This window comes from Natrix helvetica, assembly GCF_964273705.1.
Source record: "Natrix helvetica genome assembly, chromosome: Z".
Taxonomy (NCBI): Eukaryota; Metazoa; Chordata; class Lepidosauria; order Squamata; family Natricidae; genus Natrix; species Natrix helvetica.
The window spans coordinates 111,730,931-111,875,109 of NC_138554.1; the positions used below are offsets into that span (position 1 = coordinate 111,730,931).

The 144,179-nt window shown below is 41.3% G+C and overlaps 3 protein-coding genes and 1 long non-coding RNA gene across 6 annotated transcripts; 2 read left to right on the forward strand and 2 right to left on the reverse strand.

Annotated features, from left to right (window-relative positions):
• Positions 1–7,598: 7,598 nt before the first annotated feature.
• On the reverse strand, positions 7,599–9,836 carry OTUD1 (OTU deubiquitinase 1). Its single transcript, XM_081932632.1, has one exon. It carries the CDS (start codon positions 9,693–9,695, stop codon positions 8,469–8,471), a length of 1,227 nt encoding a protein of 408 aa, XP_081788758.1. The 5' UTR covers positions 9,696–9,836; the 3' UTR covers positions 7,599–8,468.
• A 267-nt stretch (positions 9,837–10,103) lies between these two features.
• Positions 10,104–98,364, forward strand: LOC309401600 (uncharacterized protein C10orf67 homolog, mitochondrial; the record flags this gene model as incomplete). Its single annotated transcript, XM_081970666.1, has 17 exons — positions 10,104–10,476; positions 11,413–11,546; positions 37,479–37,599; positions 38,049–38,192; positions 40,155–40,229; positions 46,899–47,045; positions 60,723–60,864; positions 61,822–61,880; positions 71,080–71,151; positions 73,208–73,273; positions 82,826–83,074; positions 85,189–85,274; positions 85,355–85,420; positions 93,563–93,647; positions 94,478–94,573; positions 96,740–96,830; positions 98,333–98,364. The coding sequence occupies exons 3-17, from the start codon at positions 37,579–37,581 to the stop codon at positions 98,362–98,364; spliced, it is 1,431 nt and encodes a 476-aa protein (XP_081826792.1). The 5' UTR covers positions 10,104–10,476; positions 11,413–11,546; positions 37,479–37,578.
• Positions 98,365–119,375: 21,011 nt separating this feature from the next.
• On the reverse strand, positions 119,376–122,116 carry PTF1A (pancreas associated transcription factor 1a). 2 transcript variants are annotated; one of them, XM_081933170.1, is made up of 2 exons: positions 121,249–122,116; positions 119,376–120,276 (listed from the first exon to the last, which is right to left on the reverse strand). In XM_081933170.1, the coding sequence occupies exons 1-2, from the start codon at positions 121,924–121,926 to the stop codon at positions 120,133–120,135; spliced, it is 822 nt and encodes a 273-aa protein (XP_081789296.1). In that variant the 5' UTR covers positions 121,927–122,116; the 3' UTR covers positions 119,376–120,132. The 2 variants fall into 2 exon arrangements, with proteins under 2 accessions (XP_081789296.1, XP_081789295.1); XM_081933169.1 differs by having other exon boundaries at positions 119,381–120,276; positions 121,260–122,116.
• Positions 122,117–131,839: 9,723 nt separating this feature from the next.
• On the forward strand, positions 131,840–137,321 carry LOC309382053. Of its 2 annotated transcripts, none has more exons than XR_014173621.1 (4): positions 131,840–132,029; positions 132,752–132,886; positions 135,788–135,951; positions 137,018–137,321. It is a non-coding gene; the product is annotated as an uncharacterized lncRNA (long non-coding RNA). The 2 variants fall into 2 exon arrangements; XR_014173622.1 differs by lacking the exon at positions 131,840–132,029 and adding an exon at positions 132,040–132,500.
• The last annotated feature ends 6,858 nt before the right edge of the window (positions 137,322–144,179 follow it).

Sequence of the window (144,179 nt, forward strand, 5' to 3'; positions counted from 1 at the left end):
CAGTGGGTTAGCTATCCAGCATTGATAAAAATTATGCAGCCAACAATCTTTTTCTCCTTTTTGCTGACTGGAGAATTACTCTTTTTTTTTCACCAGCTTCTAGTGTTTTTATAATGGTAAGCTCAAGAGTACATTCACAGTACATCGTTACCCATTCAAACTACATCATTATGAATCCAAAAGCATAGACACTGTACCTCCAGGTTATTAAAGAGAATAATAGTTTATTCTCTCTTGTGCTCAAATTATAGTATTTTTCTTTTTGATAAAACAGAACTTTGAAATTTATTCAAGAACTGTATATACAAATAGCAAATTCATTTTAATTGTAGACCCTGATACAGTTGAAACAGCAATCCTACGCAAAAAGGTAATAACCAGCACATTCAAAAAAAATTTTTTTAAACTTTTTTAGAACAGAGAAAGTACAAACCAGCCCAATTAGGACAAAGAATTATTGCAGTGTGTTTGGAGCTATTTTACAACTTTCTTGACAGTTCTTAAGTGAATCATTACAGTTGTTAAAATTAGTAGTACAGTTGTTAACTGAATAGGCTTCTCCATTGACTTTGCTTGTCAGGTCATTAAAGGTGATCACATGACCCGGGGCACTATAACCATCATAAATATGAGTCAGTTGCCAAGCCGCTGAACTTTGATCATGTGATCACGGAGAAGTTGAAACAGTCATTAAGTGTGAAAAAGATCACTTTTTTCACTGATGTTGAAGTTTTGAACTGTTACTAAATAAACTTTTGTAAATTGAGAATTATGCTAACATGTTTTTGCCAGGTGGATTTTTATGAAAAGACCCCCCCCCCAAAAAAGATACAGGAAATAAGTAATGTAATTCATACCTTGAAATGATTGACATAATTTATGACAACTTAGGTCAAAGTCATGCTATGGACCAGTGGTTCCTAACGTGGGGCTGACGGCCCATAGGGGGGCAATTTGATTTTAAATGGGGACAATTTGAACCTTGTTTAAACCAAGTTAATGACCTTTTAGGCTTCCTCCCCTTGAGTAGTTCACTTTTTGAGTAAAGTAAGAATTATATGTCACCAGGGGAGCATTAGGATTTTAGAGATACTTAGGTGGGGCATGGCCAAAAAAAGGCTGGGAACCACTGTTGTTGACAATATACACACATCCTTGTGTGTGTATATACCAAGAATATTAGAAGTCCAAAGTGTAGCTATGCATGTGGGAAAAAGCACTTATTTACTAGTTCTAAACCTCTTGTGTGGAACTTTGGAGGACAGGGGATCATTTTCTTTATTATTCACCATTGGTCAATGAATATGTACTGTATAATGAATGTGAATCGAATAAAATATTGACACTTAGTGCTTCTGATGACTAAAATAAGCAGGGGATCGTGGTCCAAAATGAAGAACTTTCTTTGGAAAGGCGAAATGGGGACCCAGGTATCACACATCAGTTGCACAAGAAGATCAAGGTATGTAAAAAGAGAAGTCACCTTCTGGTTGGTGATTCAATCATAAGGGATGTAATTTTAGGAAAGGATATGGAGGTTTTAAAAGAGATCAGGTTTCTGCCAGGTGCCACTGCCAGCAGAGACAAGAGGCATATTCTTAAGATAGTCAAGAATGCAAGTAAGGACTGTGACGTTGATGCTATTATACATCTGGGCACAAATGATCTGTCCCAAAAAGATGTACTTTCTGTGAAGAATGATTTCCAGAGCTTGGGGTATGAATTTAGTAGAGTAGGTTGGGTGCTTTATCTTTTCAGAGGTTTTACCAGTATATAAGGAACAAAAAGGGAAGGGCCAGCGTGTAGCAGAGTTTAATGTGTGGCTAAGAGTGGTGTAAAAGGGAAGGCGTTGCTTTTATTAGTCATGATGCCTGCAGCTGGTCCAATGAAAACTGCACAAAAGAGATGGTTTGCACCCATCCAAGAAAGGGACTGAGTTACTTGGCATTAAATTCACAGATTTTCTGGGTAAACATTTAAACTGAACAGTGGGGACAGAGAATTAATTGATACAGAATATTTCTGTCCCCAGCAATCTAAAACTCATAGGGTTATCAGTGCATGTAACATAGATGTTTGTGCGGGTAAGATTATCACTCCTGCTGTCAAGCAAAACCAAGCATTTAATAGTGAGTGCCATAGCTTGTGCATGAATCATACAAGTGGCAAGAAAATAGGGGCAGTCAGGCATAACACAGGTTATGTAGACAGTAAACACAGGGTCAATCAAAATGGACTCAAATGTCTATACACCAATGCACAGAGTATGAGGAATAAACAGGGTGAATTAGAAATTCAAGTAAATGAGGGCAGACACGATATTGTTGCTATCACAGAAACTTGGTGAGATGAAACCCACAAATGGAACATTCAGCTAGAAGGATTTAAATTATTTAAAAGAAATAGACCAAATAAAAGAGGAGGTGGAGTTGCACTATATATAAGAAATAACTACATATCTACAGAAATAGAGCACAACAATGATGAGAACTATCTTGAATGCATTTGGGTCAATATTAAAGGTTGGGTGGGAAATGACATTGCCCTAGGTCTATACTACAGGCCACCCAACCAAGCAGAGGAAGCAGATGAATTTTTTGCTAGTCAGCTAACTAAGGTATGTAGGAAGCACACCACAATAGTAATGGGGGATTTTAACTACCCTGACATCAACTGGGAAACAAATTCTGCACCAAGTGGAAGATCCAACAGGTTCCTAACAAACCTAGCAGACAACTTTGTTTCCCAAAAAGTAAAGAAGGGAACAAGGGGACCGGCCATATTAGACTCAATTCTCACTAACAGAGAGGAAATGAGAGAAGGTGTTGAAGCCATAGGAACCCTGGGGGCAAGTGACCATGCAATATTGGAATCCAACATTGTGCAAACACAAGTAGTAGAACAAAGTCAAACTAGAGTCTTGGATTTTAAGAGAGCTAATTTCAATAAACTTAGAGAGAGCTTGGGAAGAATCCCATGGATGAGTATCCTCAAGGGGAAAACAACTCAAGAAGCTTGGGAAATTTTGAAAAATGAGATTACAAAAGCTCAGTCTAGCACAATACCATTGAAGAAGAAAAATAACAGCTCCCAAAAGAAACCAGCATGGCTGCATAAAGAACTCTCTGACAAATTGAAAGACAAAAAAGTTAAGTATAAAAAGGTGGAAAGCGGGGGACATAACTAATACGAATAGAATATCAGCAAGTAGCCCGAGCCTGTAAAGATGAAGTAAGGAAAGCTAAGGCTCACAATGAAGAAAGGCTTGCCACAAAAGTAAAAAATAACAAAAAAGCTTCTTCCAACATGTTAAAAACAAGAAAAAGGTTAAAGAAACAATTGGTCCATTGCTGGGGAAAAGTGGCAAGAAGGTGACAAGCAACATGGAAAAAGCAGAACTATTTAACTCATTTTTTGCATCTGTCTTTATACAAGGGGATAAAACAGTCCCTATCAAAAACAGCATCACAAAAATCAGATTAGGAACACAAATTGAAATAGGGAAGAAAATGGTAAGTGAGCACCTGTTTACCCTAGATGAGTTCAAATCACCAGGACCGGACAGATTACATCCCAGGGTTCTGAAGGAACTGGCAGATGAGATCTCAGAACCACTGAACTATATCTTTCAGAAATCCTGGAGCACCGGGGAACTGCCAGAGGACTGGAAAAGAGCTGATGTGTTTCCCATCTTCAAAAAAGGAAAAATAATAGATCCAGGAAACTATAGACCTATCAGCCTGACCTCAATACCAGGAAAGGTTCTGGAAAAGATAATCAAGCAACAAAGTAATAGCCAAAAGCCAAAGTGGGTTTGTCAAAAACAGATTATGCCAGACTAATCTTATTGCATTCTTTGACAAAGTGACAAAATTAGTGGACCAGAGGAATGCATTGATATAATTTACTTGGACTTCAGTAAGGCATTTGATAAGGTAGACCATAACCTACTACTAGATAAAGTAGAAGAATGTGGGTTGGACAGCATCACCACCAGATGGATTCGTAACTGGCTGACCAACTGCACTCAATGTGTAGTCCTCAATGGAACTGCATCTACATGGAGGGAAGTATGCAGTGGAGTACCCCAAGGCTCTGTTTTAGGCCCAGTACTCTTCAACATCTTCATCAATGATTTGGATGAGGGAATAAATGGGGAACTCATCTAATTTGCAATGACACCCAGCTGGCAGGAATAGCCAACACTCCAGAAGACAGGCTTAAGATATAGAAGGATCTTGACAAACTTGAATATTGGACACTATCTAACAAAATGAAATTCAATGGTGAAAAGAGTAAGGTTCTACATTTAGGCAAGAAAAACGAAATGCACAGGTACAGTATAGATGGTACCTTGCTCAATAGTAGTAACTGTGAGAGGGATCTTGGAGTCCTAGTGGACAATCATTTAAGTATGAGCCAGCAGTGTGCAGCAGCTGCCAAAAACGCCAAAACAGTACTAGGCTGCATAAACATAGGGATAGAATCAAGATCACGTCAAGTGTTAATACCACTTTATAATGCCTTGGTAAGGCCACACTTGGATTACTGCATTCAGTTTTGGTCACCACAATGTAGAAAAGATGTGGAGACTCTAGAAAGAGTGCAGAGAAGAGCAACAAAGATGATACGAGGACTGGAGACTAAAACATATGAAGAACGGTTGCAGGAACTGGGTATGTTTAGCTTAAGAGAAAGAAGGACTAGGGGAGACATGATAGTAGTGTTCCAATATTTCAGGGGTTGCCACAAAGAAGAGGGAGTCAAACTATTCTCCATGCACCTGAGGGTAGAACAAGAAGCAATGGGTGGAAACTAATCAAGGAGAGAAGCAACTTAGAACTGAGGAGAAATTTCTTGACAATTAATCAGTGGAACAGCTTGCCTCCAGAAGTTGTGAATGCCCCAACAATGGAAGTCTTTAAGAAGATGTTGGATAGCCATCTGTCTGAAACGGTATTGGGTTTCCTGTCTAGGCAGGGGGTTGGACTAGAAGACCTCCAAGGTCCCTTCCAATTCTACTATTGTATTGTATAATAGCCCTATATGCTCCCCATAGCTCTGCTGCCCAGCTGTAGGCTCTCTTAGGTAGCTGAGTGGCTGGATGTGGGAGAGGCCAAGATCTGCAGGTACTCAGCAGAATGGGTACTCAGAAGATGGGGTCCTGCTGCAGCATCCCTGTATTGCAGAGGTTGTATCTTTGAAACTGGGTTATAAGTATCCTTTGGTGGTCTGTTGTAACTTTGAATGGCTGCTAAGCAACTGGTCATAAGCTGAGAACTGCCTGTACCTCATTTCGAGAATTAATGCAGTAAAACAAATTTCAAATGGTCTAAAAATGAACTAACAGAGAAGATAGCCGAAGCTATGAGAAAGTCATGCTAATTTAGAAATGTAAAAGGGGAGAACGGTAGCCATCTGTCTGGAACGGTATAGGGTTTCCTGCCTAAGCAGGGGGTTGGACTAGAAGACCTCCAAGATCCCTTCTAACTCTGCTATTGTATTGTATTGGGGGCCTACGATGTGACAGAATGTCAGGCTTGCCCAGCTTTCAGCTTCAACCAGATCTTTTATGTTCCATGGACTTATCATTCCAATAAGAGAATACATCATTTCCCACAGCAACAGCAACCAGTTAGTGTGGAAAATCAGACCTTTTAATGTATAATGCTTTAATGTTTTCTGTTAGCTCATTTGATGGCCTAGATCAGCACTCCTTATTTTGGTGTCCCATAGATGTGTTGGGGATTGCCAGAATTTGCAGTCATAATGACCATAGAAATTATGAAAAATGCAATTGAATTGCATTGGAGGATATTAGAGAAGCTCAGGAAATGAAATCAGCATCAAACAGAATCTAAGGTAAGAGCAATTCAAAGCATAGCTCAAGACACTTCAATGAAAAATTCAGATGGCACACCCCCTTTTTCTTAAATGTAGCATTAAAAGAATTTGTTGGGTTTCAGGGCTAAGAAAAAAATGAAACACATGATCCCTTAAATTTTCAGCTTAACTTTGTGTCCAATGGCCAAACCAGCTCTTATTCAGACCTTATAGTAAATGATGGTTATCAGAAAATTTGCTGCCAAGGACATTTAACCTTGACACTCGTCTCTTTGAATTTTTCTTCTTCTGCCTTTTTCTTAAAGAGAACAACCTCCCACCACAAAGAATTTTTTAAAATTCTTTTTTAAAAGTTATGTTTATATCTACAGCTTTTTAATAAATGGATTCATGTTTATAAAAGTAATAAATATGCTTTGCCCAGAACGCACACACCTATTTTTGTGGTTGGATAGTTACAAAATGACACTTCATTATCCAAATCATGGTTTCCGCTGGTGATTCCCACTTCCAAACTGGACTAGTCTGGTTTATAAATTGATGTTAATCAAAATGAACTCAGGAGCAAAATTCTGTATGCTTCATCCAATTTAAAGTGAAAGCTTTGTTATTCTTCCATAGTTGCAACCCTGGACATTTTGCACTTGGGGCAGCATTCATTAATATTGCAAGGAAGCAGGCTTGAAAATCTCTGTGGCAAAACCCTCCTGTTTTATGATTGGTTCACAGAAGACCTCTTTCTACTGTTAGAACAAGCAGACCCCACTTCCATATTCTTAGGCAAATTCTTCTCATTTTTAGGACATCAGTTTATAGGATTTGATGCAGAACAGCCTGATATCAAGTTAATTCCACTAATCATGACACTTCCTGTAAAATGTGATTTCTGCAATTTGATTAGTATACAACAGGATTTGTTGTAACTGGAATTCCTGATTAGTCTATAATATGTTCTTACCTGTCCATGCTTATTGAATATGTTTGATTGATTTTAATAAAGCTGATTTCTATGTATGCTATCACTGAATTACAGTATCGTATTGTAATTCTAAGCACCATGAAAAGTTATATTAAATATGTAAACTGTTGCCTTTGGGGCTGAATGGTAGAAAGTCTTCTGGCCTGTAGCGAAAAAGTTACACCTTTACCACTTTGTAGTCCCAATAACTACATTATTAGGTATCTAACTTAGCCCCAATAGGCAGCCCATTCTGTCTGCCCCCTCTATCCCAGGCCCTGCAATTATAATCATTAGTACATTATTTTGAAATGGAAAACACACTAAAATTAAGACTCAAATAAATTGAATTGTTTGTGTGAATACTCTTCCCCTAGAAGTAAAAAATCCCAACTCTGTTGATTTTTCATCACTGCCTTCACCAAAAATATGGTCCCTCACTTTCCGTGAACATTTGTAAGAGTAATATTTATCTTCTAACCAGTTTATGACTTTGGAGCTAGGTTATATATTAAATGGCTCATATAAAGTCTTCACATCTCAACTCTTTCCCACTATTTAAAAAGCAGAAACAACAGGACAAATTGTATCATGGAGATACTCCAACATCTATATTCATGACACTTGATTTTCAGGTGCCTTCCTATTCACTATTCCTGGTGTGGATCCAGTAGCAAGCTTAGTGCCAAAGTACCAAAGAAAAAATTTAGGCTTTTCCAAGAACTTTCGTTTTCTTTTTGCAGCCTAACCAGAAACCCCAAGTTTAGGACAGATGTTTTCATCCCACAGACATGTGTCAGAGATCCAAGCAAAACTATACATTTATTCCAGAATGCTAAGAATATTGCTATTATACAAATACAGTATAAATTCCAAAGTCACAAGATAAAAAAGTACAAACTCCATTTAATAAATATATCTAACCATTTCAGTTCATTCAAAATTGAAGAGGGTGGTTTCTACCTTGGATGTTTGACCCAGCAAACCATACAAACTTAGTATAAATATATTTGTACATAATACCATCTTAAGCCAATTAGAAACAAAAGAATGTGATAAACCTGCTGATGGACTACCAAGGGGCAGACAGGAGCTCCTAAAAAGAGCAAGACTACTTTTAAAGTATCTTTGTGTGTCTGCAGTTTTTTAAACCACATTGTGTGATTAACAAACAAAAAAGACCAGTCAAATACATTGAAAACCCATCTTACTCCAGCTAACTGAACACAGAAGCCCAATTGCTCTCCACCTTTGCTAGAAAGCAATACAATTTTTCATTGAAAGAATGATACTGTGAATGTGTCAGATATTAACATAAAATAACTGTTATGCTATCAGCCACCTAGGCCAGAAAAAAAATCTATAGGCAAATAAAGAATGAAATTAAATTTTATTTTGGCTGTGAACAAAGACTAGAAAAAGTGCAAAAAGAAAATCTTCTCTTAAAGAACAGAGTGTATGGAAATAAAGGAAACATTATATACACAAAATGAAAGATAGGAAAATAACTAGTATCTGATAATCTATAGATAAGCATTCATTATAAATCTCACTCTCCCTTCCTTCTCTTCAGGTTTTTGCTCCATGTAAGAATTACAACTGCTAGAGAAAGAAATGGAGAACAATTAAGGCACCAGAACAGTAGGCAAGGGATGCAATGCCTATCTCAGGAACAGGCATTCTGCTCAATGTACATCTTAGACAAGGACACTGCCATAGTTTTGGCCAGCTCCTCGTCCCTCCTGCGCTGCACCTGAGTCTTCCTGCACCACTCCTCATATTCTGGATTGGGACACTGATGATCCAGCACAGCATCATAGTGGCCATTGCTAAGCCAGCTCAACCAAATGCTGGCTCGGCTCGGATCCTCGGGGCCCAGGTAATGGGTCATGGTGGAGACGGTGGGGCTCTCGGATCTGCCTCCGGTGGTGAGGTGGATATTGACATTCAGCATTTGCCCCATGGCCAGAAGCTCAGGGTAGCCGGCCCAGGCGCCGTCTTGGGCAGCGTTGATGAGGAACTCTCCGACGTCGCCTTCGATGATGGGTGCGAAGTGCTCCAGCTGGTCGGCGATGTAGTGCACTGTTTGCTCGCGAAGATCCCCATGCAGCCGCTGGTCCCCATTGATGGCTTTGCAGACGGCCCGGTACAAACAGTTGCCGTCGGGAATTATATGGAAGCGGAAGCGGCTCTTGTGCCGCAGGTACTTGTCTTGCTTCTCCACCTCGGCCAGGTACAGCGCCAGCTTTTCGCTCCGCTCCGTCTGACGCAACTGGCTGGGGCTCGCCTCTTCGGCAACTTTCAATGTGGTGGCGGGCTGAGATTCAACTGCAAGTCCGGAGTAGGAGCCGGCTGCCGCCGCCGCTTGCAAGGCCTGGCAATGCTCGTTGAAGCGGAGACCACGATTGTTGGGCTCAGGCTGCAAGGTTGACTGGGCGGCGGCCGCGACTTCGCCCCCACTGCTCTCCAGCAGCAACCACGGGTGGGCATTGGAAGCCGCCTGCGGGTCCAGCTCCCCCACCGCTCCGACGGACTCAGAATGCGGCACCAGTTGGATGGGAACAACTCTCTCCAGCTGCCGGCGGCGGGTCATTTGCGCCGCGGAGCTGAAGACCTGCGGCTGCTGTTGCGGCTTCCTCTGGACGGGCCCCGCCGAGGGCAGCAGTTCTAAGCAAGAGAAGGCGGGCATGGTGTTGGCTGCTCCTGCTGTGACGGCACTCGCGGTCCCTCCTCCGCCACCTACGACGTCGCTCTCAATTCCAACCGGGCTTTGTCCCGCGGGCTCCGGCGAGACTTTGAACACGACTCCCGGCCCGCTGGACGCGCTGCTTCCCGCCGCCGCTGCTGCTGCCGCGGCCGGATAATGAGTGACGATAGTGCTGTAGAGCTGCATCCTCGGCTCTTTATAGGCTGTTGCGGTGGCGGCGCTCACAGCAACCCAGGAAGGCTGCAGGGGCCGGGCTAGAGAGCAACCACTGCGGCCACTGCTTTGCCGCCGCCCCTCCGTGCAAGTAGCCAGAAAGGATGAGGCGAGCGAGTAAAAATAGCCTCGGGCATCCCCGCCCCCCCCGGCGTCGCCGTCCGGAGACCGCTTCCGCCCCCTCCTCAGTTCCTCACGCGGGCGGGAAGGCGGGTCCGCAGAAACAGCGCCCCCTCCCTTCGCCCTCCCGTTTTCCTCGGGCCGCGCCGAAGCGGGAATTCCTGCTGCGCCACAGCTCTGGGCGGCTCCCTCCTCCCTTTCGCAGGCCTAGGCCCTCCTGGAAGGTACTGGAGGCCCGGCACAGGGGGAGCGGCCAGGGAAGGCCGGGCCTTGTTTACTTCCCGCCCTTCAGCACGTTGCGAGACACACGTCGCCAAGGTGGGAGGGGCTTGGCGGGAACCCAGCGGTCGCTCCTCGGCCACGTCCCCCGCTGGGGCGTTTGACAAGGCTTCCGGCAGAGGTTGGCCGAGTTTCCCTCCTGCCACAGCCGGTTGGCCAAGGTCGTTAGCCGCAAAAACGCACACGCGCGCGCGCGCACACACAAACTTGGTTCGCTGTCTCTGCCACCTCAGGAAGGGATGGGGGGGGGGGGGGAATAGGAATTACTCAGTTTGGAGTCCCAGGGGTTCGCTTTCAACGCCACGAGGAAGTTGCAGTAACAGCAAGGAGCGAAGGAAAGAGAAGAACCCCACTGGTGGGTAATAGTCAGGCACGAAGAGACAGGTGGGGACGGCCACAGAGCTAGGAGCCCGGCTTAAATACAGGGAGAAAATGCCTCTGAGCATGGTTACAATGACGAAGGAATGCAGAAAGAAATTCTACTGCCCTTCGGCCGCGTCTTGTGCTATTTTTTTAACTTTTTTAATGCAGTTGCTACTTAAAAGAAGTGTGTGTGTGTGTGAATGTTTGTGTGTGAGAGAGAAGAAATAGTATTGGGTACCCGTTTGATGGAATTGCAGAATACCAAATACATTTTCTCCTCAATTGCTTAGATTTAAAGCTTCCCCAAGTGCATGTTTTCATCTTTGAGTACTATTTGCTCTTTAATATTGCTGTTTGGCTTAAAGTCTGCTGTATCTACATACATTTAAGATGGATACCTACCAAGTCTTTTATAGCGGGGGTGGGGGGAAGTATTGCTTTATATATTAATCTTGAGGTTGTTGTTTTTTTTAGAAAATTCAGATATTTCATTGGTTTCATTCAACCTCACAACTAGTGGTGGGATTCAGAAATGTTTACTACAGGTTCTGTGGGTGTGGCTTGGTGGAGGTGGCATGGCATGGCTTGGTGGGCTAGCAGTGGAAGGATAGTGTAAAATCTCCATTCCCTCCAGATCAGCTGGGATTCAGGAGGCAGAGAAAAGATGGGGGTGGGGCCAGTTAGAGGTGGTATTTACTGGTTCTCTGAACTACTCAAAACTTCTGCTACCGGTTCTCCAGAACTGGTCAGAACCTGCTGAATACCACCTCTGCATACAAAACTCTGTATCTATAGACCCAGAACTAGTGAAATGTTGCGGTTCATGGCAGTAGTACTGTACAACACACCAGATCTAATCAAATATACTAACATCAAAATGCCCAGTATCACAGATTTCATCAACCTCTACCTTACTACCTACTTTCAGGTTGATAAACAAATATACCAGCAAATCAGAGAAACACCCATGTGATCACCACCTTCAAGAGTCATGGCAGAGACTGAAATGCAATGTCTAGAAACTACAGTACTCCCACACTTGCAACCAAAAGTATGAATCTGGTATGTAGACAACACCTTTGTTATAATAATAAAAAAGAACTACATGACAACATCTTCAAAGAAATAACATTCACAAGGAAGAAGAAAGCAACCCTAACCTACCTAGCTATCCACATCAGCAAAGGAAATGGCATCTTTGAAATACAAGTCTATCGAAAACCAACTAAGTATTTCCCTTCCAAAGTAACAAGCCATCTTCTCCCAAAAGGAGCTGTTTAAGAACATTATTCAGACGAGCACAAACACAATGCAGAACACCAGAGAACAGAGATAAACTGCCTATACAATATAGGCAACACAGGTAATTATACATCACTGAAACCCACAATTTCAAAATATGTTAAGTAAACCAAAAGAACCAATAGCCATTAAGAGGCACATACGGATAAAGCACATTTACACATGGATTCAAAAGAGACAATTAAAAAAATTAAAAATAAAACAAAAATGCGGACTGGCCCCCAAAACAGGAGCAAACCCCACTACTTATTAGCACTGAAGATGTTACCTATAGAAGTCTGGAATGAAACATCTGCAAACAAACAGCACCGAAGATTCTAGAAAATTAAAATAGGTTATATGTAATAAATTAGGGATATGTTGATGCTGAATTACAAGTGCTGCTTTCCTTTGAAGCTGCAATAGCTCCTGGTTGAGCAGCAAAACTAAGGAAGTAGTTTACATTTGTCAATATAATCCATATTTTTCCAACAATATTAATCTAGACACATTTCTATCTCCCACACAAAAGTATACAGGAAATGATAGTGTGTTTTACATTTATTTTAGGGGTGAATGTATACCTAAACAGAAACATATATCCCTATAATTCCCTAGTGGAAAGTGAAAATTTTAGCCCAGTATAGCTGCTTAATATATATGGTGCTGTGCCTGATCAGAAGGAATTACACCGAATTTGATTGATCTTGTTAAGAAGCTGAATCATGATAAATACTTTGATGGGAAACTATGAGAAGTTATTAATGCTATGTAGCTAAGAAGTTCAAAAACAACTCTGAAGAAACCATAATTGCACACCAAATAATTTAAACATTTTTGTCAAGGAAAATCCCTATCCTTGGCCATCAGTAATTCATCTCCACTTGAAGGGCATTTTTTATCTTCCTTTTTGGAAAAAAACAAAACATCTAGAAACCCCTGGTTTGGGGCTAAAGTCTGCTTGAAGGACACTTTTTATCTTTTAAAAAAATATCTAGAAGTTGCTATGCACAAGCAATTTGATTACTTGACAAATTGATGACAAACTGTTACCTGCTTTCTTTTTAGAAAGAACCCCTGCTCCAGTGATTATTTGGGAGTGAAAGTAAAAAAAAGTTAGGTTCCATTGTTAATTATTCAAAGCAGCAGGATTAACTCTTTCTTTATGAATCAAGTTTATAGTTTTTAATATAATGAGATGTAAATTGATATTTATCTAATAATAGTCAAAAATACTGCCATGTGTTCTGATTCTATTGTAACATAAACCAAAATCTAGTTATTTTCTTTACTGATTGCATATTTATTGTCAATTAGAATTAGATATTGGTATAAGTATATTGTCCTTTAACATGCAATTTGTGAACTTTTAGTTCAAAAAGTAAACTAAAGTGAAATCTACCATTATCTTATACTGCTTATCATAAAATCCAAGAATTGGAAAGGATCTGGAATTCTAGTCCAATCCCAAGAACGAATCCTGATATCATTCATACAAATGACTGTTCAATTTTCACTTCCAAACCTCTAGTGATGGAACTTTCCGGGAGGATGTTGAAATTGATGAGATATCCAAATTGATATTTATTTTTTTAATAAAATAACGTGCATTATGTTATTGAAAAATCCCAAAGTTCAATGGAATTCTTCAATAAGAATTAATCAGATTTTAACTTAAGGCATTAAAATATATCATAATGCTGCCCCTTCTCAGCCATTTCAGTGAAAAAGCACAATTAGTGGCTTTTCATCATATTAAATATCCCAAATTGAACCTAAATATCTTATAATATTCCTAATTTTAAATTACATTGAAAGCATTTTAATTTTGAACCAAAGCAAATTCTATGTTAAGTCTAGTCCCGCCCATTTTCTGAAATGTGCATATCTAATATCTCATTCAGACCAAGTATGGCTTACATGTACTAATGATTTGCATATTTTTCTGCAACATGAAGATATTCTGATGTGTTAGGATTGAAACACCAAGAATTTTCAGTCCATGGGAATTTTGGCAACCTCAGAAACACTTGCTGCTATCACTGCTGTTACTGAGTCAATAAACCTCCTTTCCAACTGAAACCTGCCTCAAATATTTTGTCTCCCTACATTTCTCTCCCAGATTGGAATAAAACACAGACCGGATTTAACTTCCAACACAAAACAAGCAAGACAAAAAAGTACATTGGGAAAGAAAGAAACCTAACACCTATAAACATATTATCTCCCACACTGATTAATACATCATTATATCACCCTTGGCAAAACAAGCTCAAAAATTTTTAAACTACCGTTTGCAAATTGCTAGTCTGTCATCTATATACAATATTGATTACAAAACAGTTAGCAGCAAGAACAATAATTATAAGGACAAAATGTACTATCTTAACAAACTACGCTTTTACAACATGGAGCACGCCTTCTCTCAGGCCCTTCAACTGCCTATCATAGACACTCCAATAGCCCCCCTGGCCAATGCTTCTTCAGTCGTATTAGGGGACGGGGCTGATAAGTTGAAACCGGAGGACAAGCGGGCAGAGCTTACACTGCGTAAGAACTTCAACGCTTCTGCGTGGGCAGTTAAGTCTGCTGCAGCTGCTTCTTATTTCAACCAATCAACAGTCATGTGGCTCCGTCAGTTGCAGGATCGCATCCCTGTTCAGGACGAGTGCCTCCATATCAGGACATCAATAAAATTATTGCTGCCACCCAGTTTTTGGCAGATGCAACCCTGGATGTAGTCAAATACTCGTCCTGGGCTCTGGCTACCTCGGTGACTTTCAGACGGTTGCTCTGGTTACGTAACTGGCAAATGGACAATAAGTCCAAGTGGAGCTTGGTGGCTGCCCCATTTACTAAACCCCATTTACTAAACTATTCGGTGACTGGAGCCAATTCCCGTAGAGAATAAGGATAAGAAAAAGGTTCTACCCACTAACTCCAAGAAGACGGACAACCGTCTGCCCTCTTACTGTAGACAGTCCTTCAAAGCCCCAGAGCAGGAGTATAATCAGCAGAGATATGCCCCCTATAGGTCTGATAGGCAGTTCCAGTGGCCCTACTATCAGGACAGGGGCAGCTATCAGAGTCAGTCCAGGTGGCCCCTTTGTGGGGGGGGGGCTGCCCCTTCTGCAAAGGGAAATGACTGCAATCTGGAGCTTCCCATAGGAGGCCGCCTGGAACTCTTTGCAGATCAGTGGGACCGCATCACGTCAGATGCCTGGGTAAGGGCCACAGTCAGGAACGGACTCAGGCTGGAATTCCTCTCCAGACCCCCGACCTTCAGAACCTTTCCACTATCACGTGATCCGGAATGCCGTTGGCTGATGTCTCTAGCCATACAACATCTGCTAAGCATCAGGGCGGTAAAACTGGTCCCGGAGATGAAATGCGGGTTGGGTCCCTACTCCAACCTGTTTATTGTTCTGAAGAACTCAGGGGGCTGGAGAGCCATACTGGATCTCAAATGCCTCAATCAGTACCTGGTGTACAGACGATTCAAAATTCATCCCTCAAGTCCATTCTGCAGGGCATCAGGCGGGGGGACTATCTAATATCAGTGGATCTGACAGAAGCATACCTCCACATCCCCATCCTTCCCTCCCATCGCAGGTTCCTCCGTTTTTCCCACAACGGACTCCACTTTCAGTACAGGGCTCTTCCCTTTGGATTAGCTTCGGCCCCACGCACATTCACAAAAGTTCTGGTGGCACTGGCGGCTCACCTCCGATCGGTCCCAGTGAGGCTTCAATGCTACTGAGATGACATGCTTGTGCAAGCACAATCCCGCTCCCAAGCCGTTCACGATCTCGAACTCACCATTCGGACCCTAGAGGCCCTGAGGTTTTCGGTCAACTTCCACAAGAGCCATCTCTCGCCCTCCACAAGGATTCTCTATCTGGGGACAATGATAGACTCCTTAGAGGGCAGGGCCCGCCTATCCTCAGAGCGGCTAGTCAATCTGCAGGCCCTGGCAAGGCAGGAGCGTGCAAGATGATCCGTTTCCATCCTGACCTTGTCCCACCTACTGGGCAAGATGGTGTCATGCATAGGAATTGTCCCTTGGGCACGGCTTCATTCCCAAGCTCTGCAGTGGGCCCTCATTTCCTTTCAGCGACAGCGCATGAGTAACTCTCCGTGACTCATCCATCTGCCGGTGGACCTGCGTCTTTCACTGCGATGGTGACTGTCCCCAGCTCTGCAATGCAGCTCGGAGATTTGGGAGCCGGAGTGGGTGACCATCACTACTGACGCGAACCTCTTCAGTTGGGGAGCGCTCATGGACTCCAGGATGGCTCAGGGTCGCTGAACCCGGTCGGATTTTCATCACAATATAAACTGACTGGAGCTGAAGGCCGCCCGACTGGCATTGCAGCTGTTCACGTTCGATAGGGGGCCAGCGTGTTCTGCTGATGATGGACAATGTGGCTGCAAAGGGTCACATAAACCATCAAGGGGGAACTCTTTCCAGAGCCCTGTGGCTGGAGGCACTGAAGCTCGATTCCTGGGCGGAGAGGCACCTGGCACGGTGGTGTCGGAGCACATCTCGGGTGTGGCCAATCACCAGGCCGATTGATTGAGCCACGCAACTGTGGACCACGAGGAGTAGCAGATTCTACCCGAGGTCTTCCAGAAGATCTGCCTGAGGTTCGGTGACCCATTGGTGGACCTGTTCGCAACCCCGACGAACGCTCAGCTCCTGAGATTCTTCTCTCGGTTCCCGTCCCGGGCCGCAGAAGGGACAGATGCCCTCCAGAGCAGATGGCCTCCCGGTCTCTGGTATGCCTTCCCCCTGCTCCCTCTGATTCTGGGGACCCTAAGGAAAGTGATAGTAGAAAGGGCAGACATCATCCTGATAGCGCCCCATTGGCCCAGAAGGCCTTGGTTTGTGGACCTCGTCCAGCTCTCCATTTGTTCCCATGGAGGATTCCCCGGGAGGAGCTCTCCCTGCTCCAGGGGGTCTTAGTCCATCTGGAGCCCAGTGACTCCACCTGACTGTCTGGCGCTGGAGCAGAGCCTCCTGAGGAGTGCCAATCTGTCTGCCAGAGTCATAGCAACCATTGAGGCACCCAGACTCCCCTTCACCACACAGATTTATAATTCCACGTGGGCGGCGTTTGTCAAATGGTGCAGCCACTTCGGATCTGTCCCACTGAGGCTTTGGTGGCCCAAGTTCTGGAATTTCTCCAGAGTGGTTTGAACAGAGGTCTCTCCCATAACACTCTGTGGCACCACGTGGCCACCCTAGTTTTGGTTCTCCCAGGGGACGGTCATTCGTCCCTGACTCACCATCCCCTGACCAAGAGATTTTTGAGGGGAGCTGCTAATTTACAGCCCCTCTGGTCCATAGGTTTCCTACGTGGGACTTCCCCCTAGTTCTTAGAACCTTGACGGGAGCTCTCTTTGAACCTTTGCCCACTGTCCACCTTATGTTCTTGTCCCTTAAGGTTGTATTCCTGGTTGCCGTAACTTCGGCCAGGCGCATTTCTGAGCTGGGGGCTCTGTCCTCCCAGGACAACCTCTGCCAGTTCCACCAGGATAGGTGGTTCTACGATTGGACCCCGCATTTCTTCCAAAGATCAATTCGCCCTTCCACTGGGCGCAGGAGGTTATCCTTCCCAACTTTTTTCCAGATTCATCCAATGAGAGGGAGCGCCTATGGCACAGGCTGGATGTGCATCGCGCCTTACGCATCTATCTAAGGTGCACATCTGCCTTTCGTAGGTCTGAGGCCCTGTTCATTTCTTTTCAACCGGGCTCCCTAGGGACCAGGGTTTCCTCTGCCACCATTGGCAGGTGGTTGCAACAGGCCATTTCCTCGGCCTACGAAGCCTTGGGCCGTATCCCCCCTTCGGGGATCAATGCCCACTCCACTAGGAGTGCGGCCATTATGGCGGCGTGGGCCTCGAGGGCCCCATTCGAAGACATCTGTCAGGCAGCTGCTTGGTCTTCCCTTACACCGTTTATCTGCCACTACTGGCTGGATGCCTTCGCATCAACCGAGGCCTCCTAGGGCGTAGGGTTCTACAGCAGGTAGCGACTGCTCCTCCCCCCGAATCCTAGTGGGTTTCCTTCCCAGGAACTGGAACTTGAGTATGTCCCATGAGTCGTTCCTCTCTCAAGTCTATCGGAAAAAGAATGTTGGTCCTTACCTGAATGTTTCTTTTCGGTAGACGAGAGGGAGGGGCTACCTCCCACCCCATTATAAGTTAGAGTTAGTCGGGGTGAGGTGCGGGAGGGTGGATTTGCCTTGTTGTGTCTGTTTGTGTTTTGGCAGCGTTTATGGCCAACTTCGAGGAAGTGGGAGCCAACAGGGAAAGAAGGATGTTAAAAGGATTTCGCTCAGTCTTTGGACCAATCTGGCTGTGAGAATATTCCATAAGTCACCCCTCCCTCTCATCTACCGAAAAGAAACGTTCAGGTAAGGACCAACGTTCTTTTTCTACAAGTGGGTTACAATGTTCTCCATCCATTCTCAAGTTGGAATAAAACTACCTGTATAAAGGTTCATGTCCTCATTGCAGATCATTTTGACTCCTCTCCCTTTATTCCCAGTTGCTATCAATTCCCAGAGTTTCTTCCAAGGTGACAAAACCTAATGGACTTCAAAGATTTTGAGGCTGCCTTTGGATTGTGTCAGGGGATAAGCTAACAATAATTGCAAGAGCTGAGAGGAGTGGAGGAAGACTGAAGGTATGGTACCATACTGCTGTTGGTTTTGCTTCATCATTAAACTTTCTTTCCAAAGAACGTCCATGTTGTTTCCAGTGCCTTTCTCCCAACTTGGAACTGAACTAAATGGATTTTCCTTCCAACAGTACCATAGTTAAGTGCAAGTGGGAACATGGCTGACATAACTCTTTTCTCAGTCATCTGGCCTTTTAATGCTCTAAGGCACTGACGTAAGGAAAGAATGCAACGGGAAGCATGCAACAGAAGGAATGTTGAGGGGCAACAGATGCATTTAACTATATTCTTGGTCACCACATAGTACTTGCCCTTCATTCCTAGTATATGTTATCTTTTGCTGTTGCAAAATGAAACTAAAGTACTACAGACTACAAAAATGAAGAACTAACTCGGTCCTTTCCCTTTCCCTTCTCCTATTTTGCGAGATCACATGGGATTAAATCATGTGACTATTTTTTATTCCACTGTATTTCTCAATCTTGGCAACTTTAAGATGGCAGGACTTCAACTCCCAGGATTCCTCAGCCAGGCTTGCTGGAAGTTGAAATCTGCCAAATTGCCAAGGTTGAAAAATACCACATTAAGATGTTAAATCAGAAGTTAAGAGCAAATACTTTATTCTTCATTTAAATATTAGTTGATTTAGACATAGCAATGAAATAATTCCAGTTACCTTCATGTGGTCATAAACACCACATAATCTTTGTAATCATTTTTTCAAGAGACTAGCTGATGGCTTTGAAATCTATGCTTTGGAATGCTAACAATCATTCAACAATATTTCTCAGTACTCTGTAATACTTATGCCTTCTTCCCAATATTTGGTACTATTTCAAAGTTCATAACTTCCTTGAAAAGTATTAGTGTTTGTAGCATGAAATAAAACTACTTTTTTAATATAAAATTTTCACAATTGGAAAACAACATATTTAAAGAATGTGAAGTAATTCTTGATGTGACTTCACTGACAATGTGCTATGACATTATGTTCTCTCCCAAATAATCCGTCTGAATGATTCAGTGTAAAAGTAATCCGTAACATTCCCTTGTATCCTAGCAACTAGCCTGGCAGGCTTGGCATCTCTAGGAAAGCAATACTTTCAGAATGAGTGACAGTGACATCATAGCAAATCAGGCAAAGTAGAAACAAACTTTTTGTTTAAAGAAACAGGCTTACAATTTTTCAATATGTTCACCAAGTAGTAGTAAAAATATCAAATATTTAGCTTTTGGCAGACTTCAGGTGGTTTGCAGAGTCTCTATAACACCTATATTTGTTGCAAACTAATGCAAACGAAAAATAGGTGAAAGAATATGCCAGATTGATAAACAGATTGCTATCGGAAAAAATACTTTACAAAAGTTTCCTCTTATATAAAGCAATCAGGGCAGGTTTAAAAAAGATAGAACATTAAACATGATTACAGGAATGTGAAAAGGTATACTTTACTTCATATATTGTATTTGCATTTACTGAACTGTAAATTAATTTCCTTTTTTGGTTCTAGAGTTCGGATATTAAGAGTTAAAACAATGTCGAGAAAGGACTGTCTTTGCAAAATGGCTGTCAAAAGGAATGCAATGAGGCAGTGGTGGGATTCAAATAGTTTAACAACCACTTCTGTGCCCTAATGATATTTTCCAACAACCAGTTCACCAAACTGCTCAGAAAATTAACAATAGTTTCTCCCGAAATGGTGCAAACTGGCTGAATCTCACCACTGCAATGCCATCCACTCCAGTAAAATATCATACTTTAGGTTGATTAGTAGCCATTAGCAGAATAGACAAAAATTGAAGTTTTTGTATGAAAACTGCTATCTTTCTGTCAGCTTTTTCTTCTACTCTGCAATTTATGCAAAAAACAAAACAAAAAAACGGTACTCTTCTGTTGGAATTACAAAAGAAAACATTATTACATACTTAAGCATAGTTTAATCTTGCTAATCAAGAAAACACGTATCCTACAATTATGTTTCCACTACTGGCATAGTAAGAACTGATTCATGGGTAGAATTTAAAGAGCTGCATAGATTATATGGGAATTAAACCAGCACTGTGTACAAAGCCAGTGGCAAAACATTCATATCCAGTGATGTCAGCCTGCATTAAGATTGCTTTTCTCTCACTAACAAATTCTACAAACGTAACAAATTGACTCTGCATTTGACAAGAAAAAATATGCTTTATTTGCCCTCCTGTTTAAAAAAATCTGTTTTTTCTCACTTTCATGTTCCTATCTCAGTTTTTACATCTATTATCTATTAACAAATCTTATTAGTGGAGGTGTCACTATATTTTGTAAATACCTTGTACATATCAGCTCTATAATAAGTAGTAGTCACAGTAGAAGCAACAGTACTTCATATTACAAACTAACGGCTGAGTTGATTCAAGTCAATATTTGTTTTAATTATGTTTTGAAGACATAATAATATGTTACTTTCACTTATCACTAAAGCTTCAGACCTGAGGTTTTCAATGTGATTGCCTTGGGGGAGTGACCTGCGTGAGCCTCACCTGGTGACCTTGGGTTACCTGTCCAATTGACTTGCTAATTTCCACCAGGACACCACAATGCCAGCCATTCTGTGAGAGGGCAAGCCATAAACACACTCCTGGTAGCCATAGAGCCTATAGTATATATCAAAATGAGTTTCCCCCAGTCAAGAAAAATAAAATATCTGAAAACCCACAATTATTAAATTGATAAAATATAGTAAGCCAAATCCAAAGAAACTACCTTATGGCTTTGTAAGGCATAATCTTAATTTTATCATCTCTTTCTCCAAGAATTAGAAAATCATAGGGGTAGCTCATTACAATATTTCATTTATTACTAAGTAGAAGAGAATAAACCTCCAAACATGTATTTCCCCTTTGTACAAAAAAAAGAGTTGGACATTAATCACTTCTGCCAAGATTAATCTCTTTATCTTCAGTTTAGCAGGTTGGACATGTGTAATATTCTAGTGGCCATCAAGGTCAATGCCTGCATAAACAACTTCTCAGACTAGGAAAGGATGATATTAAAGGAGTAAATGAAGAGATTATGAGACAAGTACTATGGCAACAAAATGACATACAACAAAGTGTCCCGGCCTAAAGGGCAACATTTTTTTAAAGCAATAAGTTATTTTTTTTCCAGGAAATCTTGTGACACCCATGTTGGGCTGGGGAATTTTGGGAATTGTAGTTTATACTTACTAAAGATTTTAAAAATACTGGTCTATATAACAATGGATATTTAAGTCAAGGATACTTGCTGGTACTAAGTAACAAGGACAACACAAGCCAAACACATAATTAAGCCTAATAATTAAGTAAATTATTACTTCACTGAGTTTACAAACACATCATATTCCTTTTATCAAATCATTTTCTATATTTTATTACTTGTGGAAATTTAATTTAAAAATATAACTTGCTGACTTCCTTAGTAAAATCCCGAGTTTATAACACACCTCAGTCTTATTAATTTCAACAACAGCAAAAGATTTCATTTAGATCAATAGAACCCAAACTATTAGTGCTGGCTTTCAAAAATGTCCAAACTAGCAGTGAGAAATGGAACTCTAATTGTGCTGCGGTCTAGTGGCCACTTGAATGTTTTCAGGCATGATTTCCTTACCCTTAGTAGTCCGGGTTATTTATGCCTATTTTTTTTTAAAAAAATCCATAAGTACTACATTCTTACTCGATAAAAAGTAAGCCTTCACTGAGCTCAGTGACAATGACTTGGGAAAATGTACTGTGTTTTTAAAAAAAATATAGGCACAAGTAAGGACATCATGCCTGAAAACATTCAAGTAGTCACTAGTTTGTACCATAGTTAGAGTTCCAATTCAATATTTGTCTGATCCATGTAAAAAAAAATGGAAATCACTTCTGTTTTCTTTCCTTTTTGCTGCACTTTTGGCTTTGTTTCTTTTTTCTTTTTGCTTTACTTTTTTCTTTCTTTTAATTTTTGTTAATTTTTATATTTCTTGTTTAAAATTCTAATATGGTTATTTAGAGAGAGAGAGAAAAAAAACCAAAGATGGAAAGTCCCCATGTCCAGAAAATACTACAGTCCAAACCAATAGGTCTTATGAGGGCTGTCTTTGAACTTGTTCTCCCTACCTACCGGTACATCTCAGAAGCATCCATATACCAAGACCAAACTTCAGCAGCATTGTTTGGAGGAGCCAGGGTTGAAATGTACAACTGAGTGTCATCAACATACTGATGTTATCTAACTCCATGCTGATGGAATACTCTACCCAGTGGCCTCATTTAGAAGTTAAATTGGAGAAGGGGCAGAACCAGTGCTTTGCAAAGCAGGAACCTTCAGCTACATCTCTAGATTGATGGTACCAAAACTATATTGCAGTGGGCAGCTATTTTTTTTTTCGGAGTAAGAGCCAGAAAGTGAATCTATACACCCAGCTTTAATTCTTTTGAAGTCAGCTATCAAGGGTGGCCATCTTCACTGAGTTGCACGGATGAAACAGTATTTATATACAAAGCAGTTTTTGAGTTACAATGGCAATTGGTATCAGAATTTCTGCCACTAAGCGATACTGTCATAAAGCCCATTGTCTCATGAGCCTATCACTTAGCAATGGCAAACCTATTAGTCTCAGCTGCTGTCCTAATCTCTGGACTGCACAAGTTGCTGAGCAGGAAGTAGTGGAAGTCACAGGCAAGCAGCATAGAGAGGTGCATAGATGTTGCAGGGTATGGGTGGTACTATAGGCAGGTGCCACAGTGTAGCTGGGAAACTGGAGGCCACTGGGACTGTTGGCCACCAGTCCATGGAATCTTGTACTCTGTAGCAATAGCACTTAGACTTACATACCGCTTCACATTGCTTTTACAGCCCTCTTTAAGTGGTTTACAGAGTTACATATTGCTTCCAACAATCTAGATCCTTATTTTACCCACTTCGGAAGGATGGAAGTCAACCTTGAGTCTATAATGGAACTTCTCAGGAGAAAAAATGATGGATAATCTTATGGGACTGACCTTCCACACTTGTTTCCCCATCTGTGCTTATAGGAACGTGGCAGGGAAGGTGTAAATGGCAGTTCTGTGATTGTGGGATACTGTAACCATCATAAGTGGAAGCCAGTTGCCAAGTCCCCAAAATTGCAGTCAAGTGACTGCAGCAATGCTACAATGGCTGGAACTTTAGTCTGGTCAGAAATATGACTCATTCAGTATTGTCATCTTTGAATGGTCACTAAACAAGTTGTCATAATCCAAGAATTACCTATATAAACAAATTTCCTTTTTCTGCACATTCTGTTGGCTAAATATTACAGAGATAGCAGATAATTTATTAATTATTGGTACTAAAAACAAGGTGATAGGTTACAATGGAAGAAGAAATGCTTTAATTATTGAGAAAAAGGCATTTTAGCTAGTGCAGTTAGCTTGTCCTTCTGTAATGCGAGAGAAGGAGAAATTGAACTGAAATATTGTCTTTTACACCATTGAAATTAAAAGTACATTAATACAGTAATGTGGACGGTACTAGTGAACCATCAGACACTTTTTTATTAGTTAAGATTAAGGGTCAAACAACATACAGCTCAAATTTTAAAAATGGGCCATCTGACTGTTGTTTTTAAATGCATGATAAGGAACCTATTAAATCCCTTATTTCTCCTCTCCAAAAATATTATTAGTTTAGCTAGAAGAAAAAGATAAATAATTTATGAGTCTTTAAATTTTTCCAATTTATTAACTATTAGCACTAAAAACATAGAAGACAAAATAATTTAAGGGAGAGGAGACACAGTAATAGGAAAGACAATAATTTCAGGGAGAGGGTTTTTTTAACGAGGGATTAGATCAGAAAGAAAGAGTAAATTCCTTTTCACATGATGATGATGCTTTAAAGGTGAAACTATCCATAGTTCTTTTAAAAGCATTTAAACTGAAATCTGATAACAGATATTTTACGTCACTGCCTATTTTAGCTCTTAGTTAAACTTTTGGAATGTACTGGAACTTTGCTGCCGTAACTTCTCTGTCCACTAAAAATAATTGCTTTTAGTTCTTTGCTATCATTTCACACTTGTCAGATGACATATTGAAGGAATTGTGCTGACAATGTACCCATTAATCATCACATAAGAAATCGTCACCATGATAGCCCCTAGTAGCCGATGTATAAAGGTTGATGAATAGTGTCAAGCAGAAGTATGGTCATCAAATAAGAAATATGATCATTCTATAAATGTGTATACAAATAAAAGGTATGGTTTCTAAATATAAACAATAGAGAGCATATCTCTTAGCTCTTTTTCAAGAGAGAGAGAGAGAGAGAGAGAGAGAGAGAGAGAGAGAGAGAGAGAATAGATGAGAGAGAGATCAGAGAGAGAGCTATATGGGGAATGGATAAATAGATGATGGATGGATGAATGATAAATTTTTTATTTCTTAATCCATATTATTTCTAGTTCATTATTTCTTTTAGAAAAAAATGAAATTCTACACTCATTCATTATACCCTATTGATAGTATTTGATTTAGTAATAAGCATAAATTATAATCCTAAACAAAATTGTATCGAAAGCCAAATTATTAGAAAGTCTTGGAATGAAATTCCTACAGATTTAGTGCGATGAAAAGCCATATTAAACATGGCTTACTTCTAATATGTGTTTACATTTGTAGGCATAGAATGCAACTGTCATCCACATTATTTAGGAGAAAGCATACATATAATTTGATAGGCTGCAATTCTAACAGTCATAAAACACTTTCTTGAGCATGAATTGAACTGAACACAGTTGAAGCTTCTTCAGAATAAACAAAGGTCAAATGTAAAATTATCTTCTTTATTATATAATTTCTCAATAGCCTAGGCAAGTAAGTGTCTATGCTGGAACAGTACAATAAGACCTCTAGCAAAAATGTGTCCAATTGCATAGTATAAAAATATTTCTATAATAAATAAGATTTTGGGTGTGCTTCACAACTCTGTATACATTCTATTCTCAGAGTCAGCAAAAGAAGCTTTTAACAATGAAATAATATATGTACAAACAATATTTATTGTTAAGTAATTAAGCTCCCCATTAGGAGAGCGAGTATGCAGAGAAGCGTAATGAGAGTGATATGGAATAACACGCACAAACCAGCATACAGAGACACTGAATAGTATAAAAATATAGTAGTTTACTATGTAGAAATATAGAAGTATTCAGAGTCCGGTTAACAGTCCAAGTCATACACGGTTCAGTAATTCAGTTATCAAAATAGTCAGTCTAGCACACAAAATTGGTTTGGTTTGGTTTATTCAATTTATAGACCGCCCCCTCTCCCCGTAGGGACTCGGGGCGGTGTACAGACCGTTTATGTTCAAAACAACAAAACATAACATAAGACATCAGACACAACAACGCACACATACCGTCTGTGTATAAAACCCAAAACCAATTTAAATAATTAAAAACAATTCTAAAACCAGTTTAAAACCCCAATTTAAAATTTAAAAAGCCATCCAGGAAGGTTAGTAAAAGATGTTCCCTGTAAATACAATCATAATTACATTTAGGCCAGGCCGGCTAATCGAAACAGGTGGGTCTTGAGTTTCTTACGGAAGGAGCGGAGATCCGAGGTGGTTCTAATATCGGGGGGAAGGTCGTTCCAGAGGGTTGGGCCCATCACAGAGAAGGCCCTATTCCTAGGCACCGCCCGCCCGCATTGTTTAGCGGAAGGTACCCGGAGGAGACCCTCTCTGTGAGAGCGGATTGGTCGCAGGGATGTATGGGGTAGAATGTGATCCTGCAGGTAACTAGGTCCCGAGCCATGGAGCGCTTTGAAGATGACAATCAACACCTTGAAACGCACCTGAAAAGCCACAGGCAGCCAGTGCAGCTCACGCAGGAAAGGTGTTACATGGGAGTACCTAGTACTCTCCATAATAACCCGCGCGGCTGCATTCTGAACCAGCTGGAGCCTTCGGGTGCATCTCAAGGGGAGCCCCATGTAGAGAGCGTTGCAGTAATCAAGACGGGAAGTCACCAGGGCATGAGTGACTGTGCGAAGGGCGTCCTGCTCTAGTAAGGGGCGCAATTGGCAAGTGGAACGCCCCCCTAGCCACGGCCGTCACATGATCATCTAGTGACAGCCGGGAATCTAGGAGGACGCCCAAATTGCGTGCCCTATCCACCGGGGGCAGTTGTTCCCCCCCGATGGCCAGAGATGGAACACATTGGCTAAAGCGGGGCACCGGTAGCCACAGCCACTCCGTCTTGGAAGGGTTGAACTTGAGTCTATTGTCACCCATCCAGACCCGCACGGCTTCCAGACACCGGGACATCACCTCGACGGCTTCGTTGGGGTGGTTCGGGGTAGAGATGTACAACTGAGTGTCATCTGCATACAGATGGCACTCAACCCCGAATCCTCGAATGATCTCGCCCAGCGGTTTCATGTATGTGTTGAACAGGAGAGGTGAGAGGACCAACCCCTGTGGCACTCCACACGTGAGCGGCCTCAGGGTCGACCTCTGCTCCCCCGCCAACACACATTGCGTCCGACCGGAGAGGAAGGAGGAGAACCACCGCAAAATGGTGCCCCTCACCCCCATCCCCTCCAGTCGATGCAATAGGATACCATGGTCGATGGTATCGAAAGCCGCTGAGAGATCTAACAGGACTAGGATGGAGGAACAACCCCCATCCTTCGCCCTCCAGAGATCATCCACCAACGTGACCAAAGCCGTCTCCGTGCTGTGGCCGGGTCGGAAACCAGACTGGCACGGGTCTAGATAAGTAATTTCCTCCAGGTGTCGAGGGAACTGCTGCGCCACCACACTCTCAACAACCTTCGCTAAAAAGGGAAGGTTGGAGACAGGACGATAATTGGCTAACTCTACTGGGTCCAGGGAAGGCCTCTTAAGTAGGGGCCTCACCACCGCCTCTTTGTTCTGCAAGTTTGTTCCCTAAAAATTTTCCCATTTATCCAATTCAATATTATAGCCAAAGTTCTGTGCCCATTTTATCATTTGTTCTTTCACGATTTCATCTTCCATTTTATGCTTCAGGAGAAATTTATATATTCTCCCTATCATCTTTCTATCTGAGCTATGAATTACTTTATCCAATTCATGTGGTTCTGTTTCGATGTCATATCTTTTAGTATCATTATTGTGTTTAGTTTTGATTTGCAAGTAGGTTAGCCAGTCAACTTTCATGTTTTGTTCTGCCAATTCTTCAGTTATTTTTAAATTTCCCTGTCCGTCAATTATGTCTCTGTATCTTAGCATTTTATTCATATCTATAACATTTGGATGGATCGTCCTTTCTGTCGGTGATAGCCAATTCAGGATTTTCACATAGTGGACTTTTTTGATTTTGAGCCAGTTTTGCAATAACGCTCTTCTAATTAAATGTTTTTGAAAGTATTTGTGTGTTTTATTTTTATCATCCCATAGGAATGTATGCCAACCTGCTTGCAAATCATGGCCTTCTAAGGTCAACATTCTTTTATTCTTTAGCTCTATCCAATCTTTTACCCATGTTGTTGTTACTGCTAATGTGTATAATTCTCAGTTTGGTAATGCTAAACCTCCCCTCTCCTTGCTATCTTGCATTGACTTTAGTTTAATCCTCGCTTTTTGTCCTTGTCAAATGAACTTAGCAGTTATTTTGTTTAATTCTTGAAAGAAAGTTTTACCCGGGTTAATAGGTAAGGCTTGCAACAAGAATAAGGTTCTTGATAAAATATTCATTTTGACTGTGGCTATACGTCCCATTAGTGATAGCTGAATATTTTTCCAGCTTTCCAAATCTTTCTTTATTTGTGTCACTAGTTTATTATAATTATCATCCTTAATTGTGGAACATTTTGCAGACACCCAGATCCCCAAGTATTTCACTTTCTTAGTTATTTGCATTCTAATTGCTAATTCCAGTTCCTCTTCTTGCTTTTTTGTCATATTCTTGGTTATCATTTTTGTTTTGCCTTTATTGATATTTAATCCTGCCACTTCACCATATTCTTCTAATTTTTAATTAATTTCAGACTGGATATTAATGGATCTTCTAGAACAAATACTAAGTCATCGGCATAAGCTTGGGCCTTATATTCTTCGTTTTTGAGTCTCAAACCTTTTATTTCTTGGTCCTTCCTAATTTCATTTAATAAAATTTCCAGGGTTAATATAAACAGCAAAGGAGCGAGGGGCATCCTTGTCTGACTCCCTTTTTTATCTTGATCTTCTCTGTTCTCTGTTCATCAGAACTTTGGCTGTCTGACTGTTATAAAGTTTTTCTATCATTTTTGTAAATTTTCCTCCAAATTTCATCCTGTCTAATAGTGTTATTATACATTTCCAAATTACGTTGTCGAATGCTTTTTGTGCATCAAGGAAAACCAGTACCATTTGTTTTTCTGGATGCGCCTCGTAATATTCTATTATGTCTAGGATGACTCTCATATTATTTTTAATGTGTCTGTGAGGTAAAAATCTGTTTTGGTCCAGGTGTATTCGTTCATTTAAAACCTGTTTAATTCTTCCTGCCATAATTGCTGCAAATATTTTATAATCGGAATTTAGTAATGAAATTGGTCTGTAGTTTTGGATTTCTTGTAGATTGGTTTCTTCTTTCGGGATTAGCGATATTATTGCTTCCGTCAATGATTCAGGCATCTTGGTTTTTCCTAAAACTTCGTTAAACATTTCCACTTCTAGTTCTTCCAATATTATTTTATTATATTTGTATAGCTCCACCGGTATTCCATCTGGTCCTGGGGTTTTATTATTTTTCTGGTTTTTCAGGACTAATTCCACTTCGGCTAATGTTATTTGCCTGTTTATCGCCTCCCTTTGTTCTTTTGAGATTGGTGTTATCTTTTCTTTGTTTAAATAATGTTTTATCTTTATTTCCTCCATACTATCTTGCGCGTATAGTTTTGTGAAGTATTTATGAATAATATGTTTCTTTTCTTCCCCTTTGTATTGAATTCTTCCCTCATCATCTTTTAATTGGTATATCATCCTTTTTTCTCTTTCATTCTTCAATCTGTATGCCAGCCATCGTCCAGGTTTGTTGGCTTGTTCAAAGTAATTTTGTCTGGCCGCTTTAATTTTCTGTGCTAATTCCTTTTGAGTAACTGGCATGTATTTATAATGGCTAGTGTCTCAAGGCATGTAGATTCCATTTGCACTGGTTTCCAACCAGCAAAGTCAATGGGTAAAAATGGATTCACTTAATGACCAATGATTCAGTTGACAACGGCAATGATTCATTTAACAACTGTGGCAAAAAAGGTTGAAAAATCAGATGCAACTCACTTAACAATTGCCTTGTTTAGCAATGAAAATTCTGGTCCTAATTGTGATTGTTTAAGTTGAAGACTACATGTACTGTGCATAATCAAGGCGAAGTTACTCTAAATTTTTCTTATGCTTACTATTTCAGGGATGAGATTTCATTTAGTCTCTTTTACCAATTAATGGCTTTTGTGATCTTTCATCAGTGTTCTTCCTGTCTTCCTTTACATCTCCAATATTTATTGGACTAGACTTTTCTGTCCTAATGGCAACTCATAGGAGACCTTGTCTATTTTCCAAAACACCAGAATACAAGACAAGAAACAATGGATGGAAACTAACCAAGGAGAGAAGGAGAACTAAGGAAAAAACTTCCTATCAGTGAGGACAATTAACCAGTGGAACAGCTTGCTTTCAGAAGTTGTAGGTGCTCCATCATTGGAAGTTTGTAAGAAGAGACTGCATATCCATCTGTCTGAAATGATATAGAACCTCCTGCTCGAGCAGGGGGCTGAACAGAAGACCTGCAAGGTCCCTTCCAACTCTATTATTCTGTGTTATTCTATGATGTGGAAGACTGGACTGGATAGAAGACAATCAGGGAACCATTAATGGTATGTGGAAATGACCTTGTGTGTGTGTGCTGCCTTCAGTTAAGAAAGGCCATAGCCTGCAACTTCATAATGGATGGAGAAAGATTCAGAAGGGACCTACCCTAAGTTCTCAGGCTATAAAAAAGAAGGCAGAGGATTTGCACTTTCAGACTAGCAAGATTCTGTTAATGTATCCTCACAATAAAGTAGAATCAATTCATCTGTCATTTTCCTATGTAGTCCACCTAGGCAACCTGACAGAGTTTAAGAAGATAGACTAAACTAGGAAAGTAAAAAATGGTGATAAGTCAGAGAGAAACTACTTTGGTATTTTTGCCAAAAATACATGCTCTTACAAAGTCTATGAAACAAGTGCAACTTGAAGGAGACTTTTATCACTGCCTACATCCTAGCATCCTTTGGATGTGATGGACAACAAATATGTAATTTTAAGAGGCAGCATGAGAGTGCTAGTTATAATGCAACCTAGTTCCAATATACAAATTCATCTCCAACTGAGATGTGGACTTCGTTGATGACTAAAATTGTACTTTATATTGAAACTGGAGATAGGGGCGGGATGGGCCTAGGGCCGTGATGGTGAACCTATGGCACACGTGCCACAACTGGCACACGGAGCCATTTGTCAGGGCATGCGCGCGCTGGCCATCTGAGTTCACCTTTTTAAAAGCTATTTTTCGCCTTCCCCAGGCTCCAGAGGCTTTATAGGAGCCTGGGGAGGGCGAAAAGAGCCTCCCCTGCCCCCGCCCCCCCGGAAGTGACTTCCGGGTTGCTCGGAGGGTCGTTTTAAGTGTTCCGAAGGCTTCAGGGACCGTCCGAGGCTTCCCTGATGCCTTCGGAGGGCTTAAAACGACCCTCCGAGCAACCCGGAAGTCACTTCCGGTTTGCTCGGAGGGTGGCTTTAAGCGCTCCGAAGGCTTCAGGGACCGTCCGAGGCTTCCCTGATGCCTTCGGAGCACTTAAAACGACCCTCCGAACAACCCAGAAGTCACTTCCGGTTTGCTCGGAGGGTGGTTTTAAGCGCTCCGAAGGCTTCAGGGACCGTCCGAGGCTTCCCTGATGCCTTCGGAGCACTTAAAACGACCCTCCGAGCAACCCAGAAGTCACTTCCGGTTTGCTCGGAGGGTGGTTTTAAGCACTCCGAAGGCTTCAGGGACCGTCCGAGGCTTCCCTGATGCCTTCGGAGCGCTTACAACGACCCTCCGAGCAACCCGAAAGTCACTTCCGGTTTGCTCGGAGGGTGGTTTTAAGCGCTCCGAAGGCTTCAGGGAAGCCTCCGGACAGTCCCTGAAGCCTCCGGAAGGCCTCCGGGGGGTCGGGGGAGGCTCTTTTCGCCATCCCCAAGCTCCTATAAAGCCCCTGGAGCCTGGGGAGGGCAAAAAAAACATGTAAAAATGGGGGGGTCGCGCGTTGTGCGCGCATGCGCACTGGGGCGGTCGCGCGTTGCATTATGGGTGCGGCGCGCCTGCACTCGACCCCCCTGCGCTCCCCCCACTTGTGGCACGCGAGCCAAAAAAGGTTCGCCATCGCTGGCCTAGGGATAGGACACATAGGCAGAAATAATCATAATTGGGATATTTCCCCTTTTTTCTTATTTTGTTGAGAGTGAAGTACTTTTGCATTAATAGACTATTAAGTCTCTTTTAAGGTGTTACAGTTTTATAATCAGAGAGAGAGAAAGTAAATTACAGTTTCCACTCATGTCTCAGTTGGGAATAACAGGAAATCACATCTCTGACTTTGAGCAATCATTCAGCTGCACTGGCAGAAGGATATAGGAAACCACAAAAAGATGGTTTGTAATTTGCTTACCTTTGAACCAAGAGGTTTGGATGGGTGTGTGATGTCTAGTATTTCACAATAGACTTGTAACCTCAGCTTCCAATTCTTCATCAATCCTCTCTTACCCTGAGTTTCCTTAGCCTAATCCTCAGTGCTGTCACTCAGAGCTGTAATTGTTTGTTCAGCCAATGGGAAAACTTTAGTTAGAGCTCCTGGGATGCTGGAGAAGTTTTAGTTTTATCTTTAGTTTTCTGTTGTCTCTACAAATCAAACAAATAACTAAATTGGTTATGTGGAAAACTCTGCTGATCTGAAAGTGAAAGTCAGTTACAACTTCCTCTCCTCAAAGTTCACTCCAGCAGTCTTCTCCAGCTAGAATTACTTTTTTGTTCGAGAAGGAATAGAAGAAATACAGTAGTAAATACAGAATGTCCACATTGCTGCCATGGTAACCCATGATTGGTTCCTTGCTAATGTTCTTTCCAAGACTCAAGAAGAAGAGGAAGAAAGATGGCCAAAGCCCATGCACTTCCTGCTTCTGCCTACCCCTCCAAAGAATATAATGCTATTAATACCCTTGAGCAGACTTCTACCCTGTTGTCAGCCCACAAGCTGAGCATCTCACCACACATCCTAGAACTTTTAACTCTGCCTTGTGGTTTAGAGGAACTGGAAAAGGACTACCGGTAAAATGCTGAACCAGCTACAGGGAGCATTTTGGGAGGATTCATAATAAAGTACAAGAGTAAAAGGGAGGGAGAACATGGTAAAGGTATGAGGTAGGGGTTAGATACTCAAGACTTCTTCAGGTGGGAAGTATATGGACACACTTCATTTCAAACAAGTTTAGCTTTTTAAAAATTGAAATATTCTGCCACTCCAGCCTCCTGGTGTGGGTATATGCCCATAATGACTTTAAACAATCATATAATGACAGGAAAACAAAACAAAACATGGAACCAAAAAGGCAGGAGTAGTAGAAGAAACGGCAAAACTAAAGCAGAATAAAGCCAAGGTCAAACTTGGTGAAAAATCTTCATTAACTACCTAGAAGTAATTAATTGAAGCTGTCCTAAGAAATAATACAGCTCTAATGTATTCAAATTATCTGGGTAAGAACCTGGTGAGATAACTTAGGTTATGTGATAGTGACAATTCATTTAGAAACAATGCACCTACAAATTACATGGGTGTGATGGAGTCATCAGAACATGATCTCATTCTTAACTTTCATATCATCACCCTCCCAAAGGACAATTGTCATTTTTAAATAGAGCCAACTCACATGCCTGGTTATCATGGGTAACCATACAGTATATGCCGTGTATATACAGAAATATGTAATATATTACTGAAAGTATACAATTACTGTATGCTATTACATCATAGTCCATATTAAAATAATTACAGTATGTAACTGGGCCCTGTGTAACAACTTATGAGGCAAAACAAATTTCTGCTATTAAATAATGGAGATGAATATTACTGCTGTGCAACCAACTCAGAGGCAGATAGAATTGGGTTTGGAAAAGGCAGCCCAGTTGCATTAGATTCCACAAAATGAATGAAACTAGGAAATAAATGTCCTAGGGGAGATAGGACTATTTTTACATTTTTATATATTGTCTCAGAGGTGCTTTTTTTCAAAAGGCAGCTGGATTTCCTTTATTTTTCCTTGATGTCTCATCCAAGAGGTTTCATCAGTTCTGACTGGATGGTAGGAAATATGGAAGGATTATATTTTTTGCAATCATCTGGTTGTTAGCACTCTCTCTGAGAGCCATTGAGGGCACATGGGGGTTTATCTGTGCCCTCAGGGTTCAAATCCCTAATGCTGCGTAATGGAGTGAGCTCCCGTTACTTGTCCCAGCTTATGCCAACCTAGCAGTTCGAAAGCAAAAAATACTAAGTAGATAAATAAGGACCACTTTTGGTTGGAAGATAAAAGCATTCCATGCGCCTTTGGCGTTTAGTCATGCCAGCCACATGACCACAGAGACGTCTTCAGACAAAACTGGCTCTTTGGCTTTGAAACAGGGATGAGCACTGCCTCCTAGAGTCGGGAACGACTAACACATATGTGCAAGGGGAACCTTTACCTTACAACCTTCATAGACCATCCCAGTCCACACGGACTCTAAAAATTCAGTTGCATCTCTGGGGCCATATTTGGAACCAGGAAAGGTTCCAAATATCCTCCCTGCTCCTGCAAGTGAATATTTTCATGTTCCCTTTGGAAAAGTTTGAAATATGGCACAAATTCACACACTGGGAATCACTTGTATACCACAAACGAGGAGCGATTATGGCATGAAGTCATTTCAAAACAATTTAAGAATGGCATTATCGTGTGTCTTATTATAGTTTTGCATTAAGAGTTCCCTTTCTGAATGAGCTAAGTTTAGCTTGGATGACGTACATGTTGACTCAGTCTGATTTGATGGTCAGAAGACTAAGCAGTCACTGTATGCATCTGTTTGTCAAAACTGCCAAAGCCGGGGAATCTTTGGATACTTTCCACCTTCAAGATAGCTAGACATTACGAGCTGTCCCCACAAGACCTTGCTAAGGAAAATAACTGGCTTTTCAAATAAATTGACAATGGGAATTAAGGAAGCAACAAACCTTTCCTAAATTCTTCTGAAGAGTTTTTTATGCTGTTGTAGCCTGAAAATGTCAATATGATGAATCATGTATACGCAGTTAGCTTAAGAGTGCAGACTCTTCAGAGAACTACTTGAAGGCACAAGATAGTTAAATTATTTAATCCAGTGTCAGGCAACATATGGGCCCCAAAAGTCTCTCTAAGTCTATCAACCCGAAAAGAGTAATGTAACTGAAGGAGGAAGGTAATAAGTACACAAGAAGCCAATATAAACTGCATTCAATCAATCTGAACTAAATTCAATGTTAGGTATTATCATAACTTTCCCAACATTTTGTAGTGTGGCTATAAGGCTACAAAATGAGGCCTATTTTGATCTAAAAGCCTTCTATGCTAGGACTACCAAAAGGTTTACTATGTATGCTGTACATCAGAGGTATTAAGCTCGCAACCTGCGGGCCCAATGTGTCATGCACTGGCCGTGCCCACCTTCGGTTTAATGAAGGGGGGAAAATTATGATGTGTGATGTGATAACAAAGGGACGCCAGAAATTTGACACACTATTCTATATGCTATAGTCTCTCCCTCTCTCTCTCTTCCTCCCTCCCTCCCCCTCCCTCCCTCCCCTCTCTCTCTCACACACACACACCTGAACCATAAGCTCTGCATAAGAACAGACAATAATTGTTAACCAAGACTAATTAATCATTCAGCTAAGAATCAGGATTCAGAGCAAGACCAATCATGTAAAACCCAGTAGATATTCCAACTCTCACAAATAGTTGAAAAGGACAGTTTTTCCCCTGGTTTTTGTCTAGACACAATAGCCTCTCCAGATTTAGGTTTCTACCTTTAAAAGCAAAATATTTGTGGGTCACTTCATGGGATAGCAGACAACTATTTCACTCAAATTCTTTAATACAATGTAAGACTTTTAACTACAGTATATGATATGGCTCATAGACCGAAAGAAAGAAAACTTGTTATTCCTATATTATATTTTAAGACCTGTATGTATAATACATACATCTTACACTGAGGCTTAGATAAGTATTTAGTGTTCTTCTTTGATATGGGGTTATGTTTAAGTAGAAGTCCAAAAATGCTGGAATTAGAATATTTATTATGTATTGGTTTGGTTGTATGATCTGCTTTTTTGCAAAACCAGGCAATGGATAGATATGACATCAAATAGAAACTGTTGGAGTGCTGAAGGTGACACATTGACATATCTAAGAGGGCTGGTTAGCTATGTACATAGAATCTTATGTTTACAAACCCCACAACTACGAATTAGTCAACCACATTTTGGTCTAATATGTTGGCCAATCCTAGCTCCTCGGTTTAGATTCATTCATTCATTGGGAAACCAGAAAACTGAAATGAATAAACCATAGTAATTACACCTAGAAAAACGTTGTGCAGACAAAGCCAAAAAGAGAAAGACTAAGGTGGAAGGGGATGGGGTTCCGAGAACATTAGTGTAGGCTAGAGATGCATGAATGACAGGAGTCTAGTTTATAAGAGGAAAGAGTTTCTCTTGGGTATTGTGAGATAGGTATGTTGAGTAGATGGGTCCTATACAATTGTGGGCTGACCTTGATTGAAAGGAATTAAATTAAAGTTTTGGAATTAATCCTGCATCCTTTTTTCTTCTTTTCTTTGTTGAATTATTTGTTTCATCATTTATCTCTGTTTGTTTGAAATGGGTTTGTATTGGAACAGAGCATTATGTAAATTAGCTGGTCAGACAGTTACACATTCATAAATTAGATGAGCAAATTGTACTGGATGTAGTTATCTAGATTTCAGGTGCAGATTTTCCACATCATCTGCTGTTTTAAGAAATGCCCTGAATTAAATCTGGAATTTTCTTTAGACAACTTCTTATTTGGTCCTCTATATAATGCCCATCAAGTGGCAGCATACAGCCAACCAGGGCTAATTTTAGAAAGATGAAAGGAATTAGACCTGGCTAACATTTGGCCAAAATGCTTAGGAAACCCCGGAGGCTAGATTGGGAAACTAAAAAAACAAACAAAAACAAACCCTTAGGAAGAAAATGAAATGGCAAGCTACTTCATATTACTATCAAGAATAAAAGTTCTGATTGTTTATAGGGCTCTTTACCTTTCCTAGTTCTTAGCTATACCCAGTTGTGGGATTCAAAATTTTTTACTACTGGTTTTGTTGGTGTGGCTTTGTAGGCATGGCAGGGAAAGGATACTGCAAAATCCCCATTCCCTCCCCACTCCTGGGAGAAGGTTACTGCAAAATACCCATTCCCTCCGCACCCCACTAACCTGCTTTCCAGCTCCATTCTCCTTTTCAGGGGAACAAAAGAAGATCAGCTGGGAGGCTGCAGGGCAGGGCCAGCCTATTTGCTGGTTCTCTGAACTACTCAAAATGCCCTCACTGCTCTAGAACCTGTCAGAACTGGCTGAATGCCACTTCTGGCTATACCATCTTCCAAATGAGAGAATTATAACATTCTACTGCAGAATAATAAAAACAAAGTACAAAATCAATCACCCAAAAGCACTATTCAAGTTGAAGACCAAGGAACGATAAATAGACTTGCTTGAAAATATATGGGGATTAATTCCATCCCAGTTATGTTTATTACACTGAAGATATATAACTGAAACAGAAATGGATCATTTTGTAAATTAAAATGCCAATTTCTATTAGGCAAAGCTCCTCTGCTGTTTAAAATAACTACTTTTTTTAAAAAAAAATTCTGCAGGCCTTGCATTTCAGAGGATCTAAGAATAGGTTTTGTCATCTCTGATCATGCCACTCAAACTGAGATAAGTGAAGTAGGAGAACTGAAACAGTCTGCAGCAATGACAAGAACTTTATTAGAGGTAACTTTGATTACCATTTTTCAGATATTCTCTTTTTATCTTTATTGTGCTTTTTACCTTGCCTTGTTTTATTATAAGCCTCCAGTTTGAAGTTAGCGTATGAATTGAATTGCATTGAATTGAATTGTTGCAGTGCATGTGATTAATTGCCCTTGTTTATATGAGGACTAGTTCTCATATAAAATCTGTATGGGATTCATATGTCTATTGTCTCCATTATTCTTCAATATTTGCAATGATCTTTGCTTCACTGGTATTTACCTTTGCATTTCTGATCAACCTTCTTATTATTTCTTCTTTATTTTCAACTACCCACAAAACATGGAAACAGAAAGTGAAACCAAAGTAAAATAAATCCATCATAGTCAGTAACTACCTTTTGTAATCATAACAATTCCAAAAGAAATTATGGATTTATATAACATTTATCTTTTTTTTTGAATTTTTAGTTTACATACTCTCTCTGTGATGACTTTGCAATGTATAAAAATATTCTGAAAATGCAGTATGAAGAAAAAATACAGGAATATTCATCCAAAATCTGGCTAGAGATAAGTGACCGACTGGAAGACATTGAGAAACTTTATAAGCAGGTACAAGTTAACTTCTTCATCTTCATTTTGCACCTTGCATGATTGTTTCTGTGCTGTCTATAAATAGCTCATAAAAGAACAACCAAGAACCATATTTTTCGGAGTATACTGGAGTATAAGATGTATCAAGGTTTTGAAGAGGCAAAAAAAAGGTTTTTGCCCGTTTTCTGCGAAAATGGGCCCGTTTTTTGTCCAAAAAAAAGGGTATGCATAGCCTTTAGAGGCTTATAGAGTGCTGCTGGGGGGAGGAGGCAAAATTGAGCCAAAAATGGCCCGTTTTTCTGCCCTCCCTAACCCCCAGGAGCACTCTGCAGGGCTCCTAAAGGCTATCATGGCCATTTTAGTGAAGGGGGCGGGGTTTGAGGAGGCAAAAATGCTGTATTCAGTGTATAAGAGGCATCCAGATTTTCAGTCTCTTTTTTGAGGGAAAAAGGTACGTCTTATACTCTGAAAAATATGGTAATTACAGAATAACAGTCCAATTATTATAAAAATGAGTGCAAGCTTTTATACTCTTCAGAACTTTTATTTAAGGAGGAGGAAGAGAAGGAGAAGATAAAGATGATGATAATGCAAAAGAATAGAATAGAATAAATACAATACAATACAATAGTTGGAAAGGACCTTGGAGATCTTCTAGTCCAACCCCCTGCACAGGCAGGAAACCTTATACCATTTCAGAAAAATGGTTGTCCAATCTCTTCTTTAAAATGTTCATTATTGGAGAATTCACAATTTCTGGAGGCAAGTTGTTCCACTGGTTAATTGTTCTAACTGTCAGGAAATTTCTTCTTAGTTCTAGGTTGCTTCTCTACTTTATTAGTTTCATCCATTGCTTCTTGTCCTACCCTTGGGTGCTTTGGAGAATAGCTTGACTCCTTCTTCTTTGTGGCAACCCCTGAGATATCAGAACACTGCTATCATGTCACCCCTAATCCTTCTTTTCGTTAAACTAGACATACCCAGTTCTTGCAACCGTTCCTCATATGTTTTAGCCTCCAGTGCCCTAATCATCTTTGTTGCTTTTCTCTTCACTCTTTCTAGAATCTCAACATCTTTTTTACATCATGGTGACCAAAACTGAAGAGTTTGTGTTGTAAGTTAGTCCTAAAATTCAGGCAGTGGGCTGACCTTAAGGGGCATTGGAGCTGCATTAAGGTCCTTTGTGTTTTCAAAGCTAATTTTTTATCTCACGATGGACAATACATATAGTCCTCAACTTACAATATTTTGTTTAAATGATTGTTCGAAGTTACAGCAGCACTGAAAATGGTCACTTGTGAGCATTTTTCACACTTACAACCGTTGCACCATGGTCACATGATCAAAATTGGGATACTTGATAACTGGTTGATATTTATAACAGTTGCAGTGTCCCATGGTCATGTGATCATCTTTTGTGACCTTCTGATGAATCAGTAGTGGTATGGTGGCATGGGTCGCTGGAATTGGCAGCGACCCAGGCCTGCCATGCCCCTGAACCAGTTCGCTGGTCAGCGGCACCATCTTGTTTTTAAGTTCTGCGCACATGCAGAACAATTTTAATTGAACTATGCATGCATGCACTGCACACATCCAGCGTGTGCACACACAAAGCATGCACACAAGCGAGCCACCAGTAATGCTGGCCAGAACTCACCCCTGAGTCCGATCCATCAAATTCAGTAATGTCTTCCTTAATCAGCAGACATCCAATAATGCTAGATTAAAATTCTAATAGTGTGCACTCTAAGGGTTTGGCAAGAACTCTGAAGCAGACCATACTAGACAAACTGACTTATGAATCACACTGTAGAGTAGCTCCATACCTTAATATATATAAATTTAGATATATATTTAAAAAGAGAAATTTGATAACTTTTTTTACAATGGGGATTACATGTTTGCTACTTTTTCAGTTTGTTACAACTATTAATGTAATAATTCTATTAATGTAATGAATCCTTTCTTTTTTAATTACAGAAAGAATTGAAAACACGATATAGCTACCAACAACAATTAAGTGATGCACTTGCTATTCTTAGAATGAACTATTCAGTGAGTTTTTTATTTTTGCGACTGTGTTTACTTGAGACATCTAATACAACATATGTTCTTTGCTCTGACTTTTTATTAGAGTGGTTGAAAGTTTTTTATAAATAGTGTGTTATGTTTCTCATTATTACCTGCTTTCACCATCTATTTCATTCTTTCCCTTTACTGTACTATTCTTTTATTGCTTTTTTTCTGTGTTTATAAATTGACCAGAATCACTTGGAGTCAGGCCATGTAAAATTTAAATAAAAAAAGTAGAAGGATATAACTTACTTCTAATACTGGATTTAATTTGGTATTTGAAGCAAATTATCTCAATGTTTTAACTTTCTGACCAAGAACCTGAATTGATAAAACAACATACAAGTGAAACAATCTGAAAATATATTCTAAAGGACCAATGTGGATAGATGTTGTCATTCTGCCCAATCATTATGTAAAGCAATTTTTACATAAGAGTAAACAGGACTACTGGAATACATTGGCTTCCCGAATCCCATCTAAACTTTGCCACTCTATCTACTAAAATACACTCAAAGAGATTAGATATGCATGGTAATGACAAGAAACTCTGAATGGTTTCAAAAAGGATTGTATTAGTTTATGGAAGCTAATACTGTCAGTGGCTATAAATACTAGTAGCTGTTCATTACATGCTGAATTGTAATCTGCAAGCCTTCCACACTGACTGCTAAAAGTGAAAGGTGCTATCATACTCTAATTTATATTTGACAGTTTCACTGACTCATCCAGCAGGCCACTGTGACATTCAGTGCTGGATTGCATGAATTTAAGGCCCAATCCCATTTATCCCAAATTTAGCTGCTAAAGTGGTGATGGTTTGGGTTTAAACTATTGGAAGCTGGAAGTTCAGCCACTGCATCCCCCCCCCCCCCTTTATGTTAGTTATAGGTGCCTCTAGGATGGCACTCATTATATTCTGTTCCATGAGCTGCATTGGCTGTCAGTTTGCTTCCAGGTGCAATTCAAGGTGCTGGTTTTGACTTTTGAAACCCTACATAGCGTGGGGTCAGGCTATATGAGGGAACACCATCTGCCTATCCCATCAGAGCCAGCAGGAGGGGCGTGTTGCACATCCTGTTTACTAAAGAGTTCTATCTGATGGGACCCAGACAGTATGTTTTTTCTGTTGTGGCTTCTGCCCTCCAAAACATTATGCCCGATCAGGAGAGGAAGTTAGTTCTATCTCTGTCAGCCTTTTCGAAGGCCCTGAAAATGTGGCTTTTCCGGCAGTCGCGGACCCCATGAGGGAGTCTACATGATGGTCATATTGGGTTTAGCTTGATGTTCACCTCCTGCATTATTGTTTTTATTTATATTTTATAGGGTTTTTTTAAACTGCTGAGACATTCTTTTGTTAGTAATACATGGCCCAGAGTCATCTTCATGGGCACTAGCTCAATTTATTAAATAAATAAATATTTCCCCCTCTTCTGCTGTGATTTCCACTGTTTCCTAATCTGAACACCTCCACCCCAGGGAAATAATTTATCCATGTTTTATCTTGAGGGTTAATTAAAGTTTAGGAAGTTAGCGGGATATAAACTGCTGTATCATAAAATATCAGACCTCTCCCCGCCTTCCTTGGCCACCTCGTAATTAAAATAAACACAAAAGCTCTTATTTTTTTTTCCAACTTTGGTGGTGACAACGGCCATGCATGGGTTAACTCAGTCAGTAACCAATAGAACTGAGTCTACTAAAGTGATGTCATCACCTCAGAGGAGTGTCCTCCTGCTTTTTTAGACTCAGTTCAATCCAAACTGGCTGTGCTAACTGCTTTCTCCTCAACTTTAGTAGATATTATAATTACCTTTAATTGGATATTTTTCTAAATTTCACCAAAATTACATCCAAATTGAAAGGAATCAGTGGATAGCTCCTCAGAGCTAAGTCTCTCAATTAGCCCCCGGGCTTCATGGAGAGACTCACCAGGGCTTCTTTGAGGCTTCTGCCTCCTGACCTTACCGGCAATTCAGAGGCTCTCCTGCAAGCAGTGCCTCTCAGCAACGGCCATTGGAGGCTGCGCTCAGCGCTGCTGCCTCTGCTGGCCTCTGGGCCTTTCCCTTGTACCGCCAAGTCCGCAGCCGCTTCCAAGCGCCGCCAGCAGCCAAAAAAAAGCCAGCAGTGGCAAGAAGCACTGCTGCCACCACTACACACCGCCAGTGCCTCTCAGCACTCCCGCCTCACCAGATCGCAGCTGCTGCTCCCCTCGACCTCCACAGCCTCTCCGCAGGGCCTTCGACGCCCTCACTCGGCCTCACTGCAGCCTCGGCTATCTCGTGGCGCCTGGCCCATAGGCTCTGTAGCCTCAGTGGCCATTTGTTTTGGTGCAAAGATCCCCGGTGGCCATTTTGGGAACTTCAAGGAGTCGTGAGTACAGACCATGGCCTCATCTCCTGCCCCTGAGCCACAAGTGCTTCTACCCACCAACAAGACCCCTTCTTCTGGGACCTGCAAACACAGGCCTGCCCCAGAAACCTCCCCCACGGAGCCCTCTCCCAAGGCTCCCAGAGAGTCCCATAGGGGTGTAGCCAAGCCACAAGCAAAGGATAGTGCCACCCAGGTTCCTCCCAGCAAGGCCAAGGCCAGGACCAACCACACTGAATCCCATCTATTTCAGGCCCAGAGGCTTTCTCAGCCTAGTCCTCCTCCTGACTTATCCTCTGATTCGGAGGATGACCTCCCCCCTACTGACTCCATCATTCAACCTGAGGATGCCAGGGGCTCAGGCAGTTTCTCCTGCAGTGGGGATGAATCTGAGGGTGGCAGGAGCATCACTCCAGATGAGGAGCCCCTCTACCAGGAGGAAATTTCCCCTCCTCACTGCCACTGCCGCCACCGCTCTTACTCATCTGGTATGGCAGACATGATATCTGAGACCATTGAACGCGGCATAGCAGCTGCCCTTAAACATAGGTCTTCTAACCACTCTATTCCACGCAGGTCTGCTTCTTCCTCTGGTTCCAGATGCAGGAATGGTGATATCTCGGCTGCTTCATCACATGAGCTCCCTGGCATGTCCAGTCATCCTTCGTTTTTTGGCGAAGAGGAACGTCCGGCAAGAGATTCAGATCTCTCGGAAGACAAGGGTTTTCCCCTGACCCACCTGCATTTGTCGGTTTCTTCAAACCTGCTGTCTTTCGCTCTCTCCTCTTTAAGGCCAAGAGGATCACTGGCATCCCTTCTCCTAAAGCACCTCAAGGAACGGAAGCGGACAAGGCGGACACTACTGAGGATCTTCCCATAGGAGGACGTCTGTCAACCTTCGTGGATCGTTGGGATGACATCACCAATGACGCATGGGTCAGGTCCACGATCAGATTCGGCCTTCTCTTGGACTTGCGCTCCAGCCCTCCGAACCACTTTGTCCCGCGCCCCATATCCAGGGACCCTCAAAAGAGGCTCCCAGTAGAGCAGGCCATCCATCATCTGCTCCTTATTTGGGCCATTCAACCTGTGCCTCCAGGTCAGGTGGAACGGGGGTTCTACTCTCATCTCTTTATCGTGCCGAAGTCTTCGGGGCCTGGAGAGCAATCCTCGATCTCAAATTCATAAATTGATTCATCAGGTACAGGAGGTTCAAAATGCACTCTCTCCTGTCAATCCTAGAGAGAGTGTGCAAACACGATCTCCTCACATCAATGGACCTCACGGAGGCTTACCTCCACGTACCCATTCACAAACAACACAAACGATTCCTCCAATTTGTCAATGCGAGCCGTCACTTTCAGTATCGGGCCCTCCCCTTCGGGCTATCACCAGCCCCAAGGGTCTTCATCAAGCTCCTGTCAGTCGTAGCAGCCCACTTACCTGCCAGACCCATTTGGATCTTTTGCTACCTGGACGACATCCTCCTGTTGTCCAGGTCATGCAACCAGGCCCTGCGGGATCTTTAGGACACCTTGCAGCTGCTTCAGGAGGTGGGATTCTCCATCAATCAGGAGTAAAGCCACCTTGTTCCCACCTCTCGTCTAGTGCACATGGGAGCCCTCATCGATTCCTCTCAGGGGAAGGTCTTCCTGTCTTGGGAACGACAGATCAGCCTCAGGGATTTAGCCTTCAAGGTACAGAGGAGACAACAGGCACCTCTTCTCCAGCTGTCTCAACTGTTGGGGAAGATGGTCTCTTGCTTCTCCATGGCCCCTTGGGCGCGGCTTCACAGCCACTGCCTCCAGTGGTTTCTTCTGCCATTCCAGAAGACCAACAGCAGCTGTTCCCTAGCAAAAGTCAGGTTGACTCCAGAGGTCCTTCACTTTCTGGACTGGTGGATCTCCCTGGCCATCTCTCAGGGGTCCTTCAGGGAACCTCCTCATCTCGTAGTTATGACGGATGCAAGTTTGATGGTTGGGGCTCTCACCTGGAGGACCAGGTAGCTCAGGGTCTCTAGTCCGACTCCGACCTTTCCCACAGTATGAATTGGCTAGAGTTGAGGGCCATCCATCTAGCTCTCCTTCAGTTCCAATCTTCAGTTCACATGTGCTAATTCGGACAGACAATACAACAGCCAAGGCACATGTCAACCGCCAGGGGGGGACGAGAGCAGTTTCCCTCATGGAGTCTGCCTTTCACCTAGGGATCTGGGCGGAAGCCAACCTTCTCTCCCTCCACACCGAACACATCTCGGGCTCCAACAACACCAGAGCAGACTGGTTGAGCCGCACAACAATTGATCTGTGGAGTGGGCCCTCAACCATCGCATCTTCAAACAGCTGTCGACCAGGTACAGGACCCAGGTTTCTAGATCTCTTCGCAACAGCATCCAACGATCAACTGCCCAGGTATCTGTCTTGCTACATGACACCAGGCGCAGAAGGGACGGATGTCTTAAGGTGCAGGTGGCCCCACGGTCTCCTGTATGCCTTCCCTACCTTCCCCCTGATACAGAGGGTCATTCAGAAAATGATGGAGGAAGAGGCCAAGTTCACCCTACCTGCCCCCCATTGGCCGCGCCGTTCATAGTTTGCGGACCTAGTCAACCTCTCAGTGGGCCCAGAGTGGCGTCTTCCCCTGATACCGTCCCTTCTTCACCAGGGATCCATCCACCATCCTGACCTATCTTGGCTCTGCCTAACCGCATGGAGGCTGAGCGGGAGGTTTTAAGGGTGGCAAACCTTTCTGAGACTAATTCAAACTATTCAGGCTTCTTGACACCCGGCCACCAATAGGATCTACGAATCAACGTGGCAGACTTTCAGCACATGGTGCCTTTCTAGAGAGGTTTCGGCCCTGGAGGCTTCGGTTCCCCAGATTTTGGAGTTCCTGCAACAGGGACTAGATAAAGGACTTATGCGTAACATCTTACGGAGGCAGGTGTCGGCTCTCTCTTCGGTTCTCTCTTCACCAGGATGAGCCTCTCTCCTTGCACCCTCATGTACGCCGCTTCATTAAGGGGTGCGTCTAATCTCTGCCCTCCTGTCATTCACCGCTTCCCCTCGTGGGATCTAACCAAAGTCCTTGACTTTCTCACTGGACCACCCTTCGAGCCTCTCAGGTCGGCCTCCCTGCATCAACTCACATTGAAAACAACCTTTCTGGTGGCTATAACATCTGCACAATGGGTCTCAGAATTGGCGGCCCTTTCCATCCGTTCCGACTTGTGTACTTTTCACTCAGACTGCGTGGTCCTTCAACTTGATCCCACTTTTGTCCCAAAGGTCAATTCAGCCTTTCATCGGTCTCTGGATCTCACTCTACCAAACTTTTGCCCTAATCCCTATCACAGTCTTGAGCGCAAATGGCACAGGTTACACATAAGACGGGCTCTTAAGATCTATATTGCCAAGACGGCCGCCTTGAGGCGCCCCAAAGCACTCTTTGTGTTTTTCCATCCTACAAACAAGGGTCTAAAGGCTTCTCCATCTATGGTTGGGCACTGGATCCTTTCAACCATAACTAGAGCTTACCTGGCGAGTCACCTCATGCCTCCATCCAACATCACGGCGCAGTGCAGCTACGTGAGCAGCGTGGACAAGGCAGGCCTCAGTGGAAGAGATCTGCAAGGCGGCCACCTGGGCGACACCCAATTCCTTTATCCGCCATTATAAGATGGACAGATACGCGTCAGCAGATGCGGCATTCGGATGGCAGGTGCTTCAACAAGTTCTTCCCTCTTCAAGCTCCTAGCCCAGTCTCATTCCCACCTGGGGACATGCCCAGCTTTGGTACGTCCCATGCATGACCGCTGTCTCCACCAACATTGGAGAATGGGGCGTTGGTTCTTACCTGATATGCCCCTTCTCGAGGCAGGTGGAGACAGCGGTCATCTCCACCCTTTGAGTCCTGGCCTAGTTCGCGGAGGGAGTTCTGGAGCTAGGCTAGAGTTTTGGAGGATTGAAAGCAATCAACTAACGCACAGCAGTCTACTTATCTCCTTTGTCACAAAAGCGGGAGGAGACTCCTCTGATGGGGTAACATCACTTTGGTAGACTCAGTTCTATTGGCTACTGACTGAGTTAACCCATGCATGACCGCTGTCTCTACTTGCCTCGAGAAGGGGTAAGAATCAACACCCCATTTTCTTTAGATTAGACCAAAAAGAATGGTAAAACACTTTCGTAAACCATATGCCTCCTGAAGCTACTCATGTTGTTGTAACTGAACAACTAACTGCAATGGGATCTCTTACTATTCTTTCTTTTGTTTTGACAGAAATATATACAAGTGGATGAACAATGCAGAGTAGATTTATCAGCTGCAAAAATAGATAAGTTAAGGAGAATCATTGATGAGCAAGCAGATAAAATCGAATATTTAACAGCGATGTTAGAGGAAGAGAAAGACATGAGAGATGAAAAGGTATGTTGTTTTTCATAGCCATTAAAGAAATTAGGCCAGCTGTAGGATCTGCTTCATTGAAGCTTGTGGTCCAGCAGGTCTGATGCAATCCATCAAAGATAAATATGCCTTAAAATAAATCTTTTTTTCCAATTTTGTTGCAGGAGTGTCTCTCTCTCCCTCTTCTCTCTCTCTCTCTCTCTCTCTCTCTCTCTCTCTCTCTCTCTCTCTCTCTCTCTCTCCTACACTGTCATTAGATTGAGCTCACCTTGGCTTAGCCTGGGTCTTTTGTGTATCTTCAAATAACCATTAACTTACCTATTTTGGAGGTACAGAATGAAATAAGGTCATCTGTGTCATTTTTTAATAAATAACTGGGAGCACAGAGTAAATAGAAGTGACACCATACTGGATGAAATAGCAAAAACCTTAAAAGACAGAGATAGCATTAAAACATTCTTGAAAGTTAGAAAATTGAATAGATAATAACAAATGAAATAGCAATCAATGTACATTTCATCATAAAAAAAAGAAAGCAATAAGATACTAGCCTTGATCTTATTGCCAGAGGGAATGTTGATTTTTTGAGAGGGAAATAGAATTAGAATTTATACAGTGGAGGAGGCAGAAGCCTTCATTAAAAAACATAGTTCTCTCCTAGAGGACGAAAATAGGGGAGGTGGTGAAAAAGGTAGTAATGTGCAAGATATGAAGGAGGGGGGGGCTGTGGCTCCATCTGGGGACAGGGAGGAGGGAGCAATATCAAAAAGGCTCAGGTCACAAAAATAAATGTATTTGAAATACTATGGTAATTGTTGATATACTAGAAAGTGACAAAGAAAGAGATGATTGAACATATGGTTGACGTAATGTAAAACAAGATTCTGTTTATGCTTATCTTTTATACGTTATTTTTAACATTGTAAAAATTGTGAGATTTGGGGGGACTTCTACCGCTAGCACGGGAGCTGCCAAAATTTTCTATGTACCTTTTTTACCTTTCCCTATAAATGTTTAAAAACCAATAAAATTCTTTTTTAAAAAGATACTAGCCTTGATCTTGATTAAAATGCCAAGAAGCTTTTTCCCAAATTAATTTATACTCCAAGAAAAATTCCTGTTCATATTCAAACATCTGGAAAATATTTTCAGAAAATAAAATCTTAATTTAGAAATTTTGTATGAGGTTCTTTGATTCTGAGAATACTTTTTATAGGAAATGCAACCACCAGTTAGGGAAGATTTGGTTTTCTAAAACAGGAAATTTGACTTCAAACTTATCTATTGTCAAGTATTAAATTCTGGAAGCTAGTAACTGATGTTACTTTTCAGACCTAGACAACTTTGGTATGCACATAGATAGCACCTTTGGTTTAATAGGCAGTGTTTAAATAGACAGGATCTAAATACAATAGAACTCTAGTAGAGTATTTCCAGAAACTATTATGTCAATTAGAAAGCTATGGAATATAATATCTTTAAAAACATGATTCTTTTTCCCATGCCATATTGACATTTTGGGGAAAGCCAACATTAAAAATTGAAAAAAGATGGTGATATGAAAAAATTGCATGAAACCTCAGATATTGACTTTGGACCATTTGGTACATGATGATAAGAGACAATATATGTGTTAAGAGACACTGATCATCTACCAGATGTCAATGGGGATTCACAGTCATCCAGGACATGGTTGTCCCACAGGCGTTTTTTTCAAGAGGCAACTGGACTTTCTGGTTTTTCTTCGAAAACATTTCGCTTCTCATCCAAGAAGCTTTTTCAGCTCTACCAGATGTAACCCAATGGCAATATTTACAACTAGAAACCTCTGTTAACAACATTGTTTGGACCATTAACATTTTCAGCTTTTCAGGTATTCAAGATATAAAACAGTTAAATCTTTTAAAACAAAAAAACTACTACAGGTAGTTCTTGGGTTACAACAGTTTATTTAATGACTGTTCAAAATTGTAACAGCACTTTAAAAAGTGACTTTTGACCATTTTTCACACTTATGACCATTGTGGCACACCATTATCACATGATCAAAATTCAGACACTTGGTAACTGACTTATATTTGTGATGGTTGCAGTGTCTCAGGGTCATGTAATCACCTTTTACAATCTTTGGACAAGCAAAATCAGTAGAAAATCCAGATTTCCTTAACAACCATGTTATTAACTTAAAACTGCAGTGATTCATATAACAACTATGACAAGAAAGATTGTAAAATGGAACAAAACTCCATTTTAACAAATGTTTCACTTAGCAACAGAATTTGGGCTCAATTGTGGTCATACGTTGAGGACTATCTGTTAATTTCAATGAGTCAATTTGATATGCAGATGGTAAGAGATGAGTAGAAGGAAGAATTAGAGGTTCCCCAGTTTAGACACTGAGAGTGTCTTAACTTCTATAACTAGGGTGCCAGTGGATGTTAGCCTACAAATTATACAAGAAAAAATGGTATTGAGAATTGTAACTCTGAATTGTAATCGTTAACAGTTTATACAAAATCTAATAAAAGTTTAAAATTAATTAAAAGCATATAAAATATAAATTACCACTTTAAAACAAGAAAACCATAGTCAGTGGCCAAAGTCATTGTAAAAGCTTCAAACTACTAAAGATAAAGGTTCACCACGCACATATGTGCTAGTCGTTCCCAACTCTAAGGGACGGGGGTCTTCAAAGCCGAAGAGCCAAGCGCTGTCTAAAAACATCTCTGTGGTCATGTGGCTGACATGACTAACTGCCAAAGGCTCACGGAACACTGTTACCTTCCCACCAAAGGCATTCCCTATTTTTCTACTTGCATTTTTATCTGCTTTTGAACTGCTAGGTTGGCAGAAGCTGGACAAGTAACGTGAGGTCACTCCCTTACGCGGCACTAGGATCCAAACCATTTCCAGACTTCAAAACTTAGCAAAAGAACAATGATTAAGGTTTTGGGCTTAGTGGCTGGGAGGACCCTTTCTAACATTACAGGGAATCTTCGACTTACAATCACAACTGTGCCCAGAATTTTGATAATAATGAATGCTCGATAAGCAAATGATGTGGTTGTTAATCACATTGTAAGCCTGAATTCAGCTTATCGATTGGGCATTTTTTGCAGAAAAGGGCAATAAACTTTGCAAAATGGGATCATATTATTGTAGGACACTGCTACCAGTTGCAAATGGTAACCAATTGCCAAGCACCCAAAATGACTGCAGGGGTGATGCAGCAGTTGTAACAGGTCATAAGTTACTTTTTTTTAGTCTGTTCTAACTTCAGATTCATTAGGAAAATAGCCACAAGTCAAGGACTACCTGTATAGTTGTGTATGTTTGTGTGTTCGTGTTAACCAATTATGTTTGCTTATTTAAATTAAATCAAATCAAGTAAAATGCTGTATCCTTCTTGCTCTTCCTTGAATAATAAACCTGTACAACAGCCCCCTCTTGTGGATCTAATCATACTAACATACATACAGTATGTTGATTTTTTCCTTAGAAGGAAGAAACAAAAATATTACAAAAGGCTACAGAAGCTGTTGTTCCTCCTAATGGGATTTTTGTGCAAAATCTAGTTTGATTTTGCAGTCCAACTTACCTTCATCCATTGTAATTGCTGTATAGTAATTTTTCTGAGGCAGAAAACATTGGGATAAAATCAGCAGTGTGGCATGTATTGGTATATAAAAGTTATAAGAGAGTGAAAGGTGTAAAAGTTTGGATTCACTTTCTAAAGGACAACTTGGAGATTAGAGGCAGTGATGGGAAACAATTCCAGCAGCACTTTTCTTTCCTAAAGTTGAATGGCTTTTAAGTTGCTGTATTCAAAATAGCAGAGTACTGGCCTCAACTGGCCCAAATATTATTAATGTATGCAAAGGTTTTAGGACCCAACTCTTATCTTTATCCATGTAGTGTATGTGTGCCTCTCCTGGTTTTGTGATTTAGCAATATATGGGAAATCTGAACAAGGTGAGACATCGGAGAGAGCTCCCCTCTGCATTCAGTTCCTACTTGTCTGTGAAATGCCAATCAAGAATTAACTTTTAAAGTACTAAAGTACTAAATTTATTAGTACTTTTAAATCAGAACAACTGATTTAAATAAAGTCTTGAAAGTATTTTTAAAAGACAACTGCAAACTACACTATAGAATTTCACCAGAGAGTACAATGTGCTATTCTGGCCTATAAAACAAGACAGACAGACTCTCTCTCCCTCTCTCTCTCCCTCCCTCTCTCTCCCTCCCTCTCCCTCTCCCTCCCTCCTTCTCCCTCCCTCTCCCTCCCTCCCTCTCCTTCCCTCCCTCTCTTCCCCCCCCTCTCTCTCGATATAGTCCAGGGGTGCTTTGGTGCTTACCTTTGCTAGAAAGGTAAGCGAATCTGCAGTGCCACATGATTTAGATTAGTAATCTAGACTAATATAAATCGTGTGTCACAGCTGATTGTCTGAAAACCCGGTTCACCTGAACGTAGCATTTTTTTTACTACCACTTCAGGTGAACGGGTAGCATTTTTACAACCGGCTCAGGCAAACTGGTCCAAACTAATAGTATTTCACCCCTGATATAGTCCCGTCCAACTTAAAGACTACCTTCTGTCACAATTAAAATATTTTCCTATTAAGCAATTTACAGTTTTTATATCGATGCTAAGAGGCCATAAATGTGCTGATTCTGCAAAGGAGTGTTGCAGTCAAAAGTCATGTTTCTTGAGTATAAAATTCATGCATATGAGATTTGTGCTACATACAGAAAAAGTTAGAGATAGCTTTCTAAACACACCATAACATTTTATTCTAGAACCACTAGTGGGAGCTAGCCAACAAGAAGTAGGGGTTAGATCAGTGTTTAAGTCCACACTCAGCCATACCGACTCAGACATCGAATCAGTAACTTTAAGCCAGTCACTTCCCTTCAGCCTAAGATACCTCATAGGATTGCTATTGAAATAAAATGAAGAACATTTCCTATGTAAAGTTACACTGGATTCTAAGGGAAGGAATTGTGGTGATATAAAACAATTAAGAGAGCAATGGTAAAGCCAGATTCCCTTAACAGCTATGTTACTAATTTAACAACCGCAGTGATTCACTTAACAACACTTAAGCTATTAGGGTGAATGTTGACTTTCTCTATTTTGGTTAATTGATGTTAAAATAATTTAAATTAAGAGTATTAATAGTTTTTTACTTTTGTTATTAGTAGGCAGTATTCCGTCAGTTTTGATTGAAATCAAGAGCATAGTATATTAAATAAATTATGAAATAATAAAAATAATTTTTAATCATATTATACAATTATTATTAACTTACTAAATAGTTTAATTAATTAAATTTTATAAAGACAGTTCTACCGCTCATGCTATAAAAACACAGAGCATGAGATACACCTAAACCAAGCCAATCATTTTATAATGGTAAATTGCAAAATGAAATCTATGCTTTAATAAATGCAAAATGTGATATCGCTTTCAACTTTCAAATTGTCTGATTTACTACCTGTTTTTGGTAAGCTGGAACCCTTTCCTGGAACTGCCTGCTGGTGCCCTTAGGCTCCCAGATTTGGATTTGGGAAGTATATTTATCATAAGACACAGTTTGTTTTCTTAGCAGTTCTTATGTGTAATGGGTGGGGGAACAAGTGTTAAACTTCAATCATGCAAATAAATCACAGCCTATCCATGGATTAAACTATAAAGCGCCAATGCAGCTTAATTGGATTAAATGTCTGCGTTCAAATAGGCTTGCTTGAATTTTAAAGTAATTTATTTCCATTCCTTTGAAAATTCACTTGTTTACTACAGTGTTTACAACTTGTTTACTTTTTTACAACTTGTTATTATGGTGTAGTCTACATATTTTTTTCCAACTAAATGTGGTTCCTAATATTTCAGTTAAGACGCTAACTATTAAGCCTGTTAAAATCAGCGGTCCCAAACCTTTGTGGTTTGGCAGCTTGGCTGGGAGACTGAGAGGGGAACTGAAGTGTGCAAGCAGTGGGCCTGAACACACATGCATACACCACTCATGTGAACGGTGAGTCACCACTCACATGCAGGCGTGCCGGTCCACTTCTCATGTGCCCCAGTTCTGAATAGGCCCCCACCCGGTAGTGAGCCATGGCCCAGAGTTTGGGGACCCCTGTATTAAGTCATGATACTGTTGATTTGAAACTGGGGGTTTCCTATGTAACCACACATGGTGGAAGGACATCAGAGGGAATGCACTAATCACTCCTTTATATTTATGAACATCTAGAGGCAGATCTTTATTGAGGATTATTGAAGTTCTTATGGGTTTTTTCCCCATCTTTCTTTTTTCTTTTTAATACTGAGCAGAAGCACTACTTTGCTACTAATTTGCCTGAACCAACTTGGGTTGATTGCAGGAGGCTGCAAATGGTATAATAAGCATCTGCTGAGAGGCAAGGAAACAAATGAAGCAAAGTATATTGCACCAACGCAATACAAGCTCTTCCCCAAACATAATTAAGTGATACTAATCAAGTAAAGTACAAAAGAGCTTGCACTGTGGTTTTATGACTCACATTTTACCATTTTGGCATCATCATTCAAAACTAGGCAACCTTATTGTGTCATCATTTCAGAGATATTTCTTTACTTAAGCAGAGAAACAGAATGACCAAAGGTGGGCAAAAAAGCAGTGAAAATAGGAGCAACTTCAACTTCCTGCTGACTTTCCCATTGAATTTCCTTCTGGGAATCTGGCAGGAAGCATTGGAAATTTACCTCCCCTTCCCTACTTTACTTACTTACTTTTATTTAATTTATAAACCGCGCCCTCTCCTAGAAGGGACTCGGGCGGTGTACAGTCATATTAAAACAACAATATAAATACATAAATATAGATGGAGGAGGTAACATATAAACTGTACAGTAATAATTAAAATTAAAATTAAAGATACATTAAAAACTATCCCTAAAAAACTACCCCAGAATAGAATGTTTGCCAGGAGGTTAAAAATGGGACTATAGATCGGCTAGGCCCGCTAATTGGAACAGGTGGGTCTTGAGTTTCTGTCGGAAGGAGCGGAGGTCGGTAGTGGTTCTGATATCGGGGGGGGGAGGTCATTCCAGAGGGTTGGGCCCATCACAGAGAAGGCTCTACTCCTGGGCGCCGCCCGTTGGCATTGCTTAGTGGACGGCACCCGGAGGAGTCCCTCCCTGTGGGAGCGAATTGGTCGCAGGGATGTATGAGGTAAGATGCGATCCCGCAGGTAACTAGGTCCTGTGCCATGGAGTGCTTTAAAGATGGTAATCAACACCTTGAAACGCACCCAAAAAACCACAGGCAGCCAGTGCAGCTCGCGCAGGAGAGGTGTTATGTGGGAGTACCTGGTACTCCCCATGATAGCCCGCGCGGCCGCATTCATAACTAGCTGTAGTCTTCGGGTGCATCTCAAGGGGAGCCCCTTGTAGAGAGCGTTGCAGTAGTCCAGACGAGATGTCACCAGCGCATGAGTTACTGTGCGTAGGGCGTCCCGGTCCAATAGGGGGCGCAATTGGCGCACCAGGCGAACCTGGTGGAACGCCCCCCTCACCACAGCTGCCACATGGTCATCCCTATCCTTCCCTTCCATTCCTTTCTATTTCCTTCCCCTCCCTTCCCAGCTGGCAGATAAATAACTGCTGCTGAGGAGGAAAGGGAGCAAAGGATTGTGAAACTGCCTGGAAAACTGTCATGGAATCACTGAAAATGAAAATCACATGACCATAGTCTCAGCCTAGCTGAAGCAAATAGCACTGAGCAATCATATGACCTTTTTTCACATTTAGAACCATTGCAGCATCTCCACAGTCACGTGATCAAAATTTGGATGCTTTCCAACTGACTCATATTTATGACAGTTGCAGTGTTCTGGGACTACATGATCTCCTTTTATGACCTTCTGACAAGCAAAGTCAATGAAGAAGCCAGATTCACTGAACAACTATATTATTAACTTAACAACTGCAGTGATTCAGTTAACTGTGGCAAGAAAGGTCATAAAGTGGGGCAAAACACTTAACAACTGTCTCACTTAGCAACAGAAATTTTGCGTTTAATTGTGATCATAAGTAACTACTTGTGCTGAAATGTTTATTACTGTATATTTTCATTAAAAGAGGCCTTTTTTGCTCTTTCTGCTTTTTACAATAGCAAACATAAATAGAACAACGAATAAAAATGATTGCCTTTACAAAATAAATTACACAAATGTTCAAAACAACTAGACCAGAGGTTTGGGGACCCCTGAACTAGGAGAACTAATCAGACATATAATGTCTTCTTATCGGAAGGAAATCTGGTTTTAAAATCCAAGGGAAATTTTCTATTGCAACTTGTTCTCCCATTGTCTTTTGGCTTTTACAAATTTCTTGCCGATTTCTTTGTGCCTGTGCCAAATCGCATTGTGGCATGGTCTTTTTAATTCTTTTAATCCTTTTTCTGATTTCTTTCCCTATCACCTTATCTGTTTTCTCAGACTCAGAGTGGTTTGTTTGACTCCAGCTGCCATCCTGACTCCTTTTTGGGGTATTCTCAAGTTGATCTGAATTTTTAATAATTTGCTTCTTTTCCTGCTTTTTTTACCATTTTCTATGTTTCTCCTCTTCTTACTTAATATTCCCAACATATCTAACAAATTTCTGCTAACAAATTTGTGCTTTAAGGATTGTCCTAAACTATTATGTAATTTCTTTATTCCTGTTCTCCGATTCACATTACTGTACTGTCAAATGTTCCCTCTTAAAAAACATAGAAACATAGAAAACTGATGGCAAAAAAGACAGAGTGGTCCATTCAGTTTGTCCTTTGAGTGTTCAATTTGTGTTTTTGTTTTCTTTTTAATTATTTATTATATTGTTATTGTCATTATTATGGTTTGTCGCACAGTCAGAAAATGTTTCAGGCTGGATTTGGCTTTTTGTCTGCCTCTTGAGCCCTTCCCAAAGATCTAGGATAGGTAGATGTGGATGTGTTAGAGTGTTAGAGGTATTGTCACAGGATGTAAGCTATTAGAATAGAATATAGAATAGAATATACTTTATTTTTTATTGTCCAAATTTTATTGATTTTAAAAGTTTTACAGGGAAAAAGGGGTTGAAAGGTTATAAAACATTTTGACAGCTACATCGTGCGGGGGGGGAGAAGCCCTCCCAGGTCTCACAACTTTTACAAAAAAAGATAGAAAATTATCAACATTTACATAGATATTAGCAGTTTTAAGTTTAACACAAAATCATCAGTATGTTTCAATCATTTTGCTTTTTATCACTTCCATAAAGATACATTGTAACAACATTTGCAATGATGTTTCAAATCACTTTTGTGATCTGAGTCTTCTTGTTGTCGCATCCTCCCCCCCCCCCCCGTCCACCGGCAGTGCCTCAGCCCTTCCCTCCTTTGTTTCTTGTATAACATCCCCCATGTCACCTAAGAGAGCACTGCATTTTTTAGTGAAAGCTTCTGCTTCCGCAACTGTGTTAATTCTAATTCTACTGCCCTCCCAAAAAATCAACATGCCTTCTGGTAACAACCACCTAAACCAAATCCCATTATTGTATAATTCTTTTGCTAAGAAGGATTATTTCCTTCTCTTATCTCTTTCTTTCTTTGGGATCTGCTTAAGAATGGTTATTTCTTTATCCTTATATTTTAATGGTCTTCCCCTTTGAGCTCCTAGAACCTCATCTCTTGTGGTTTTTCTAAGATATTTAACATGAACTTCCCTTGGAACATTGTGTGTTCTTGCATAGGCTGAATTAATCCTATAGATCAGGTCAATATCCCACCCAAGCTGTTGTTTGTCTCTGTTAATATATTCTGCTAACATTGTGGTCATAATCTCCTTAAGATCTTCATTCTCAACTTCTGGCAGATTTTGGAACCTAAGGAAAAAAGACATCCTTTCAAATTCCATTTTTATCACGATTCTCAAATTCTACATTCCCCCTTTGGATTGTCTTCAGGTCATCTCTCATCCCAACCGCACCCTCCTCCAGTACACCTATCCTCTGCTCATTCTGTGTGGTTTGTTGTTGCGTCTCTCTGAGCTGATCATTTAAGACCTGCAGTTGTTTTTTCATTTCGTCCTATCCCTTTAAGATGGCTTGAAGCATCTGATGAATGGACAAATCCTTTGAGCTCTCCTCAGGGGCTTTGGGTTGTAAAAAAGATCCCAGTTGTGACTGGTGGGCAATGGGGCTGGACGTAGAAGATGTCGGGGCCGATGAGGCCTTTCCAGGCGGTAACTTCTTAGGACCCATCATGAAGCTCAGAGATAGTTATTGTTCTGTACAGAAAAATGGTGTCTGTGGGAAAGCACAGCCGGTAGAGATCACCAGACAGGCAGGTCCAAAGGAGAATAAATCGTTTAATACAAAACTAGAGCAGGTAGGTGGATCAAAATATTCCAAATCCAGGGGAAAAACTTATTTGAAGAGGCTCTTGGAGGTCTCTGGGGTGGAAATTAGTTCAAAGCCAGAAAGTTTTTCAAGGGAGGAGTCTCATGCACAAAGACAAAGAAAAAGGAGGAAGTTGGCCATATTGGCTCAGCCAGTACAGGTGGTCAGGAAACAACAAAATCAAAGTTCCCATGCATAGTTTAGAGAAGAATCAGTTGTGGTCAAAAGGAAAAAAAGATTTCCCCCCCCCCCATTATTTAAGGGAAGTGAAAGTAGATTTTAAACTTTCTCTCTCTCCCTTACAAGGGAGAGATTTTCCAAGTGCTGCTTTTCCAAGGGGGGTGGAAATTTCCTCCCTCCCACTCCAATCTGAACTCCTCCAAAGGTTGAAACAAAGTCCCCCCAAAAAACTGCAGATCAGTCAATAGAGTAATAAACTGTAAAAGACCTGGGGAGACCCCCCACCTCACCGTGCTTCAGCTGTTGCATTCAAATTAATCATTTCCTTCCAGGCTGCGTTCAGCGAAACACGCAGTGACATTCCGCGCACTCCCTACGCTCTATGGCTCCTGGGGCAAAGCTGGAGACACACACACCCCGCGGCCGCCGCCGCTCCAGGGGATCCCAGCAAGCCACCCCTACGGCAGGGGGCCCCTCCAAGGCACCCTGTGCTCCCCCTAGGATTTAGGGGAGCCCACCGAAGCAGCGAGAAGGCGGGCGCACGAGACCGTCGCCTTCGGCTGCCGGAAGTCATCTCGAATAGAATATACTTTATTGTCCAAATGTGATTGAATACACAAGGAAGTTGAGTCTGGTGCATAAACTCTCAGTGTACATACAAACAACAAAATAATATATTCATAAGATACTAATAGGAGAAGGTAGCAGAAAAGATGAGAAGCATAATAGTATTGCAGCCCTATTACATGTGTAAATATCCTTAGGCATAAGACAGTGCTGTGGTGACTAAGTGTTCAGGAGAGTGATGGCATGAGGGGGGAAAATGTCCCTGTGTCTAGTTGTTTCAGCATGCCATGCCCTAAAACGGTATCCTGAAGGGAGGCGTTGAATACCACCTCTGATGTGATTGGATAGAGAAACCAGTTGTTTAATAAGATGCAACACATTACATGCCTAGTGAAGCCAATGAACCCATTAGGGTATAACTATGAGTCATGGGACAGAACTACAAAAATAATGGGGTGTTATTTGTTTCTAAGAATTACTTTCTTTTTCTTCCCTAAAACTCGTTTTGCCCCCAAATAACTTTCCCCAGCTTATCTGTACTCTTTGGCCTTCTGAATGTTCTATGGATTTTTGTTGTAGGGTAGTTGCCTAATTTGGCACAATATAGCTGTCTTTTTTTCCCCCACTCTGGAAAGATGTATTAGAGGCTTTAACCTGTCACCACAAAATCTCCTACAGTTCCCTCCTTTGAAGTTTGACATATTTTATTATTTTAAGCTTCATCATCCCTCAAAGATGTTCATGTCATGCAAGGTGTTGATTGCAGGTCCAATCTTATGCTACTTAATCTGACCAATGATTCAACTTAAACTCCAATGCATAAAATGACAGATTGCACTATCGGCAAAGCTGTAGTAGTCACAAGAGGCTGAACCATGACATAAACACAATTCCAAACATAGTTAGCGAACCAATTTGAAAACACTGCTTAACGATGTGAACACTGCTTAACGATGTGAACATGGAAGAAAACCAGATATCTGAAGCTCTATCTATTACTGTGTCAAAAGCATGTGCCAGTTCATATGACTCTGAACATAAGTATGGATCTTGGAGAATGCCTAGATTTGGTAGACCAACCCAAACAAGCCAAACTGGATGACAGTGCCCAATAAACTGAAACTTTTAATCAGGAAAAGAAAGAGTGTGTGGCACATTAAAACATTGTCAAATTGAAAGATACTATGCAAAAACATGAATTTTATGAACTCTTTATCATTCTCAGATGCCTAACTGGAAGAAATAAGTCAACATAGAATTATATATATATATGTTGAACATGTCTAAACTATGTTTCTAGAGTGTATTTTGCCATAAATATATTCTATATAGCATTTCAGTTTACTATATTGTCAGTATCATTGTACTCATTTTTCTTTCTATCTTCAGATGATCTAGAAAAGAATTATTTAATAAATATCTTAAAAAATTAATAATACTGCATCTTTAAGTAATTGAGCTATTTACTGTTAGATTTCAGGGTGATTTTTTAAAACTTGTTTCAACTCCCCCCCCCCTTCTCCTTTCATTAAAAGAAATATGCAGCAGTAAAATCTCAACAGCCATTTAACAATATATGCAAATGTTCTAAATAGCTTTGAAGCAGACAAGAAGAAAGAGTAGTTCTCCAAATAAGCTTGGATGCATACAAAGTCTTTTCCATAATGAATGTGGCCAGATTTTAACAAAGGCCATGCATAATAAAAATGTAAATGAGTTTGCTTTACTAAAAGTATAACTTTAAAGTCTTTTGTTGTAATGCTGTCCTGAAACTTTCTTACGAGGTTATCACTGCTTGCATGATGATTTACCCAAAACCTTCAATGGCATTTTTAAAAAAAACTCAAAACCCAATAGCCTATGTGTGATGTGCATGCAAAACTGCTCTAAAGCTGAGAATATGAATTGGCTCTGGGTGGCTTCAGCACGAAGCAAAAAGCCAACTATATTGCCGTAAGACTGCCTGACAGACTCCATGTGGCTCCCAGCCTAGAAATTTCTCCACTTTTGACATGTGATGTACTCGTCACTGCAATGGCAGCCCTGTCACTGAGAAATGGCACAAAAGACAACAAGGCACCCCCTCCCTCTCCTTAGCCCTGCACATTGCAGCCCCCTGGAGCTGTCTGCCCATGGTTTCCCTGGCCTGCCTAGTTACAGACAGCCCTTCTAAAATGAGAGATAAGGGTGGGTGGACTGGATAGGCCCCAGCTGCCTTTGGGATGCAGCTTCCACAATAAATTGGCCTGAATGATGAGGGCAAACAAACAGTATGATATGTATTATGCCTGTCAATAACACATCCCCACATGTTTCCATCTTTGTATGAGCGGGACCAAAGCTTTTCTTCGGCAAGTTCTACTTCGTCTCCTAGATTTTCCTTCCATTCATATTATAACTTACATGACAGGATTCAGAAATTTTTATGATAGCGGCATTGTATAACCATTGTGTGTCCGTCCCCCACCCATCCCAGCGTCAGATTTACATTTTGTTGTTCTTTTATGCCTCTTGCTTTAGAAATAGATGGCTTCTTAATCTTTCAGCTTCAACGTGAAGGATACGTTGATGTGGAGTGGCATCGGCAACAGATGCGAGAGTTGAGAGAGCAAATAGTTAGCCTGGTTGAAAAAAACTCACAGCTTCAAGAAACTGTGAAACTGGGAGCGAAGGAACAGACTAACTTAGGTAAATTTTACTTGTAAATCAAATAAAGCATATGTGGAAAAAGAAAGAGAAGTAGTGAGAAAACTAAATGGCAGATTAGTGTCTAACCAGCAATTGTTCATTTCTTTCCAATTTGCTCTGTAATTTGAGTTGGTCTTGAACTTTGATATACTTAGTGGAATTAATTTATATTGAATATATGTTTATTTTCTGGTTTTTATTCTGGTAAATAGAAAGTATGTTATCTATGAATGTCAAAATGTTGACTATTAATAGATTAATAATTATTTTTACTTCTAATAAGACAACAGTATTTTTCCACTCCTACTAAATAATAAATGAAGAAATTTAGGAAAACGTCTATTAATGTGATACATACATATCACAATAGGTTTTCTTCTCCTTGCTGCACATTGGAAAGTGGAAAATTAGAAATTTGCAATCATAAGTCATTTCTACGTCTTAGGAATTAAGAGTTTTAGAGCAATTAAGTTCATATCCAAACCAGATTTAAAGACATACATATAATAACAAAGAGCAATGATGCACATGTAGCAAAAATAAAATAGAAAGATAGGATACTATTGGATGGGAATATAAATTAGTACAAAGCCAATATTTTTGCAGTTTTATCATCTCTGATGACTTGCCCAAATCTCGGGCAATATTTAGAACCACCTGCTAAAGCATTTTGTATCAGCTGTGACTAGCAGCACGAATGAATATTAATGAAAAGCAAAGGTTGCTCAGACACACTTGGCTCTTGAACTTATTTCTTAATCTCCCTCTCTCTGACCAGCCAGCTGAACAGCAGGCAGAATTCTGTGAAGGTCAAGGGCAGTTGTGAAGGTCACCAGTCTGCTCATGCCTTCATCTACCGTGCACCCGGCTGACCTGCAGTGCACAATATGAATCTATTCAAACAGCCATGTAATTTCATGGTGTGCTTTATCCCTGCCTTACCCTTACTTCTTTCAGAGAGCGAAATAAAACTTTTGCAGAACAAAATGGAAAAAGATACGAAGTTAATGGAAAAGGTACTGTATCCTTTACTTATTTATGTCTGTAATTGATTAACTTGTACAATAGATGCAGGAGTCTAGGAATTCACAATATTTAAAAGAGGATCCCTACAATTCTATTGTTCCGAGCTTGTTAACTTTTATACATTGTTTTCAAAATATAGGATTTCTGTGGAAATCTTGCATCCTGAAGTTAATCTGGATTAGATGCAGGATAGAAAAGCAGAATGAAATACCATATAATATAAATGGAAAGTATTATGATGTTCCTGATTTGCCAAGTTTGGTCCTATTCCATATAATAGGAATTTCATATGGTTGAATTTTTGGAAACAGAATGGAATCACTGATAAAAATAACAATAATTCATTATTTATAATTATAAATATGATTTATATACTAAGAGGGTTCTGCAATTCCCGGTATATGACGTGGTACGAGTCCACGGCCCATTGAGAATTGGGCCGCCCAAGTGGTAGACGAGTGCAGGAACCTCCATTTGCACAAGCAACAGATGGCAAAACCATCCCCTTCCCTGCTACTACCAATCTGCAGAACTGGAAACTTTGGGGATTGCTGCATTAGAGGAATTTTCTAAGTAGTCAAGAGTAGAGAAGTTAGTAAATAAAATTAAACATACACTTTTTTAAATTTCCAGGTTGGTAATGGGTGAAAGGATGTAAAGGACTTTTCTTTGTTGCTTTAGATCAAATATGTCCGAACCAGGGCCTACGGGCCACATGCGGCCCTGGACAGTTAGTAGTGCAGCCCCACAAGATCATAAACTTTAACATTATTATGAGATTATATATGCATTAACTATTTTATATATAGCCCAAGATAATTCCTCTTCATTCAGTGCAACCCAGGCAAGACAAAAGGCTGGACTCCCATGCTTTTCACCTTGGACATTGTGGTATTTCTGAAAGTGGGACTGAATTAAATGGCAGGAAAATGTTTTGATGATAGAAAACGGAGGAAAGTCATCCCTGTTGGATTTGTGGAGTCTAACAGTCATTCTGTCAAGGGAGGCTTTGATTAAACCCTTAACGTTTATTTTGATAATTTCACTGTTGAAGGAATAAAAAAAATCAGAGATATTTTAAGCCTCATCTTTAAAACCAGTACTTAAGAAGAATTCAGGTTTAGAATTATATATGAGGACAAGGAAGGGAAATGGACAAGGAAATTGATATTTACCGTATTTTTCAGAGTATACAGTAAGACTACATTTTTTCCTCAAAAAAGAGGCTGAAAATCTGGGTGTGTCTTATACATCGAATACAGCATTTTTGGCCTCCTGAAGCCCCACCCCTTCACAAAAATGGCCTTATATACCCTTATGGAGGCTTTCAGAGAGCTCCTGGGGGCTGGGAAGGAAAGAAATGAACAAAAAACAGGCTGTTTTTTGCCCCCAGCAGCACTCTATAAGCCTCCGCAAGGCTATACATGCAATTTTTTTGACAAAAAAACAGGCTCGTTTTCGCAAAGAACAGGCCGTTTTTTGCTCATTTTTGGCCTCTTCACCCTCCCAGGATCACTCTGCAAGCTCCCCCAAGGCTATTCATGCCCTTTTTTGGGGGGGGGGGGGAACGCCCGTTTTTGGGAGGTTTGCAGAGTGCAAAAACTTTTTTTTCCCCCTTTTGGAAAGCTCTTTAACTGATTGATGAGAATTACATTGATCAAGTGCTGTGCCAGCAGAAAGGAAGTCTTAGGTGCTGCAGATTGTCAGCAATTTCCTTCTCCAGCACATGGATAAATACACCTGGAAACATCTACCTATCTCTATCTCTTTCTCTCTATCCCTCTTCCTACCTACCTACCTACTTATACCTTCTCTCCCCTCCTACCTACTTACTGTATTTCTCTATCTCTTTATCTATTTCTCTCTCTCTCTATCCCTTTATCTATCTAGCTACCTACCTAACTACTCTCTCTCTCCCTACCTACCTACTGTATTTCTCTCTCCCTCTCTATTCCTCTGTCTACCTACTTTTTTTAAAATTTGCCTCTTCAAAACCTTGGTGCATCTTATACTCCAGTGCGTCTTATACTCCGAAAAATAAGGTATGTTCTTTAATGTCTCAGGTAAGAATTTGTTCACATTAATGTTTTCTTGAACCTTGGTTGCCTGTAAATGTCCTGGACAGAAATGTGTCCCTTTGTTTGTTTTTTTAAAAAAGGAGATCTATTACAACTAAAATGTAGCTTCTCCCAAAATGTTCAGAGAGAGAGATTGTATCATTCAGATTGTTATCATTCAGATCAATGTATGTGTAATACAGAGCTGGATAAATTCAAGCAGCCAAAACGCTTATAAGGTTTAACAATAGCCCACAGGCCGCAAGTTTGACCTACAGTAGAGAATCACTTTTATCTGGTGATGATGGGCTAGTTCTGACTAATAGCAAGTACTGTTCTACTCCATGCCAATACATCTGAACTAAAGAGCTGGAGAATTAAAAAAGTTAATAGTCCACGTTTCCTTTAATTGTTAAGTTTAATATAATTTTTCAATGCACATATTTCCAGACAACTTCCAAAACATCTACTGTGTTTCCCCAAAAATAGGACATGTCCTGATAATAAACCCTATTGGGTTTTTCAGGACATGTGCTAAAATAAGCCACCCTCCAAACTACTTAAATGCATGCGCAGCCGGTCCCTGCCATTTCCACTGATTGCTTTACACGCAAACAACTGAGATGGGGGAAGGAAGGGCATGCCCCATGCACCCCACATGCCCTTACCGTACCTACTGGTACAGCTGATCGCCGGGCAAAAATGGCCCGTTGCAAAAACAGACAGCCCAGCAACACTCCTCACACCCCATTTCTTCCCTGGCAAAAAGGGCCCGCTGCAAAAAGAGTGGCTGGCCAGCAACATGCCTCATGCCGTTTTCCCCCCCTGGCAAAGCAATAAGCCTTGTGTCCCATTTCTTCCCGAGCAAAAAGAGTCCACTGCAAAAAGAGCAGCAGGTCACCAAAGCGCCTCACTCCCCCTTCCTTCCCTGGCAAAACAATGCACCTTGCTCCCCGTTCCTTCCCATGCAAAAAGGGGCCCATCGCAAAAAGAGCGGCAGGCTAGCAATATGCCTCCTGCCCGTTCCTTCCCTTGCAAAGCAACGCGTCTCGTGCCCCATTCCTTCCCATGCAAAAAGAGCCCACCGCAAGAAGGGCGGCAGGCCAGCATGCACCCCATTCCTTCCCGTGCAAAAAGAACACATCCCACCCTGCCCCAATGGCAACAGCATCCTGGCTGCTTCTCTTCCCCACCATCTCTTTAGCAAGAGGGGTGGCAGGTGGGATGGACGAGAAGCGAGACATGCATCCTAGCAGTACCTGAGACTTGCAGCTCCTTGCCATTTTGTCCAGGGAAGCACCTTGTAAAAAAAAACTCGGGCAGGGTGGGAGGTGTTGAGACGTGCATCTTACCAGACACTGGCAGCTCCATCGTGTCTCTAGGTCAGTCTGTTCAGGGAAACACCTTGCACGGTAAAGAAAAACTTCTTGCGAGTTCAAGAAGTTAATTGCTTGCACTCGCAAAAAGTTTTTCTTTACCGTGCAAGATGTTTCCCTACACAGACTGGCCAAGAGACGCGATGGAGCTGCCAGTGTCCAGTAAGACTCACAGCCCGGCCTACCCCATCCCCCGTCCTACCTGCTATCCCCAAATTGTTTCTCACCGTGAGACGTGCCTCCTACCGGAGACTGGCAGCTCCATCGCATTCCTCGCGGTTTTGTCCAGGGAAGCACCTTGTAAAAAAAAACCTCATGAGTTCAATCAAACTTCATCGCATTCCTCATCATTGTGTCCAGGGAAGCATCTTGTAAAAACTCCTCCTTGGACGTTCAAAAAGTTTGATTGAGGGGGGCGTGCTTGACGTCGCAACGACATGACATGCAATCTTGGGGCTCCAGGATTGCTGTCGATATCTCTGTTCCTGGATGGTCCTTTTGGACCTAAACTGTTCTGAAGGAGCAGTGATAGAGAAGAGCATGTCCTGCTGATCTCAGGGGCATCGCAAAGCCCCTGATTGATCCAGGAGAAAGCTCTTTTTGCTAGCTACAAGAGAAGCAGCCAAAATGGCTGCAGAAGTTCAGGACAAGCCTGTGAAACAGAAGCAGTACAGGAGTGATGTCGAAATGGTGAGAAAAAAATTTATTATTAGAGAAGGGAAAACCCAAAACAATTGGAATTTAAAATAAAATTGAAGACAGAAGAAAATAAGCGGCAAATTAACCCTGGTTTAAGACTATCATGTTATCTTTTCTACCTTAATGTTGTTTGTTTTCTATGGATGGACTTTTTACAAATGCCTCTTACTTTTAAACTGGACTGGTCTTTTTTCCCCCCTTCTTCCTCTATACTTATCCCATTTTTTGTATTCATGGATTAAAAGCTTCTTCTCTCGTAAGGCTTGGACGGAGCGTAATTTTTAAACATTTTTTAACCTCTCTCAGAACTTGGTGTTTACAGAAAGAGGCAGAAACAGATGGAAAAGAGGTAACACTGCCATCTGGTGGCTAGAGGCTTAGGAATATCTGATAAAGCTATAAACTTTGTTTACTGAAAGGCTCAGTGGAAAACGTTTTGTTTATGCAGGTGTTCCTTTGAAGGAAAGAGAAAGCTGATGTCAGCCTCTGCTTTGCTACTTGCTTTCGGCTGCCACTGAAACGGGGAAGGGAGGAGATAACATGGTATTTGGGAGGGGAAGCTTAAGCACAGGAGTGAATGAAGAAGGGAGTGGTTTTCTCACCATCTACTGCGCATGCTGCAGATAGTGGAATTGCCGCCAAGGCCAACCGTCCAGCATACCAACCTGATGATGGGTTTTGAAGCTGCAGCCCACATGACACCTGTGGGGTGTGCGGATTGGACTGGGGGATGGGGTTACAATATGGGTCACATATTGATATCTATGATTACGCGCGCTTTTGCCTCAGATCTTGCTTTGCTAGCTGCTATCTACTCATAACCAGTAAAGGTACTCTTAATTCTGAAAAATGTTGAGTGGTTTCTTTCTTGGTTACTGATGGAGGCTGCCCTGACATTAAGCAAGATCTCAGTTTCGCATTCAACCCGGAGTTAACACCTTCCGAGGGGAGTGCAATAAAATCTCAAACTTCAAAAGAATGTCCCACCCAGGCAGCAACCAGGAGGAAGACATGGGAGCAACTGCATCCTCTTGCCCTCTGAAACGGGGCGAATGGCTGGATTACACTTGGAAGAACAATCCGTTCGCCCCAGATGGACATTGAGAGTGGGGCAGAAGTATGATCCCGAGGAAACTCCGTTTGGGGTCACCACAAGGAGACAGAGGCGTCCAGCCGCTGAGTGGCAGGAGGTTGAGGAGGAGAGCCTTATGATGTCTCAGGCCATGAAATTCTTCGAAGAGGCTTGGGAGAGGCGACGTTTACGTGAGAGTGATCCTGGAAGAGAAGATCTTCTCCCAGAAACAGAGGAGAGAACTGCAGAGGTTCTGCTCTGCCCGAGAGAGACTGGGGGCGCGGATGGTGGTGATGATCAGGATGAACGAGCCCCAACCCCAGTAGCAGCAGCCACCAGAACCATCCCAAGAGGAGGAGGCCCCCCCCCCGCAGATGCCGGATGGCCAAAGTTCCTCCACTTGGAATGAAATTTGGTGGGGAGGCAAAAGATCTTGGATTTTTTTTAGTTCAAGTATGGAATTAGATGCGTCAGTTTGGCGAGGATTTACTTACAGAAGAAGCCAAGGTAAGAATTGTTATCCTGGCATTAGAAGATAAAGCAGCTGCTTGGGTGGTTGCTCTGCATAACACTAATTCCCCCCTACTGAGAGATTACAATAGGTTTATGGCTGCCCTGAGGAAACGCTTTGATGACCCTCTCACAGAGCAAAAAGCCAGAACTAAGTGCAAAACCCTCACTCAGGGAAACAGGCCAGTTGCTGAATATACACAAGAATTTCGTGAATTGTCTGTTTATATGAGGGGTTGGTCCGAACAAGCCCTATTGGATGGCTTCATGGACGGTTTAAACAAAGATATATACCAGAACTGTGTAAACGGGGGGGCTCCCCGCACATTGCAGCACTGGTATGAATTGGCAGCGGATGTGGAAATTGACTTGGCCCGGACAAGTACCGTGATGACAGTGAAAAAGAGAACGCTACTCCCCCCCCCAAAAGCCCTCCAAAGAGTTCCAAAAGGAGGAAAAAGTTGGTCTACTAGCAAGCCCCGAGTCATCACCTGTTTCCATTGTGGGAAGGAGGGGCACATCGCAGCAAACTGCCGCACCAAGATGGGACAAAAACCTACTACTGGGGGAGAGAGAAAACCAGACAAACAGCCCGGGAAAAGAATGGAAACTGCCATGAAAGGGGTGGAGCCAACTTCGCAGTTCCATGCCACCCCAAGGGAGGGGGAACCATCCTCCTCATTGGAAGAAAGTGAAACCGAATCTGACGACGAACGTGTGGTAAGTTCCTGATCGGGCCCCATGACTATTCCAGTAGAACTAAAAGTGCCCTCTAATGGAGCGCAAGAAAAAATGCTGGCCCTCTTAGATTCAGGATGCACACGTTGCATCGTTAGTCCTGAGGTGGTGGAAAAACTGGGGCTGAAATTGAAAACTTTAAAAGTCCCCATTGCTTTTTGCCAGCTGTACAGCTCAATAGCTGGGGGGAGCCCTGCCCATTTTGTAACTGAGCCAATAGACATGTGGATGAGAACTCACCAAGAAACTATAAGTTTTATTGTCGCCCCAGGAATGGATCGGCCTCTCATACTAGGGTTACCTTGGTTACGGAAGTGGAACCCACGCATCAATTGGCGAAAATGGTGGTTGCGCATCCGATCCGCTACACCTCCTGAGGGAGAGAGGGGGCTCCAAAGCCCATTAAGGCTAAACCTAACCTAGCGGCCACAGGACAAGAAAAAATTGAGGGGAAGGAGAAAATCCCAAAAGAATATTGGGACCTAAAGGATGTTTTCAGTGAGAAATCCTCTGATAAGTTACCCTCTCACCGCGCAACAGATTGCAGTATTGATATTCTCCCAGGGGGGAAACTTCCAAAACCCCAAATCTACTCAATCCCCCCCCCCGTGAAATGGACAAATTATGGAAATTTATTGATAAAAATTTATGAAAGGGGTTTATTGAACCTGCCAGGCCCCGAGTGGCTGCTCCAGTGCTGTTTAGAGAAAAAAAAGATGGCTCTCTTCGTCTCTGTTTGAATTATAAGAACTTAAATGTTGTGTCTCTACACAATGAAAAACCACTGAATTTGTTTGACCTAAAAGGTCTCGGATGTTTTGGCAGTGTTTATAACCTGGGAAATGGCACAAGGTGAAGAAGAGAAGGCACTAACTTTGCAAAGAATTTTCTTAGAAATTCAAAAAGTTTTAATAATTACAGATAGAATTGAAAAGAGACATGAAATTATAGATCAAAATACAGAAAGTACGGGGACAGTGATGAAGTTTGAGGACAGAGCTTAAAAAATAACAGAGACATATGAAAGTGATAAGAAAATTGTTGACGCTGACCACAAACTGAGAGTGGAGGGAAATGACAAGTGTGAAATACGGAAAGGAGAAATTGATGAACTGGAACTTTATTTCAGATGTCAGAAAATAGATGAAGAAAGGAGAGAAAATTTGGCAGAAATAATGAGAGTAATCTCGGCAGAAGTACTAATGATAACAAAAGTTAAGCTGATAAAAAGAGCAGATAGAGGGTTTCAAATTCTTATAAGACATGCAATGAACAACAAGTTCTTAAGAGAAATCCACATAAGACTTATCAAGAAAACACTTAGAATACAGACTTTACAAATGGCAAGAGATATTGGACTACACTATCTCTGGAAGGATACAGGATGATGAAATGAAATGTCACAATAAAATTTAGTTAAATGTAGTTAAATTTTGAGTGTGCAACGTAATAATAGCTATAGTCAAAAAATGATTAATAATGATAAAGCATTTATATATACTAGATTGATAATATGAAATTTATACAATAAGGTAAGTGAGGATTATGGAGATGATGTTGAAAAGCCTTTTTATAAAAGATAAACAATTTTTATAGAATAGAATATAAAGATGTAATATCATTGGATGATTTCATGATGATGTAATAAAATGTCATAATATAAATTTATTTTAAATTTAATATGCCTTATGTTGAAAGGATGTAATAATAGCTAGGTTAATGGATGTTTAATAATTATATCAATTTGTATACAAGTATATTAGATTGATGATACTAATAATGGGGAAAAAACATGGAATTGAAAATTATTAGAGAATGTTATTAAGGCTAAAATAATAGAATGATGTCACAATAAATCTTAGTTAAATATAGTTACATTTTGAGTGCTATGTACAATGTAATAATAGCTATAGTCATAAATAATAATGATAAAGCATTTATATATACTAGATTGATAATATGAAATCTTATACAAACTGTAAGTGAGGATCATGGAGATGATGTTGAAAAGCCTTTTTATAAAAAAATAATTCTATATGGAATAGAATATAAAGATGTAATAACATTGGATGATTTCAGGATGATGTAATAAAATGTCATAATATAAATTTACTTCAAATTTAATATGCCTTATGTTGAAAGGATGTAATAATAGCTAGGCTTAATAGATGTTTAATTATAACAATTTGTATACATGTATGTTAGATTGACAATACTAATAATGGGGGGGGGAAACATGGAATTGAAAATTATTAGAGAATATTATCAATGCTAAAATGATAGAATGACTTAGAATAGGAGGAAGCATAATAACAATGTATACAAAGATATCTTGATTGTCAATATGTGAATTTTGATAAAATTCAAGTAAAGACTATGGAAAGGACACAGAAAGACCTTGTAACCAATCGACACACTGTGTGTAATTGAAGAGGCTTTTATGTTATATGTGTTGTGTGTTTGTCTGAAAATAAAAAAAATATTTTTTAAAAAAAGTTTGAACTCACAAGAAGGGTTTTTATACAAAGGTGAGGAACGCGATGGAGCTGGAAAGGTAAGATGCGCGTCTTGCTTCTCACCTTAGTTTCTGCCAGAAAATAATAAGCTCCCCTCTCCCCCCTAATAAGGTGAAGGCCATATTTCAGCGGTCAAAAGACCCTGTCTTATTTTTGGGTAAATGGGGTATTTTTTAAAAAACAATTCCTCTAAAGCTCCATAATTATTATTTTTTAATTAGTTAACAAATGGTTTTGACTTACTGAAGGCGGAACTTGACAGAGAGAAGGAAAAAGTGCAAGCAAAGACTCAGGTAAGATTATTTTCAAACGAATTAAACTGTTAAAATATTTTTTTGTTTTCAGTCTGCCTCTCCTAAGCCTGGAAAACATATCTGTACACATGTTATGCCCAATATTTCACTCTTCAGATTTCCCCATTAACATTTATTAATTCAAAACTAATGCTTCAATTTGCATATAACTTAGCTAATTTTATGCCAGCAGGCTCCCATCATCAAATTAAATAATAATATTACTGTATATTTGGGGGAGATGTGTATTGTCTTTGAAAACTGGAACTTTCAAAACAGCTTGGTGTAGTGTCTAGTATGAAGAGTATATATACTAGATTTCCTCATGATATGTTAAGGCCCATGAAAGATATTATTTTGTATGTGCTTTATAGCAATAGCACTTAGATTTATATATTGCTTCACAATACTTTACAGCCCACTCTAAGTAATTTATAGAGTCATCATATTGCTCCCAACAATCTGGGTCCTCATTTTACTGACCTCAGAAGGATGGAAGATTGAGTCAACCTTGAGCCGGTGAGATCAAACCTCTGGCAGTTGGCAGAATTAATCTGCAATACTGCATTCTAACCACTGCACCACCACTGTTTTTCTATAGTTTTATGTTTTTTCTGAGCTATATGAAAACAAATGTGAATACATAATGATCTCAGAAAAAAAAATCCCTTTGGCTACAGGAATTACTTTCACTATTTACCATTACATAAATAAAAACATCATCTCTATAAACTTTTCAGAATTTGAAAAGTTTGCCATACTACTTTCAGTTCAGAGCAGGAGACCGGCGGGGCAGTTGGGCCACCTGCTTCAGCCAGCGGGACGGGGTCTTGCCCAGGCAGGCGCATGCCGGGATTCAAGCCGCCTTGGGCCTGGACGCTGCCTTGGTCGCCTCCGCCGCTGGACCTGTCCTGCGGGCTAAACTGAGCTCAGAGGCTTTTTGGGCCCCGGGAAGGGCTGGCAGGAGAGGCCGGAGGGAAGGACAGGCCCGCCCACTCATTCCTTCCGTCCCAAGGAATTCCACTCGGGACAGAAGCACAGTTCGATGTAGTTTAAGCCTCTGTTTAAAATCCCATTTAAAGAGCAACTTCTTAATCTATGTTTAAGAGAGAGAGAGAGAGAGAGAGAGAGAGAGAGAGAGAGAGAGAGAAGGGAGGGAGAAGGGAGGGAGGAATGGAAAGAAGAAGAGGGAGGGAGGAATGGAAAGAAAGAAAAGGGAGGGAGGAATGGAAAGAAGAAAAGGGAGGGAGGAATGGAAAGAAAAGAAAAGGGAGGGGAGAATGGAAAGAAAGAACAAAAGGGAGGGAGGAATAGAAAGAAAGAAAAGAAAAGGGTGGGAGGAATGGAAAGAAAAGAAAGAAAGAAAGAAAGAAAGAAAGAAAGAAAGAAAGAAAGAAAGAAAGAAAGAAAGAAAGAAAGAAAAAACTGGGTGGGGGGAGAATGGAATATTAAAAAAGTAAACTTAAAAAAGTGAAACTCATATAAACCACGAACTGCTGCTGGAAGCAGGCAGGGAGGTTGTTTTATCCTGGAAAATCCCAGCCTGGCTGATCTCCCAAACCAAGATTCGCAAATTAATCACTATGCTTTAATTATGTTCATTTTGTAATAATGAAAATACATCCTGCATATCAGATATTTATATTACAGTTCATAACAGTAGCAAAATTACAGTTATGAAGTAGCAACGAAAATAATTTTATGGTTGGGGATCACCACAACATGAAGAACTGTATGAAAGGGTTGCGGCATTGGGAAGGTTGAGAACCACTGCATTAACACAAGATGAATTAATTTGTGGTTTTTAAAAAGATACTGAAATATGTCTTATAACACATCTATTGGTTAAATATTTTTGTAAAATACTTTTGTCCTTAATTTTTTATAAGTGCAAGAAAATTCACATGTGAGAACATCACTGATTATATTGGAACTTGGTTCTATACATTAGTTTGATTGTAAATCAAGGCAAATAAACATCTTCTTTCTAGTGCTAGAGATTCCCATCACCTGTTATTGCAATTATGTTCAATTCTATTTTATCTTTATTTTTAAGGAACTAAAAGAAGCTCAAGATGCTGCCGCAAAATTAAAAGAAACTGGAGCTCAGCCAATAGCAAAGGTAAGTTAGTCTATTGACTCATAGTCCTCAACTTATGACCGCATGTGAGATCAAAATTTCCATTGTAAGTAACTGCGGCTATAAGTCAATGATGGATCCAATGTTACAACAATTTTTAGATTGTTTGTTAAGCAAATCACTTGGTCATTGAATCATGCTGTTGTTAACCAAATTCAATTTCAATGGGTGTTTTTTTTACCAGAAATCAGTAAAAAAAGATCATAAATCATGACCAAGTAATTTTAGGATACTATTGTTAAGTAGAAGCCAGTCGTCAAGTACCCAAATTGTGATCACATGACTATGGGAGTGGTACATTAGTTGTAAGTGCAAAGACAGGTTGTAAGCTCTTTTTTTTTGAGGCCATTATGATTTTAAGCAAATGGTTATGTCAAGGACCAATTTCCATATATAACATTTTATTTTGCTGTTTTTGAATTAAACGCATTTCAGCTCCTTAGTCAGATTTACTGGCACATATGAGTGATTTAAAGGGACACAGTGGCTCGATGGCTAAGAATCTAAGCTTAACGATCAGAAATGTTGGTAGTTTGGTGGATCAAATCCCTAGCACCGCCTAATGGAGTGAGCACCCGTTACTTGTCTCAGCTTCTGCCAACCAAGCAGTTTGAAAGCATGTAAAAATGCAAGTAGAAAAATAGGAACCACCTTTGGTGGGAAGGAACAACGTTCCATGCGCCTTCGGCATTTAGTCATGCCGGCCACATGACCACGGAGACATCTTCGGACAGCGCTGGCTCTTCGGATTTGAAACAGATATAAGCATCTACCCCTAAAGTCAGGAACGACTAGCACATATGTACGAGGGGAACCTTTACCTTTTATGAGTGATTTGCATAGTTTACCTGAAGATATGCTTATACAATATTCTGTGCTAAAAATAGATGAAGGATCTTACCAAAGGAGGCCAAAAGTTTTGTCTAGCCCAGTGCTGTTTCCAGCTGTGGCCAGTCAAACATTTCCACTGATAAGACATGAAGCTAACAGACTGCCTTTGTTTGCTATTCACAAGTCTGCTTTAAGAATATTAAAATGCATTTAGATAATAGCTACATCCAAGATTTTAGAAATAATTGCACAAGGATACATAAATATTAATATATAAATATATATTCTTATTCGTTAGATGTAAATAATAAACTAATCCTACCTACATAGCGGAGGAAAACAATGGGATCAAAGAAATCACATGCTTTATAGTTTGTTTAAAAATAACTAGAAAAAAAATCTGAAAGCGGAGCACGGAAGCTGTTCACTGAGGATCGAACATGATGATTGAAATCGATGGGAAACAAAGTTTCACAAACCACACCTTGCTCCATTTTTGTTTTTAATAGATTCTCAAAAAATTATGAGTACATTTAGAAGTTTAGATTAGATGGTTTAACACCTGAAACTCTAGCAAGATTTCATAAAAAACTTTGTGCAATGGTCATATCTTAAGCAAGTTTAAAAAACCAAATATTTGCAACTGATCACCTTATTACAAAATCATCTTTATGGTACTTTAACATTTTTTTCATTCAGCATGTTCCAATATATGGATGAGTCAGTTGGTGCTTTAAGTAATAAATGATTGTTTTTGTATTCCTTCCTAAAGATATTCTTAATATCGAATTTGAAAAACTGTGTTTGACTAAAGGCTACTGTTATCCTACATCTTTCTCAAACTTCAAATAAAGGCACACAGCAAGCAAGCACTCAGAAGTTAATGTCTAAATCCATGTATAACTCACCTGCTCCTTTGATGCTGCATTGGCTGCAAGAGGAATTTGCTTTCCTTTATTAATCAAACCTATATTTGTAAAAGTGTGACATGTAGTGGGAAAGTCACACATGCTGAGATTAGCTGGACTGGAAAGCAGTCCCCAAAAGAAAGAAGGGAAATATGATCAGTTAATTATAATGTGGTAAATAGTTTTGAAATATCTCTGATTTGTTTTCAGATAAAAGAAGTAATGTGTTATCAAGACGTTTGTGTTTGCTACTTTTAAGAGGGTAACTCAGTAACTAATATATCAGTGTCATTATTCCCTTAAACATGCATTTCTAGTAAATCATTTTGTAGCATCAACTAAGTTACAGCTCTAGGCTCCGACACTTTGCTTTGAGTTTGATGTGGTTTAAAACCATTATGAATGGACTTCTTGGACTTAAGCATGGGAGAGGAATGCCTTGCACTGGGACTGAAAGACTTATTTTAAATTTGGAAATTTTTGTTATTGATACAGCAAACCTAGAAAAATTCAGATAGTCAAGTGAATTTCTTTCTATATAAAAATCAAAAGACAAATTTTAAAGGTAGGAATAATACTTTCTTCCAATCCACATTCGTCATTTACTTCATTTTAATTCATCGTACGACAGTCCTGTATTTATATATTTGGAAGCTCTTCAAAGATTGTTTTGAATCCCAAGAAATGACAGCATGTTTCCAGTTTTATAGAAAAATACATTTAAAAAATCAAAGAGAATAAGGACCTATGCACATAGATGAAGCGAATAATGATTCACCCTATTTGACAAATGTAAAGTCGAAAAGTCTCTAACCAGGATTTTCTGAGTCACCATTGTTACAGAAAGACAAACATTTGTATTAGAAAACAAAGCTTGAATTAGTGAGATGAAGTGAGAGATGCTACATCTTATAGCTCAAGGAGAGCCTTTGTACTCTTTTGTCTACAATGCCAATTGCTGCCCTCCTGAACGGGAGGCCTTGTTCATCATCATTCATACCTTAGTCACTTTTCATTTGGATTATTGTAAGGCACAATACATGGGACTTCCTTAGAATATCATCTAGAAGCTACAATTGGTCCAGAATTTGACAGTGTGCATGGTGATAGATGCTTCCATTTTCCTCACAGGTGTAATTCAAGGTGCTGATTATTAATTTGAAATCCTTATATGGTACAGAGTCAATTAGGTTAGATACTGCCTCTTCTTCTGGTCACTATCCTATAAAGCAAAGGTGGTTTACTAATTATTTTACTACTGGTTTGGGCACGCTCCTGTGCTTGTGTGATGCTTTTGCGCATGCGCAGAAGCGTCCAGGCGGGTAGGCAGAGCCTCCTGCCAACACTACTACCAGTTCAGCCAATCCGGGCTCAACTGGCAGGAACCCAGCTCTGCTACAAAGTCAAAAATAATGGGCACACTTCTAGCTCCTTCTCTTAAACATTGCCATTTTATGGGATTTGGGGAGTGTACCTTTTCCATGGCACTCCTTCCCTAAGGAACATCCTTCCCCTATCCTTCCCTCACAGCCCTCTGAAAAATATTTAAGACCTGACTTTTTCCCCCAAATGCAAAATACATTAAATGCAAATATAGGGTGAGTCTGATGAACTGCATGTGAAAGTGTTCTTGATGCCAAGTGATAAGGTTGGTTTTTTAATAGATACATTTTTAATAGATTATTGTTATATTGATGTTGTTTTTTGGGAGTCACCCAGAGTTCTATATAAAATGGGCAGCTAGATAAATGCTTTAAACCGGCAAATAAATAATGTGTTTTTCCTCTTTAACAAAACAATAATCCCCAAACCCTGTGTTCCATCACAGCTATCGCCAAGCATCCATTCCTAATTCACTTAATATGTATAATTAAATACTGCTTAGACTCACAGCTCTGGGATGCAAAAATCTAAACAGTCAATAAATGGCACAAAAAGCATACAGAAAACTAACTCTTTGCTGTCTTCTATTAGCTGTCCTGATTTTTACAGTACAGCTTTTTATGTGAGAAGGTTAGTAAACAGAATTATCTGGTTACTTTGGGCTGTTATTCAGAGGTATACTGGAAACTGTACAATGAAGTTCATGAAGCAGCATAAGAGAAAATAGAATATAATTGTAGTTAAACATATGTATGCTTTGTTCAATATTTGTCTTCTAACACAGATTTAGTGAAGTAGCTGGAATTATGGGTAGATACAGTAGTGGGCACCTGTCAGGATTTCAAAAGGTTCCTTACATCTTATATTTGTATATATCTGGGCCATATTTGTACAAGAAAAATATTTTGTATTAAAAAATAAAAAGCAAAGTAAGTTTAATATGTTTTAATCAGCACAAGTTCTTGAGTTGCCTGATCCTTGCATACATATAACCACAATTGTGTAATACATTTGTTTAGCTGTTGAACAGTGCAGGTCAATCAGGAAACACAGTTGTTGAACAGTTCTTCACAAAGGGAAACTATTTTATTAATTGATTTATTATGTGCAATCAAATTGGTATTGACTCAATGACTAGATAGCTAGACCTAAATGGATGATTTGTCCTCAAATTAGGCCTTTCAGATCTTCCAATAGTGCACTCATTGCTGCTGCAATCAAATCTACCCAGCTTGATGCTGGTCATCCCCTTCTTTTTCCTACTACATATATTTCCCAGCTTTGTTCATTTATATGTATCCCACCTTTATTATTTTTATTTTAAAAACTCAAGGTGGCAAACATATCCAACCCACATTCCTCTTCCCATTTTCCCCACAGCAACAATCCTATGAGGTGGGCTGAGAGAGAGTGACTGGCCCAAGGTCACCCAGCCGGCTTTCATGGCTAAAATGAGTCCTGAACATGGTTTCCTACTTTTCTAGGCCTGATGCTTAGCCATTATGCCAAACTACCTCTCCTTATAGACTTCTCAAGACAACTCAATTATACCCAAAGTATGATCCTTGAGCCTGGTTATTTGGACCTTAAATGAAAACTCCAGACTGATTTGTTCTATATTTGTTTATTTCTTGGCTATCCATCTCTTCTCAGGGGTTTCTCCAACATCAAAGTTCAAAAGCATCCATATCCTATTTCTACAAAGTCCAACTTTTCTCCACATGGAATTATAGAGAAAACTATTGATTATTCAGTTTTGATCTCTGCAAGTATAAGCACATTGTGACATCTAAATATATTGTCTTTATTGCTACTCTGTGACATATATTGGAATTTTGCTGTTGACAGTCAGCATTGAAAGGCAACATTTTACATTTATTCAAGAAAAAACAAAATCTCAGGTATAGAACAAATGGCTCAAAGCAATAATTTTGAGAGGGATCTAGGGGTCCTAGTGGACAAGTATGAGGAGTGTGCTGCAGCTGCCAAAAAGTCAATGCAATCCTAGGCTTCATTAACAGAAGGATAATATCAAGACCACATGAAGTGTTACTACTACTTTATATTGCACTGGTGAGATATCACACTTGGAATACTGCATCCAGCTTTGGTCAGTACAACACAAAAAAGTTTTGACTCTTAAAACTCCAGTGCACAGAAGAGCAATAAAAATGATTAGAGGACTGGCGGCTAAACCATATAATAAAGAGTTACAGGAACTGAGAATTTCAAGTCTAATGAAAGAAGGAGTAGGGATGAGATGATAGCATAACCAAAAATCAGACCAGGACTCAAAAAGGTGATCCCCCAGACAAGCCCAATCCAGAGCACACTGAAGATGTAACCAATTTTGTTGTATACATGATGTACAATGACAAAGGCTATATACTATGTCTCCTTGAACGAAGGGGACGAAACATTTGCAACCAAATCGCCAAGCTCGGAGCTCAAATCAACAACATCGCTATCAACCCAAACTACTAATATACAAAGACATTTCATACAGCAATATATTGATGTTTTATCTTGAAGTTTTAAAACCACACTAATTTTTCAGTTCAGCTTCCTTCCTATATATTCATCATATAGGTTGAAAAAAAATTAAGAGAGAATATATAGCCTTGTCTCGTTGTTTGCCAACCTGGAACAGTCTATTTTGCCATATTGTGAAAGGCAGGAATCCAGGCTGCAATTTCCTGCCTAGTCTTTAGGTTTCACACAAGGAAATATATTCTGGGGTTGCCATTTTCTTAAGCACTTTCTACTGGTTGATGCAGTTGAAGTATTTTCTATAATCAACGAAGGACATGCAAGCTTCTTTTTAGTGTTCTTTGGCTTTCTCAATTATCCAGCACAGATCAGCTATAATGTTTCCCTGAACCTTTATAAAGCAAATATGAACAATTTGGCATATCTCTCTTCATATGTAACTCTCTAACCTGCATAATCCTAAGAATTATTTTGCTAACATGAAAATTGCAATTTAATCTAATAGATTGAATATGCTGTAGTTCTCCTTTCTTGATATTGGTACATAGACTTACCTTTTCCATTTTGTTGGCCACTCTATTCTCCAAATTTCCTGTATAATTTTGTTAGAATCTTTCTGGGTCTTTTTCTGTTGCTTCCATATTTGTGTAGATTTTTCCATCAATTTTGTAAACTTTCAACTTGGTAATGATCAGAATGCTGATTCAACATCACCTTCTAGCACTGGAGGCTCATATGATTAGCAAGTATTTTTTTAAAGTTACCTTGAATGCTGATATCTCTACTGTACAGAATTTTAGTCCTCAATTTACAACTATTTATTTCATGACCAAAATCACAACAGCACTAAAAGAAGTGACTTATGACTATTTTTTCACATTTAACAACAGTTGCAGCATGGCATGGTCACATAATTAATATTCGGAAGCTTGGCAACTCACATTTTTCAATGGCTGCACTGTCTTGGGGTCATATGATCACCTTTTGCAACCTTCTGACAAGCAAAGTTAATGGGGGAAGACAAGTTCACTTAATAACCATGTGATTCACTTAACAACTGCAATGACTCACTTAACTACTGTGGCAAGAAAGATTGCAGAATGCGGCAAAACTTAACCACTGCCTTGCTTAGCAATTTGGGCTCAATTGTAGTCGTAAGTCGAGGACTTTCTGTGTATTCCATCCATCTTTATTTCATATTCTTTGAACCACTTACTATCCCATTCTTTGGCAGCAATCACAATATAATACAGGCAATCCATCATTTATATTTGCTAAGAATGCCTCTCAGATTTCCTAGGATACAGAAGCATTTTTATAGAGCCGTTTTTAAGAGCTGTGGTGGCGCAGTGGTTAGAATGCAGTACTGCAGGCTACTTCTGCTGACTGCAGGCTGACTGCAATTTGGCAGTTGAAATCTCACCAGGCTCATGGTTGACTCAGCCTTCCATCCTTCTGAGGTCAGTAAAATGAGAACCCAAATTGTTGGGAGCAATATGCTGACTCTGTGAAACTGGCTGTAAAGCCCTGTGAAACCGTATTTGTCTGCTATATTTCAGCTTATTCTAGAGGTTATCACCTCATTTGTCTGCATTTAACTTCCTAATTGTTTATATATTTTAAAGCTATTACATAGTGCTGATTGGCACCAGATGATATACCTTGCAGGTATACTGGGAATCAAAGACACCAGCGAAGAAACTTAGAGTAATTTCTTTAGAAACCGAGAATGCTTTCTTTAACAAAGCTTGGTTTTAAATATTCAATTTAAGATCTGTAGAAGACCATTGTTCTGATCTGAAGTTAATATATACACATGTCTGAAAATAATATATAACAGTAATAAAATTCTGTTGACATATTTAATAGTTTAAGGCAGAAATAACAAACTTCCCCCCCCCCTCTAAAGGGCCATATTCATTTCTATTGTTGCTTTGTTTCCCAAAGCCTGCAGTTAGTATTCTGTTTATAAATCTCATCTTATTTCAAATGCATTTCATCTACAACAGGGGGATATCATAGGCCAGGGGTGGCGAACAAGTTCGACAAAAAGAGCCAAAATTTTAAACTGTGAGAGTCAGAGAGCCACACCACGCAGTGACCTGCCAAAACAGACCCGGAAGCAATGTTCCCTCTAATTTTTTTTCGATGTGAGCAGAAAAGTATAGTGTTTGAGCGGCACATTTTCATGCCTGAGCACCCGAATTTTTTTCACAGATGTCACCTAAGACAACAACGAAATCAGTATTATTTGAAACTCAAAGTTATGTTTCTTCAAGGTACCCGCTTAATTCAAAGTGTTATATAATATCAGTATCACTTAACAACACTCCTGCTTAGCAACCAAAATGTTGGCTCAGAAACTCTGGCATTTGAAGCACGCAACTCTTAAAGCTGTCAAGTTACAAGACCCTTGCACCCCTAACCCTTTAGGGAAAAAAAACCCCAGGGGTCTTCAAACCTGACAGCTTTAAGATTTGTGGACTTCAACTCCCAGAATTTCTCCTCCAGTCCTGTTGGCTCAGGAACTCTGGCATTTGAAGCATGGAAGTCTTAAAGCTGTCAAGTTACAAGACCCTTCCACCCCTAGAAAAAAAATGCAGAGGTCTTCAAACCTGACAGCTTTAACACTTGTGGACTTCAACTCCCAGAATTCCACCTCCAGTCATGTTGCAGCGACGTCATCTGCGTGGATCTGCTCCATCTTTGCTTTCTTCATTGTGGGCAGGGCTTCTGCTGAAGATGCCGACGAGTACGAGTTGCCACCAGAATAACTGCTGCTACCTCCTCCTCCTCCTCCTCCTCCTCCAACAGAATCACCAGATTTGCTCCTGAGCTCAGCGCTGGGTTACCTCTGCCCCCTCCCCCTCCTCCGTGCTTTTGAGGAGCCATGAGGCTTTTTTTCCCCTGCTCCCCCCCCCGCCTTCCTACTGGCTCCTGCAGCCTCATGGCTCCTCAAAAGCATGGCGGAGGAGGAGGAGGGGGCAGGGGTAACCCAGCGCTGATTGAGCTCAGCTGCTCCGAGCGGAGGGGAGGCGCCGCTGCCACGCGCGGAGATGCCGGCTGGAGCTTTGGCGACTTCATCTCAGCCGCAGCGCCGGGCGGCAAATCCGGCAGTGCTGCCTGTTAGAGGAGGAGGAGGAGGAGGAGGAGGAGGTGGCAGCAGTTCTTCCGGTGGCGGTGGGGGCTTTGGGGCTTCACAACTAGCCTCAGTCGCCCCGTGCTCCTCAAAGCAAGTCTGGGGAAGTCCTTTGCAGGTGGCCCGTTCTAGCTGTCTGCAAAGGACCTCCCCAGCTTCCGAAAGGGAGCGCGCGATCCGAGCCACAGTATACAAAATAATGATAAGAGGCAAAGAGCCTCATTCATTTTGGCCAGGAGCCGCATGCGGCTCGAGAGCCGCGTGTTCGCCACCCCTGTCATAGGCACTTAACAAATCAGATTTGTCCTGTGGAGTGAAAATTAAAAATAGTTTTTGCCCATTGTGTTCCTCCTCCCACATTAGTTTCCTTATCTTACTTGCCTTTTTCATCCTAGCTGTGCATTAGCTTTTTATTGCTGTTTTTAAATCTTTTTTGTTACTTTGACAATGCTATGATTGGACTAGATAGCTCCATTATCTTATAAATTGCCATTCAGCCTTTCAAAGCTTGTTATTATTGTGTTTTATTCATTTCGAATATTTATAAACCCTAAGAAGCAGGAATCTCTGAAACAGCCATCAAAGAATGAACAAAGGTGAGAGGAGGTGAGTTTCCCTCGGGAGAATATTTGAAGTGCTAAACAAGATCCACTCCCCACCCCCACCCCACACACAACTAGCCAAGTTTTGAAATGAGATTTCTATCAGGGCTTAATGCCTGAGAGTTATTTTACAAAGAACTTTCATGTCTTAAATTGAAGGATTATTAATTGTATTTTATAGAAAGTCTCAGATCAGGAAGAAACAGTGAAAAAGGGCCGAAAAAAAGACATCAAAGGGAAAACTGTCAAAGAGACATCCAGTAAAGAATTAGCTCTTAAACCAAAAACCACCAAAGACACATCCACCAAAGAAGCAAGCACCAAACAGTCAGCCACCAAACAAGCAGCCACCAAAGAAGCAGCCACCAAAGAAGCAGCCACCAAAGAAGCAGCCACTAAAGGAGATGGGACAAGTGAAATTTGGGATGAGGTATTAAGCTATTTTTCTAAGCTAAGACAATCCTGATCCACAAATCACATCTTCATCCTCAGCTGCAGCATTGTCCTCATAATTTTTCTCAAAGACCTTTGTAACAAAAGGGCAAAATGAAGAGGGAGCAAGGAATTTTCTGTTTTTCCTTGGGTTTATTCTGACAGGTGGCACTTTCCACACTACATTCCACTAGCATTCCTCATTAGGTGTTCAAATTGAGAAAACTACTCTAGAGCAGGGGTCTCCAACCTTGGCAACTTCCTCAGCCAGCTGGGGAATTCTGGGAGTTGAAGTCTGCCAGACTTAAAGTTGCCAAGGCAGAAGATCCCTGCTCTAGAGAAGATGCATCTTTTCTCTGGACGAAAAACTGAAAAGTGAGATTAGGCTAAGATTTATTGGTTTTGTAAGGATGTGTTGATCAGTTTAATAAGCCACAACATGCAGAAGCTCTGTAATCATGTTTGTTGGTTTGTTTCATTTATGGGCCATTCATCTTATCTCATGCTCTGTCTTTTCAGTAACTATTCCCACTTTGTCACAGTTTTCAGTTAATCACAATTTCCCATTATGTCAACTCCCCAACTGTTTTTCGGTACTGAAATAAGCCAGAAATAGAATTGTTTTAGTCAGATATGGTAACTGTAATGTCCTGCTTGGACATAACTGAAGTTTTGTTGTATAATTACGGAGAACAAAGGAAGAAATGGGCAGAATAACAATGGAAAATATATTTAAGTCAATTATGCTAAGCCCTCTTTCTCTCTCTTCAAACTGGGCCAGCAAATGAACAAAAATATAAACTCTTTTAGTTAGAATTCAATTTACTGGCCACTGTACCTATGGGTGGAACATCTAATGACCCCGAGACCTCTACAACTCTAACAAGACCAGTTAGCATTCCAGAGACTCTGGAGTTTGGAAGCAATGTTCTTCACCAGGGAAGCAGGGCCTAATAACAAAATCAGCATTGCATCACTGAGGTGTAAGTCCCATCTTTTTTGTCAATGACACAGCAGATAGGTAGGAGAGGGCAGTTTTGATGAAGATAGTAAGATTCAGCAGATGCCCTTAGTTATTGCCATTTGTAGACAGTGGACATCATACTTCTAATCTTCACAAATCACTACCTTTTTCAATAGCCTTCAAAATAATCTGTTTTTAATATGTCATCTTTTTTATCTAGAATTAACAATAACACTTTTAGATTTTTAAACAAGATGTAGGCTTCTGAATAAACTTGCTGTACATACTGTAAGTACATACTGCTTTCCAAGGCTTTTGTATAACCCATAGCCTTCTCAGCTGCTGTGTATTTTTGGTTAATAATTACATTCAGTAGTTTTAATGTGGTGTATGGCAGGTAGGTTTTTTCCTACAGGTAGTCCTCGACTTACGACCAGTATTAAGCCCAAAATTTCTGTTTTTGGAGAGACATTTGTTAAGTGAATTTTGCCTCATTTTATGACTTTTCTTGACATGGATGGTAAGTGAATCTGACTTCCCCATTGGTTTTGCTTGTCAGAAGGTCAAAAGAGGCAATCACAGGACCTCAGGACATTGCAACCGTCCTAAATATGAATCTGAATTTTGATCATGTGACCATGGGGATGCTGCAATGGTCGTAAGTATGAAAAACGATTATAAGGCACTTTTTCCATGCTGTTGTAACTTCAAACAGTAAATGCTGTTGTAACTTCAAACATTAACTGTGAACTGATGTAAATCGAGGACTACATGTAATTCCAATTCTAAGGGAATTTGGCCATGGAGATACATTTGATAGGTAGGTAGATAGGTAGGTAGGTAGGTAGGTAGGTAGGTAGGTAGGTAGGTAGGTAGTAGACAGACAGACAGACAGCTAAGGTAGGTAGGTAGGTAGATGATAGATAGATAGATAGATAGATAGATAGATAGATAGATAGATAGATAGATAGATAGATAGATAGATAGATAGATAGATAGTAGATAGAAGATAATCTTAAATGAATAAATATTACTCTCTGCTCAACTGTTATAACTGTGTTCAGCATTTTCCATACATCCATAATTAATGCATGGTTTGTGTGTATGTCTGTGTCTATGTGTATGTGCTGCAAATTATATTTGAAAAGGGAACGGCGGCTGAGAGAAAAGCATTGTATAATGAAATTAAAAAGTTTAAGAAAGCTGAAGAGCAAGCAAGATTGCAAGTACTAAAGTAAGTGTACAAGAATGTATGTATAAGACAATCATGCCATATTTACAAAATTTATAAATGTTCCTCTTTTCTTTTTTCAGACTTCAGAAGGAATTGAGTGAGTTGAATCAATGTTGGGAATTAAAGTTTGATATTCTAAAGAGAAGGTATTATGTTACTAATAATATCTATTTGATTGTATTAACACATACCACATACACATATCTTGTGTGTTTGCTTTGTTGTATGCTTTGTTGAACCTATCATTGTGGCCTATTTTACCCATAACCCTAAGTACAGCTCTCACACATAGTAATGACAAAACCTCTTTGGACATTTTAAAGTGTTGGTAAAATACATACGCAACTAGAATTAGTCCAGAATCCTATAAGCAAATTATGTAACCCTTTTTGTGCATCACCTAAACGACAGTTAAAATTAGTAGGCTGAGAAAAGATTTCAAAATGCACATTATTATTCATTGAAATACTGAAGAAAGAAAACTAAAAAAAATTTGCCGGAGAGGAAAAATAGAAGTCAGAGAAACTTTGAGGAATTATCTGTTGAGAGTGAAGTCTGAAAAGCTCATCTTTTCATTTGCTGAATACTGGATAATTACAAGTATCTTGGGAGCTGCTGATTGTCTAGGTCAAGGGTGTTAAGCTCAAGGCCTGGAGAGTTGGATTCAGCCCTGGGGTGCTTAGATCTGGCCTGCAGGGCCGCCCTAGAAACAGCAGGGAACTGACGCGCCATGCTCTGCCAGCAAAAACAGAGCTGGCAGAGAGTTGCAGGAAGCCATTTCACCTGAAAACGGAGCTCAGGAGCCTATTTTTGCTGGCAGAGCTCTCGGGCCACACAGGCGTCTCCAACATGAGTGACATCAAGTTGGCCATGCCCACCTTGGTCATGCCCACCCCAGCCCCCCAAGGTCAAACACAACCCTGATGTGACCCTCAATGAAATCGAGTTTAACACCTCTGGTCTAGGTGGGTGATTCCTTATTGAGTAAGCAGAGGCTGAAGGAGCAATATCAGGCAGCCTAGTTCCAAGGAAGAGTGAAACGAATGAGCAATCAGGAATTGACCTGAGGATTTTGGTGGTTGAGGAATGTACTTGCAAATTTCCCCTCTGTTTGTACAACACATGAATAGATGCAACCATAATGACTGATGTTAATGAAATATATGCAGGCAAACAACCAAGCTCAGAGAACACCAAGAACTCCATAGTCAAAATATACAAGTCTCAGAAGCGAGGCATGGGAGGAGACACATGTGGGTATTATCACAGCCTATTTGCCCAGAGACACAGGTAATTTTGAGGCCACTCCTCTACTCCTCCTCGTGACTCCCCAGATTAACCTCAGTCTTCGGCCCAGAAGGAGTACTTTTTTGACTCTCCATTGGTTTCGAGATTCTTTTGGTTACTTTAAATTTGTCTTTAGCCTTTTTCCCACTTGTGATTCCTTCCACCTCTATTCCCTGCGTCTCTGTGTTGTTGAAGCCTTTTTCTCTGCACAAGCCGGGCTTGCTGCATTACTGGGGAGCCCCCAAGCCGCTGGCCTGTTAAAGGGAGGCTCCAGGCCGCACGCTGGAGGGTGCTGTCCGCGCAATCCCTGGTTCCATCGGAAGGGGTTGCGGAGCACTCAAGAGACTTCTGAGGGAGCTGCTTGGTCGGAGCCAGCTAGCAATCAGACCACATGGTCGGCGATCACCATCTTGGGATGCACATAGAGGGGTGTAGAGATCGGCGCGCTTGTCTGCTGCCGCCGCAAGTGCCCAAGAACACTGCCAGGGAGGATCCTTCGGGCCTGTGCTCCGCCAGTAATCCGGGGAGGAGCCCTTTGTTTCGGCAGAGGGCTGGCCTCTTCATGCCACAGATCGGCAGCGTGTTTGTGGTTGGCACCAATCTCAAGGAGCTCCGGACCACGCGCAGAAGCCCAGGTCAGTTGGTAGTGTGAGTGGAAGTGGGAAGGCAACAACTGTGAGTAAAGCGATGGCGGATACCACAAGGAGCGGGGGGTCGGCAGCCCCTAGATCACCAGGGGATTCAGATCCGGGCGAGGGGACCTCCTGTGGAACTACCCCCATAACGAGGGGGAGGTCAACCTCAAGGAAGGCCATTTCTAAATCTATAGGAGGAGAGAGCCCAGTAAGGGCAGCATCAGCAGGGCGGCTGGTAGAAGGATAAGGGAGGAAATAAGCCCTTCCCCATCCAGGTCACGATCTCCGCTCAGGCCTTTACCCCTGCCAGAGGTCCAACTGTGTTCTCCTGGTTCCCCACGTGGCTCTGCAAGGGGGGCTAGTTTACTATCCCTCCCTCTGTCTCCTGCCCAGTCGTCAGGACACCAGGGAGACCCCTTTGGCCGCAGGGCACCTGTTTCCTCCAGGCCACGTTTGGCTCCTCAATTGGCAGAGCCCCCTAGCTTTTCGCCAGCTTATCCAGAGCTTTCTGAAGGGTTTCAAGATGTGATTGTGCCATTGCTCAGGGCATCTCATCGGGCATGCAACATCAATTTCAAGCCTCTAGATGAAAATCTTCTCGTGGGACCCCACAAGGTTTCCAGACCAACCCAATCTTCTGCAGCTAGAGAGCGCAGAAGATTCCCCTTCCACAGCTAGTGTGGGGTCAGGATTGGAAGGGGGGGCAAAAGGATGTGGCCTTCTCTGAGGACGAATATTCTCAAGTTCCAGAGGCCCCTGCTATTGCTGGCTTGTTTCCTCCTCTTGTTTGGTTACCTGCTTCGCAAGGCCAGGGCTACTGCAGATCTGGACAGCACCCCAGCCGCTTCTCAAACAGCTACTGCCTCCACCTCCAGTGAGGGAACCAAGAGGGAGCCCTTTTATAAGCTACAAGTGGAAAAGGAAGAGATTCCTACCCCTGAGTTATTCAGGTGCTCAAATCTCAGTGGGCTAAGCGGGCACGTTCCCCACTCCAGGCAGCAATGATCGCAGGTTTTACAATCTTAATGCAACCTTTGCCCAAGGTTTAGATTTCCCAGTGGCTGGGATGGCCTCTTCCTCCACGGTAGTGACTGGTGATATTTCCAACTGTCTGAAGGCAGAGGCTAAAAAGGCGGAGCTGGTTCTGCGCAAGACCTTTCAGGCTGTAACGTGGGGAATCAGGGCGGCGGCTGCTGCTTCGTTTTTCAACAGGTCCATTCTGCTTTGGCTGGAACAGCTTCACAATTGAGCCCCACTTCGGACATGAGACTATTGCAAGACATCAAGAAGTTGATGGCAGCCACCCAGTTTTCAGCTGACGCTGCACTGGATGTGGTCAAGTATTCTTCCAGGGCTCTTTCTTCTTCGGTGGCTTCTAGGCACCTCCTCTGGCTGAGCAATTGGCAGAGTCCCGGGCAAAGTGGCATTTGGCGGGGGTGGAGTACACAGGAGACAAGCTGTTCGGAGCCTCCCTTGACCCTATCCTTATCAAGGACAAGAACAAATACAAGGTCTTCCCTTCCACGACCAAGCGTTCTGACTAAGGCCCTGCTCCCTACCCCAGGAGGTCCTCCTATCGACCCCCTGAGCAGGACTTCCAACAGCAGAGGTATTCTGCTCCCAGATACCCAGACAGGGGATAGGAATTTCTCTAGGGACAGGGACAGGTACCAACAACCCAGTAAGCGTCCCTTTCGAGGAGGGGGGTGGCCATCCCTTCCGCAGGAACAGGTGATTCTGGATCGGATCTCCCAATTGGCTTTCCCTTGTTTGCGGATTGCTGGAATCGCATCACCACTGATGCATGGGTTTTTCAGTTGGTTGAGTTTGGTTTGCAGTTAGAGTTTCGTTCCCATCCCCCGACTAGGTTCCATCTTTTCCCTTCCTCCAAGAATCCAGCTAAGCATTCCCTGATGCGCAAGGCCATTTGGCATTTACAACATCAGGGCAGTGGAGTTGGTCTCGGAAGAGGAGAAGGGTTTAGGGTTTTATTCCAATCTGTTCATAGTTCCTAAAAGTTCAGGGGGATGGAGGGCAATCTTAGACCTCAAGTTGTTGAACTCCAGAAATTTAAGATGGCTTCCCTCAAGTCCATCTTAGAAGGTATCAGACAGGGTGATTTCTTAGCATCCATTGATCTCACGGAAGGGTACCTCCACCTCATGATTGCATAGGACCACCGTAAATTCCTTAGGTTTGCATATGGAGGGGTGCATTACCAATACAGGGCCCTTCTCTTTCAGTTGGTATCTGCCCCTAGGACCTTCACCAAGGTGTTAGCTGTAGCTGCAAGTCATCTCCGGTCCTTTCCAGTCTGGTTACATTGCTGTTTAGATGACATCCTCGTGCTGGCCACTACGGCGAACCGAGCTGAGAGGGACCTAGCCCTCACTATTGCCACCCTCCTGACCCTAGGGTTCTCGATCAATCTCAAGAAGAGTAATCTCACCCCTACCATTAAGCTCCAACATTTGGGAACCATCATTGACTTGGTGGCTTGTGAGGTGTTTTTGTCACAGGAGCGTAGGGACAGTATCTTGGAGTTGATCAGGGAGATCCGCAAGACACATTCTGTTCCTGTAGTCCTTCTCTCCAGGCTCCTGGGCAAGTTCATCTCCTGCATCGGGATAGTGCCTTGGGCTCGCCTCCACACCAGAGAGCTACAGTGGTTCCTGCTACCGCACCAGAGAGACAGGATGAGCGACGCCCTCTTCAAGGTCCTGGTGCCACCCCAGATATTTCTCTCCTTCCATTGGTGGATGTCCCCAGCACTGTCCAAGGGCCCCCTCTTCAGGGAACCAGACAGGTTGACTCTGACTACGGACGCGAGCCTGTTCGGCTGGGGGGCACACCTTCAGTCTCAGATAGCTCAGGGAAGGTGGACGCCCATGGATTCTACGAAAGAACATCAATTGGCTAGAGCTCAGAGTGATTCACTTGGCGCTGCGACACTTCAAGGAGGCGGTGGCTGGTCAACATCTCCTAGCCCCGACGGACAACATGACGGCCAAGTGAACAAGCAAGGGGGCATGCACTCCTTGGCGCTTTGCAATGAGGCAGTTCGGCTGGGCAACTGGGCGGAGAGGAATCTCTTGTTGATTTGGGCAGAACACATCTCAGGGATGGACAACCGACAGGCAGACTGGCTCAGCAGGGAGATGGTGGACAACGGGGAGTAGCAGTTGCATCCCAGCATCTTCGAGCATATTTGCCAGAGATTCGGTTGGCTGACAGTGAATCTCTTCACCACCCCATCAAACGCCCAGGTTCCGAGGTTCATCTCGCGGTTCCCAGCCCGAGGTGCGGTGTGGGTCGACGCCCTTCGCTGCAGATGGCCATCAGATCTCCTTTACCCCTTCCCTCCCCTTCCTCTCCTTCCCAGGTTTCTAAGGAAGCTAGTGCTATAGAGGGCAGAGGTGATCCTGATAGCGCCCCACTGGCCCCGGCGTCCCTGATTTGCGGACCTAGTGGGTCTGTCAGTTCTGCCTCATTGGAGGATTCCTGGGGAGGAGGTAGCTCTGCGCCAGGGGAAGCTGGATCATCCAGATCCGGAGTGGCTCCAATTAACTGCTCGGCACTTGAGCGGGAACAGCTGAGGGAGGCATAGTTCTCAGCCAGGGTGATCAGGACCAATGAGGCTTCCAGAAGGAAGTCCACCACACGCATTTACGATGCAACTGGGGTTCCTTTGTAACCTGGTGCAGGTTGGCCCAGGTAGATCCGACCTCGGCATCAGCACCGCAGGTACTGGTGTTTCTCCAGGATGGGTTGGAAAAAGGTCTGGCCCCCAGTACCCTCAGAAGGCAGGTCTCAGCCTTGGCCACGGTCATTGGGGAGGTGGGTTCTAGGACCTTATCCCAGCACCCGGTCATAAAGAGGTTCCTCAGAGGGGCGGCTAATTTTCGGCCTCTGGTGATCCATCGGTTCCATCTGGGACCTTCCCACAGTGCTCCAGGCACTTACAGAGGCGCCCTTCGAGCCACTGCAGGAGGTAATCTTCCAGCTCCTCATGCTCAAGGTGGTGTTCCTGGTAGCCATCACCTCAGATAGGCGGGTGTCTGAGATCAATGCCTTATCTGCCAGGGCAGATTTGTGCACCTTCCACAACAGGGTGGTTCTCAGACTCGACCCTGCTTTCCTTCCCAAGATCAACACCCCCTTCCATAGGTGGTGCTCCCGGACTTCTGTCTGGCACCTTCCAGAGAAAGGGAAAGGTCCTGGCACCGCCCGGACATGCGTAGGGCACTGCGTATATACCTTAAATGCACAGCCATCTTCAGGAGGTCGGAGGCGCTTTTTGTCTCCTTCCAGGCTTCTACTAGGGGGGCTAAGGTATCACCTGCCTCCATCAGCAGGTGGATTAGACTAGCCATCACCAAGGCCTATGAGGCACGGGGGATCCCAGTTCCAGAGGACATAACCGCGCACTCAACATGGAGTGCAGCAACCTCTACCGCCTGGGCTACCCAGAAACCCATTGAGGACATCTGCAGGGTGGCCACTTGGGCCTCTCCCTGTCCCTTCATTAGGCATTACTGGTTGGATGTCTATGCCTCTGCAGAGGCATTATTTGGTAGGAAGGTTCTTCAGAGAGTGCTGGACACTCAGGGGGGCTCAGGCCCAATAATTCCCTCCCATGGACATCTAGCTTTGGTATGTCCCACATGTGACTCCTCCCACGCCTCGATTCTGAGACTGTCAGTTGGTCTTATCTGAACTGCATGTCTAGAAGCTGTGGTGGAAGCAGTCACTACCCGCCCGTTTGGTGCGCGCCTGAGGGAGATTAGTTGTAGGTCAGTCAGGCCTGGGGGAGGGAGTTGTTGTTTTGTGTTTTCCTGTTCTCTTCCTTCCCAGGCTCTTCTTGGGCTGGACCATCGGTTAATCTGGGGAGTCACGAGGAGGAGTAGAGGGAGTGACCTCAAAATTACCTCAATCTCTGGGCAAATGGACCGTGATAATACCCACATGTGACTGCTCCCGTGCCAGCTTCTGGACATGCAGTTCAGGTAAGACCAACTGACATTCAGTTTTAAAGACAGTGGATTTTACTCAACTTTAAAAATTAAAAGCCAGATCTTGTGACAGGAGAAACCAATAGGAAAAGATGTTCAGTATCAATGGGAACTCCTAAAGAAGGAAACATGAAAAGCAAAATTGAAAGACATTTCAATGAGAAGAAAAAATATGAAAGGAAGCCAACGTAGCTATGCAAAAAACTTGCTAACGACATGAAAACAAAGCAGGACACATACAGGAAATTGAAAGATTGCCAGATCACAAAGCAAAATACAGACAAGTAGCCCAGAATTGTAAATCCAATGTCAGAAAAATGAAAGTTCAGAATGAGCTGTGGTTGGCTAAGAATGCTAAAACCAATCAAAAAGTCTTTGTTAAATATATTTAAAATTAAAATTAAAATAGTCACACAAACTGCCTAATAGAAAAGGCAAAATGCTAACAGCTAGCAAAAAAACCGATTTAATTCCCATTTTGTTTCCAACTTTTCTAACAAAGAAACTCTATGTATCCAACCTGGAAATTGCAAAGTGCAGGATTAAAGTTTGAAATTGATATAAATATGATCTGGAAATATTTTTTACACTGAGTTTAAATTTCCAGGACCAGGTAAAATGCATCCTAGGTCAGTGATGGCTAATCTTTTCTGAACTGAGTGCCCAAAGTGCCCTCCCCCGCATGTTCCCCCACATGCATGTGCACGCATGCTCACACCCCCCCCCCTCATGCATGTGCAGCAGAGACCTGAAGACCAGCTGGCTGGTGGGAAACATCGCATGCACAGCAGAGCCGAACTGGGGGGACAGGTCGAGTGCCCACAGAGAGGGTGCTGCATGCCATCTGTGGAACGCATGCCATAGATTCGCATCACGGTCCTGAGTCCTGAAACAACTAGCTGATAGTCCAGTTAAATCCTTACATTCTGTTCTTGAGAAATCTCCGAGAACTGTTGAAGCACCAAAGCTTAAGAGGAGGAAAATATTGCTACCTCCAAATATGGGAAGGAGGGGGAGAGAGATTCGACATTCCAGATTGTAAAGGCAAAGGATATTTTGTTATAATATTTAAAAAATAGCTTGTGGTAGCATTTGTCCAATTTGCTATTATTTAGGCTGGAATTTACAGGGTTTTTTGCTTGTTAAGCAGCAAAGTTGACTGTCTTTGAATATGGGGACTTGCAGAAATAATTTACAATGGGACACTGAGTGGATGGGTGCACTGCCACCTAAATATGTCTTGGGGAACTTATATAAAACTTTCAGTGTCAACCCTACTCTAATAAAAAATGAAGCTGCAGGGAGAGCAGACATTTAATTAATTTAAAATTGGATTCTTTCCATTTATTTCTAGCCTGCATGCTATTAAGAATGAAATGTATCTTAGACAATCACTGCAGCAATCAGTGAAATTCCGACGCCCATTACTAAATGAAAGGGTAGGTATAATAGGTACCCATGTTCCATATTTTATTTTCTTTAAATCTAAAAGCACATGCTATTTTTGAAATTTAGTGTACAGAAGGGACCTGATTTCTGATTTATGTGGCTCTTCTGATATTAGCATGAAGCCTAGTTTGAGGGTAGACACAAAATTTGACCTTTCATTTGAGGTGTTTTTTGTTTTGTGGATGCTTCTGTACATCATAACGCTTACATCAGTAGTGGGATTCAAAAAAATTTACTACCGGTTATATGGGCTTGGCTTGGTGGCCGTGGTGTGGTTTGGTGGGCGAGGCAGAGGAAGGATACTGTAAAATCTCCATTCCCTCCCCACTCCTGTGGAAGTTTACAGCAAAATCCCCATTCCCTCCCGATCAGCTGGGACTAGGGAGGCAGAGAATAGATGGAGGCAGGGTCAATCAGAGGTGGTATTTACTGGTTCTCCGAACTACTCAAAATTTCTGCTACCAGTTCTCCAGAACCAGTCAGAACCTGCTCAATACCACCTCTGGCTTACATGTCCTGCATGGACGTAATGCTATCTCTTGCAAGTTGTGACTCATTTGGTGAATTAGGAGCTCTAGATCACACAATGTCTTGTCCTTCTGATTTGGAGAATGAACATTAACTTTCATTTGTCTTATACTGGCAGTTGTTCTTAATATGAACACCAATGCCAACAAGGATTCCTTTATAAATCTACATTTCAAACTTTTCCATAACTTCATTTTTTAGTAATGATTTTGAAAATGCTAGGATAGAGTATGAATTATGGCATGAGTTTTCAATGGCCACTAAATCATTTGAATTATGTTTTACTTTCCAGAAAGCTATGCCTATACACATCCAGAATCGAGTTCAGAATCCTCCACATAAGCGCCGTTGGATCTCAAGCAGTTTGTATATGCAGTGTTCACCTCTGGTGTGTAATTTAATATATGACTAATAATTTTGTTGCTAATGCTGCTAACTTTCCTGTCACTCAGTCAGGGCCTGGAAGATTACTGGCATGCTTAGAAGTGATGGTAAAGTATTGTAAATTCACAATCCAGGCCACCCTCAATTACTTATAGCTTTTGTCTGAGTTAAGAAAACAACCTCATGGCATTATGATGTAAGCTCTTCCCCTTTTGTACATGCATGTGATACCACAGTGCACGTAGAAAATGGGCAGAGTCTGCCATGATGTCACAAAGATGTCCCTCCTAGCCCCCACCTCCCAGGAATGCTGCCACAATCCCTATTTGCCGTACAGTTCTCAAAGTTAGTGATACAATCAATGCTGAACTGAGTTAAATACCTGCAGAATAATCTTGCTATTTGGTTTTATACACACACACACACACACACACACACACACACACACACAGGTAGTCTTTAACTTACAGGCATTAATGGGGCCAGAATGTCCATTGTTAAGTAGGGTTGTTGTTAAATGAGTTGCATTCAATTTTACAACTGTTTTTTGTTACAGTTGTTACATGATTCATTAAAGTTGTTAAACCCAGCTTCCCCCATTGACCTTGCTTGTTGGATGCCAGGTGAGAAAGTCACAAATGCTGACTCATGACCCCATTTACAATTTACAATTGTAAATTCAGGCCAAGCACCTAAATTTTGATCATATGACTATGGAGATGTCACAATGATTGTGAGGACTAGTCATAAGTCTTTTTTTTATTGTCATCATAATTTTGAATAATTGCTAAACAAATGGCTGTAGGTGGAAAATTACTCATATGAGAGGCTGAAAGTGAGAATAATTGGTCCAATGCATTCTGAACTTGGTGCTTTTTATTTGCTTATTTGTTTTAGCAATTTATAGAGCTATTAATCTCACTGCAATGCCTCCGGGTGGTTTACAAGGATTGAAAGAATCATAACAGTGTTGTGCAAAATTCAGACAATAGCACAATACTAAGATGAAATGGCCATCTGCTGATTCAATAATCATTGGGTCACAAACAGGGGTGGGCTTCAAAATTTTAGCAAGGGTTCGCTGCCTGGTTGCTGGGTGGGTGTGGTGATGGTGGGCACCGCCTAGTCAGCCTCCTGTACCACAGTGGGGAGGTATTCTTTCCTTCACTGGGCTCTGGAGGCTTTCCTTGAGCCTCTGGGAGGGTGAAAATGGCCTCCCCGGGCTCCGGGGGCCCTATAGAGGCTGGAAAGGGGCCTTCCAGTAGGCCCATTTTTCGCCTTTTCTCGAGCCTCCATACGCACCCTGCACGTTCCTGTATCCAAAACAGGCCACGTGGTGACTCCTGGAAGGGGTGGGATGGCCATAGCCAGCCAGGAGTGGGATTTGGGGTTCTCTGAACTGCACAGTATCTTAACTAAGGTTCTCCCGAACCCCTGCAAACCCCCAGCAGCCCAACCCTGGCCAAATTTACAAGAAGGAGGAACCTCCCCATAAAATAGAAAAGCAAGCATTTTATATAGTAGTTTAAGGCTACAGGGTGGGAATGTTCTTTGAAACAAGTACTAAAAAGGAAAATAGGTAGCTTCCATTAAATCAGTGCTTTGTTAGCTGTCATGCCCTTTTTGACATCCATTTTATGAATTAACAAACCTGTCTTCAGCCTCCAGTTTGGGAAAGTACCTGAAACATGGACTCAAAATTCCATTTTTTGCCCAAGAACTCTGAAAGTCTGATTAATCCTCCTTTGTGTTAGCATCACTTATTTTTGAATGACTGGATTCACCTATTGTCCTAAGGCACGGGTTGTTTAATTGTGGTCCATTAAACAAACTGCAATGGTAAAAATCATGCTTTGCAAATCTTAGTGGCTGGATTCACCCAACACACTAAACCAAAACCGAACAAGCCACATTGTAGCCTTCTTCAAGATAAATTAACTCAGTCAGAATGTTTAAAATATATATTAAAGTTGCAAAGTCAAGAATTAAATTTTATCTGTTCCACTTATATATTTATTTTGCTCAAAATTTCTACAATTTATCAATCCTCAAATGTTATAATGTGCATTAACATTACCATATCAATCAACCATATATATGCACTGATTCTCTAAAGTTTCTTGTAATTTAACGATATAAGACTTTTTAATAACAAAATATTTAATTTCAGCCGGAGATAACTACTGAGGTAGATATTGAGTCTGATGATGAAGATGCTAACAATCCAACTCCACCTGCAGTACCCAACGTTTTAACACAAGGCAAGTAATTCTTCTTTAACACATGGCAAGTGTTCTTCCTCTCATTTCATATGGCATCAATTATCTTGGTTACTTTTAAATCTTACAGATTTCTATTTATTTTCTTGCTGATTATAATGTAAACAGATTCCTCAATTTAAAAACATTGCCCATAATTCTGTTGTTTATTTTATATACCATCAGAAGCAGTTAAACTTTATTTTTCAAGACACTTTTCTCTATTGCTGTTTATAGTACACAGAACTGACTACAAGAGCCAGAAATACTCAGCCTTTGTATGGGGAGAGTGTATGTAAAATAAACAAACAGACATATTAGCTTATTTCAATAGATACTATCACAAGGGCTTCCGACAATGAACCTTCTGCACTGGTAGAGAAAATGGCTAATCATGTATGTGAACTTCCAAAACTTTAATAAATCTAGTGTCTTTGTTAGTAGGATTGAGCAACAATGTAGATTCAAAATAGACATTCTCTAAGGCAGAACACCAATCAATATATTCTTCCCTGCTCTAAGTATAAAATATTTAATCCAAGCAAAGCTATTTTGCTATTTGAAGAAAATCTTATAGACGAAATTTGTATACCTTGGTATTACTAGAAATGCCACTGTCCCTAAACCAGGTGATCTGATGCTTTTAACTAGAGCAGTATTTCTCAAATTTTGCAACTTGAAATGACTCTCAACTCCCAGAATTCCTCAGCCAGTATGTTGTTTCAGGAATTCTGGGATTTGAGGGCCACGCATCTTTATGTTGAGAAACACTGAACTAGAAAGAAATCAGGAGATTACTCTGATATCTTCTAAATGCCAAGAATATGCTTGATCCAAAAGCAATATGATCCATCCCCTCTTCTTACTTATTTAGAGGTAAGCCATATGTCGGTTCATATAATAAGTTAAGTCATAATATGAATTGATTGGTTTTAATGTGTTGTGTGAATGTAGCTATCGTGATTTACAAATCATTGTTACAATTTAAAGTGATGTGAATTCATCCCACTGTGATTTATTGAATAAATCATGGTTTTAAAATAATGGTTTAACCCAACAGGTGAAAACTATCATTTTGACCAATGTGATTAGTCCTAGACAACTATGTAAACTGTAGTAGCAACTCAGGGAAGATCAATTGCCTCATCATCATTTTCTGCTTTGCTTTTGAGAATTTTATTGTCTCTTCTCAATCAGTGATAAAATAGATAATGGACAACATCCAAGCTTTCCACCCTGTGAAAAGAAAATTCCATGTTTACTTTTCCGGACTGAAGAAGACTTTTCTCACAGTCTGGTAGCTGGGCAGTATTTGCTCTTTGTTATCTTTAGAAACAGTCTTAATGAGTAAGAAAGACACGGACCTCTAAGATAAAACTGCCAAGGAATACCAACTCTTTGCATAGTTTGTCAAAAGGAGAAAGCTTAAATAAAACTATCTGATACACAGAAGCAGCCCAGGTTATTTGGATAGATTGCATTGTTTGTTTCTTCTTCTTTTTCAGACGAAACAAGTCAAAAAGAAGATCAGATTTAAACGCATGGGGAGGTCAGGATTTTTTGTAAAATAAATTTAAACTCTGTATCTCATTTATTAATGAAAACTCTTTGAAACACATTTAGATCTGTTGTTGTGTAATATTATGTACTATTATGTAATCTTCTGTTCAAGTCAGTGGAGAATTTCATCAGAATAAAAATGTCAAAATTGTGGTATAGGAAAAATTCCCTATGATACTGTCATAATTAAATACTTTTAAGATTTTGGGTTACCTGTGAAAAGTTCATTAGTTATAACACTTTCCCATTGCAACCAAGAGAACGGTTGATTAATGAACTATAATAAGTATGAATTACCAATTAATATTGTTTAGAGTAATCTTCTGAAGGTTCAGCAAACCTTCAGATTGTTGAATTTCAGACCCATAATCCCCTGCTAAATTATCCAGAAGAGAAGAATGCTTTATCTTACCAGGCTAGAAATGGGGAGATTGTGAGTTTCAGATGTACTTTTAGCACTGAAAAATTGGCTGGCTAACTTTGAATCAGTCACTCTCTCTCAGTCCAACTCACTCATAGGATTGCTATTGTGGAAAAAATAGGAGGAGGAAGATGTATTGATTATGTTCACTGCCTTGACTTATTTTGTAGAAATAAGGTGGGATACAAATAAATACCGTACTTTTCGGAGTATAAGACACACTTTTCCCCCATAAAAGAGGGTAAAAATTTGGGTGCATCTTATACACTGAATGTAGCCAAAAACGGGAGACATGGAAGAGGCGATGGTCTGTGGCAGTGACGTGTGGTGAGGTTTATGGCTGGTGAGGCACTGACACAGTGGTGGGTTTCAAAAAATTTTAGACTTGTGGACTTCAACTCCCAGAATTCCACAGCTAGGCATGCTCAGTTCCGATTTAAAGCGACAGCATTTGTTTTTCTCCTTTGCGAGAGAAGTTTACTTCTTTCTTTTTCTTCTCCCTTCCCCTCCTTCCTCCCTTTCTCCCTCCCTCCCCCCTCTCTTAAAACACACACACACAAACAAGTTGGATTGGATTATCTCTCCTACCCCGTTCCTTCTCTCTCACTCACTCTCTCTCAAACAAACACACACACACACACAAAGTTGGATTGGAGGAAGAGCACCAGCGAGGAGACCACAGGAGGAGGCAGGAAGCCAGTCAAAGAGCCGTACTGGAGCACACACACTTTCCTCCAGCCCCGGAAGAATCCAGCCCAGCTTCACTGATTACAGGTTTGAAAAGGCAACATGGTTCTGCCTGCAATCAAACTACACCCCAGGGAGAGCACAAGCGAGCCAGAGTCCTTCCCTCCACCCTTTGCCCAAAGCCCCGCACCAGGAGAATGAAGTTTGAATTCCTCCCCCTCCCTCCGACCCACACGTACCTTTTCCAGCTGTTTCAGAGAGGATTTCAACTCTGCTCTTACCTCGAGTCCTCTGAAGAAGCCCCGCCCAAACGAGCGCCTTCTACTATGAGGCAGGAGAACTGCATGCCTCACCTACATCAGGAATTTTTAGGCTTTTAACCCTTGCTTAACTCTGCTTGAGTGATCATAAAACACCTAAAGTCAGACTAGATGAGGCATGCAGTTCTCCTGCCTCATAGTAGAGGGCACTTTTTTAGAGGCTTTTTAAACAGTTAAGCAGAGTCATCCACGGTGAGGCAGCAACTAGCTCAGCCTGACCTCAACTCTCGCCTTTTTCCTTTTACATTTTCACATAACAACCATATGGTTCATTTAACAACTTCATGCTTATCAACCATTCAAAAAGGTCATAAAATGGGGCAATGATTAATTTAACATCTGTCTTGCTTAGAAATGGTAATTTTGTGGTTGTAAGTTGAGGACTATCTGTACTGCTCCTTTGATCAAAGAAAAGAGCATGACCTTGGGGTTGCTTTAAAGTCGCAGTGTGACAGGAAAGTTATTTTCTGCCTTTTCTGCCCACATAAAGAAGTTCCAATTTTTTGAAAAAGAATGCTGGATTTAATAGGCAGATAGTCTCATCAAGTAGGCGCTAAGGTGTTGATACTTTTTCTTTAAAATTTTATCATGAGCTGGACTGTTGTTTCAAAAAGAGAAAATGAAAAGTGCAAATACTTTTGCATTTTATTTCAATGGGGTAAAATAAGAAACTCTTCAGGGATCTGCATCTGATGCTTTTCTACTTCTTTATAAATTAAAATGTGGTTCAATTAAATAGGTGCAAAATAATTCCCATAATTTAACCTTGAAAGTTATGAAACCTAAACTGTAGCTAAAGGGAAATTATCTTGGGTCAGAGAGAATAGTTTAATGAAGATGTTGAATCAGAGCGCAGCATTGATGAAAGGGGCACATTTTATGATAAGGATCATTACAAAAGGAGTTGAAAATAATATTGCCAACATTATAATGCCTTCCTACAAATATACATATAATATTTACTGCACCTGGAATACCATATATATGTCTGATCAGCATGCTTGAAAAAAGATTGAAAAAGTGCAGAAAAAGGCAAACAAAATACCTAAAGATGTTAAGTACCTTCTATAGAAGAAGTGACTAGAACATATAGGACTTTTTTGGCTTAGAAAAAAGAGGGGCAAGAGGAAAATGGTCAAGATATATCAAACCATGCTGTCATCATCATCAGCCATTCAGTCGTGTCCGATCCTTGGCTGTTCTATGGATCCCCTCTCCAAACCCCTCTGTCTCTCACTACCTTCTTCAGATCTGCCATGATAATCCTGGTGTCATCAGGCCATGGTTTAAATAGACGCCACAAAGTTTTCCTCCGTTTCTCAAGCCCAAGAACCAGAAGGCATCTATTGGAAAGACATTTAGAACAGACAAAAGAAAATTCACCATCACACAGTGCATAATTAATCTGTGGAAATTATTACCAGTGAACTGAGTGATCTCCACTAACCTGGAAAATTTTTAAAGCTTTTTCTGGAGGACAGATCACTCAGGGTTCTTGTAGTTTTGAAGATCAAATGATATTTCAAGGTTGGGGGAAAATAGTTCCTAATTCAAATTGCAAAAGAACAATAGCAGCGAAGAGTGTGGCTCTATTTTCTGCTTGTAAACATCTCAGAACTATCTGGTTAGCCAGTGTGAGAAACATTTAAAACCTCTCAAACATGAAAACGCAATTTTAAAAAATGCTCATTTTTGGCTTCACTTGTTTGAGGTCATAAAAGGGTGCAAGTCAACACAGAGCCACAAGCCTGCTTTCTGCATTGTTAAGCATATCAGTTCAACATCTGCTAAGAAAATACAGTACTTCCAGCAATGAGTCCATAGGCATTGACAGTAGCTTTTCGAAGATCATAAGAACAACAATTGTGTTTCTTGTTGTTACAAATGTATATACTATCCAATCCCAAAATGAATAAACTTAATTGGAGCCTAAACCAAATTTATTTTATTTTTTTATTTTCTATCAGTGATGCAATCATTGGCTGGTTAGTTTATTTTTTTAAGTGAAACACCTTTTAATTGTTAACGGAATTAATTAAACCAGATGAACTTCAAAGAATATACAATATTTACCCGGTCATGACAGTACTGTTGCAGTGAAATAATTTATAGAGCTTTGGTTTCTGATTTTCTCTTTCTAAAAGAACACATTTATTATGTAAACCTGACTTTTTCTTCCAGCAAAAAGACACAGGAATGTCAAATCCTTAGAACTGGGGTGACAGTATCTTATTGAAACATTATGGTGATAACTTTATCAGCAGTGTGTGACATAGGGCGGCACCAGACCATAACATGTGCCTTTGTCATAGGTGTCTACAAACATTTCAGATAAATTGCTTGTCTGTTTTGAAAGAAAGCCGATGCCTCCTTACCTCTCTCATCTACTTTGTTGTAGAATTTAACTTTTTAATGTACGATTTTTGAATTTGAAACTAAAGAGCCAGTCTGAAGGACAAAACTCAGATGCAACATTACTAGTGACACTTTAAATGGAATTTTTCATTCAGACTTTGACATTAAACTAGAAAGGCCTTTTCGCTGTGACCATACAAGCATAATAAATTCTGTATGTTTGTGATACTGAATGAATCTTGCCCATATGCTGCACTGCAAGGCTACATGAATGAAGCATTTACCAAATCAGGCCCACCACATTAAACAGAAAAACAATCTTTATTCATGGTAACTTATCAGTTTCAATTAATCAACCTTAACAATGGAAATTCTGATGTGCTCAAGCAACTTGAAAGCAATAGGTCATCTCCAGGGCAGCCATGTTGTGTCTTTGTGTTCATGGCTTCAAACAAAGCAACATCTCCCATAAATGTCCATATTCAATTCCATATAGCCTGCATAGCTGTTTTTAAGCATTGAAGCTCACTACCCTCGCTAATGTATCCACCTTCTCAAAGATGTGTACTGGGTTTGTGTGCGGTTTTGTTGTTGCTAGATGTAATGGTTTTCTACTATTTTGAAGCTCTGTTAAGATCAAACAAAGGAAAAGACATTTCCATTGGATGACCATCCTTTCAGTTCCTCTGCTGCTATGTGAATAAGCATTGTGCAAGCCACTCCAGTGGAATTGAAAGGGGGTAACCATTGGTTTGATTTGGTTACACGGTTTCGTAAAGCGCTCCCTCCCACTGCCTTAGGGTCTGTGAAAGGTCCGTGACCCGTTTAGAACTGCCAAGTGAAATGTCATGTTGCCCCTCCCAAATGAGAGTATCTGCATTCATTTGATCAGTATAAAAAATGATTGGGGATGGGAAGATCAGGGCTTTTGAATTGCAATTTATAGCAGTTTACAAAAATGCACATTGTTGGAAAAGAAAACATGGAAGTGTTTCTTTCTAAATTGCATTACCTGTGAAATGTCATTAGTCTTTTTTAGGATATTTGCATCCAATTTTTACTATGAAATCTGAGATAGGCTTGAAGAAAAGAAAGAAGCTAACTTTTCTTCTTTGTGTTAACTCTTATCTTGTTGTCACGCTCAATTTCATGTTGACATCCAAACATCTGGGATATCAATTTTTATGCCAGTTTTGCAAAGCCCTTGTTTGAACTTTTATTTTAATGATAATTGCCTCTGCGCTAGCTAGTGCTTTAGATCAACTTTAAACACATATTTTCTTATCTAGAAATACTTTATATAAATAGATATTTAAATGCATTTCTGTTTAATTTCATTGTATTTGCAAATGATAATTGGTTACACTTAGATGGATTTTTATTTTTTCCTATGATCATCTCCTCCCTATTCTTTCCCAGATATTTTTATGCAAAAAAAGCTTTTTAAAATATTCAGACAATATAAAACTAATCCATTGCATTGGAGCCCCTATCTGAATAATTTCACATTTGTAAATTTCAGTTCAAATGCATTGAAGCTTTATACTTGGCTGCTTCAGTCTCTGTCTCTGTCTCTCTCTGTCTCTCTCTCCCTCTCTTCCTCCCTGTAAAACCTGATTTTCAAGTGGGTGTATATACTAAAATTTCCAGAACAGAGGACTGAGGTTCCAGATAGAAAGGGACAAACAAATATTTAATTAGCAGTGCATGACTCTTTGAACTGGACACTTGGCTGACTTTCTCCTGTCTGCTTTTCCTGCCAAAGAATTAGAGGTTTGCTGTCACTACTTGTAGTGGAAATGGAAAGTAGTTATAGAAATTCTCTCACAGATGTCTGCGCACCTGCTTCCCAAACTTCGGAAGGTTTTGAACAGGATAGCAGTATTTCACTAAAAGCTGCATTGGTGACGTCAACTGATTAACTGCTAAGCTTGAAGACGTCACTTTCCATACAAGAGCAACCTGTGTGTGAACAATAAGACATTTGCGCAGCAGCTGGAATAGAAGCTCACATGTAAATGAATGCTGCGTATGAAAGAATAGCATCCGAGCCTTTTTGGTGGCATTCGCCTCTGCCTGAGAATTCTCAGCTAATAGGGATCCACAATGGAGATGCCACCGTTTTGTCCTGACAGAAGTTTCTGTGTCTTGAACAGCTGCATCTGGCAGAAGTTCAACAAGTGTAATTTTTCCCAGCCAGGAGGGGCATTGGGGGGGGGGGGGAGCTGCACCTGCTGAACTTCTGTCTTTCACAAAACTCTTAGCAGTACAGGAAGCCTGTTAGTAAAAGACATCCTCCCTAATTTCACTGTGTTCTACAGACAAGTAGTCTGTTGTTGAAAACCACTTCACCTCTTTTCAAAGACTGTTTTTTTTTAAAAAAAACACCTTGCATTCCCTATACTATGTATAGACATTGTAGCACATCTGATCACATGGCAGGTGAAATGGAAAGACCCACTAAGTTAAGGGATTTCACCCAAGAATGGACCCAAGTTCCTTCTCTTACGTGTGAACCTTGTTCACAGTTATACCATGATCTTAGGTGTATTTACTCAGATGTTGTAAAGCCCAGTGAAGCTTCCAGAGAGATGTATAAATGAGGAAAAATATTGGATACGGTCTTATACATATCTATTCCAAAATAAGCCCCACTGAACTCAAATAGGTTTACTGTCAGAAAACTGGATGTAAGATTGCAACTGAAGTTTTTTAGCCTCTTAGCCATACAATGGTTTATGGATTATTTTACTTAATCCCCATCTTCTTCCCATCTCTTAAAGGTTCTCCAGGAAACTGAATTTCAGCCTAAGAAGTAGTAGGCTATAACGAATGAAAGTGCTAGATTTTGTAGAAATTCCTGTGTTCAAAAGTATATCTAACAATAAATGTCATTGGCTGAATTTGGGTCAGGTTGTCTGCCTTCATTTCCTCCCACTTCCTTTTAGGGTAAATTAACACAGCAGGATAGAGCTACGCTATTAGAATTGTATTAGTATTAATATTGCATGCTTTAAAGCAATTAAAACCATAAACTTTGCGTTAGAAAAATAATGCTAACCAAAGATTCAAGTTCTGTTTGCCAATCTGCCAGTAGACAAGTACAAGAAATGGATAGACTACAGTCTAATTAATTTTATAATTTACTTAAATCCAAACCCATTGTTTATAACTAGTTATTCAATGAAATCATTTCTCTTTCTTTCTAAACTATTCAAAAGCATTTTCATTCATTGGTCCAAAAATGACAGAAAAAAACATTTCTTAGTAATAAAATTGACAGGTTGTGTATTTTATGTGGATTGTTGGTTTTTTGTTTGCAAACCCTAGTTTTATTCAGTTGAGCCAAGATTCTGAGTTTATACAACACAGAGAGCCATGATGTAACCACATTTGGTTTATCCCACACATTAGGTTAAAATGTTACAGAGTCATTTTTATTCCCACGTGTCATGAAAACAAAAGCAAACATTCCATAGATGCATAACCAATTTTTAACAATATCCAGCAAGTTTTCTTCTAAAAGTGTGTGGGTAGAATTTTGACCTGTTTTAATGAAGTAGCATAAAATGCAAACCAAACTAATACAGCTCTTGAATGTTTAGAGACAGATTTTGTACCATGGTTATACTGGAGTATACCATAGGCAGACCATTGAGTATACTGATGAGGGGGCTTTTTTCAACCCAGAAATCTTAACAGTCTTAGCTCACAGACCAGACATATTGCATAAAAGTGAAATTAGCTCCCATAATATATGCTGCTGACTTTACAAAAGCATAAGAGACTGTTTTGTAATCCAAATGCTACTATGGTGGCACATGCTTTATAGTCTAAATATACTTCACCAGACTTAGCCTCCTTGGGAATTTAATAGTCTCTTTTTCCTACATTGGCCGACAATAAGTTTAACGTAGCAGTTAGATTTTAATCAGGACAAGATAATTTGTAGTGATAGTGGATGATGTGCAGGAGTGGGTTCCTGCCAGTTCTAACCTCTTCTATAGAAGAGGTTCCACAAAACTACAGTGCCGTTTAGAACTGGTTCCAGTTCCCTCCGCTTGCCGTCAGCACATCATCAAAATGAAGAGCGAGAGGAGGAATTCTGGGAGTTGAAGTCCACAAGTCTTAAAGCTGTCAAGTTTGAACACCACTGGGGTTTTTTTTCTAAAGGGTTAGGGGTGCAAGGATCTTGTAACTTGACAGCTTTAAGACTTGCACACTTCAGTGCCAGAGTTCATGAGCCAACATGACTGGAAGAGGAATTCTGGGAGTTGAAGTCCACAAGTCTTAAAGCTGTCAAGTTTGAACACCTCTGACTTTTTTTCTAAAGGGTTAGGGGTGCAAGGGTCTTGTAACTTGACAGCTTTAAGACTTGTGTGCTTCAAATGCCAGAGTTTCTGAGCCAACATTTTGGTTGCTAAGCAAGAACGTTGTTAAGTGAGTTTCACCTCATTTTACAAGTTGGCCATGCCCACCCATCGCATGGCTGGCAAGCCACTCCCACCCAGTCACATGGTTGGCAAGCCACTCCCACCCAGTCACATGGCCAGCAAGCCACTCCCACAAAGCAGGCCACACCTACAGAAGAGGTTCTAAAAAATTTTGAAACCCACCATTGATGCTGTGTCTCCAATAACCAAAGTATGATCCCTTATATTGTAACACAAAACCATGATTTAGTTATCCACTGTTTATTATTAACCACAATCAAATGCAAGCCATGAAGCATGGTTTAAAACTTTATGAGTTGCATTCACAAAAACATTAAACCCAGAGCAAACAAAGCTTGCAAGCGTAGTTATATTTTGATGATTTAGCCAGATTTTCTGGCCCACATGATACACTGAAAAATAACTTCATTACACAGGCTAGATTTTCATTACATGCTACAGCCATACACATACCTTTCTGTAATCCATCAGCCAAGCAAGATACCATTTTACCTTGCTTCCTATCAAATACACCTGGGTAGAGAACACATTCAAGTGATTCTCATCTTTCTTTCTTTCTTTCTTTCTTTCTTTCTTTCTTTCTTTCTTTCTTTCTTTCTTTCTTCTTCCTTCCTTCCTTCCTTCTGCAGATGAAGAAGGACTTGAGCAATCATTACTGTCTTCACCTCTTGTGCCTGTGGACACTGATGTGAGTTGGAATCCTCTGCCTTATCTGGAACAATTGCTGCACCAAAAGGGTTGAATGCTTTCAGTTTTTCTAAAGCTTAGAAGGAACCCAAAACAAACTGGTCAGATGAGAAGCTATTGTTCCCGAGAGTGCTTGAGCATTTTCTGCCCAAATGTCACAATGGTAGAAGTGAGTCAAGATATTTCTGAGGCACTGCTTCAGGAACACTGGAGTGTTTTTCTTTTCTGCTTCAAAAAAAATTTCAAAAGAAATTTAGGGCCATATCTCTCTGAATTATTATTCTGCAAAAGACTTATTCCTAATAAAAAATTAGTTGCTAAACTGAGCTTGATTTTTAAGAATGCAGACTTTGTGGAATGTAACATCAAATCTGTTCTGTCAATCCATCAAAATAAAATGACTTTTTATTTAAATAGCTGTCATTTTAAATAGGGCAAACTGGAGAACTGAACTGAAGATAAAATAGTTTTGTCCAATTGTTTCAAATACCCCTTTCAAAATATATTAGCCTAAAACATGGTATTGAGGTGGTCCAAGATTCAGCATGCAGCACACACTATTGCTCCTGGCATATTTATTTTTACAATGTGGGGCTTAGATTCACAGACCGTATTAATCCACATTGTGCTGTGTAATCTACAGCAGATTCAGGCAATATGCTAAAACATAATAGGGCTCCATTTTGATTAATGTGTCAGGTGAACTCATTCAGGGTTTGTTTTTCTGCTGCCTTTTGTGTTGCTTTAGCGAACCTTGGAAAGAACAACTGATACAGACTTTCTAACTGATTTTAGGCTTGTAGGTCAGATTTACTCAACCTGTTGATCTTTAGATTTGTTGGGAGTTAAGCTTCCAGAATTTCCAGCTGGAGATTCTGGTAATGATTGATTATTCTGCAGGTGATATTCTCTTCTCAGCACATCCCAAGGATAACAGCTTGGGGAAAACTGGCTTTTGTATTTAACCTCCACCCAAAGGGTGCCATAATTGAGTTGGGCACTTCTTCCAAACCTAAAGATTTCTTATACTGTATTCTTAAGCTTGCAAAGTGACAATGAAGTTCAAGAACGCTTTATGATTTTGAGCTATAACTACATGCTTACAAATAAAAGTGAAAGGTGAGGGGTAAAAGTCACTGAACAAAACAGAGGTACTTGGGTAAGTGACTGCCTCCTGGGCACTAATTGGCCATTGATTTTGTACGCCTAGCCCAGTTGCACCAAGATCACAAAATGTTTGTCTTGTTTGGGCTTGAAGCTCCAAATTCTTTGTGATTACCCAATTAGAATGAAGCTGATGGCAACCAGACAGGATGCAAGAGTGAAATGAGCAGAAACTCGGTTGGGGGGTGACAGTGTTTCCCCCACACCCTTTTCACACAATGGCCCTTTGCAAGCCCCTACCGTTCTTCAGGCTTCAGCTCAGCTCCTTTTACTCTGTGTGCCAGAGGCATTTCCAAAGGATTGTTGCCCTAGAAACTTGGTTTCAACCTCCTGCTATATATCAACAAGCTTGTTTTAGCAATTCCCCTGCCTGAATTACAGTTACACAGTTTGGCGCTTCTTTCAAATTTCCTCCCATTACTTGGGCCAAAGAAAGGCATTTTTCCTCCTTTAGAAATGAATTGGCTTAATTAGTAAGTAGATTAATGGCAATGGCTGGTGAGTTGGTTTCCAGCAGAGTTTCACCAGAGAGGGTTAATCGGAGTCAGGACTGGAATCGTTCCCAGAACTGGCTGCCAGCCATTTTCCATCAACAAATCAACCCAGAAACAAATGCACTCGCTCCTCGCAGTTCCTATCAGAGAAATAGAGATGATGAGCTTCCTTTGAGAGCCACCAGCCGCAGCAAGGCTGCCCAAACATGTGGTTGTTCCGCTGCAGGGCCATCAAAGGACACCCAGATTCTGACTTTGCTCAGCATTAAATCCAAAGCTTCAAAAGTCCTCGCCCAAAAGATGGGCAATCCAAGTGAGAGAATGAGTGAGGAAAGGAAATTCAAGCCTTGCTCTCTTCTGCAGCCTCTTTTTCTGCTTTCTCATTTCTCAAATTTAATGTGAATTGCCAGTCACGAGAACCTGCAACATCAAGCTGGAAAGGCTCCGGTCTGGATTATCTTCCTGCTTTTCAGACTTTCTTTGAAACCTACTTAAGATCAGTTTATACTCTTGGAAAGTCCTACTCCCTTTTGTGTGAATCACCTTTCCTTTTAAGGCTACCACATCTGGGTTGCAGAAATCCAAGCAACCACTAGATGCCGACAGAGAGCTAGAATTTTCTATTTATTTCTTGTCGGCTAGTAGCTGATGGGGCCCTCTGCAAGATTTTTGTGCTGAATTCACCCATGGAAAAGATTATGGTTGAATAGGTGTCAATTTACCTTTACCACTATGTCAAGAACAAAATTGGATTTATGGACCAAAACTTACTTCCTGACATCCCTATTGTAATCTGGTGGTGGAAATTTGAGCGCTGCAACAAATTTGGGGGAAGGGTGGTTTGGAATGGCTGAAATTTTTTAACCAGGTTTTTATTTTCATCCATTCTGTTTCTGTAATAAACATTAGTCTACATGAAACTAATTTCAGGAATAATTTTGGTGTAACATTTCTGCAATATTATATTGAGTTACAGAATTCGGTGACCCCAATATTTAAATAAGAAAGTGAATAATAGAAATAGCACGATTCATTTTCATTTCTCCCATATTGACAAAAATGCATTCATAGCTTAAAAAGTAATAAGTTGTCTTGCAAAAACCGAAAATAGCAAGGAAATGCCTGTACAGCAGTGAAATTTATGCTAGAAAAGGCAGGCTGGTTTCATAGTTTTTCTTTTGAAAGTATGACGAAGAGACCCAGTGAAAAATGACACATGCTTTAGCATTTTAGAAAGCTGGCGACTAGCAGAGTGCCTTTCTCTCCCCCTTCCCTTCTCCCGCCCTTCCCCCCCCCCTCTCTTTAACTTTCTGCCTCTGAACAAAGAGGTCGCAAAACTAGCTAGGTTGTAATGAGTTCTATGTCCCAAGCCCATTAAGGGCATCATGGAAACATATTGTATCGAAATAGTTTGGAAGAGAATAACGGGGATGAAAGAGAATGGTGCTTTGATCAGCTCCCTGGGGTCCTGAGCGCGCACAGACCGGCTTGCAAGGCCTCATTCAGCTCTAGCGAGACACACTTACAAGACCATTCAATGTGATTTGCATATCTGCAATTTATCACATCGGAACCCTCCAACATTTTTTTGCAAGGTAAATAAAAGTTGGATTGAATAACAAATATCAATCATCTCAGCGCGAAAGGGAGAGGAAACGCGGGTGCAAGACAGACTAGCGCAGGCCTCTGTAAAGAGGCAAAAGAAAATATTTAGCCCAGCGAAGGGAAGTTCAAAGGGACTTTTGACAACAGGTTCAAGGCTAGCTTTAAAAAAAAAGAAGAAGAAGCCTGCCACAAATAAAACCTTTGGGGTTTCCAACTCGTGGAAAAAGAGAAAGCATTAAAACACGAATGAGAAAACCACTAAATGTTGATTGAGAAATGGAAGAGGGTAAAGTGGGCAGCCTGCAGAACGACAAAAGTTCGTTCTCGCCCCCACGAACCTTTCTCGGATCTTTAGATTTTGTGTAATTAATTATCATGTGCTCTTATGAAAAAGCATAAAAGACCAAAAAAAACCACCTCTCCCAAATATGAAAATCACACGTCTGTTTGCCCCGAAATGATATCCAAAGTAAATTTAAGGGGATTCCTCTTCAGACAAGGAGCAAGTTAACAGGAAGCCATTGTCTAGCCCTTCAAAAAACTTCGGTTAAACACCAAATGAGAATCTTCAACTTGACCTTGGAAAGGCTCGGCGCCTCCAACTAATCTATCAAACCACCCCAGTGACAATGATGTATTTCCAAGTATTGTCAGATCCTGAAAAGATTGATAAATTCGCCGCTGTTACACCCAGAGCCAGCGTTCCTCTTTGGAAGGGGACACGCTGTAAAAAGCGCACCTCCTCATCCCCAGGTCGCGGGGCGGGGGGGAGGGGAGGTAGCGGGGAGAGGAATGAAAGGCCGCGGCGAAGAGAAACGAGCCCCCTTAAATCAGTCTGGCCATATTTCCTAAAGGAACACAAGAAACCTGGAGACAATCCTTCTCATATTTAACGCAATATTTCTTGGCTGTGGCGAGGAACAAAAGTCATAGCAAGACGTCTTTGTGACTAATTCAGTCAAAGGGTCGGCTCTGGTTCCCCTGCCGAAAGGTCACTGTCGTTGTGTATGGTCCACCAAGGGGGGGTTTTCACAGGGAAAACGGAGCCAGCTGTCCCTGTCACACTCTCCACACTGGGGGAGCGCACACTGTGCATGGTTATTAGCTTCGTTCTACACCTGCAAAACCTACCCATTTCCAAGACTTTTCAAGGCTTTTTCCCCCTTTTCTTTTTGGACCTCCTTTTTTTCAGCCTCTTCCACTTTGACAACAACTATTCACGTTTTTCCTGAAAAGGACTGGGAAAGAAGGAGGGGGCGCTTTCTACGCATTCTAGTGAGTACCCATTGAGCCTCTAGCTAAAGGAGCTGCCTTCCACAAAACAAACTTTGACAAAGTCCCAAATAGTTTGCACCAACGTGGAAACGGGCTGTTGCTAACTGAAGTACCCCTTAGCCAGGGTTCGATGTACAAAGGAGACACGGTCGCTCCTCCCCAGGGAAAGCTAGTCCTCCATTTCTTCCCCGGTGTCTGAGCGCTTTACCTGTGGCTGCCCTTGCCGAGAGGGACAAAGGGCACCATTTCCCCCTTTTCACTTTTCACCTTTCCCTCTTTGAAAATAACGCTGGGGAAACGGAGAATGGCCTAAACCAGACAGAAAGAATCAGGCCGATTGGGAAATATTTAATAATCTGCCGATGCCCCGATTGATTGCTACAGCGTGCGCCAGCCTTAACCAGAACAGAAGACTGGCCAGGACAGAAGGGTGGGTGGCTTTGCGCAAAGGCGGGGGCGTGTTAGGGCGGCAGGATTGGGGTCCAGTTTCGGCTCCTCTTGCCCTCCTTCCCGGCCTAACCATAGGAGTTTCCCTGCTCCCGCTAATGCTCTGTTCCTCGTGCTAATGGGCTGGACAGAAGTCTAAGAAATAGCCAAGGCCCGCAGACACTGGGGGACCGGACAGGTCAAGAGCCACCCGTTTGCCTTAAGACAGGAAAGCCTGTCGAAGGCCATTTCCCAGAAGAGGTGGGTTGATTTGTTCCTTTGCCTCCGAGGCAAGCTCGGCCTGTTTTGGGAAGCCTCTGAGCAGGAACACAGATCTCTGGCATCGTGACAGGCGCTCAGCGCAACAAGTTGTCTTCAGAGCAGGTGCGAGGGAAGGAAATTGGAATCTGGGGGAAGATCAGAACGGCGAATAAGCCCGGGGGCTCGGAGAGCTTTCCTGGGCCCCGGAAACTAGGCTGAATCTAAAAAAGTGAACCACCATGTTCCTGGATACCTCTAACCTAAACGTCGTTGGAACAAGCTGGCCAGGGATTGTAGGCGAGCGCCTAAATTTTTTTGGTCAGGCAAATCTAGTTCTTCTCTCTGTTTCAGCCGCCTAAGAAGTAGTTCCGGCATGAAGGTGGCGTTCTCCCCTTTGCGCCCCACTAGGGCTGTCCTCAGCCACCGGTACCCCTCTGTCCCGCTCGTTCAGGCCTCAAGCAGGCCCGTGATAGCGGGACCCCTCTTGGAGACATCCATGCGCAACGATGCCAAGCAGGCGGATACTGTTTCTTGGCTGCCTCTTTCCATCAGACCAACCTTCAACAGCAAGGAGAAGATATTTAAAGTTTCGACAGGGGAGATCTTCCCCTTTCCGGGGCCTCGCAAGCCGGCTTCTTGCCGACTCCGCCGGACCCCGAGTTTTTGGGGGAGAAGCAGAACGCATGTGCGTCTCCAGCCGGGGACCATCCCAGCCGCTCGCCTCGGAGCGTGAAGTGAGTTTGGCCAAGCTGCTCAGAAAGGCGCCAAGTACTCGAGAGTTGGACTCAAAGCACTAAGCAATCTGACTGAGGCCTTTGGGGGGGTTTCCCTGCTCCTGATAATGACGAATTGAGACCGGGGGCAGCTGAGGGGGAGGCGAGTAGCGAAGCTTTTAGGAGACCCAGAAAGGCCCCTGCGCACCAGGCTAGCTGCGCGCTCGGCTGACAAGGCAGCTCTCTCTCGCTCTACTGTAGCCGCGCGCGCCTCATTCACCGCTCCAGCCCTCATTCCCCCCTCCCTCCGCCCTCTTTTGTTCGCCTTAAAAGTAATGCTGCGAATTAAAAGAAATGACAATGTTTTCTCCCTGCTCGCAAGTCCCAGAGAAGAGCCCTTGAGCTTGGCAAAATCAGGCGAATCATTCAGCGTGCCACCCCGCACCTGTGATCTTGGCATTGAAAACCCTGCAGACCTATTCCCTATTAAACTTAATTATTCCCTCAAGCACACAATGGTTGAAATGGAGCAGGTTGGAGTCTGTTTATTGGTCGTAAATGTTTTTCTGAAGATCTTCTGAATGTCATTGTTAGCTTGTTGTTTGAGGCTGCCCTCGTTCTTTCAGCCTAGAGTAGCCTTGGACTTTTCAATTTTCAATCGTAACATCTGCTTAATCGTACGGATCAAAATATGGAGACACAAAACATATGTAATGGTGGATTTGTTAAATCCTGGTAATGAGTTATTAACAAGGGAAAACAATGGGCCAGGATTGTGAGAGCCTTATGGTAACAGAGTCACTTTATGCAACGCCTGACGTTCCCCTTCTTGATAAATGGAACTAAGGTCTGAACGCCAGGTGATAGCAAGAAAATCAATGTCTTTAGAGGCCAGCATGGAGACTTTTTTTTTCTGTGTGAAAAATTAAAAGACATAAAATTTAATTGGCTGATAGGAGAGGGGAAAGTAGTGGTCTTAAGTTTAATTGCCAGTTGAAGGCTTAGCAAAAGGAGACAAAAAAAAACAAAACAAAACACAAAACCCCAAACAAAAAAACCGAGACTAGGGCCTGTTTGTTTGCTTGCATCTCAGCTCTTACTGCAAGTGTATCATTGAAAATGCGTTTTATTATAACACATGTCATGCTTTACAGTTCCCATATTGTCTCAAGACAATGCTTAATGGTACATTAAAGACAAGCAAACCATGCCAACAGTCTTGGAGACATTGTAAGGGCCTCTCTCAATCTCTTTGCTTGCTTTAGGCAGCTGCAGTCCAGCACCCAGAAACACAAAAAGAACAAGTTTGAAATACCAGGTGCATCCGAGAGAAACTCGACAGGGATTGATATGTTATAGCCCAGGACATGAACCTAGCAATAAAGATATCATTTTGATTGTCTCCAGCTTCCACGCCATGTAAAAGCAAGAGGCACCCGGGAAGCCTCATTCTGCTGGCAGCAAAGCCTTTTCCCATCTCGGAGTCCTCCTATCTTCCTCAGCCAAGTCCGAGCACCTGTTAGCCAGACCCCACATCCCGTCGTGGGAATCATTGCCTGCCGAGGCTTCCAGATCTAGAAAATGCCATTTATTGAGGAATGAGTGTGGGTCCATTCCCACAGGCTTCATGGGAGGGGAGAGGGGGGGAGAGACAAAGAGAGAGAGGGGGGAGGGAGGGAGGGGGAGGGAGGAGCAGAAGGAGGGAGGGAGGGAGGGAGAGAGGGTGAGAGGAGATTTAGCGGAGAACCTCAACTGGTATTTGTTCATCCTGGCAGCTGGTCCCTGATGCCACCGCAAAAGAGACCTTAATGGAAATGGGATGAGTTCATGCCTAGCCCAGGTTTCGTACCCCATATATTACAAGCCTTTAATCCCAATATTGGCAGATTAGAAAGCCTGGGAATCCCAAAGGGGCAGGTTCTCAGTCTCCATTAGGGGCAGTTTCTTTTTTTCACCCTACCCTGCTTTTGCTTTTCAAGAGGAAGCAGCTTCCTTTCTCATACTTTTCCTGCACTTGGACCTGAAAGAGATTGATGCCTTGAGATTTTAATGGGATTTCTGGTTCTGACTTTGTCCAGGCCAGGAGTACATCTTCTTTCGCTGGCAGGGGCATCACAAATGCTACTGGTTTTAAAGGCAAGGATGGCCTGATGAATAGAAGTGAAAGAAAATCAGGATCTTAGTAACTCTTGCATCATCTGGTGGTAGTGCAGCAGCAGCAGTTTCGGTATGGTCTGTCTTGTAGACATAAATCTCCGGAGCCGCATCTTAGCCCATTAGGAAACTGTGTACAGAGAGAAGCCAACTTTCATATTGTAGTGTCTACTGAATGGATGGAAATCTTTTTCAACCTGAAAATTGAAGAATAGTTTGTATCTTTGCCAAAATTGCATGTTGCTCTTTTCAAGCTCACTGGCCAATTCCAATATTAGTAGTAAACATTCTGAAGAAAACTTCAGGAACTAAGTATTTTCCCATCAGATCACTGTAGAGTTATTTTAAAATCTTGAAGTACTGGGTTTTTTTATACCTAGAAAAAATGATTTAGTTTAATCTTTCAGCCCTTCCCCCAACCACAACAATGCATGCTATTGGCTTCCGATCAGATTGCTGGGGAGGGTGGGAGAGCATTATTTATTTGAATGCAAACGCACAACCCCCCGAAGGGGAGGAGCTTATCTATGAATCTCTTTATGGTCGCTCTTGATTAATTTTTTGGGGTAATGGGGAGAGAAGGATAGTAGATAAAACGCTGGTTTCAAAGGTTTGAATAGCTGTCACTCACGGAAGCCCACACGCTGGTTCCTTCCAGTGCCAAGCAATATTATACACATATCCGCGCGGGCGCGCGAGGGCGACTATTGCTGCTTCATTGGGTTGGGAGGCGTTTGGGTGTTTTAACTTTCTTTTGCAATTCCCGCGCCTACCTTAAATAGCACTTTTGTTTCGGGTCTTGGGAGAGACATTTATTTCACTTAGCATGTGGATTACCCGTGTGCCCATTACTTTATGTATGTGGGTGTGGACGCACACGCGCGCACCCACACCCACACGCCTTTTAAATTATTTTTCTGGCCTTTAAAACATTCTCTGCAACTGTAGTGAATAACTGAGGAAGAACGGCAAAAGACTTCGGAGATGATTTGGAGATCGTTATTAAAGGGACCTGTCAAGTCAAACCAAGAAGAGTCACATGACAGAGAAGCCCTGTGGTTTTCCCCGAGCAGCCAGGCTCTTCCGCTTGATCTGCGCTAGACTTAAGGGTGTGATGAGAAGGCCATCCCTGAATGACAAAATGCACGAGCGCGCGCCTTCACGCGCGCGCGCACCTCCTCGCACCCGCAAGCGATGCCTTCGGAGAGTGGGACGTCCCGTAACCATGTTAGGAAGGTGCAAACTAAGCCAGGGCCTCGACCAAAAACCCACGTGATCGCACCCTCAGCCGTAGAGCAGCGGGTCCTTCCGCCGCTTAGTGTCCGGGCGTTCGAATCCAGCGACCGTTTGACTTTCTAATAAGCGTAATGAAATTACATGCCTCCTGGAAGCGTTTGCTCTCTGTGTTTAATGAGAGCCTAATACCGGACCGTCGAATTGTAGCTGGGCTATTCAACCCTCCGCTTTCTCTTAGCGGCTTTTGGCGGTTTAATAATGTTGCCGGTGGATTTTCTCCTGCTCCTTTTCCTGCCGGAGGGGGGCGGGGCGGGAGGCGGTCTTGTTCCTCTTCCCGCCGCCCGAGGTTGCCAATGGAGGAGGGCAAGGGGACTAAAATCTGGCTAATTGCCCTTGGAAGGGACGGTGCCAGACGGGAGACATGGGCCGGTTTGTCAGCCTATCTAGGTTAATGCAATTAGCCTACCCGAGCGGGTGATGCGTTCCCGTTGCTTTCCGAAAGTGCCGGCATAGCGAGGGGTCATTAGCTGTTTTGGGGCTCCGAAGGCTGACCGCTGTTCCCATCCGCCTGCCTCTCCCCTCCCCCGGGTAGGAGCAGCAAGAACAGCGCTGGATCATACTAGATCCGGGCTAGGCAGCTGGGCTTCTCCCGCCAATCCATGGCGTCTAACATGGGAAAATCAGCACCTGCGGCCTTGGCCAGCCGCGGAAGCACAAGCGGCTGAAGCAGCCTCAGGGCAGCCAGAGGGCTCCGCCGCCTTCGCGGCCCTTGCCGTGGGGTGTGGGACTTGCTCTAAGCTACACACCTTCGACCCTGGGAACCCCCACTGCGCCGCGTTCAGTTTAGCCTCCTCGCTCGGTCGATCCATTTTCGCAAACTAGGTTTTCATTCAATGCAGGATCGTGGTCTCAGATAAGAATGTCCTGTTTGCGGGGCGGTGGGGTGGGGGTGGTACTTTTCGGACTGAATATAACCCATGCCAGAATTACTTTTCAGAAGGGCTGTCCTACAATTAATTAATTCTCATTCTCTCTCTCTCTCTCTCTCTCTCTCTCTCTCTCTCTCTCTCTCTCTCTCTCTCTCTCTCTCTCTCTCTCTCTCACACACACACACACACACACACACACACACACACACGGAATTTGGGATAGGAAATATAGAAGATAAATTAGGGCTACATGTGCTGAAAAATATTTTGTTTGTTATGTTTTCCTATGCCTTTAGGACATCCGCAGATCTCACTAACAATGTTGGTAAGGTAGTTTGCCTGTATAACTAAGTTATACACTAGTACACTGAAACTTACAGCGAATTCTATAAACAGCTGTCTGATACATTTATTTTGGGATAAGGCTGAATCTGACCACAGGGACTCAAGTCCCCAACGGTGTTGTTGTTAGTTGCGAAGTCGTGTCTGACCCACCGTAACCCCGTGGACCACTCCCTTCCTCCAGGCCTTCCTGCCCTCTACCATCCTCTGGATTCCATTTAAAGTCACGCCTAACTGCTTCGGTGATTCCATCCAGCCACCTCATTCTCTGCCGTCCCCCTTCTTCTCTTGCCCTCAAACTTTCCCAGCATTAGGTGGGAAAGCATTCCCCAGAGGTATAGCAGCCAGTTTTTCACCTGCTTCTGAAAATGTTGAAGGTGCTGCTATTGCTGTTGCTGTTTGCAATTCTATTTTTAGAAACAGGAGTAGCCTTATTTTTAACTGTCTGGTTCATAAAACCTTAAGGGGCACAAACCTTTGAAGCAAATCCTGTGAAATTCTTAGAAAGACATGACGTTTATCTCCCCTTCCCAGGAACATACGTGGATATGCAGAATCATTGCAATAAGAAAAATTACTTTTGAAAATAGTAAATTCATAGAATGTAAAGATTAAAAGGGACTACAGTAAAGGCTCTTTCTCTAAAACAATCAAGTGGAATACACAAATAATGAAAAGGACACATTCTCATCAAATGTGTCACAGGAAAAATCCTGCTGGGACCCCTCTGCAGACTTGATTGAGATATCAACATTTCAAGGTTCTAAGAGATAATTGCAAAAAACTTAAAAGATAATGAACCCCATGCAGCTCAGCCTTTTGCTATCCACTAGCAGTCTATAAATTGGCGATCCTCAACACACACCTTTCTTGAAGTCATTCAGTGAAGCAAAACTCCCCCCTCTTCTAATAAACTTGTTGCATTACCACACTACATCACTTACCTTTAGGATATGCTGGTTTTCAAATATTATTAACCGTGACAGAACCTGATTAGTTTCTGAGCTCAGACAAATGCTAGGTATTGATAAGTGATCCAATGAAATACTTCTCATCCTAAGCCTCTAGTGATTTTACAAACCCATTAGAAGTGGGTAAAAGGGGTTGCTGCTATAAGGAAACGAACTTTCTTAAAAGAGAAATATCCTTTAATGAACCAACAATCCTGGATTACAACTTTATCCATTGGATGTTATCCAACTTTATACCACCCATGATCTATTTTTGAAGTGAAAAGCTTATTGCAACGTTTCAATGTTGTTTCCAGTTTCTAAACCACTTCACATTCCTACATCTTAATATCAAATGTAACCACGAGAGCTTTTCAGATATAATAGATTTCCTAAGAAAGTTACAGTGTTAAAAAGCAGTCAGTTAATTTAACTTAGGGATTCTGGGAACTATAATCCTTATGCGTCTGGAAGGCACTGGGTTTCTCCATACAGTAATATAGGATTAAGATTTGCAGCACAGAACCAATAAGAGGGATGGCCTTTAAATAACAAATTTTATTAGGTGAATAAATTCATTAGCACACTGTTTATTTGCTGAATCCTGCATCAAGACATCTCCTGGATCTGCAGAAATTTCCAATACTTTTTTAAATAAAGAATTTAATCTAAAGTTCTACCTGAGAACAGATCCTTCTCCAAATAAACTCATTTTAATCAAAGTTTACTAATATTTTAATATAATTAACATTTTCAACAAGTGGTAATATATTATGTTCACATTTCTTGGGAAACATTATCCTTTCTAACAAAGAATCTTTGCAAAGGTGCTGGTGAATGTATTGCATATTTTAACATTAGGATAAATTATATAAATTATACATTCAAAGAAGATAGCTCCATTCCTCCAGGTGTAAATAAATAGAAAAAAAGTGATTGCCTTAGAATACTTTTTTGTATTGTAAAGTACTTTTGAAAATATGTATTGTTAAGCAAAACTGTTCCAATAAAGTAGAGGTATAGAGGAACTCAGGATTGGAGTTCTTTGTGCTAAGTTTGGTTGTTTGCTTGCAGGTGAACATTACTAGGTTCACATTGTTACCTAATCAGGTAACGAAATGTCTGCAAGCAAACAACCAAGCTCAGGACCAAGAATTCATACAACTGTATGCTGGCAAAAATATTGATATTTTAATATAATAATGTTCTGATGTTATGATGTGAAATCAAATGGGGGCTCATTTTCAATGTTGTTCACAGATGATTTGCTGTTTAACTTTCTGGGGTCTTCTGGAGTCCAGACTTTAGCTGTTCGAATAATGTTTTGTTCCTTGAGTTGTTTTTCATCAGTCCAGGAGAGTGAATGCCCAGCAAGAGGAGGAAGTCCATAATCTGGGTCACTTGGAGAAGGTGATCCTGGAAGGAAGAAAACAAAGGAAGAAGGAGAGCATTAGACTGGATATTCTTACCATAACAGACTGGAATAAACATGCCATGGACGGGTAGGCAGCAATATAAATTTTCCAAATAACTAACTAACTTCCCAACTTCTGTTACCCCTGTGACAGAGACTCAGCTGAGTATACGTGCATTATTAACCCAGCATGATATTTTGGAGAAAGCAGCTTCTCTCCATAGCTAAAGAACAGCGTTGGTTTCTGATTGCCCTTCTGATACATTGGACTAATCTCTATTACAGTCATGATAGCTGGGTATTTGGAAAACCAAAATCTGGAGGACATGAAGATGGATAAGTAGAGGTAGCACACTATTCAGCCCTTCCCAATGAGCGAGGGCTTCTGCAGAGGCTATCTAGGGAGCGCCCTAATTTGGATCTCGACTCCCTTTGACTGCATGCAGACATTAAGAATACTGTGTGTATGGCTGGGTTTCAATAACAATAGCCTAACAGTGGCGCAGCGATTTGGATGCAAACATACAGATCCATGCAAAATAATGACATCTTAGAATTCAAATTCCGCCTCGAATGAGGGTATCCTCTTAGTTGTTACCCCATCTAAGGATCGCCTTTGGATCGGTGGAAGCACATTTCATTAGCAAACAAAGAAAAGGATAAAGTTTCCTTGCAAACACTTGTGGATAGTAGCAATAGGAGCCGCGGACAGACATGTCCATGAGAAAATCGCGAATGGAATGCAATTTGGATACCCATTTTGTGCGCCAAGTCAGGGAGTTTCAAAGCAAGGTTTCGGGCTACGACGACCTCTCACTGCCCGGGAAAGTGAAGTGGGTTTAGGGAAAGCGGGGGCCTGAGCTTCAAGACGGTCGTCTGCAAGGTTTCCACAGCAGCACCGAAGTTACTGTGGCCAAGGAGTCTCCCCCTCTTTTTTTCATTTGGAACGCGGCTGACCGGGGTGTGAAGCTCACCCTGCACTTACTTGTGCCTCGGTGGCAGATGATGACCTTCTTGGGCTGGCATGGGCTCTGGCTGCCCGCGCTGCGCAAAGGTAAGTCGGACTGGACCAGCTCGCTGAGGAAGTTGATGTAGCCGATGGCCAGGCGCAGCGTGTCCACCTTGGACAGGCGCTTCTCGTAGGGCAGTGTGGGGATATGAGAGCGCAGCCCCTCGAAGGCGTCGTTGATGGACTGCATCCGCCGCCGCTCGCGCACATTGGCCGCCTGCCTCAGTTGCTGCAGCTCAGCATCGGAGCGCACCCGCCGCCGTCTCCGCGCTGCCGCCGCCGCCGCCGCCGCGCTCAAAGCCTTAAGGCTGCCCCTGGGCGATGCAGCCATTCCGCAGCACTCATAGGTGAAACTGGACGACGACGGCGAGGAAAAGGACATCGAGTAACTACCCGCATCTGCTTCGCAGCACAGAGCGCCTTCGGGCGCTGTTTCAGATCCTGAGCCACGGCCAGCCCCGTCGCTGCGGTAACACTCGTGGAACGGCGGGCTCAGGAAGCCTACCTCGGCCTCCAGGAGTTCGTCACCTTCCAGAGGGTCGCGCGAAGACTGGTCAGTGAAAAATTCCTCATCGTCGAAGTACGATTCTGAGGAAAAGGAGTCCAGCCCGGCAGGAAAGTGTTCTAGGAGTACCGATTCCATGGCCGATCTGCAAGAATGTGGCTCGGAAAAGGCGCAAGGGGAAGCCAGTTGTGGGCCAGTCGCTGCTTTTTCTTTCTCTGCCCCCCGCCTCCGCCCTTGGTTCCTGCGGCGCTGCGATTTGCTACTGTTCCCTTCTGCGTATTTACGCGCGTTCTCTCTCCCCGACGGAAGCTGCGGACTTACAAGAACTGAGGGCCGGCACGCGAGGATTCTTATAAGAACAACCTCAGGCGCGTGCCATTAACCAACATCGCCAGCCAATCAGGGCTCAGTGGAGGACCTCCCATGGTCAAGGGGAAGTGGAGGGGGAGTGTACACCTAGGCTGTTTCTGAAGGGGAGCGACAGCAGAGTAAGCTCTCTTTTGGAGTCCGCGTTCGCTGGTTTCCTTCAACCCGTCAGCAAACAGATTAACGCGTTGGTACCGCTATCTCCACTGTGCTCTGGAGCGACCCAAGGCCCTTGGAGTGCCACAAAGCAACTCTCGACGAAGTTGGTGCGACCAACCTGTCTTCAGGCATTTCTACTACCCCAATCTCGTTCTGCCCTGTGCAAACGCCCACTCCATATGTGTGGAGAAGAGAGGGGGTTCTGGTTGGGCCCTGTCGGATCTACCTGCCTCAGTGCAACTAGAATCGGCCTGGGAAGGGGAGAAGACTTAATAATTCCAGTCTAACATTATGTCCTATCCAAATTCCCGTTTTCATGAACTTTTAGTATTATTTATCTTGTTTTTTTCCTGCTCAAGCATTGCCAGGCTAAGACTCGACTCCCTTTGACTGCATGCAGACATTAAGAATACTATGTGTATACATCACTTCTTTAGATAGGTTATTAGATAGATCATCAAAAGTGAGAAACACAGAGGATTAATCTGAAAGCTTATTCTAGATTTTCAGCATTTAGTAGATGGAGATACTTTCCAAAAACCACTTTGTCTTGATGAAACATTTAAATCCCCTCCCCACCACTCTGTCCTTGCTAACTTGGATATCCTGATCACTGGCTTCGAAAGTTTGCCATTCCCTCCACAGGGAACAGAGTGAGGTCCCTATCCTTGAGTTTTGTAACCTGTTGTGATAATGATAGAAAATAGCAGCCTTGAAGAGCCACAACCATGGAATATGGAGATTCAGTCCTAAGTGTGTAGAAAAGGCAAATCATCTGCTAACTAAAAGCAGGTAGGTGCACTGCACGCGTGTCAGCTGAACTCAAGTGTTTCCCAGTTACACGTACTGTAAAACTCAAACAAATACTTTCCTTGTATGTTTGTACAGCTAGTTAAGCCAAAATATTTAAGTTGATGTCCCTTGCTATATGAACCAATTATTTCAATACATTGTTGTCCATAGACCATATTTCCATTTTGTCTTAGACAACAAGCCATGATTCAGCATCTCTGGTTTAGGATGTTGTGGGATCCACAAATGAGAGAGCTGCCCTGGTGGCCATTAAAATGTCTCATACTGATGGCACTTGCAACAAATTATAACTCATCTTTCTAACTTGAAGGTCTTTCACCTTTCTTTTCTCTTCTTCTTCTTTTTAGAATAGAATAGAATTCTTTATTGGCCAAGTGTGATTGGACACACAAGGAATTTGTCTGGTGCATATGCTCTCAATGTACATAAAAAGACCAGATACATTCATCAAGAATCATAAGGTGCAACACTTAAGTATAGTCCTATGGTACAAATAAGCAACCAGGAAACAATCAATATCAATATAAAGCCTAAGGATGCAAGCAACAAAGTTACAGTCATACAGTTGTAAGTAGGAGGAGATGGCTGATAGGAACAATGAGAAGACTAATAGTAACAGCAATACAGCCTTACTGAATAGTTTAACAGAGTTAAGGGAATTCTTCTCATGATGACGCAAAAAGACATTGCTACCTGAGGCCAAGATCAAGACTGGTGTTGTTAAACAGCTGCTGCAATGCCTAAGACAAGTTCCTGAAATTGTTATGACTTCCTTGCAAACATGCCAAAGATGGATCCTCATTTTGTCTGCCCAGTGGTAGATCTGTAGTAGTCAGATGTTGGAATAACTTCTGGGAGACCACAATTCAGATCCACCCTCAAGCACAGAAACTCCCTGGAAAACTTTTGGCAAACACCTTCTCTCAGCTCAATCCTTTGAGGCAACGGATTCTTATTGTGGGGATAAAATGAAAGGATCTACTCATGAAAGGAAGGCTATCTCTTGAAGACAAATATATCTAACAAAGAATGAAAGAAATGGAAGGGAGTTATGTGGGGTCTGCTTTTTTTTACTGGCATATGTTTACTTTCTAAATGTATTTGCTCAGGAGCACAGCTCTTTTCTATGCTATGCTTATGCTCTTTACTCTGAATTGTATCACAACAATTAAAAATACAGTTTCACCAAATCATATGCAATATGCATGTGATGGGAGAGTTGAAGAGTATTAATGACTAATTCGATTAGAAAATCTCAAGAGCTAATGGCTACTTCCACTACTACCTACTTCAACGTAATCTTCTTCATGTATGGAATTCACTTAGGCCAGGGGTGTCCAAACGTGGGAACTTTTAAGACTTGTGGACTTCAACTCCCAGAATTCCCCAGCCAGCATAGCTGGGGAATTCTGGGAGTTGAAGTCCACAAGTCTTAAAGTTCCCACGTTTGGACACCCCTGACTTAGGCAAATATGAATAATTTTTCAGTCTCAAAGCATTTAATACCATTCCATACCTGGACCAGCAGATTTTAGGTTTAAAACATTGAAGAGTTTCACCCACCTTCCTAGAAGTCTCCAAAAACCATCTAATTACAAAAAGCAAGGCATTTTGGCATACGGATGGAGTGCTGTAACATTCAAAATAACCCATGGAGCAAATACAATAGTCAAGGCTGGCTTGACTATTGTGCAACTCTTCACAAATTGATGACATATAATTAATTAGAGCTGTTTCATGCAAGTCAGGGTGACATAGGCAAAGCAGGAGTCTGAGCAAGTATAAGAAACAACATATCACATGTGCAAAAAGTAATGAGATGTTGTAAATTGTGCTCATATCAGCTCACTTGAAGAATGCACAGATCTTCAAGCCCTCCTTAAGCTCACTGAACCCCAGAAGCAGCCCCAGAGTGTCCATTGATAATAATTGTAGAGCAATCAATGGACCTTTGCCACCTACCAATTCAATAACTCTTTCATTTCACCATGATTTTGATTTCCTCTTTTGGGAATGGAGTGAATCCAGTCCTGAGACATTCTGAGAATTAAACCTTTGTTCAGCACCAGGCTGCTTTTCTGGATTTTGTTTTCCAGTTATCTCAGCTTGCGGAGTTCTTTGAAGCTTGGCCATTCATCATACTTTGAAATTGTTTTTTTCCCCTTGTGTGAAGATAGAGAAGCACTGTGCTCATTCTGCTGAAGGCAGACAACACTGGGTGTTTTCAACTACTAGACCAATCTTATATGTGTATTATGTATGTATATGGGTAGATATATACTTTCTTTTGAGGGTAGACAACATTACATTTTTAATGCGGACCAGTGCACTCACAGTAAAAAAAAAAAAGTCAATAAAATCTTACATCTTATTAGACCAAATTTGAACTTGAGTACAGATGAGATCTGAATGGCCTACCACCACTGCCACTTTGGGCTTACTACGTTCTCATTTTCAGAATCAGTTATTTTCGTTTATAAAGCTGGTAGAATTAAGATTTCTATTGTAAGTTGTAGCACTAAGTTGTAACTGCAAGATATTAGTTGGAGATTTTGATGAACAAAAATGGACAGTAACGGGTATTATAGAAAATAGGATCTGGCAGGGACGTATTGGAGAAAGGTTGGTTGATGGAAGATTTTGCTTGGAGTTGCTCACTCACATTTCATAAAAATGGAGGAGAAAAAGTTTTCTCACTTCCTACTATGCTGCAAGCATTACTACAATTTTAAAGTCAATACAAGTTGATTGAATGAATTCACACATTGTACTTAAATTGCGTAAGCCACAGTATATGAAACAAGTAGCTCAATTCCACTGATGAATGGGATACTTTGGTTTTTACTCTCTCCTTATATTCCACTAAGATGACCCAGACAGACGCCATTTATCTTTAAATTATATAGTTTATTACAGCACTTCAAGATTTGGTGAGGATTATCCATTTATATAACTTTATATATGGATTAAAGTGATGTTTCTAATTGAGACTTGGAAGTAAATATGAGTAGATGTCAACATGCTTCATAAACTTTCAGCCTGTTATAGAAACATCAATATAAATTCTCTGATCTAAAGAAAAGACCAGGCAAATGTGATTTATACCAAACTTAGTATTACTGTATAGCGGCCTCACTGGGTATATGCTAAAGGTCAGCCTCCGTTTCCTGCCAGCATACAAAGGGTAATGAGTAAGGCTGCATGCACCCCATGGGATGTGATTCTCATAAGACCAGGGTAGAACCTAGGTGACCAAGAGTTCTGATCTTGCTTTAGGCACAAACCCAACTGTCACTTAGGCCAGTCAGTCTCTCTCAGCCCAAGAAGAAAGCAAAGGGAGTTATTGCTAAAAAGAATCTTCCCAGAATAACCAGGACAAGTCCAGGCAACTGCCAAGAATCAACACTGATTTGAAGGTACAAATAACCTTAAGAATAAGGTATATTAAACCAAATGCTTCTAATTCCTATGAGTAGAATTGGTCTGTACGGAATCCTATTCATACAATCTGCTCAATTTAGCAGAATTTATTTCCAGCTTATCAAGCATACATAGACTGAAGTGCTGGAATGATTCTAGAAGTTCCTTAAATGTTGCCAATATTAAGCGACAGAAAACTATTAGTGCCACACATTTACCTCCATATTTGAGTTTCTGTCTTCAACTGATTCTTGCCTATTGCATCACATACATAGAATTAGCAGCCTAATTAAGGCTGCTTAAGAATTACTAGAAGTACTGTAATTGTTCTCTTTACTTTTGCTCTTTTCCAAACATGAGTCATTATTTAGCATTGGACAACAGGATTGCTCATGGCTTTTGATCTAGAATAGTAGGTGCAATCAAATAATCACTACTCCTATAAGTGACTTAAGTATTCAAGATGCAACCACTGTGGTGAAACTAACTCTAAAGAATTAGCAGCCTAATTAAGGCTGCTTAAGAATTACTAGAAGTACTGTAATTGTTCTCTTTACTTTTGCTCTTTTCCAAACATAATGAGTCATTATTTAGCATTGAACAACAGGATTGCTCATGGCTTTTGATCTAGAATAGTAGGTGCAATCAAATAATCATTACTCCTATAAGTGACTTAAGTATTCAAGATGCAACCACTGTGGTGAAACTAACTCTAAAGTTAGTTAAAGGTATCCTTGCTTAAAATGCTAGACCTAAATCCCTACCCATTCTAGGGATTTACTCTCAGGTAAAAAAATGGTGTAATGTTGCAGTGTGCATAGCTTCAGCAATGCTTCATAATGCTTCATATCTAGAAAAAAACCTGTTGAATTCCAAATGGAAATGTCCACTTAGACAAAGATTCGAGTTGGCCCATAATACCAATTTAGAAAGATAATAATCAAAATTTGAATTAAATCAACATATAATTTTGCCTTACTTTTACTTTAGCACACTTTGATTTGAGACACCTAGTTCTCCTTCTTTATGAAAAGTACTGATCTTGCAAATATGCTTAGGTATTACAGTATAGATCTTTGAGAATTTACTCTTGACTGCTCAAAAAAATATACTGGGTTTTCTTGCTTTTTCTTTCTCTTTTTCTCTCCCTGTCTTTCCTCTCTATAAGAGAATAAATTGACCCTTTCTTTAGGTTGCTGCGCAGAGGATTTCTATAGTGTCCCTTACAAGCCTTCTTTCTAAACATTCTTCTGATTCAGAAGATGACTATTTTTTCTTCCTCTCTGCAGATCAGTAATAAGTATTTGTAAAGAAACTGTGAGAGGATAGTCTGCTTACAAAATAGGCAGCACCTGGGCTGCTGTTGTCCTGCCCCTTTAAGCTCTCTCCCTAGCCAGCGCAGGAATTATTGGCCATTAAATTTGAGAGGAAAAGGGTATGGTACTGCTGGAGTCAGGGAAAGAAATGTGTGAAGCAAATTAAAGCAGATAGAAAGAGCAGTAGGATTCTCCAGCAGTAGGATTCATAAGAAGTAATAGTTGGAGGAATAGTAGGAGGAGAAGTAGGAGAGATGGAATGAGGAGCAGTTAATACTAGCCTTTGAATGTGTGTGTGTGTGTTGCCAACAGATCTGTGTGGTTGTACTAGCTCTCTTGGATTTTGGAGCCCAATGATTTGAGCACACATAAAAGAATCCATAATGAAATGCATAAAACAAAATATCTAAACTTCAGTTCAGTATACTTTAGGTTGGCTAGAGCAAAAAGGGTTTAACATAATACATAAGTTGCAAAATTTACATTGTAGGTGGTTTTTAAACTAATGCAGATTGGACAGATTAATAGAGAATCAGTGATTAGCCATAATAACTAAGTTGGACCTTCATAATCAGTCTGTCAATTATTAAGTTTTGGGAACAATCCTTTGCAATGGGGGAAAAAATACCAGCTTTGCAGCTAAGTGTTGTTTCTCAGAAGCATCTCAGTTTTATATAAACCCAACCAAGTATACTTTTGCTTTCTAACTCAAAACAAGATTTAGTACAACCAGCCTCTGATGCTGGTAATAATCACCCAAGTGTGGCTAAAAGTTAAAAAAAAAATCTTACAATGGTTAGTTTCTATAGCAGTGGTGCTATCAGGGAGAACTTCACAGCAAATTCAGGGTCTGATCAATATAAAAGAGCACAATGGCCTCCAGATACAAACAGGCTGCCTTCCAAATCAATGAAATAATATACATTTAAAAAGAATTTCCCTGTCCATGATACTAAAATGTTCCCAATTAAGCTGCTGAAAAGAAATGGAATAATATCTATCAGAGATAAGTGTGATCTATTTAAACCTATGTGATAATGCATTTGTTATTGTTTCAGGAGCATATTGTTTACAAAACATCAGTTCCCATCAGAGTCCTACTGCAGGAAAGGACGTGTTGGTTCTTTTTCTTAAAAGCAAAGAAACAAAACATTCTTTAGAAGCAAAAATCATTCAGATCACCCCCGTTGGTGTTTTGTTGTGGGTAGATATGCTGGGCAATCAGGCACGAGAAAATGTGACATAATAGCACATTGATATGATGTTTCCATTCTGCCTCCTCTCTTTAAAACCTCCCAATGTAAAATCATCCTGGCTGATTTTGGAAGGGACGCTGAGTGAGATCCTCTGAAAGCTGCCTTGTTTCCACCTGTTACAGAAACAGTCCTTATGTTGTTGATGAACGGGGACATTTATTGGAGTCAATTAATACAAAACTTGTCATGCTTTTGTTTTGCTGAATTCTTCCTCAGAAATAAACGACTCCTCCGTCCCAGCGCTCCGCCTTTCTGGGGCCTTGTACACACTCAAACGGAGGCTGTGGAAGCGCATCGCTTGCGCACAGCCCTGAAGCTTTGTGAGCGGAGAGGGCTGCCTGGGACGGGAACCCTGGCTAAACAGCTTTCCCCTCTGCATCAGCCTCTCTCCAGAGCAGAACGGCGCCCCAGGCAAGCGGGGCTAATGGAATCACGAATCCAACGGCCTCGCCTCTGAGGGACAAAAAAGGCCCGAAAGCGCGACGGCGCACCTGCAACCCAGCGCAGCGAGTTGCTGGTACCTGAGCAAAGCCCGGCTGGTAATGCGCCATAACGCACCTCCTTTCAAGGTCTTTCAAGTTGAGGTCAGGGAGTCTCCTGTCCCCGCTGCCGCCCCGCCCCTACACCAAGCTGCAAAGCAGGCCGAATCCATGGGAATCCAGCCACTTGTGCGCTCGGAGGCGAAGGCAGCCCGAAGGCGGAGGGACCTCCCCCCTCGTCATAGAACCGGTGGAAGACTATAACAAATGGATCGCCATTGATTTCCCGACGAGGACGCAGAGGCAAATCAAATGAGGGGAGGGAGAGAGGAAGATGAGGTAGACGGGTGTGGGGTGACAATTAACGAAACCGACCATTCAGCTGGCCGCCTTCTCCCTCCGGCTACGGAGGCGTTGGCGCTTCTGTGCGGTCGCCCCTCGAACAGCGCTTGGGAGGTTTTGCTGAAAGAGTGAACGCGTGGCAAGAAGCAGATTCAGCAACGAAAATATCCCGCTGAATCCTCAGTAAGAATATTCAGGATGGCAGTGTACCCTTTGACTCTTTCTTACTGCCTGGAGGAAGCGCTGCAAGGCAGCCACTCCTCCCGCCTGTCCCCAGGACACCCAAGAAACCAGGAGAGTTCGTTGGGAGCCCGAGGCGCCCTCGCCCCAAAGGTCCGCGAGGCGCTTCCGGTGCCAGATCTGGGTATGAAGAAGGCCTCAAGGCTAAGGAGGGCCTTGAGTCGGTGAAGAAACCAGTGGAGCAGGATTACCGGGGAAAGAGAACCAGGTTTCCCCCAGAGGCTTGTTGTGGGCAAAAAGGTCAATATAGCGGAAGCTCAGGCTGATTAAGCTCAGAGAAAAACAGGCGGAGCATCGACCACACTACCCTCCGCCATATTGATTTTCTTTTGCAGTGACCTGCGGGCGCTCTTTTCCCCACAGTTGGGGTTTAATAAAGGACTGTTTTTCAACCTTGTCAATTTTAACAGGTATAGACTTCAACACTCGGAATTCTCCATTTAGCATGTGTCCCTGGGTAATTCTGGGTGTTGAAGTCCAGATGACTTTAAATTGCCAAGATTGGAAAATACTGCATTAGAAAGTTCCTCATAGCGTTTATTTGTTTTACCTATGCCAATAACCATGCAGAGAGTGGGATAAAAATGCCAAGGCTGTTTCCAATGAAGCTCGAGCACAGAAGACAGCAATGCAGCAGAAACTCGCCCTTTCTTCCAGCTCGGACTCTTAGCCAGGTCCCAATCAGCACTAATTCCTATTTAGTTTCCGAGCCTTTGCCAGAGCGGTAGGTCATAGCCACCTGCTGAGTCTCGCTTAGTACCTGGTACAGTGGTACAACTGATGTGAACCCCCCAGGTGTTTAATCCAACCGCAGTATTTTTTTTCTCCTTTTAGATTTAAAGGGTGGGGATGGGGGAATAGAAGTTCCCCTGTTCCCCAAAATAACAGCTTCTTGCATGGCGATAAAAAGAGAGATATAACCAATCCTCCCGAGAGATTCTGCATTGCCGCCAGCAGCAAAGATTAAACAGCGGAACAACAAAGGAGCACCCTTCGATTCCCCCATCCCCAGAAGCAGAACCAGTTCTTCCTGGGGAGTGATCGGGGAAAGGTGGTCTCTGTTGGGGCTGGGTGGGAAGGGGGTGGGTGAATTCCGAGACCGACATTTGTCTCCTGCAGAGGCGGAGTGCGCAGGTGGATTCGTTTCTCGAAGCCGCGGCAACTGGTTTTTCATCCAACTGAGCATCCCGGCACACACACCACCTGTCTCACCTAGGCTAGGACAAGAGGGCGCGCCGAGACCCGGACATTCTGCTCGCCCCTGACCCGAGCGCTTTAGCCCCGCCTCTCCTCCGCCAAAAGTGGCTCCTCAGTCCGCGAAGATGAATCCTCCGCTCGCTTTCTCTGCGCGGTAGGAAAACTAGTGGCCACCACGCTGCTCAAACGACCTGCAAGCGGCTTGTAACTTCAAAGGGTATTAAACAGCACCTGCAGAAGCTGCGGGTGGCGAGGCAGGAGAGGCAAAGGCGAGAGAGCAACGCTCGTGCCTTCGGGAGCCTCCTTTCTCCCCCTCTGCCTTGCTCTCTGAATCCCTCGTACTGCTCCGTCCCGCCCCTTCTCGTCCCGCCTGCTTCCTCCAGCCGGCCTAAAGCTATTAAGGCTTCCCTCCCGCTCAGAGCGCTTGGGAAAGCCTGCAAAGCTGCAGACCGGGCCAGTCCATGGGAATCTGGCCACTTGCGCGCTTTGCAGCCAGGAGGGGGGCTGCGCTTCCTTTACAAAAAGAGAAACAATTAAGCAAAATGCTCAATGAACATTATAAATGATGGGCAATCGCTCTGCAGATTGCCTAGCAAATCAAATTATATATGGTTGCTCACGGGTGATTTCCAGGCGCTTTACAAGGCAAACAGGTATCTTTTTGTACTTTTGCCCTTTTCGCCATCTTCTCTCGCTCCCCACCCCCACCCCGCCCGCGCTTCGCACCACCCAAACCCGGCTTTTAAGAAAGAAGACAAAGTCACCCCAGACGGGCAAGGGGGCTTGAAAGCAGGTCTTTAGCTATTCAGAAGCTCCCCCCGCCGCCCGCCGCTCAGTCCCACTTTTGTTAGCTACTGGATTTCACACGAGCCCGGGAGGTAAAGGGGAGCAATGGGGGGAGGCGACACTTTTTACAGTGTCTCCTTGTAAATCGGAGCAAGAGTTGGCTTCGCAAACCCGTAGGCACCTGCTCCCCAAGACCAAAGGGCTCGCCTGGATTTCCATAAAGAGGGATGGTGCTAAATTTGAGCGCACAATGAGCTGCAAAAAAGGAGGCAGTTTCAAAAGAACCCAGAAAGGCGTCGAAGATCAATGGCGAGTCAACAAAACCAAACAAAACCTGTGTGAGTGTATTTTGGGGGTGGATCGGGGGGGGGGGGGAGGCCGACTTGTAAAGAGAGTGAGGCTTGGCTGAGCCTGGTTGAGAAACAACCTGTGCTCGGAGGACCGCGCCGAAGCTCCCGGGCACAACAGACCCTAGGGACACTTACTCACCCGGGCGGCTCTGGCGGTGGGAAAGCTGAGCTGGCTGATTCTCAGCCTTGGCTTCAGATTTTAAGTCCGTAAGTTTTTCTTTCCGCTATCTTTCTGCAAGACCACCAGCAACAGCAACTGCGACTCAAAAGAAGTCCAAGCTCCAAAGCAAAAAAATCTCTGAAACTAGAAAGAAAAAGAAACGGCTGTGTCTGAGACTTTGAGTGCTACCCCAGGAGGGTAGAATCCCCCACAGGTGAGAAAGTTTGCAAATTTCAAGAACTGCAGTAGGACAGCTGCCCTTTCAAGTCCAATGCTTAGAGGCCTTAAACCAGGGGTGTCCAAACTTGGCAACTTTAATACTTGTGGACTTCAATTTCCAGAATTCTGCTGGCTGGGGAATTCTGGGAATTGAAGTCCACAAGTCTTAAAGTTGCCAAGTTTGGACACCCCTGCCTTAAACTAAAATCAGACCATGGCACAGGAAACCCATGCAACTCATTGCTACAGGTGGCCAGTAGAAGTGTATACTTAGACGTTAAATGTTATATATGCCTAAATAAAAAGTTTACATTGCAGCCATGTGCATACTTGTAAAAAGAGGGCCTCAAGGATGTTCTAAATAGCTCAATTATAAAGATTTGCATCCTTATTTTCGAACAACTTTATCTACATTTTTACGCAACCTTATGTACACTTAATTAGAAATAACTGCATTTAAACCAATGAGCCGCACTACTTCAAGTCTTTCTGTGCTGCCTCATCCTGAGAAGACAAAAAGCATTGGGAATTTATAAGGTAAAGGTTCCCCTTGCACATTTGTGCTAGTTGTTCCTGACTACAGGGTGCTTCTCATCTCCGTTTCAAAGCCAAAGAGCCAGCACTGTCCAAAGACGTCTCCGTGGTCATGCGGCCGGCATGACTAAATGCCAAAGGTGCACGGAACACTGTTACTTTCCCACCAAAGGTGGTTCCTATTTTTCTACTTGCATTTTTACATCCTTTCGAACTGCTAGGCTGGCAAAAGCTGGGACAAGTAACGGGAGCTCACTTAGCCACTGAGCCACCACGTCCCGTGGAAATGTATACCCAGAGTATATATGGTACCCTGTTTCCCTGAAAATAAGACCTCCCGGATAATAAGCCCAATCGGGCTTTTGTGGGCATGTGCTAAAATAAGCCCTTCCCAAAAATATTGCAACACAGCAGCAGCCATAAGGTGACCATGCTCTCCGCCTTCTGCGCCTCAAAAATAATAAGACCTCCCTGAAAATAAGGCCAAGTTTATTTCGGGGGTTGAAAGAAAATAAGACCCTGATTTATTTTCGGGGAAACCAGGTATATGGCGTTACTCAAAGCCTGAAGGTTATCCCAGAGTCTCATCTAAAGCAACAGCCCTTATTTGGGGCAGCAGGGATATTCAGGTAGTCCTCAACTTACAACAGTTCGCTTAGTTCCAGCTGCACTGAAAAAAGTGACATGATTGTTTTTCACACTTAGGATCATTGCAGCATTCCCAGGGTCACGTGATTAAAATTCAGCTGCTTGGCAATTGACTGGTATTTATGACCATTACTGTGTCCCAAGGTAATGGGATCTCCTTTTGCAACCTTCTGACAAGCAAAGCCAAAATGGGGAAACCAGATTCACTTAACAACTGTGCCACTAATTTAACAACTGCAGTGATTCACTTAACAAATGTGGCAAGAATAGTAGCAAAATGGGACAAAATTCACTTAACAAAATTTCTCTCATTGAGAACTACCTGTAGTAGGAAGATGCTAGAGAAAGAGGATCCCTCTACCATCAAAGGCATCATTTCACAAAAATAGATAATAAATGCCTGCGTAGTTGAGAGTTGATAACAAGTTGATAACAACAATCAATCAAATCACTAAAAAACCTTCCCTTTTATGAATCTGTAATCCCTTAATTTGGGGTGGAATTGGGATAACTGGGTGGAGCTGAGCATTTACTGAGACTGGTAAACAAGGAAAAGGTTATATATTATATGCAGGTAGACCTCAATTTACAGCCCTAAATGGGATCAGAATTTTCATTGCTAAGCAAGGTAGTTGTTAAGTGAGCCTGGCCTGATTTTATTCCTTTTTCTTTCATGGTTGTCAAAGGAAGTTGTACTGGAGTTGTTAAATAAATTATGCTCTTGTTAAGCAAGTCTAGCTTTCCCCATGACTTTGCTTGTTGGAAGCTGGTTGGGAAGACTGCAAATGCCAATCACATGACCTCGGGACAATGCAGCTCTTGTAAATATATGCCAGTTGCCACGCACCTGAATTCTGATCACGTGACTGTAGGGATGCTCTGATGGTCATAAATGTGAGGACCAGTCATAAGTCACTTTTTTCTCAGTGACACTTTGAATGGTTGCTAAATGAAATGGCTATAAGTTGAGGACTCCCAGTAGATACAATGTATCACTTGGCTGTAATGACCAACATACAATTTGGCAAAGGGACAGAGTAGCTGAGGAAACATATTCCATTATAACTATCCCCTGAATGATGGTTTATTAAACAAGCCACAATTGCCAGAGTTCATAGATTATGCTAGGCTGGAAATTGCTGTTTGCAACCATATTGGCTGAGTGAGTGAGTGAATGGTTGAGTGTATGTGTGCGTATCGTGCTAAACCTTAAAGTAAACTACTGCAGTAAGCAACTATGTACATAACATGAATTAGTCAGAGCTGTAAATTAAACCACTCTTTTTGATTGCTGGAATGGGATAGGAAATGAAGCAAAATTTGTAGCAACCCTATAGGTTATTGACTACTCCATAGACATAAACCTGGTCTGCGAGAAATGCAATTAATTCAAATGTCATGTAAGAGGCGTAAAAGAATTTGTTAGCACACAAATATCACTATTCTAGTGAGCAAATGCAAATTATGCCACTTACTTTGAACATTTAAAAGTGCTATACAGTTCAGAATCACCATGACAAGGATGCTGAAGATTGGCTGCTATCTTTTCTGCAATGAGACTTTGCAGACTGCAAATGTACAGTTCTCTTGTGATTCATTACATTCCTAATTTCTTAAAGTAGCCTAGGGAAGGTATTGAATTAATGGAATGAATGTACTGTATCTCCAAATCAACTATACTGCACGTAATATGGCCTTTCCCTTTCATAAACAGCATATCCAATTAGAATGCCATGAAAGCTGGAAATTTTCCAAGTCCAAAACTAATCTTCAATGCAGCATATGGGAGAGTGTGTGAGAGCAGGCTATGGAGGTTATGTCTTGGTTGGGTGGATTTATAAGCTATTTTCCAGGGGAAGAGGATTTCCCATGCCACAGGTAGGTGATTTGCTCTTCGATATACGTCATCTTGCTACAACATACTGACAGTCATTTCACAGGCTCTATCAATATGCTTACCAGGGGCTTTGAGGAGAGCAGGAATTACCCAATGCCACCTGTCTCTGATTGCTAGGATGAGTAGCACTATGGTGGATTTAATGCTGATTGGTTCTCTTTTGTCCTCTCATGCTGTTGTTTGGGTGGGGCTGCACCTGCTCATGTAGCAACAGGCCTCCGATACTGGAGTGAGCCTTCTGAGCTGGCATACGAAGCTGCAGGAAAGGGGTGTGAATCTAGTCCTCTTTGTATGCTACTAGTGCACCGTGGATGCTGCACGGGGCTGTACAGCTTGTGTCCTAATTTATTATCCCTCTGCTGTGTATTTCTCACACTGAGTCTCCCTTCCCTCTTGGAATGCTGCCATGAAGGTTTGGCATCATGCAATCAAATGATCTTAAGAGTAAGTGGTTCCCACTGGAAAAAGTTGTATACTACATCCACCCAAGATTGAGTCAAGAGTGCAATCTTCCCTTTTCAAACTGGTACTTTGTATTTTATAGTGAAATGTTTAAGAGATTGAATATGCTTAAAGAATATGCATTTTAAAAAAAATAACAGTTTTTTAAAAAACTGATATGGGAAAGGGAGACAATTTGACTCAGATTGGAATTGATGCTAGAACTAACATGGATTCAAATATATAAGCAAGAATTAGAGTAAGACAATTAAATTGTTAATTGAGCTATAGCCCAGCCGATGTATTTATAACCAAAGAACATGTGACTGGCCATTAGACTAATAATCTAATCATAAGATTGTTCTAATGTGAGATCTATAGTGGTTAAGTGATAGGTTGGGGGATCCTCAGTCGTTTACAGGGAGCCTTTGGATATGCCCCTTTTTCTTGGCCTAATTTAATGCCAGACATCATGAGGATAAAATAAGAACGGGGTAATCCTCATCTAGTGACTACAATTGGATCCAGCAACTTGGTCATTATGTGAAACTGTCACTAAATGAAACTATAACTGTACTATGTTATCTGTTTTTCTTTGTTTTACAGACCAGGGAAGATTGTATATATGAAGACTGGATGCAAAGTTACCTTTTTATCACATTGTAACAGTGAATAGTCACTGTCTGAGGCACTTATTAAATGAGGACTACCTGCAGAAATTTTCTATTTGACTTTCCTAATTTCCTAGAAGAAAGTGAAATATAAATTATAAATCAGCGGAACTGTCTTCTATTTTAAATACATGAGCTTTTTAACTGCAGTGAAGAATCTGCTTGACATTGTTGATTATTTCCGCAATTATTCCCAAGAACAGATCAGTCACTGAAACTTATAACTGTGAAAATATAATAATGGTAATAAAATTTTCTGAAGCAGATTATCAGAACAGCATCCCATTCAACAGTTGCACTTCTGGGTTTTATTTATTTATTAATTAAATTTATATGCTGCCACTCTTGCAGTTTGATAATTCTTAAATTTTTACATTTTTAGGAGTCATTTGGCTACTCAAATTGCTAAATGTAATTCTTTTTTATGTCCTTTAAGCAGTTAGTATTATGAACAAATTTCCTTTGCACCACAAAAAAATTATATCTTTCTTAATTTACCATGATACACTGAAACTTTATTAACACATTTGCAGCATCTTAATTATCATTACTAGGACACAAGAGTTCTACTATTGTTTGCAATCCCTGGTAAGAATGCTTTTGTTTACTCGCTCAAAATTGTTTATACTAGCTAGGTTCACAGCATGCTAGGCTAAAAAGTGATTTGCTTGATCTGGGTTAGCATGATATATTGACAGTCCTTAAGGCTTGAAAATTATGATTTATGGAGCAGATTATTTAAGAGCAAATCATGATTCTTTCTTTTAAAAAGATATTTTTAACTTGGCATATCAATTTAGCCAATGACTAAACAGATTCCTAGAACTTCAGAGGGTTTTTTTTTTAAAAAAATCAGTCTTGGGAGGTATCATTTCACCCTCAACCATGGAGATTTACTGAGTGACTTTGGACCAGTCTCTTTCATCCCACTACAGAAATAAAAAAGGAGTCACATATAAAGCACTTTTAAGTTCTTGGATGATAGGTGAAATAGAAATCTAACAGAGAAAATCAAACATATTTTGTACTTTCTGTTCCACTGTCATTTTAGTTTGACTTCATTGATTGAAATTTATGCCAAGATTTAAGAGACAAGAACTAGAATCATATAATTCTATTTTGCTTCTTTTAAGCAGCTTGGATGGCTTGATTCCTTTCTCCTCAGAAGATTATCTGTTGGGCAATTTGTACAACTGACAATATCTTTACCCAGTTTCTAAAATCAAAATTGCTAGGAACAACTTTATTGTTGACTATCTAAACTAGGTCTATTTGACTTAAATGTTGTATTAAAAAAAAGGCTTCAGATTAAATTTTTGGCAGGAACCAATTGCAGCTGGGGCAATTTGCATACTTAAAATACACACATTCATACCAAGTTGCTCTTGATTATTCAATTTTCTGAATCAAATTTAACTGTGGATTTGATTTATCCAATTGATTTGTAATTTACAATTTGTCCAAATAAATTTGGAGTGTAATATATTTGTATAGTCCTATTATAGGTACTCCGTTACTGCACTACAAAAAGGCGACAAAGTTGTCTAAGGCTAAACCTATTCTCTGGTGCCATCTTGTGTTAATTCTTCAACATTCTTCCTGTTGAGCTTTATGTGAAACCTCAGCTACCCTGCTGTACTTCAGATTTCCTGAACTTCAGATGCTTCAGATTACAGGTTGTTAACACTGTAATTTTTTTCACAACTTGGAGAACCTGGTAGAAATTCTTAACAAATGTCCTATTTTGGTTCTCACAAGTTGATGGTTTACATTTGATGTATTTTGGGAAGGTTGATTTGTACTTTGGAAATAGCTAAGGTATAAACATATCTTTGAACTGATATATACTAACACCAATATATATCTTTTCAATTCTTTCAAATATCAGATAGTTTGATGTTATTGAAACTATTTCAAATAGTTTATTCTTATAGGAACATTTTAGGTAAAATTACAGCAAATACGTAGATAAAATTAAAGCAAATATATTTGCTGTAAACTTGTATTCTTATAGAGACATTTAATTCCAGTTTTTATTTTTGATTATTAAAAGAATATTTACTAATGTAATAAAAGTCAAGCATTACATTATATCATGCCACAAGAACAGTTGGATTGTAGTCCAGTCTTCTATTTGCAGGAGTCCTAGAATTTAATCTGGTTTATGAAATGGCAGATAGTTTTGTCATATGAATGAACAGGAAAAACAGATGGTGTTAACAGAAAAGTTTATATCTGGTGATGAAACTGGTATTAATTGAATCTGGTATCAATTATATAAGGGGGAAGATTCAAAGCTGAGGTGCCATAACAGGTGCTGTTCTTCAGCGATATCCCTTCATTAAGCACACGCGGGTCATTCTTCAATCTCATTTTCTAGCTGAAATGTTACATTTCAATGGCTGTGACTTCTCCTGGGCCATTCATGACGTCACTGTTTACCCTTAGCACCATAACCGTGATACTTTCCCATTGGAGTCCTAAGCTACCTGGTCTTTAGTATCCTATGGAAATGTGGCCACAACTTTTTATTTATTTTCTTCTTCTGAGAGTACTCAGAACTTTTCAATTCAGCTCTGCATGTCATTCAAATGATACAAGGAGAAAAGAAATAAAATAATCCACAAGGAATAATCCACCAATTTTCCAATCTGAAAACATTTGCAGTAAACTAGCCAATCAAACCTTTGGTGATTCTCTACAAAGACTCTCTTGTATTTTTAAACTATCTTTTTTCCTGATAGGTTGATCATTGCTGCTTATCACATTGGTTCATGTACTCCATTGAGCCAGAAGTGTGTAGAGGAGCATGGAATATGCACACTAAGCAGCTGACTTTTTTTTAATTTGAGGCAGGAGAGCCTTTTGCATATTTTAAACAAGCATGTTTTAGGCCCCCAAGTCCCATTTTTAAATATTCTTTCTCATCCAATTTAGGAGTAGAGCCAGAGAGAGAGTTTCAAGGCATTGATGATTTTAGAGTTTGTCTCAAGCCTTGTCATTCTGTGCTAACCATGGCTCTTTAAATATGTGGCAGTTTCTGGTTTATTCAAAAACCTAAATTATCACCCATAGGTTGTAAACTACATTTGCTAGGTTCATGAAGCACACTAAACCAAATTCCAATATTATAACTTAAGTCCATACACAAACCCAGCCAAGGATATGAGCTGTAGATTTCCCATTCTAACTTCAATGAGTCCATCAGCAATCAAAGGCAATTGAATATATATAAATTTGACATCATTTACATGTCTGTGAGGCTCAGTTGTTCTTAAAATGAAAGCATTCTGTACCTTCATGCCCCAAACGTACACTTTTTGTAAACTGTAAAAAGTGGTGTTTCTCCTAACAAGGAGTTATTCTTCTAAAATCCTTTTTATATCTTTTTGAACCCATATTTGAGATGCATAAAAAAGACACCTGCATTTGAGTTTTGGATTTATGCATTTTATTTCCATGCAATGAACTATTGTACCTAATGGTGAGAAGGCAATTATCAACAAAAGCAACTCTTTTGCAAATAATATCCTGCGTTTCCATTCCATTTAATGGAAGAAGCATGCCTAGGTGAAGGAGAGGTGTGTGCATATAAAGGGGGCTCCCAGCAATCGACAGGAAACCAGCTACATAAAAGGACTGTATTCCAGCACGGATTAAATACAACATAATTTGCATCAATTGCTTGGCATTGGCTGTATACATGCTAATTCATTAGATGCAGTATATGTGCGAGAAGCAGACACATTAAAAGCTGGCACCAGGTTCTGAATTTATTTTCAAGGTAGCCCTATGGAGTAAAAGAGATCTGAGCATTAGAGCACTATCAATTCATAAGATATAATCCTGACTGGCTGGAGATTGGTTTAAATGTTAATTAAACACTTTTGATGCAGAATTTCTGCCCAGATGGCTTGGGACCATCACTGAACACATGGCCCAGATGGGCATCACAGTGCAAAAGAAGAGATTTTACTGCAGCTTTAGCTTCTTGAACTAAAACATATCTGCATAAATTAAACAAACGGATTTCATAGCCAATGGGGCCAATTAAGCAAGCAATTGGCATATAACTAATAGCATTTCCCATTAACACTATCAACTCCATGAGAACCTCAATATTTTTCAGCCTCTAAATATATTAGGAATGAAATGGGAATATTCCTTATCTTCTATGGATAGATCTTCAGTTGAAAAAAGGGAGCTTTCCTTTAGAAAAAAATATTTTGCTTAATGAAACCACTTTATAATAAATTCCAAATATGAAGCCAACAAGAAAATCATATTCCATCTTTGAATCTCATTGTTAAATTAAGCACATTTGGAAATATGCTTCCTCTGATTCTAGATAAAACCATAGGGAAGATTGTTAAATTTGCCGTTGTTTTTTAAATATTGTTATTACCCTTTCCAATTTTAAGTAATTAGTCTATAGGCATATTAACTTAGACTAAGTTCCATTGAATTTATCATACTACTACCGAACTATGCAAAAGAACGTGAGCCATTGCTATTTCATATCTGAAAGCAATTTTACTCAATTAGTAAATTAGGAATTTAGAAATAGAATAGATATAGCCCTCATTTATCATTATAATGCATTGCACAGTCAGCCAGGTTTTCACATTGGATTTGGCAAATAACTAATATGTTAGCCTATTGAGTCCTTCCCAAAGACTTGGAAGAGGCAAATGTTGATCTTTGATGGTGTTAAACGATATTGTCACAGAATGTAAACTTTTCCAAGTAAACCTGCTTTTTATAATTGCCTGATGGTGATTTTTTCAATGCCGAGGGTATTCAAGTGTTGCTCCAGTTGTTTTGGGATTATACCCAAGGTGCCTATTACCATTGATGCTACCTTTGCTTTCTTTTGCCTTAGTCGTTCTATTTCTGTTTGTGGGTCTTTGTATTTTGTTATCTTCTCCAGTTCTTTCTCTTCTTTTCTGCTATCTCTGGATACTGCCATATCCACCATCCAGTTATTTTGTCTTTCTTATCAATAATTGTTAAGTCTGGGGTGATATATGGCAGGTGCCCATCTGTTTGAATTCTAAAGTCCCAGAGCAGTTTAGCTTTTAAATTTACTATTACTTTCTTTATTTTATGGCAAACAAATGGTATTTCTTGTGGGCCTCCTAATGCCCCTTTTTGCTTTGTCATCCTGTTGTTTATAGTCAGGCTTTGCAATCTTCTTGCAGCAACGAACCAGGTGCTCCACTGTTTCTTCAGGTTTGTTTTCGGTATTATTATGCAGTCCAAGATTGATTCCAGAAGTTTGTACACAGGGATTCATTTCAAAATATGGTGTCAACACTTTGAAAGTATTAAAATTATGCAAAGGAAAAGATGTAGCCAAAAAGATAGTTCCTATATGAAATGCACCAATTTTATTTAAACGTAATTCCAACTTTTTTTAATACCTGCAAAAGTACCTGTTTACAAATAACTCTAGTGTCACTTGATCCTAGTAAATAGATACTAACGTTTTTTTTATTTCATGCATCCCACAGACTTCTGAAAAAGGAGGCTTCAATTCTCTGTTGGAATCGTGTTTGGCTTTTGAGCTAATTTAGAACAGAAAACTAAATATTAATGGCGTTAATATAGCTATCAAGGAGGAACTTGACTACTTAATGTATTCTCCCCTATTTTAGAAAACAAATAGGCTAGAGACAGCTGATTGGGCTTGTAAAATGAATCACAGAAAAGAATTATAACCTCCTCTCTCATAGTGGTTTCTGTGATATAGAATTCATTTCCACTTCTTCTGCAGTCCACATGGTAATATAGATAGTTAGTTAGACAGACAAATAAAAAAGTAAAAAAGAGCCAGTTTGGTCTAGTGGTTAAGGTGGTAGCCAAAAATCAGGAGATAGTTATTTCTAGTCCTATTTTAGGCCTGATAAGCCAGTTGGATGACTTTGGCCCAGGCACTCTCTCCAATCCATCTGACATGGTTCTTGTTGTAGGGAAAATAGGAGGAGGAAAGGGTATTAGGTATGTTCTCCTGTCATGAGTTATGTATAAAAATAAGGGTGTGGTACAAATTTAATAAATAAATAGCATAAAAACTCATAAAACAAGTTATCTCTATGGGCTTCTTTAGTATCATGCCAGTTTATTGGGTAACATTCAGAGAGATACTTTTTTTAAAATACAAAAGCTAAATAAACACAATCCTAGCACACAATAAATTACTAAATATTATTTCCAATCAATAAATATTGGATTTAACTTGTTTCTAAATCCTACATTAGCTCAGTATTTTTCAATCTCAGCAAGATGTCAACAGAAGCTGGATGTGGGATTTTGGGTGTTAAAGTCCACACATCTTAAAGTTGCTGACATTGGGAATCATTAGCTTAGCAGACTGTACTTTAGGATACTCATCAATAGATATTTACTTAATTACTTGTACCAGGTAGACTAAAAGATAAACAATAGTTTTCTGATTACTTCAAATGAAGGATGTAAATAAACAGAATATTCCTTTCTCATAACATTTAGTAGCAAATTAACATTTTTATTCTGGATTGTTCACATGTATCCTTATCATGGTACAATGGACAAATACTTTTAATGTATTTTACACAAAAATTTTGTCCTTCTTCTTTTTTTGAAGCATTGTGGATTCGCTGCTCTACAGTGTCATCTAGTGGTAAATAACAATTGTGATTACACTGTTAAAATGTGACTAGTTTATTCTTATACTGAAAGGGAGGAAAAGGCTTTTCTTTAAACAGATAGATGTGTGAAAATGTATTCCAATCAATTAACAATCCATTTCTATTTCCAAATTTTAAAATAAAAAGTTTTGGGAAGTCCCATTGACTTTACGAGGGGAGATTTAGTCTATTCTTCAATATCACACTGAGCCCAGAGGATCCTCTGATTATTCAGAAGAAACTGCAACAGAAATCAATTGGATTTGTCCTGGTGAATAAGCAGAGTACCATGGCAACTTTGATTGGATTACACGCTGAATTGGTGCCCTTATGTCAAAGAACAAACTACAAATAAAAATACAGCCACCACCAGCAGCGGATACACGTGTTTCTCACTTAAACACAAAGACAGGCATACTTTTTTTTTAG

What these genes read in the sequence shown, in the direction of transcription:
- OTUD1 (XM_081932632.1), bottom strand. Translation starts at nt 9,695, where the DNA reads ATGCAGCTCTACAGCACTATCGTCACTCATTATCCGGCCGCGGCAGCA.
- PTF1A (XM_081933169.1), bottom strand. Translation starts at nt 121,926, where the DNA reads ATGGAATCGGTACTCCTAGAACACTTTCCTGCCGGGCTGGACTCCTTT. An exon ending in CATCTGCCACCGAGGCACAA is followed by an intron (nt 120,277 to 121,259) that starts GTAAGTGCAGGG and finishes TCTTCCTTCCAG; the next exon opens with GATCACCTTCTCCAAGTGAC.